General features: G+C 43.6%; 24 non-coding genes and 94 pseudogenes across 24 annotated transcripts; 76 read left to right on the forward strand and 42 right to left on the reverse strand.

Annotated features, from left to right (window-relative positions):
* Positions 1-15171: 15171 nt before the first annotated feature.
* Positions 15172-15290, forward strand: LOC136720217 (uncharacterized; annotated as a pseudogene).
* Positions 15291-15500: 210 nt separating this feature from the next.
* Positions 15501-15619, forward strand: LOC136720196 (uncharacterized; annotated as a pseudogene).
* Positions 15620-15834: 215 nt separating this feature from the next.
* LOC136720283 (5S ribosomal RNA) lies at positions 15835-15953 on the forward strand. The gene has a single exon (XR_010805445.1). It is a non-coding gene; the product is annotated as a 5S ribosomal RNA (ribosomal RNA).
* Positions 15954-16163: 210 nt separating this feature from the next.
* On the forward strand, positions 16164-16282 carry LOC136720286 (uncharacterized; annotated as a pseudogene).
* Positions 16283-16490: 208 nt separating this feature from the next.
* On the forward strand, positions 16491-16609 carry LOC136720194 (uncharacterized; annotated as a pseudogene).
* A 211-nt stretch (positions 16610-16820) lies between these two features.
* Positions 16821-16939, forward strand: LOC136720139 (uncharacterized; annotated as a pseudogene).
* Positions 16940-17167: 228 nt separating this feature from the next.
* LOC136720209 (uncharacterized) lies at positions 17168-17286 on the forward strand (annotated as a pseudogene).
* A 217-nt stretch (positions 17287-17503) lies between these two features.
* Positions 17504-17622, forward strand: LOC136720195 (uncharacterized; annotated as a pseudogene).
* Positions 17623-17838: 216 nt separating this feature from the next.
* Positions 17839-17957, forward strand: LOC136720180 (uncharacterized; annotated as a pseudogene).
* Positions 17958-18179: 222 nt separating this feature from the next.
* Positions 18180-18298, forward strand: LOC136720133 (uncharacterized; annotated as a pseudogene).
* A 210-nt stretch (positions 18299-18508) lies between these two features.
* On the forward strand, positions 18509-18627 carry LOC136720287 (uncharacterized; annotated as a pseudogene).
* Positions 18628-18838: 211 nt separating this feature from the next.
* On the forward strand, positions 18839-18957 carry LOC136720130 (uncharacterized; annotated as a pseudogene).
* A 209-nt stretch (positions 18958-19166) lies between these two features.
* LOC136720225 (uncharacterized) lies at positions 19167-19285 on the forward strand (annotated as a pseudogene).
* Positions 19286-19501: 216 nt separating this feature from the next.
* LOC136720264 (5S ribosomal RNA) lies at positions 19502-19620 on the forward strand. Its single transcript, XR_010805429.1, has one exon. It is a non-coding gene; the product is annotated as a 5S ribosomal RNA (ribosomal RNA).
* Positions 19621-19829: 209 nt separating this feature from the next.
* Positions 19830-19948, forward strand: LOC136720241 (uncharacterized; annotated as a pseudogene).
* A 224-nt stretch (positions 19949-20172) lies between these two features.
* Positions 20173-20291, forward strand: LOC136720157 (5S ribosomal RNA). Its single transcript, XR_010805412.1, has one exon. It is a non-coding gene; the product is annotated as a 5S ribosomal RNA (ribosomal RNA).
* A 209-nt stretch (positions 20292-20500) lies between these two features.
* Positions 20501-20619, forward strand: LOC136720273 (5S ribosomal RNA). The gene has a single exon (XR_010805437.1). It is a non-coding gene; the product is annotated as a 5S ribosomal RNA (ribosomal RNA).
* Positions 20620-20835: 216 nt separating this feature from the next.
* Positions 20836-20954, forward strand: LOC136720135 (uncharacterized; annotated as a pseudogene).
* A 210-nt stretch (positions 20955-21164) lies between these two features.
* On the forward strand, positions 21165-21283 carry LOC136720288 (uncharacterized; annotated as a pseudogene).
* Positions 21284-21508: 225 nt separating this feature from the next.
* Positions 21509-21627, forward strand: LOC136720213 (uncharacterized; annotated as a pseudogene).
* A 216-nt stretch (positions 21628-21843) lies between these two features.
* Positions 21844-21962, forward strand: LOC136720159 (uncharacterized; annotated as a pseudogene).
* A 210-nt stretch (positions 21963-22172) lies between these two features.
* Positions 22173-22291, forward strand: LOC136720295 (5S ribosomal RNA). The gene has a single exon (XR_010805446.1). It is a non-coding gene; the product is annotated as a 5S ribosomal RNA (ribosomal RNA).
* Positions 22292-22496: 205 nt separating this feature from the next.
* Positions 22497-22615, forward strand: LOC136720219 (uncharacterized; annotated as a pseudogene).
* A 216-nt stretch (positions 22616-22831) lies between these two features.
* LOC136720265 (5S ribosomal RNA) lies at positions 22832-22950 on the forward strand. The gene has a single exon (XR_010805430.1). It is a non-coding gene; the product is annotated as a 5S ribosomal RNA (ribosomal RNA).
* A 544-nt stretch (positions 22951-23494) lies between these two features.
* On the forward strand, positions 23495-23613 carry LOC136720275 (5S ribosomal RNA). The gene has a single exon (XR_010805439.1). It is a non-coding gene; the product is annotated as a 5S ribosomal RNA (ribosomal RNA).
* A 210-nt stretch (positions 23614-23823) lies between these two features.
* Positions 23824-23942, forward strand: LOC136720201 (uncharacterized; annotated as a pseudogene).
* Positions 23943-24157: 215 nt separating this feature from the next.
* On the forward strand, positions 24158-24276 carry LOC136720136 (uncharacterized; annotated as a pseudogene).
* A 210-nt stretch (positions 24277-24486) lies between these two features.
* Positions 24487-24605, forward strand: LOC136720290 (uncharacterized; annotated as a pseudogene).
* A 224-nt stretch (positions 24606-24829) lies between these two features.
* LOC136720131 (uncharacterized) lies at positions 24830-24948 on the forward strand (annotated as a pseudogene).
* A 209-nt stretch (positions 24949-25157) lies between these two features.
* LOC136720203 (uncharacterized) lies at positions 25158-25276 on the forward strand (annotated as a pseudogene).
* Positions 25277-25481: 205 nt separating this feature from the next.
* On the forward strand, positions 25482-25600 carry LOC136720220 (uncharacterized; annotated as a pseudogene).
* Positions 25601-25816: 216 nt separating this feature from the next.
* Positions 25817-25935, forward strand: LOC136720298 (uncharacterized; annotated as a pseudogene).
* A 209-nt stretch (positions 25936-26144) lies between these two features.
* On the forward strand, positions 26145-26263 carry LOC136720221 (uncharacterized; annotated as a pseudogene).
* Positions 26264-26487: 224 nt separating this feature from the next.
* LOC136720274 (5S ribosomal RNA) lies at positions 26488-26606 on the forward strand. Its single transcript, XR_010805438.1, has one exon. It is a non-coding gene; the product is annotated as a 5S ribosomal RNA (ribosomal RNA).
* A 216-nt stretch (positions 26607-26822) lies between these two features.
* Positions 26823-26941, forward strand: LOC136720137 (uncharacterized; annotated as a pseudogene).
* A 227-nt stretch (positions 26942-27168) lies between these two features.
* On the forward strand, positions 27169-27287 carry LOC136720229 (uncharacterized; annotated as a pseudogene).
* A 216-nt stretch (positions 27288-27503) lies between these two features.
* On the forward strand, positions 27504-27622 carry LOC136720202 (uncharacterized; annotated as a pseudogene).
* Positions 27623-27827: 205 nt separating this feature from the next.
* LOC136720222 (uncharacterized) lies at positions 27828-27946 on the forward strand (annotated as a pseudogene).
* A 216-nt stretch (positions 27947-28162) lies between these two features.
* Positions 28163-28281, forward strand: LOC136720299 (uncharacterized; annotated as a pseudogene).
* A 216-nt stretch (positions 28282-28497) lies between these two features.
* Positions 28498-28616, forward strand: LOC136720138 (uncharacterized; annotated as a pseudogene).
* A 210-nt stretch (positions 28617-28826) lies between these two features.
* LOC136720291 (uncharacterized) lies at positions 28827-28945 on the forward strand (annotated as a pseudogene).
* A 225-nt stretch (positions 28946-29170) lies between these two features.
* On the forward strand, positions 29171-29289 carry LOC136720231 (uncharacterized; annotated as a pseudogene).
* Positions 29290-29505: 216 nt separating this feature from the next.
* Positions 29506-29624, forward strand: LOC136720160 (uncharacterized; annotated as a pseudogene).
* Positions 29625-29833: 209 nt separating this feature from the next.
* On the forward strand, positions 29834-29952 carry LOC136720132 (5S ribosomal RNA). Its single transcript, XR_010805410.1, has one exon. It is a non-coding gene; the product is annotated as a 5S ribosomal RNA (ribosomal RNA).
* A 205-nt stretch (positions 29953-30157) lies between these two features.
* LOC136720224 (uncharacterized) lies at positions 30158-30276 on the forward strand (annotated as a pseudogene).
* Positions 30277-30498: 222 nt separating this feature from the next.
* LOC136720169 (5S ribosomal RNA) lies at positions 30499-30617 on the forward strand. Its single transcript, XR_010805413.1, has one exon. It is a non-coding gene; the product is annotated as a 5S ribosomal RNA (ribosomal RNA).
* Positions 30618-30826: 209 nt separating this feature from the next.
* On the forward strand, positions 30827-30945 carry LOC136720140 (uncharacterized; annotated as a pseudogene).
* Positions 30946-31173: 228 nt separating this feature from the next.
* LOC136720182 (uncharacterized) lies at positions 31174-31292 on the forward strand (annotated as a pseudogene).
* A 209-nt stretch (positions 31293-31501) lies between these two features.
* On the forward strand, positions 31502-31620 carry LOC136720292 (uncharacterized; annotated as a pseudogene).
* Positions 31621-31837: 217 nt separating this feature from the next.
* On the forward strand, positions 31838-31956 carry LOC136720166 (uncharacterized; annotated as a pseudogene).
* A 224-nt stretch (positions 31957-32180) lies between these two features.
* Positions 32181-32299, forward strand: LOC136720238 (uncharacterized; annotated as a pseudogene).
* Positions 32300-32842: 543 nt separating this feature from the next.
* On the forward strand, positions 32843-32961 carry LOC136720239 (uncharacterized; annotated as a pseudogene).
* Positions 32962-33183: 222 nt separating this feature from the next.
* Positions 33184-33302, forward strand: LOC136720127 (uncharacterized; annotated as a pseudogene).
* A 216-nt stretch (positions 33303-33518) lies between these two features.
* LOC136720192 (uncharacterized) lies at positions 33519-33637 on the forward strand (annotated as a pseudogene).
* A 224-nt stretch (positions 33638-33861) lies between these two features.
* Positions 33862-33980, forward strand: LOC136720126 (5S ribosomal RNA). Its single transcript, XR_010805409.1, has one exon. It is a non-coding gene; the product is annotated as a 5S ribosomal RNA (ribosomal RNA).
* Positions 33981-34195: 215 nt separating this feature from the next.
* LOC136720141 (uncharacterized) lies at positions 34196-34314 on the forward strand (annotated as a pseudogene).
* A 229-nt stretch (positions 34315-34543) lies between these two features.
* On the forward strand, positions 34544-34662 carry LOC136720183 (uncharacterized; annotated as a pseudogene).
* A 217-nt stretch (positions 34663-34879) lies between these two features.
* Positions 34880-34998, forward strand: LOC136720210 (uncharacterized; annotated as a pseudogene).
* Positions 34999-35223: 225 nt separating this feature from the next.
* LOC136720235 (uncharacterized) lies at positions 35224-35342 on the forward strand (annotated as a pseudogene).
* Positions 35343-35884: 542 nt separating this feature from the next.
* On the forward strand, positions 35885-36003 carry LOC136720240 (uncharacterized; annotated as a pseudogene).
* Positions 36004-36225: 222 nt separating this feature from the next.
* On the forward strand, positions 36226-36344 carry LOC136720128 (uncharacterized; annotated as a pseudogene).
* A 216-nt stretch (positions 36345-36560) lies between these two features.
* Positions 36561-36679, forward strand: LOC136720227 (uncharacterized; annotated as a pseudogene).
* A 224-nt stretch (positions 36680-36903) lies between these two features.
* LOC136720284 (uncharacterized) lies at positions 36904-37022 on the forward strand (annotated as a pseudogene).
* Positions 37023-37238: 216 nt separating this feature from the next.
* Positions 37239-37357, forward strand: LOC136720142 (uncharacterized; annotated as a pseudogene).
* Positions 37358-37577: 220 nt separating this feature from the next.
* Positions 37578-37696, forward strand: LOC136720186 (uncharacterized; annotated as a pseudogene).
* Positions 37697-37912: 216 nt separating this feature from the next.
* On the forward strand, positions 37913-38031 carry LOC136720152 (uncharacterized; annotated as a pseudogene).
* A 224-nt stretch (positions 38032-38255) lies between these two features.
* Positions 38256-38374, forward strand: LOC136720249 (5S ribosomal RNA). Its single transcript, XR_010805420.1, has one exon. It is a non-coding gene; the product is annotated as a 5S ribosomal RNA (ribosomal RNA).
* A 215-nt stretch (positions 38375-38589) lies between these two features.
* On the forward strand, positions 38590-38708 carry LOC136720244 (uncharacterized; annotated as a pseudogene).
* A 216-nt stretch (positions 38709-38924) lies between these two features.
* On the forward strand, positions 38925-39043 carry LOC136720161 (uncharacterized; annotated as a pseudogene).
* Positions 39044-39258: 215 nt separating this feature from the next.
* Positions 39259-39377, forward strand: LOC136720255 (5S ribosomal RNA). Its single transcript, XR_010805421.1, has one exon. It is a non-coding gene; the product is annotated as a 5S ribosomal RNA (ribosomal RNA).
* Positions 39378-39597: 220 nt separating this feature from the next.
* Positions 39598-39716, forward strand: LOC136720301 (uncharacterized; annotated as a pseudogene).
* Positions 39717-39921: 205 nt separating this feature from the next.
* Positions 39922-40040, forward strand: LOC136720254 (uncharacterized; annotated as a pseudogene).
* Positions 40041-40256: 216 nt separating this feature from the next.
* On the forward strand, positions 40257-40375 carry LOC136720272 (5S ribosomal RNA). The gene has a single exon (XR_010805436.1). It is a non-coding gene; the product is annotated as a 5S ribosomal RNA (ribosomal RNA).
* A 209-nt stretch (positions 40376-40584) lies between these two features.
* Positions 40585-40703, forward strand: LOC136720215 (uncharacterized; annotated as a pseudogene).
* Positions 40704-40924: 221 nt separating this feature from the next.
* Positions 40925-41043, forward strand: LOC136720150 (uncharacterized; annotated as a pseudogene).
* Positions 41044-60912: 19869 nt separating this feature from the next.
* LOC136720261 (U5 spliceosomal RNA) lies at positions 60913-61029 on the reverse strand. Its single transcript, XR_010805426.1, has one exon. It is a non-coding gene; the product is annotated as a U5 spliceosomal RNA (small nuclear RNA).
* An 8057-nt stretch (positions 61030-69086) lies between these two features.
* LOC136720151 (uncharacterized) lies at positions 69087-69205 on the reverse strand (annotated as a pseudogene).
* A 221-nt stretch (positions 69206-69426) lies between these two features.
* Positions 69427-69545, reverse strand: LOC136720216 (uncharacterized; annotated as a pseudogene).
* Positions 69546-70078: 533 nt separating this feature from the next.
* LOC136720165 (uncharacterized) lies at positions 70079-70197 on the reverse strand (annotated as a pseudogene).
* A 207-nt stretch (positions 70198-70404) lies between these two features.
* LOC136720146 (uncharacterized) lies at positions 70405-70523 on the reverse strand (annotated as a pseudogene).
* A 213-nt stretch (positions 70524-70736) lies between these two features.
* Positions 70737-70855, reverse strand: LOC136720251 (uncharacterized; annotated as a pseudogene).
* Positions 70856-71071: 216 nt separating this feature from the next.
* LOC136720187 (uncharacterized) lies at positions 71072-71190 on the reverse strand (annotated as a pseudogene).
* Positions 71191-71404: 214 nt separating this feature from the next.
* On the reverse strand, positions 71405-71523 carry LOC136720168 (uncharacterized; annotated as a pseudogene).
* Positions 71524-71748: 225 nt separating this feature from the next.
* LOC136720171 (uncharacterized) lies at positions 71749-71867 on the reverse strand (annotated as a pseudogene).
* Positions 71868-72082: 215 nt separating this feature from the next.
* On the reverse strand, positions 72083-72201 carry LOC136720262 (5S ribosomal RNA). Its single transcript, XR_010805427.1, has one exon. It is a non-coding gene; the product is annotated as a 5S ribosomal RNA (ribosomal RNA).
* Positions 72202-72420: 219 nt separating this feature from the next.
* Positions 72421-72539, reverse strand: LOC136720181 (5S ribosomal RNA). Its single transcript, XR_010805414.1, has one exon. It is a non-coding gene; the product is annotated as a 5S ribosomal RNA (ribosomal RNA).
* A 214-nt stretch (positions 72540-72753) lies between these two features.
* On the reverse strand, positions 72754-72872 carry LOC136720246 (uncharacterized; annotated as a pseudogene).
* A 215-nt stretch (positions 72873-73087) lies between these two features.
* LOC136720175 (uncharacterized) lies at positions 73088-73206 on the reverse strand (annotated as a pseudogene).
* A 213-nt stretch (positions 73207-73419) lies between these two features.
* On the reverse strand, positions 73420-73538 carry LOC136720184 (uncharacterized; annotated as a pseudogene).
* A 216-nt stretch (positions 73539-73754) lies between these two features.
* Positions 73755-73873, reverse strand: LOC136720197 (uncharacterized; annotated as a pseudogene).
* Positions 73874-74082: 209 nt separating this feature from the next.
* Positions 74083-74201, reverse strand: LOC136720293 (uncharacterized; annotated as a pseudogene).
* Positions 74202-74421: 220 nt separating this feature from the next.
* On the reverse strand, positions 74422-74540 carry LOC136720188 (uncharacterized; annotated as a pseudogene).
* Positions 74541-74754: 214 nt separating this feature from the next.
* Positions 74755-74873, reverse strand: LOC136720170 (uncharacterized; annotated as a pseudogene).
* Positions 74874-75086: 213 nt separating this feature from the next.
* On the reverse strand, positions 75087-75205 carry LOC136720172 (uncharacterized; annotated as a pseudogene).
* A 214-nt stretch (positions 75206-75419) lies between these two features.
* On the reverse strand, positions 75420-75538 carry LOC136720173 (uncharacterized; annotated as a pseudogene).
* A 215-nt stretch (positions 75539-75753) lies between these two features.
* On the reverse strand, positions 75754-75872 carry LOC136720263 (5S ribosomal RNA). The gene has a single exon (XR_010805428.1). It is a non-coding gene; the product is annotated as a 5S ribosomal RNA (ribosomal RNA).
* Positions 75873-76091: 219 nt separating this feature from the next.
* LOC136720193 (5S ribosomal RNA) lies at positions 76092-76210 on the reverse strand. Its single transcript, XR_010805415.1, has one exon. It is a non-coding gene; the product is annotated as a 5S ribosomal RNA (ribosomal RNA).
* A 214-nt stretch (positions 76211-76424) lies between these two features.
* LOC136720162 (uncharacterized) lies at positions 76425-76543 on the reverse strand (annotated as a pseudogene).
* A 222-nt stretch (positions 76544-76765) lies between these two features.
* On the reverse strand, positions 76766-76884 carry LOC136720185 (uncharacterized; annotated as a pseudogene).
* Positions 76885-77100: 216 nt separating this feature from the next.
* On the reverse strand, positions 77101-77219 carry LOC136720198 (uncharacterized; annotated as a pseudogene).
* A 209-nt stretch (positions 77220-77428) lies between these two features.
* LOC136720294 (uncharacterized) lies at positions 77429-77547 on the reverse strand (annotated as a pseudogene).
* Positions 77548-77767: 220 nt separating this feature from the next.
* Positions 77768-77886, reverse strand: LOC136720174 (uncharacterized; annotated as a pseudogene).
* Positions 77887-78101: 215 nt separating this feature from the next.
* On the reverse strand, positions 78102-78220 carry LOC136720218 (5S ribosomal RNA). The gene has a single exon (XR_010805417.1). It is a non-coding gene; the product is annotated as a 5S ribosomal RNA (ribosomal RNA).
* A 216-nt stretch (positions 78221-78436) lies between these two features.
* Positions 78437-78555, reverse strand: LOC136720279 (5S ribosomal RNA). The gene has a single exon (XR_010805442.1). It is a non-coding gene; the product is annotated as a 5S ribosomal RNA (ribosomal RNA).
* A 224-nt stretch (positions 78556-78779) lies between these two features.
* LOC136720228 (uncharacterized) lies at positions 78780-78898 on the reverse strand (annotated as a pseudogene).
* Positions 78899-79114: 216 nt separating this feature from the next.
* Positions 79115-79233, reverse strand: LOC136720226 (uncharacterized; annotated as a pseudogene).
* A 223-nt stretch (positions 79234-79456) lies between these two features.
* Positions 79457-79575, reverse strand: LOC136720296 (uncharacterized; annotated as a pseudogene).
* A 220-nt stretch (positions 79576-79795) lies between these two features.
* LOC136720242 (5S ribosomal RNA) lies at positions 79796-79914 on the reverse strand. Its single transcript, XR_010805419.1, has one exon. It is a non-coding gene; the product is annotated as a 5S ribosomal RNA (ribosomal RNA).
* Positions 79915-80133: 219 nt separating this feature from the next.
* Positions 80134-80252, reverse strand: LOC136720282 (uncharacterized; annotated as a pseudogene).
* Positions 80253-80797: 545 nt separating this feature from the next.
* Positions 80798-80916, reverse strand: LOC136720266 (5S ribosomal RNA). The gene has a single exon (XR_010805431.1). It is a non-coding gene; the product is annotated as a 5S ribosomal RNA (ribosomal RNA).
* Positions 80917-81139: 223 nt separating this feature from the next.
* Positions 81140-81258, reverse strand: LOC136720143 (uncharacterized; annotated as a pseudogene).
* Positions 81259-81468: 210 nt separating this feature from the next.
* On the reverse strand, positions 81469-81587 carry LOC136720129 (uncharacterized; annotated as a pseudogene).
* Positions 81588-81797: 210 nt separating this feature from the next.
* Positions 81798-81916, reverse strand: LOC136720177 (uncharacterized; annotated as a pseudogene).
* Positions 81917-82472: 556 nt separating this feature from the next.
* LOC136720297 (uncharacterized) lies at positions 82473-82591 on the reverse strand (annotated as a pseudogene).
* A 220-nt stretch (positions 82592-82811) lies between these two features.
* LOC136720248 (uncharacterized) lies at positions 82812-82930 on the reverse strand (annotated as a pseudogene).
* A 211-nt stretch (positions 82931-83141) lies between these two features.
* Positions 83142-83260, reverse strand: LOC136720190 (uncharacterized; annotated as a pseudogene).
* Positions 83261-83475: 215 nt separating this feature from the next.
* Positions 83476-83594, reverse strand: LOC136720247 (uncharacterized; annotated as a pseudogene).
* A 23353-nt stretch (positions 83595-106947) lies between these two features.
* Positions 106948-107062, forward strand: LOC136720259 (U5 spliceosomal RNA). The gene has a single exon (XR_010805424.1). It is a non-coding gene; the product is annotated as a U5 spliceosomal RNA (small nuclear RNA).
* Positions 107063-136278: the final 29216 nt, after the last annotated feature.

The raw sequence follows: 136278 nt of genomic DNA on the forward strand, positions 1-136278 counted from the left end.
CATGCATAACAAACAAGTATTTACATTATATTTACAGCCGGTGCTCGTGTGTCACTGTGTCCCTCAGGCTGTGGTAGGCGCTGACATATTGGGCAGCCAGGGTGGCTGTGTGTCCCTCCCCCAGGAGGACTGGCGTTTTTCTTTTTTCTCAGTTTTGTCACAGGTTGGGTGGGCATCCATTATGTTGTTACAGAATTTGTCCCTTATTTTGGGCTAAAGCTTTCCGTGGAGGGGAACGTGGATCAGTTTGTACCATTTTTGGGAGAATCTGCCTTGTTGGGGCGGAGCTGTGACCAGGTGAACAGCAGATCGGGCATAGGTGGGCATGTGGGCAGAGGAGTTGGAAGGCCGGTCAAGCAAATAAGCTTGCTAAGGTACGCAGCAGCAGCAAGCATCCCCCACATCCAGCCAGCCAGCCAGTCTGGCTGGCGGTGACTGAGTGGTTGTCAGACGGCAAGCAACGGAATGTACGTGCTCTGTGATGTCATAGCAGTCAGCTGAGAGAGGCTCGTGATGTCATCGCTGAGCTGGCTGGCTGGCTGGCTCTGTGTGTGTGTGTGTATGTCTGTGTGTGTGTGTGTGTGTCTGTTTGTCTGTTTTTCAGTCTGTCTGTCTCTCTCTCTCTCTCTCTCTCTCTCTCTCTCTCTCTCTCTCTCTCTCCCTCTCAATTCAATTCATTTGTATTGTCAAGGCAATTGGACATACATACATGCATACATGCTAGAAAGTCATTACTATGTTATCTTAAAGGCTAACTAAGCAGAACATATATCATTATAGAACAGAGTCCATAGGTCTACACATGGTTTTAGGGAACAGGCACGTAGGTCATACCGTTTGACATTGTTTCCAAGGTTCTCATCGTAAATAACAAACAGAAATCAAACTAGCTTCTGGCCTGACCTTCTAGCTTGACTCTATCTTTCCGCCTTATATACTTGGTGAATAATTGAGGAAGTAGCACCAAGTGACCACATTAGGCTGCCTGAGGGTTTCTGGGGAGTGTAGTTGTCTAGGGTCGGTTTTCTTCCCTAGAGTGCAGACCTTGCAGCAGACCTGGCCTGACATATCTGCCATGTATGACCCTGCCCCTTGGTTTGTCCCACATCCTCCCCCCCAGCTGCGACCCCATAGGTCGAGCGACAGCCGCAAAAAAGCATGCACCCGGGACAGCCCATCAACATTCCCCATGGCCTTCCCTGGCCTGTGCTGCAGGGTGAAATGAAAATGTTGGAGACTCAAAAACCACCTCATCACACGGGCATTCCTGTCTTTCGAACGATGCATCCAAGTGAGGGGGGCATGGTCAGTGATCAGGGTGAAGTGCCTGCCCAACAAATAGTATCGAAGACTGTCCAAAGCCCACTTCACTGCCAAACATTCTTCTTCAACTACCAAATAATTTATTTCATTGGATTCCAACTTTCTGCTAAGGAACAACACCGGGTGTTCGTGATCACCCATTCTTTGGGACAAAACCACTCCGATCCCCACCTCAGAGGCGTCCGTCTGGACTATAAATTCTTTCTGAAAGTCAGGTACCATTAAAACGGGGTTGCGGCAGAGCGCCTCCTGTAGGCTCCGGAAAGCCCGGTTTGCTGTATCACCCCATCTAACCATATTGGGTTCTGTAGCCTTAGTCATATCAGTCAGAGGGGCCGCTAAGGTAGCATAGTTGGGAATAAACCTCCGGTAATACCCAGTTAACCCTAAAAATGCCCTAACCTGCTTTTTATTGACAGGCCTAGGCCAAGAGTTTATGGCTTCAACCTTGGATATTTGGGGTTTCACCATACCCCTCCCTACTGTATAGCCCAAGTATTTGGCCTCTTCCAACCCCAAATTGCATTTGGTTGGATTAGCCATCAGGCCTGCTGCATGTATTGAATCCAATACCGCTTGGAGCTGAGACAAATGTGATTCCCAATCTGGACTGTGAATGACCACATCATCTAAATATGCTGCCGCATACGTCCTGTGTGGTCTAAGTATGTGGTCCATCAACCTTTGAAAGGTGGCAGGAGCACCATGCAGGCCAAAGGGCATCACTGTGTAGTGAAACAGACCATCTGGGGTTGCAAAGGCTGTTTTTTCTTTGGCACCCGGGGTCAAGGGAATCTGCCAGTAGCCCTTGGCTAAGTCAATAGTTGAAATATAGCGAGCATTCCCAATATTCTCTAACAATTCATCTACTCGGGGCATTGGGTATGCATCAAACTTTGAAATTTCATTAACCTTTCTAAAATCATTACAGAATCTCCAGGAGCCATCAGGTTTGGAAACCATGACTATAGGGCTGGACCACTCACTGTGGGATTCTTCAATAACCCCTGCCTCCAGCATTTCCTTAACCTCATTTCTAATAGTGTTCCTGCGAGCTTCTGGTACCCTGTAAGGCCTCATATTTACCTTCTTTCCTGGGAGAGACACAATGTTGTGAGAGACTAAATGGGTACGCCCCGGTATGCCTGAGAAAACTTCCCTATTACGTATTATCAAGTCGTTCACCTCCTTCAACTGGTCAGGTGACAAGGCAGCTGCAATATTCACCTTCGGTGTCCCTAGTGGCTGAGGGGGGTAAGTCAACATCAACACTTCCCTGTCCTTCCAGGCTTTTATTAAGTTGACATGATATATTTGTTCTGGGGGTCGGCGGCCGGGTTGCTGAACCTTATAGTTCACTTCCCGTATTCGCTCTATAATCTCATAAGGTCCCATCCACGTAGCCAGAAATTTACATTCTACAGTGGGAACCAACACCAACACCCTATCACCAGGCTGGAACACCCTCAGTGTAGCCTGACGATTATAGGCGAATTGTTGGTGTTCCTGTGCCTGCCTTAGGTGCTCTCTCACAATGGGAGTGACTGTGGCTATTCTCTCTTGCATAGCATTGATGTGCTCGACTACACTCCGGAAAGGAGTGGACTCGTGTTCCCACGTTTCACGGGCTATGTCTAATATCCCCCTGGGGTGCCTCCCATATAACAGTTCAAAAGGCGAAAAGCCCAGGGAAGCCTGTGGGACTTCCCTAATGGCAGACATCAAGTAGGGCAGCATGAATTCCCAATTTTTCCCATCCTTATCGATTACCTTTCTTAGCATGGACTTCAGGGTCCTATTAAATCTCTCAACCAACCCATCTGTTTGTGGGTGGTAGACTGATGTTCTCAACTGCTTAACCTGCAACAATTTACACAGATCGGTCATAACCTTAGACATAAAGGGTGTGCCCTGATCTGTTAATATCTCCCTCGGTATCCCCACCCTACTACACATCAACATTAGCTCTTTTGCAATACCTTTTGAAGCCATGGTCCGCAGTGGAATGGCTTCTGGGTACCTGGTGGCATAATCCAAAATAACCAGTATATACTGATGCCCTCTGGCTGATTTCGGGAGAGGTCCCACCACATCCATAGCTATCCTAGCAAAGGGGGTCTCTATGATGGGCAAAGGGACCAGTGGGCTTCTGAAGGCTGGTTTAGGAGCATGTAGTTGACATTCAGGACATGAGCTACAATGTTCTGTCACGTCTGCATGTACGCCTGGCCAGTAAAACCTCCTCAGGAGTCTATCCTTGGTTTTGTCCATCCCCAGATGTCCCCCCAGGATATGCCCATGTGCCAGATTGAGAACTGTTCGTCTGAATGGGGTGGGAACTAGCAATTGCTCCACAATGTCCACCCCTATCTTATTTACACGGTACAATAGGTCATTTTTTACCATAAAATAAGGATAAGCTGTTGGCGGGTCTGCAGTAGTCATAGGGGTCCCATTTACTACCTTCACATTTTCTTTAGCATAGTGTAGAGTGAGATCTCGCACCTGTGCGCTGCCAAAATCAGTGGGGAGTCCCTCTAACACTGACACTTCTACATTGTCAGCTTCAGGGGTCTCTATGAATGGATTCTCCCCCACCCTGCTAGTGCTGGGTTCCTCACCCTCCATAGGGTCATCTACGTCACTACATTCCACCCCTATGTTTTCAGTTTAATTTTCCCCAACCAAAACCTTCACTGTCGACTCAACTGGAACCAGGTCTACTTTTAGCTCTAGTTGTGGGATCGAGGCAACTTCTGGCTTACAGTTTTCAGTGTGCATTTCCAATTTACTATGTTTTCTATCTAGTTTTCCAAAATTAGGAAAATATCGTCCCAGTATCACATCATATGGCATGTTGGGTACCACACCGACTTCGTAATCTAGTTTCCCGGCCTCTGTCTGTATGTTTACAAGGGCTGTGGGATAGGGGCGTGTGTCACCATGTGTGCATGTGATACTGAGCTCCTGATGTCTATCCAGCTTGTTGGTCGCTACTAATTTTTCTGTGACCAGTGTAACCATACTGCCAGAGTCGAGTAGAGCAGCCACTTCTTTCTCATCGACTATCACTGTACACATGTGTTTTGGATTAGGTACTCCGCCTATGAAAACATCCGTCCCAACAGGGCAGGCATAAAATACCGGTTTCTCTTTCCCCATATCACACACATTACATTGCATTGGTTCCTCTCTACCTGGGCAGTGGGCCGCAATATGTCCTACTTTGTCACAATTGTAGCAGACAATTGGTTGTGATGGTGACCCCCTATAACCCTTAGTCTCGGCTTTAGGCCCCACCTTTGCCCCCCCCAGTCTTGCTCTTTTCTTCCAACCCAGCGCGTCATGTTTCCCAGAGTACTTTGGAACCATCTTACCCGGTCCGCTGGTTCGTCATGGCCTGGGGAACGAGTTTTTAACCTCCGGTACATGCTCTGCTGCTCCGGCTGTATAGAACCGCTCTACAATGGCCACCAAGGTGTCAGCGGACAGCACCTCATTCTGGCCAACCCAGCGTCGAACGTCCTTGGGCAAACAGCGTTGGTAGTTGTCAAGGACTATGGCCTCCACCACCTCGGCTGATGAATGGACCTCTGGCTGTAGCCATTTCCTGGCCAGATGGATCAGATCAAACATCTGCGTTCGGATTGGTTGTCCTGGTTGGTAGGCCCACTGCTGAAACCGATGTGCCCTCACTGCGGTGGTCACGCCCAATCGGGTCATTATCTCCGCTTTCAATTTATCATAGTCCTGGGCGTCCTTCAGCTCCAGATCAAAGTACGCTTTCTGTGCATCCCCTGCCAGATAAGGTGCCACAAGCCCTGCCCAGGAATCTTTTGGCCATCCCTCTCTCCGCTGTCCTCTCAAAGGTCATATGGAAGGCCTCAACATCGTCCTGTTTTGTCATTTTCTGCAGAAAGTGATTGGTGCGGGGAGTGGAATGGGTTGCAGCCCCCTGTGGCCCAATCCTGGTTGCAAGTGCTTCAACACTCTCTTTCAGCTCTTTAGTCACCTTTTCCTGCTCTTCTCTAAACATTTTATTTTTATCATGCTGGACCTGCAGTGCTTCCTGATGCATCCGCATAGCATCCTGGTGAGCCACCTGCTGCACCCTGGTCGCTTCCTGTTGGGCTATTACAGCCTGTAGTTTTTTTTTTTTTGGATAAAAAAATTCACTCAGCCAGTCTGGGTTTCATGAGGTGCTGCCCGCATTCTACACCAAATGTGACAAAACGCCTTGGCTGTACACATGAGCGGGTCTTCTCTGTGATCTTCTTAGGAGTAAAAACCAGTCATGACCCAGGGAGGAGGTTGCAAATACAGGGCTGTGCCTGTATGTTTACTTCAAACAAAACAAATCTGAAAACAAAACCTAACTCACACTGGAGTTGTAACTAATCTTACATAATCATTCTATTTTAAACAAAGTCTGGAATAAATAAGTCTTGGCTTTCTCCTTATGAGCTACCTCTGTTTTCCAGATAACTCACCCTATTGTCTCTCACTTCTCTCTCTCTCAGGCCCGCCTTATATACCTGGTGAATAATTGAGGAAGTAACACCAAGTGACCACATTAGGTGCTAGAATGGCTGCCTGAGGGTTTCTGGGGAGTGTAGTTGCCTAGGGTCGGTATTCTACCCTAGAGTACACACCTTGCAGCAGACCTGGCCTGACATATCTGCCATGTATGACCCTGCCCCTTGGTTTGTCACAATACATACATACATACATATACACGGAAAATAAATAATAGAATTATGAATCACAATAAGATGTAATGAAGTACAGAAAAAGAAAATGTAATAAAATGTGATCTTTAATACATACAAATAAAGAAAATAGGTATACCATTTCCAGATTCCTTTTTTGAAATACAATGACATGCATTACAAACGAGTATTTACATTATATTTACAGCCGGTGCTCGTGTGTCACTGTGTCCCTCAGGCTGTGGTTGGCGCTGACATATTGGGCAGAATGTGTCCCTTATTTTGGGCTAAAGCTTTCTGTGGAGGGGAACGTGGATCAGTTTGTACCATTTTTGGGAGGATCTGCCTTGTTGGGGCGGAGCTGTGATCCAGGTGAACAGCAGATCGGGCATAGGTGGGCATGTGGGCAGAGGAGTAGGAAGGCCGGTCAAGCAAATAAGCTTGCTAAGGTACACAGCAGCAGCAAGCAGCCCCCCCATCCAGCCAGCCAGCCAGTCTGGCTGGCAGTGACTGAGTGGTTGACAGACGGCAAGCAACGGAATGTTCATGCTCTGTGATGTCATAGCAGTCAGCTGAGAGAGGCTTGTGATGTCATCGCTGAGCTGGCTGGCTGGCTGGCTGGCTGGCTGTGTGTGTGTCTGTGTGTGTGTGTGTGTGTGTGTGTGTCTGTTTGTGTTTGTCAGTCTGTCTGTCTGTCTGTCTCTCTCTCTCTCTCTCTCTCTCTCTCTCTCTCTCTCCCTCTCAATTCAATTCATTTGTATTGTCAAAGCAATTGGACATACATACATACATACATACATGCTAGAAAATCATTACTATGTTATCTTAAAGGCTAACTAAGCAGAACGTATTTCATTATAGAACAGAGTTCATAGATCTACACATGGTTTTAAGGAACAGGCACGTAGGTCATACCGTTTGACATTGTCTCCAAGGTTCTCATCGTAAATAACAAACAGAAATCAAACTACCTTATGGCCTCCTGACCTTCTAGCTTGACCTTATCTTTCTTAAGTATACAAGAGAGAAAAACAGGTTTGAGAAAATAATTTCTAACTTTCCTTCCATACAATAATACATACATACATACCTACGGAAAATAAATAATAGAATTATGAATCTCAATATAATGTAATGAAGTACAGAAAAAGAAAATGTAATAAAATGTGATCTTTAATACATTCAAATAAAGAAAATAGGTTTACTATTTCCAGATTCCTTTTTGAAATACAATGACATGCATTACAAACGAGTATTTACATTATATTTACAGCCGGTGCTCGTGTGTCACTGTGTCCCTCAGGCTGTGGTAGGCGCTGACATATTGGGCAGCCAGGGTGGCTGTGTGTCCCTCCACCAGGAGGACTGAGCGTTTTTCTTTTTTCTCAGTTTTGTCACAGGTTGGGTGGGCATTCGTTATGTTGTTACAGAATGTGTCCCTTATTTTGGGCTAAAGCTTTCCGTGGAGGGGAACGTGGATCAGTTTGTACCATTTTTGGGAGGATCTGCCTTGTTGGGGCGGAGCTGTGATCCAGGTGAACAGCAGATCGGGCTTAGGTGGGCATTTGGGCATAGGAGTAGGAAGGCCGGTCAGGCAAATTAGCTTGCTAAGATACGCAGCCGCAGCAAGCAGCCCCCCCATCCAGCCAGCCAGCCAGTCTGGCTGGCAGTGACTGAGTGGTTGACAGACGGCAAGCAACGGAATGTACGTGCTCTGTGATGTCATAGCAGTCAGCTGAGAGAGGCTCGTGATGTCATGGCTGAGCTGGCTGGCTGTCTGGCTGGCTGGCTCTGTGTGTGTGTTTGTGTGTGTGTGTGTGTGTGTGTGTGCGTGTGTCTGTCTGTCTGTCAATTCATTTCAATTCAATTCAAAGGTGCTTTATTGGCATGATCTATCACAATATTGCCAAAGCAGATACAAATGTTCTATCAATCAAGACAAAACATTGCAATACAAGATTCAGTGGAACAAATATAGTACACATTGAAATAAAATTAAGTAGGATATAAACCATATTTGTTGTTTGTATCAAAATTTGTGTCATGACATCAGAAAAATCACTGTTTTTATTTCGTTTTGCAAATGGAGTGCCACAGGCTGGTGTCTACACACTGTCTCGCAGGCTGTGGCAGGTGGATACATATTGCGCTGCTAAGAAGGCAGTGCGCTCCTCCTCTCCCAGCAGGACGGGGAGTTTGCAGCAATCGGGGATCATGCTGAACTCAGGGATATGCATTTTTAATATTTTAAAGTATGTCTCCCTGATTTTTGTGTATTTAGGGCAGGACAGCAGGAAATGCGCCTGTGTTTCGACCTCCCCTAGGTCACACTGGCTGCACAGCCGCTCTTCTCTGGCAACCCAGAATTTTCTGTAGCGGCCTTTTTCAATGGCGAGGCTGTGGTCACTGAGCCTGTATTTAGTTAGATTTTGTCTCTCTTTTATATTTTGGATTTTTAAGTATTCAGCCAATGTAATGTTTCTATTCAGGGCCCGGTAGCATTCCAATTTGTTTTGTAATTCTAATTCGTGTCTCTAATCTTTTGTGTATTTGCTTTTCAGGTACATGTCAATTTTCCCAATTGTTGTTGTTTTGGTCATTGTGTGTTCGGGCTCTGTGAGCCTCAGAGCCGTGGGGGCGTTTCTGTGTACGTGTAAGATGTTTTTATTAAATTCTAGGTGGAATATTTCCATGGGGCTTTTGTCCCAATTGTTGTTATTGAGGTTCATGAGGGGACCCCACACTTCGCTCCCATATAGCAGGATTGGTTGGATGATGGAGTTTAATATTTTAATCCAAATAGTTATTGGTATTGTTGTTTTCCCAAATTGTGTCTTTATGGCATAAAATGCCCGGCGTGCCTTGTCTTTTAATGCGTTTATAGCCAGGCTGAAGCTCCCTGACGCACTGATGGTCAGGCCAAGGTAGTTGTATCTGGTGCAGTGCTCTAATCCAGTGCTGCCCAGAGTGAAGCGGTACCTGTTTCCCTGAGATGGGGCTTTTTTCTGGAAAACCATAACTCTGGTCTTGTCCAGATTGACTGCCAGGGCCCATTTCTGACAGTACTGCTCTAGCAGCGCCAGGTTCTGCTGAAGCCCCTGCTCTGTGGGCGACAGCAGCACCAGGTCGTCTGCGTAGAGCAGGAACTTGATCTCTGTGTCATGGAGAGTTAGGCTGCGGGCGTCAGACTGCTCCAACACTGTGGCCAACTCGATGATGTAGATGTTGAACAGTGTTGGACTCAGACTGCAGCCCTGTCTCACTCCCCGCCCCTGAGTGAAGAACTCTGTTCTTGAGTTGCCAATTTGAACTCCGCATTTGTTTTCAGAATACATTGATTTAATGATGTCATAAACTTTACCCCCTACACCACTCTGTAGAAGTTTATAAAATAATCCCTTGTGCCAGATTGAGTCAAATGCCTTTCTAAAGTCTACAAAACAGGCAAATATTTTTCCTTTATTGTTTTGGGTATATTTATTTATGAGGGTGTGTAGAGTGTAAATATGATCGGTTGTGCTGTGTTTTGGTAGGAAGCCAATCTGACTCTTATTCAGGACACTGTGCTTGGTAAGGAAGGCCAGTATCTGGGCGTTGATGATACTGCAGAACACCTTCCCCAGGTTACTGCTCACACAGCTGCCCCAGTAGTTATTGGGGTATAATTTGTCTCCACTTTTAAAAATCGGGGTGATCAATCCTTGATTCCCGACCTCAGGGAAACACCCGGCTCTCAGCACCAGGTTAAAGAGTTTGAGCAGAGCCTCCTGCAGCTGCGGGCTGCTGTGCTTCAGCATCTCAGGGCTGATGCTGTCGGGGTCGCTGGCTTTCCTGGGTTTGAGGATTTTGAGTTGATGTTTTAGTTCCTGTATTGTAAATGGGTTATCTAAGGGATTTTGGTTATTCTTAATGATTTCTTCCAATTTATTTAGGTTTTTTAATATTTTAACCTGTTCTGGCTTTGGATTGTTTTCAACATTTTGGTAAAGTTTTTCAAAGTGTGTTTTCCAGATTTCTCCATTTTGAATTGGTATTTCATTTTTTGTTTTTGGGGTATTTATTCTGCCCATATAGTGGTCTTTTTTCTTACTGAGGAGTTGCTTGTAGTGCCGCAGGGCCTGGCAGTAGCTGAGGCGAGCCTCCTGGTTGTCGGGCTCTCTGTGTTTAGTGTTGGAGAGATGTCTCAGGTGTTTCCTAGAAGTTTCACACTCCTGGTCACACCACTGTTCTTTTTTTCTTTTAGACGATTTCATATTTTGGTTTTTAATTGTTTTAATGTTTGATTTTAAAGCCAGTCTCTCAAATATTTCATTCAGTGTTTTGGTGGCTGAGTTTATTCCGTTTTGGTTTATTTGATAGTGTGAGGATTGATATCTGTCTAACATGTTTTCAATCTCATCACTATTCAGGGCTCTTGTGTAGTTCTCTGTGCTGGGCTCTGACCATCTCTAACTGGGTGGCAGGGAGACCAGTTTTGTGGGAAGTTTGGCTCTGACTTGTGGCTGCGCTGATCTTTTTAGGTAAAGTGTTATTTGGCTGTGGTCTGATAGTGGAGATTGTTGTCTGACTATAAACGCATTGTTGGCTTGTGGGTCCAGGTCAGTTATGCCGTAGTCCACCACACTGCTGCCCAGAGCCGAGCAGTATGTGAATCTCCCCAGAGAGTACCCCCTGGTCCTGCCATTGATGATATATAGACCCAGGCTTTTACATAGGCGCACTACCTGCTTCCTGCTCTTGTTTACCACGCTGTCGTGGCTGTGTCAGTGTGGAGGTGTGTGTGTGGCACAGCGGGGAGTCTCCGAACAGGTGTGTGTTCCCCTCTGTATTGATGTAGTCCATCTCTCTGCCAGTCCTGGCATTGAGATCGCCACACAGCAGTACAGAGCCCAGGGTCTGGAAGTGGCAGATTTCGTTTTGAAGCTCATGAAAGCCTTCCTCATTATAGTAGGGGGAGTCTGCGGGTGGCATATAAATTGCACATAGGTATATATCTGTGTTATTTTGTAGGGTGTCTTTTCTGATTTTCATCCACAGGTGTGTGTCTCCTCTCTGTACTGGGCATAGGGCTGCTCGGAGCTCCTCCCTGTACCACACGATAATCCCCCACGAGGCCCTGCCACACCTGACTTTGGGTTTTTTATAGGAGGGCACAATCAGCTCCCTGTATCCATTGTATCCATCCAGTGTATAGACATATCTGCACAGCACCAAGTCTCTACAAGAATGAAAACATCTGAACTATTTACAGTGTTGATCAGTTCAGGGCCTGTGCTCTTCATTCCAAAAGTTGAGGAGCGTAAACCCTGCATATTCCAACTGCTTATTTTAAAGGACATGTTAATATATTTTATTATACTTGTCTCTTCTACATAAGAAAGTTTAATTTGTGGTCTACAACTGATATTATATTACTATTAATAATTATATATGGATATACATAATAATCACTCAAAGATTTTATCTTTGCATCAAAATATCAGAATAATTAAATCACATTTTTTCTTACTCTCCATCTCCACAACCATATATATGTGTGTTGAGGCTCAGTTAACTCAGCAGTGTGGTACAGATGACACTGAGTAGTTGCCTTATCTGGGCCAGCTGGGCAGCATCGGGCCTCCAGGCTCTGGAAGCCGCTGCTGCGTGGCTGTGTGGCTGTGCTGGTCCCCGGCTGTCCGCTCTGCTGTGCTGGACGGGCCCTCTGGGGATGGGGGGGTGGGGAATGGGGCCGCGGGGTCTCAGGGGCTGGGGCTGGGGTGGAGCCGGTGGCTGGGGATGTGGCCGGGGGCTGGGGGGTTTGCTCCTGGTCTCGAGGTGGGGGTGTGTGGGGTTTCGGCCCAGGGTTGTGTCCTTGAGGACCTTTGAGATGATCCTCACACCCGTCTTGTTGAGGTGGACGTGGTCATACAGGTGATGTGGCTGGATGTCTCAGTGGTGTGCCAGGTGGACGTTGGGGAGGAGGGCACATCTTCGGGACACTTCTGCGTTGATGGCCTGGATGATGTGCAGGGGCACGTCTGTGCGGGGCAGCAGTGTGGAGATGGAAATTTTGGCAGTTGGGAATTCCTCTGTGGCTTTCATTGCTACCTGTCTCAGGGCTGAGGCCACATCGCCCCTACGGGCACTCAGGTCGTTAGTGCCGGTGTGGATGAGGATGTGTTTGACTTGGCAAAGCCTCCTCTTGGAGAGCAGCTCCAGGGCTCTCTGTGCTGTGGAGCACCAAAGCTTTTTCACTTTTCGCCCAGGGAAGAGGCGCCTCTCAACCAGGAACTTCCCATTGGATTCGCTCAGAATGACCACCTCTGCGTTGACCTGCCACTCCGGGTTTGCGTCGGGAGTGGTGGGGGCAGCGGGTGTGTTTTGGGGGAGTGGCGTTTCAGGGGGTTGTGTATTAGTGGCAGGTCTGGTGATAGTGGGTGTGTCAGGAGTGGTGGGGAGTGTGGGTGGATCAGTGGGTGCGTCAGGGGTTGGAGGTGTTGTGGGGTCAGTGCAGTGCAGTCTCTGTGCTCCAGTGATGTGTAGCTCCTCTCTTAGCTCCTCCAGCTGGCTCTGCAGGCTCCTCAGCTAGCTGTGCTGGGGTGTCCAGGTCAGCTCCTCCCTCGCTCTGCGCAGCTCCGTCCTCAGGGTTTGGCTCTGCTCCTCCAGGTCTCTCACTGCTGCTCTCAGCTCATGGATCTCAGCCTTGTGCTGCATCTTTAGTCTGTGCATCTCATCCCGGAGCTGATCACACAAGGAGGTCTGGGCCAGGGTGCTCAAGGTCTGCTCCCTGAACTCCGCAAACTCCAGCTCCAGCACTGATAGGCATTCCTTTAGTGTTTTAATGTTGCTGGAGAGTTTTGGGGAGACAGGGGGGCAGTCTGTGGGAGATGGGGCACTGTCTGGCTCCGTGTGGCTGGGGGCAGACTGCAGGGTGGCCGGCTCTGGCTCTTGTTTCTCTACCTCAGTCTGCTGCTTTGAGGTGTGGAAGCCGAGAGCTAATTGGTCCAGGCTGCTCTCGCTGCCCTGCACCATGATGGTCCCGTTGTGGTATACATTAAAAGTGAGCATCACACTGTCTGTGTCTTTCTCTACCAGCACTGAGATCTGCCTGCCTCTGCTAATGCCCCTCTTGTTGTTATTGGGGTATGTCTGGCACAGAGTTTTGTGAAAGGCGGTGTAGAACAGTAGATTGTTCTTGACCCTGTTTTCTCCTTTACCGGTGTAGTCTAGGATGAGGGTCTCAGGAGATGCTCTCATCACAGCTTGTTTGTAGTCCTTCTTAGCCTGTGCAGAGCGAATGTCTTCAGGGTATCGGATTTCAAAAGGCAGCTCTGCAGTCAGACTGCTGTTCGATTGATTTCTATCAGTCTCAGTGGCAGTTGGGCTCTCTCCTACTGTCACTCTATTCAAATCGGAGCTCTGCATTTTCATTGGCTGAGTCAACTACTGAGAATGCTTATTTATTTTATTAATACATATTTTTTTGTTTAATTATTTGTCTCTTACCTCCAATTCTTGTCTTCAGCTTTTCTTTTCTGACTTTTCTTCCTGAACTGTCTCTCTGCTTTCTTCTTTTTGTGTTTCTCTTAAAATTATTATTTTTTGAATACTTTTTCTTCTGAATTTCTATTCCATGTCTTCTGTGTATGTTTATAGTGCTATATATTCATTTGTAAATCACAAATTAAATCCGCTTATGTATAAAAACAAATGTTTTTTAGGAGCTCATATTCCTCTCTCTCTCTCTCTCTCTCTCTCTCTCTCTCAATTCATTTCATTTTTATTGTCAAAGCAATTGGACATACATACACATACATACATATACACTCACCTAAAGGATTATTAGGAACACCTGTTCAATTTCTCATTAATGCAATTATCTAATCAACCAATCACATGGCAGTTGCTTCAATGCATTTAGGGGTGTGGTCCTGGTCAAGACAATCTCCTGAACTCCAAACTGAATGTCTGAATGGGAATGAAAGGTGATTTAAGCAATTTTGAGCGTGGCATGGTTGTTGGTGCCAGACGGGCCGGTCTGAGTATTTCACAATCTGCTCAGTTACTGGGATTTTCACGCACAACCATTTCTAGGGTTTACAAAGAATGGTGTGAAAAGGGAAAAACATCCAGTATGCGGCAGTCCTGTGGGCGAAAATGCCTTGTTGATGCTAGAGGTCAGAGGATAATGGGCCGACTGATTCAAGCTGATAGAAGAGCAACTTTGACTGAAATAACCACTCGTTACAAACGAGGTATGCAGCAAAGCATTTGTGAAGCCACAACACGTACAACCTTGAGGCGGATGGGCTACAACAGCAGAAGACCCCACCGGGTACCACTCATCTCCACTACAAATAGGAAAAAGAGGTGAGACATTCAGATGGTAGAGTCAGAATTTGGCTAAAACAGAATGAGAACATGGATCCATCATGTCTTGTTACCACTGTGCAGGCTGGTGGTGGTGGTGTAATGGTGTGGGGGATGTCTTCTTGGCACACTTTAGGCCCCTTAGTACCAATTGGGCATCGTTTAAATGCTACGGCCTACCTGAGCATTGTTTCTGACCATGTCCATCCCTTTTTGACCACCATGTACCCATCCTCTGATGGCTACTTCCAGCAGGATAATGCACCATGTCACAAAGGTCGAATCATTTCAAATTGGTTTCTTGAACATGACAATGAGTTCACTGTACTAAACTGGCCCCCACAGTCACCAGATCTCAACCCAATGGAGCATCTTTGGGATGTGGTGGAACGGGAGCTTCGTGCCCTGGATGTGCATCCCACAAATCTCCATCAACTGCAAGATGCTATCCTATCAATATGGGCCAACATTTCTAAAGAATGCTTTCAGCACCTTGTTGAAGCAATGCCACGTAGAATTAAAGCAGTTCTGAAGGCGAAAGGGGGTCAAACACAGTATTAGTATGGTGTTCCTAATAATCCTTTAGGTGAGTTCATCGTAGCTCTTAATACTCTCTTTCTGTCTGGAGGAGATATAATTGAAGTATTGTAAACGTACCCGGCTACTTTCAACACCCATTGCTGCACTGATATTTTTCCCTCCATTTTTCTTTATCCATTTTTTTTTTGCTGGAAGTTCCGTCAATACCCGTCAGCCTTTAAGAGACATCATGCAGCCAGGCCTCTTGGCTTGCGGCCACACCGTCCTGAACGCGCCCAATCTCATCAGATCTCGGAAGCTAAACGGGGCAAGGGCTCGTCAGTACTTGGATGGGAGACCTCCTAGAAATACCAGGTGCTGCAAGCTTTTTACGTCTCCTGGGGAACTTCATCGTAGCTCTTAATACTCTCTTTCTGTCTCCAGGAGATATAATTGAAGAATTGTACACGTACCCGGCTACTTTCAACACCCTTTGCTGCACTGGTATATTTCCCTCTATTTTTCTTTTTTTTTTTTGCTGGCAGTTCCGTCAATACCCGCCAGCCTTTAAGAGACATCATGCAGCCAGGCATCTCGGCTTGCGGCCACACCATCCTGAACGCGCCCGATCTCGTCAGATCTCGGAAGCTAAACGGGGCAGGACCTGGTCAGTACATGAATGTGAGACCTCCTGGAAATACCTAGTGCTGCAAGCTTTTACGTCTCCTGGGTAACTTTATCGTAGCTCTTAATACTCTCTATCTGTCTGGAGGAGATATAATTGAAGTGTTGTACACGTACCCAGCTACTGTCAACACCCTTTGCTGCACTGATATTTTTCCATCCATTTTTCTTTTTTTTTTTTTTTTTTGCTGGAAGTTCCGTCAATACCCGCCAACCTTTAAGAGACATAATGCAGCCAGGCCTCTCGGCTTGCGGCCACACCGTCCTGAATGCGCCCGATCTCGTCAGATCTCGGAAGCTAAACGGGGCAGGGCCTGGTCAGTACTTGGATGGGAGACCTCCTAGAAATACCAGGTGCTGCAAGCCTTTTACGTCTCCTGGGTAACTTCATCGTAGCTCTTAATACTCTCTATCTGTCTGGAGGTGTTATAATTGAGGAATTGTACACGTACCCGGCTACTTTCATCAGCCTTTGCTGCACTGGTATTTTTCCCTCTATTTTTCTTTTTTTTTTTTGCTGGCAGTTCCGTCAATACCCGCCAGCCTTTAAGAGACATCATGCAGCCAGGCGTCTCGGCTTGCGGCCACACCATCCTGAACGCGCCCGATCTCGTCAGATCTCGGAAGCTAAACGGGGCAGGACCTGGTCAGTACTTGAATGTGAGACCTCCTGGAAATACCTGGTGCTGCAAGCTTTTACGTCTCCTGGGTAACTTCATCGTAGCTCTTAATACTCTCTTTCTGTCTGGAGGAGATATAATTCAAGTATTGTACACGTACCCGGCTACTTTCAACACCCTTTGCTGCACTGGTATTTCTCCCTCCATTTCTCTTTTTTTTATTGCTGGCAGTTCCGTCAATACCCGCCAGCCTTTAAGAGACATCATGCAGCCAGGCATCTCGGCTTGCGGCCACACCGTCCTGAACGCGTCCGATCTCGTAAGATCTCGGAAACTGAGTGGGGCAGGGCCTGGTCAGTACTTGGATGGGTGTCCTCCTGGAAATACCAGGTGCTGCAAGCTTTTTACGTCTCCTGGGTAACTTCATCGTAGCTCTTAATACTCTCTATCTGTCTGGAGGTGTTATAATTGAGGAATTGTACACGTACCCGGCTACTTTCAACAGCCTTTGCTGCACTGGTATTTTTACCACCATTTCTCTTTTTTTTTATTTGTTGGATGTTCCGTCAAAACCCGCCAACCATTAAGAGACATCATGCAGCCAGGCCTCTTGGCTTGCAGCCACACCGTCCTGAACGCCCCCGATCTCATCAGATCTTGGAATTTAAACGGGGCAGGGCCTGGTCAGTACTTGGATGGGTGACCTCCTAGAAATGCCAGGTGCTGCAAGCTTTTTACGTCTCCTGGGTAACTTCATCGTAGCTCTTAATACTCTCTTTCTGTCCGGAGGAGATATAATTGAAGAATTGTACACGTACCCGGCTACTTTCAAAACCCATTACTGCACTGATATTTTTCCCTCCATTTTTCTTTTTCTTTTTTTTTTTTGTTTTTTTTTTTGCTGGAAGTTCTGTCAATACCCGCCAGCCATTAAGAGACATCATGCAGCCAGGCCTCTCGGCTTGCGGCCACACCGTCCTGAACGCGCCCGATCTCGTCAGATCTCAGAATTTAAACGGGGCAGGGCCTGGTCAGTACTTTTATGGGTGACCTTCTGGAAATACGAGGTGCTGCAAACTTTTTACGTCTCCTGGGTAACTTCATCGTAGCTCTTAATACTCTCTCTCTGTCTGGAGGAGATATAATTGAAGTATTGTACACGTATCCAGCTACTGTCAACACCCTTTGCTGCACTGATATTTTTCCATCCATTTTTCTTTTTTTTTTTTTTTTTTTGCTGGAAGTTCCGTCAATACCCGCCAACCTTTAAGAGACATCATGCAGCCAGGCCTCTCGGCTTGCGGCCACACCGTCCTGAATGCGCCAGATCTCGTCAGATCTCAGAAACTAAACGGGGCAGGGCCTGGTCAGTACTTAGATGGGAGATCTCCGAGAAATACCAGGTGCTGCAAGCCTTTTACGTCTCCTGGGTAACTTCATCGTAGCTCTTAATAATCTCTTTCTGTCTGGAGGAGATATAATTGAAGAATTGTACACGTACTAGGCTACTTTCAACACCCTTTGCTGCACTGATATTTTTCCCTCCATTTTTCTTTTTATTTTATTTTTTTGCTGGAAGTTCCGTCAATACCCGCCAGCCATTAAGAGACATCATGCAGCCAGGCCTCTCGGCTTGCGGCCACACCGTCCTGAACGCGCCCGATCTCGTCAGATCTCGGAATTTAAACGGGGCAGGGCCTGGTCAGTACTTTTATGGGTGACCTTCTGGAAATACGAGGTGCTGCAAACTTTTTACGTCTCCTGGGTAACTTCATCGTAGCTCTTAATTCTCTCTTTCTGTCTGGAGGAGATATAATTGAAGAATTGTACACATACCCGGCTACTTTCAACAGCCTTTGCTGCACTAATATTTTTCCCTCCATTTTTCTTTTTTTTTTTTTTTTTTTTTTTTGCTGGAAGTTCCGTCAATATCCGCCAGCCTTTAAGAGACATCATGCAGCCAGGCCTCTTGGCTTGCGGCCACATTGTCCTGAACGCGCCTGATCTCGTCAGATCTCGGAAGCTAAACGGGGCAGGGCCTGATCAGTACTTGGATGGGAGACCTCCAGGAAATACCTGGTGCTGCAAGCTTTTTACGTCTCCTGGGTAACTTCATCGTAGCTCTTAATACTCTCTATCTGTCTGGAGGTGTTATAATTGAGGAATTGTACACGTACCCGGCTACTTTCAACAGCCTTTGCTGCACTGGTATTTTTCCCTCTATTTTTCTTTTTTTTATTTGCTGGCAGTTCCGTCAATACCCGCCAGCCTTTAAGAGACATCATGCAGCCAGGCGTCTCGGCTTGCGGCCACACCATCCTGAACGCGCCCGATCTCGTCAGATCTCGGAAGCTAAACGGGGCAGGACCTGGTCAGTACTTGAATGTGAGACCTCCTGGAAATACCTGGTGCTGCAAGCTTTTACGTCTCCTGGGTAACTTTATCGTAGCTCTTAATACTCTCTATCTGTCTGGAAGAGATATAATTGAAGTATTGTACACGTACCCAGCTACTGTCAACACCCTTTGCTGCACTGATATTTTTCCGTCCATTTTTCTTTTTTTTTTTTTTGCTGGCAGTTCCGTCAATACCCGCCAGCCTTTAAGAGACATCATGCAGCCAGGCCTCTTGGCTTGCGGCCACACCGTCCTGAACGTGCCCGATCTCGGAAGATCTCGGAAGCTAAACGGGGCAGGGCCTGGTCAGTACTTGGATGGGAGACCTCCTAGAAATACCAGGTGCTGCAAGCTTTTTACGTCTCCTGGGTAACTTCATCGTAGCTCTTAATACTCTCTTTCTGTCTCCAGGAGATATAATTGAAGAATTGTACACGTACCCGGCTACTTTCAACACCCTTTGCTGCACTGGTATATTTCCCTCTATTTTTCTTTTTTTTTTTGCTGGCAGTTCCGTCAATACCCGCCAGCCTTTAAGAGACATCATGCAGCCAGGCATCTCGGCTTGCGGCCACACCGTCCTGAACGCGCCCGATCTCGTCAGATCTCGGAAGCTAAACGGGGCAGGACCTGGTCAGTACATGAAAGTGAGACCTCCTGGAAATACCTAGTGCTGCAAGCTTTTACGTCTCCTGGGTAACTTTATCGTAGCTCTTAATACTCTCTCTCTGTCTGGAGGAGATATAATTGAAGTATTGTACACGTACCCAGCTACTGTCAACACCATTTGCTGCACTGATATTTTTCCATCCATTTTTCTTTTTTTTTTTTTTTTTTTGCTGGAAGTTCCGTCAATACCCGCCAACCTTTAAGAGACATCATGCAGCCAGGCCTTTCGGCTTGTGGCCACACCGTCCTGAATGCGCCCGATCTCGTCAGATCTCGGAAGCTAAACGGGGCCGGGCCTGGTCAGTACTTGGATGGGAGACCTCCTAGAAATACCCGGTGCTGCAAGCTTTTTACGTCTCCTGGGTAACTACATCGTAGCTCTTAATACTCTCTTTCTGTCTCCAGGAGATATAATTGAAGAATTGTACACGTACCCGGCTACTTTCAACACCCTTTGCTGCACTGGTATATTTCCCTCTAATTTTCTTTTTTTTTTTGCTGGCAGTTCCGTCAATACCCGCCAGCCTTTAAGAGACATCATGCAGCCAGGCATCTCGGCTTGCGGCCACACCATCCTGAACGCGCCCGATCTCGTCAGATCTCGGAAGCTAAACGGGGCAGGACCTGGTCAGTACATGAAAGTGAGACCTCCTGGAAATACCTAGTGCTGCAAACTTTTACGTCTCCTGGGTAACTTTATCGTAGCTCTTAATACTCTCTCTCTGTCTGGAGGAGATATAATTGAAGTATTGTACACATATCCAGCTACTGTCAACACCCTTTGCTGCACTGATATTTTTCCATCCATTTTTCTTTTTTCTTTTTTTCTTTTTTTTTTTTGCTGGAAGTTCCGTCAATACCCGCCAACCTTTAAGAGACATCATGCAGCCAGGCCTTTCGGCTTGTGGCCACACCGTCCTGAATGCGCCCGATCTCGTCAGATCTCGGAAGCTAAACGGGGCAGGGCCTGGTCAGTACTTGGATGGGAGACCTCCTAGAAATACCAGGTGCTGCAAGCTTTTTACGTCTCCTGGGTAACTTCATCGTAGCTCTTAATACTCTCTTTCTGTCTCCAGGAGATATAATTGAAGAATTGTACACGTACCCGGCTACTTTCAACACCCTTTGCTGCACTGGTATATTTCCCTCTATTTTTCTTTTTTTTTTTGCTGGCAGTTCCGTCAATACCCGCCAGCCTTTAAGAGACATCATGCAGCCAGGCATCTTGGCTTGCGGCCACACCATCTTGAACGCGCCCGATCTTGTCAGATCTCGGAAGCTAAACGGGACAGGGCCTGGTCAGTATTTGGATGGGAGACCTCCTAGAAATACCAGGTGCTGCAAACTTTTTACGTCTCCTGGGTAACTTCATCGTAGCTCTTAATACTCTCTTTCTGTCTGGAGGAGATATAATTGAAGAATTGTACACGTACCCGGCTACTTTCAACACCCATTGCTGCACTGATATTTTTCCCTCCATTTTTCTTTTTCTTTATTAATTTTTCTGGAAGTTCCGTCAATATCCTCCAGCCTTTAAGAGACATCATGCAGCCAGGCCTCTTGGCTTGCGGCCACATTGTCCTGAACGCGCCTGATCTCGTCAGATCTCGGAAGCTAAACGGGGCAGGGCCTGATCAGTACTTGGATGGGAGACCTCCAGGAAATACCTGGTGCTGCAAGCTTTTTACGTCTCCTGGGTAACTTCATCGTAGCTCTTAATACTCTCTATCTGTCTGGAGGTGTTATAATTGAGGAATTGTACACGTACCCGGCTACTTTCAACAGCCTTTGCTGCACTGGTATTTTTCCCTCTATTTTTCTTTTTTTTATTTGCTGGCAGTTCCGTCAATACCCGCCAGCCTTTAAGAGACATCATGCAGCCAGGCGTCTCGGCTTGCGGCCACACCATCCTGAACGCGCCCGATCTCGTCAGATCTCGGAAGCTAAACGGGGCAGGACCTGGTCAGTACTTGAATGTGAGACCTCCTGGAAATACCTGGTGCTGCAAGCTTTTACGTCTCCTGGGTAACTTTATCGTAGCTCTTAATACTCTCTATCTGTCTGGAAGAGATATAATTGAAGTATTGTACACGTACCCAGCTACTGTCAACACCCTTTGCTGCACTGATATTTATCCGTCCATTTTTCTTTTTTTTTTTTTTTTTTTTTTTTTTTTGCTGGCAGTTCCGTCAATACCCGCCAGCCTTTAAGAGACATCATGCAGCCAGGCGTCTCGGCTTGCGGCCACACCGTCCTGAACGCGTCTGATCTCGTAAGATCTCGGAAACTGAATGGGGCAGGGCCTGATCAGTACTTGGATGGGAGACCTCCTGGAAATACCAGGTGCTGCAAGCTTTTTACGTCTGCTGGGTAAGTTTATCGTAGCTCTTAATACTCTCTTTCTGTCTGGAGGAGATATAATTGAAGTATTGTACACGTACCTGGCTACTTTCAACACCCATTGCTGCACTGATATTTTTCCCTCCATTTTTCTTTTTCTTTATTATTTTTTCTGGAAGTTCCGTCAATACCCGCCAGCCTTTAAGAGACATCATGCAGCCAGGCCTCTCGGCTTGCGGCCACACCGTCCTGAACGCGGCCGATCTCGGAAGATCTCGGAAGCTAAACGGGGCAGGGCCTGGTCAGTACTTGGATGGGAGACCTCCTAGAAATACCAGGTGCTGCAAGCTTTTTACGTCTCCTGGGTAACTTCATCGTAGCTCTTAATACTCTCTTTCTGTCTCCAGGAGATATAATTGAAGAATTGTACACGTACCCGGCTACTTTCAACACCCTTTGCTGCACTGGTATATTTCCCTCTATTTTTCTTTTTTTTTTTTGCTGGCAGTTCCGTCAATACCCGCCAGCCTTTAAGAGACATCATGCAGCCAGGCATCTCGGCTTGCGGCCACACCGTCCTGAACGCGCCCGATCTCGTCAGATCTCGGAAGCTAAACGGGGCAGGGCCTGGTCAGTACTTGGATGGGAGACCTCCTAGAAATACCAGGTGCTGCAAGCTTTTTACGTCTCCTGGGTAACTTCATCGTAGCTCTTAATACTCTCTTTCTGTCTCCAGGAGATATAATTGAAGAATTGTACACGTACCCGGCTACTTTCAACACCCTTTGCTGCACTGGTATATTTCCCTCTATTTTTCTTTTTTTGCTGCCAGTTCCGTCAATACCCGCCAGCCTTTAAGAGACATCATGCAGCCAGGCATCTCGGCTTGCGGCCACACCATCCTGAACGCGCCCGATCTCGTCAGATCTCGGAAGCTAAACGGGGCAGGACCTGGTCAGTACATGAAAGTGAGACCTCCTGGAAATACCTAGTGCTGCAAGCTTTTACGTCTCCTGGGTAACTTTATCGTAGCTCTTAATACTCTCTCTCTGTCTGGAGGAGATATAATTGAAGTATTGTACACGTACCCAGCTACTGTCAACACCATTTGCTGCACTGATATTTTTCCATCCATTTTTCTTTTTTTTTTTTTTTTTTTGCTGGAAGTTCCGTCAATACCCGCCAACCTTTAAGAGACATCATGCAGCCAGGCCTTTCGGCTTGTGGCCACACCGTCCTGAATGCGCCCGATCTCGTCAGATCTCGGAAGCTAAACGGGGCCGGGCCTGGTCAGTACTTGGATGGGAGACCTCCTAGAAATACCCGGTGCTGCAAGCTTTTTACGTCTCCTGGGTAACTTCATCGTAGCTCTTAATACTCTCTTTCTGTCTCCAGGAGATATAATTGAAGAATTGTACACGTACCCGGCTACTTTCAAAACCCTTTGCTGCACTGATATTTTTCCCTCCATTTTTCTTTTTTCTTTTTTTTTTCCTGGAAGTTCCGTCAATACCCGCCAGCCTTAAAGAGACATCATGCAGCCGGGCCTCTCGGCTTTCGGCCACACCGTCCTGAACGCGCATGGTATCGTCAGATCTCGGAAGCTAAACGGGGCAGGACCTGGTCAGTACTTGAATGTGAGACCTCCTGGAAATACCTAGTGCTGCAAGCTTTTACGTCTCCTGGGTAACTTTATCGTAGCTCTTTATACTCTCTATCTGTCTGGAGGAGATATAATTGAAGTATTGTACACGTACCCGGCTACTTTCAACACCCTTTGCTGCACTGATATTTTTACCACCATTTATCTTTTTTTTTATTTGCTGGATGTTCCGTCAAAACCCGCCAACCATTAATAGACATCATGCAGCCAGGCCTCTTGGCTTGCGGCCACACCGTCCTGAATGCGCCCGATCTCGTCAGATCTCGGAAGCTAAACGGGGCAGGGCCTGGTCAGCACTTGGATGGGAGACCTCCTGGAAATGCCAGGTGCTGCAAGCTTTTTACGTCTCCTGGGTAACTTCATCGTAGCTCTTAATACTCTCTTTCTGTCTGGAGGAGATATAATTGAAGAATTGTACACGTACCCGGCTACTTTCAACACCCTTTGCTGCACTGGTATATTTCCCTCTATTTTTCTTTTTTTTTTTTGCTGGCAGTTCCGTCAATACCCGCCAGCCTTTAAGAGACATCATGCAGCCAGGCATCTCGGCTTGCGGCCACACCATCCTGAACGCGCCCGATCTCGTCAGATCTCGGAAGCTAAACGGGGCAGGACCTGGTCAGTACATGAAAGTGAGACCTCCTAGAAATACCAGGTGCTGCAAGCTTTTACGTCTCCTGGGTAACTTCATCGTAGCTCTTAATACTCTCTTTCTGTCTGGAGGAGATATAATTGAAGTATTGTACACGTACCCGGCTACTTTCAACACCCATTGCTGCACTGATATTTTTCCCTCCATTTTTCTTTTTCTTTATTAATTTTTCTGGAAATTCCGTCAATATCCGCCAGCCTTTAAGAGACATCATGCAGCCAGGCCTCTTGGCTTGCGGCCACATTGTCCTGAACGCGCCTGATCTCGTCAGATCTCGGAAGCTAAACGGGGCAGGGCCTGATCAGTACTTGGATGGGAGACCTCCAGGAAATACCTGGTGCTGCAAGCTTTTTACGTCTCCTGGGTAACTTCATCGTAGCTCTTAATACTCTCTATCTGTCTGGAGGTGTTATAATTGAGGAATTGTACACGTACCCGGCTACTTTCAACAGCCTTTGCTGCACTGGTATTTTTCCCTCTATTTTTCTTTTTTTTATTTGCTGGCAGTTCCGTCAATACCCGCCAGCCTTTAAGAGACATCATGCAGCCAGGCATCTCGGCTTGCGGCCACACCATCCTGAACGCGCCCGATCTCGTCAGATCTCGGAAGCTAAACGGGGCAGGACCTGGTCAGTACTTGAATGTGAGACCTCCTGGAAATACCTGGTGCTGCAAGCTTTTACGTCTCCTGGGTAACTTTATCGTAGCTCTTAATACTCTCTATCTGTCTGGAAGAGATATAATTGAAGTATTGTACACGTACCCAGCTACTGTCAACACCCTTTGCTGCACTGATATTTTTCCGTCCATTTTTCTTTTTTTTTTTTTTTTTTTTTTTTTTTGCTGGCAGTTCCGTCAATACCCGCCAGCCTTTAAGAGACATCATGCAGCCAGGCCTCTTGGCTTGCGGCCACACCGTCCTGAACGTGCCCGATCTCGGAAGATCTCGGAAGCTAAACGGGGCAGGGCCTGGTCAGTACTTGGATGGGAGACCTCCTAGAAATACCAGGTGCTGCAAGCTTTTTACGTCTCCTGGGTAACTTCATCGTAGCTCTTAATACTCTCTTTCTGTCTCCAGGAGATATAATTGAAGAATTGTACACGTACCCGGCTACTTTCAACACCCTTTGCTGCACTGGTATATTTCCCTCTATTTTTCTTTTTTTTTTTGCTGGCAGTTCCGTCAATACCCGCCAGCCTTTAAGAGACATCATGCAGCCAGGCATCTCGGCTTGCGGCCACACCATCCTGAACACGCACGATCTCGGAAGATCTCGGAAGCTAAACGGGGCAGGGCCTGGTCAGTACTTGGATGGGAGACCTCCTAGAAATACCAGGTGCTTCAAGCTTTTTACGTCTCCTGGGTAACTTCATCGTAGCTCTTAATACTCTCTTTCTGTCTCCAGGAGATATAATTGAAGAATTGTACACGTACCCGGCTACTTTCAACACCCTTTGCTGCACTGGTATATTTCCCTCTATTTTTCTTTTTTTGCTGCCAGTTCCGTCAATACCCGCCAGCCTTTAAGAGACATCATGCAGCCAGGCATCTCGGCTTGCGGCCACACCATCCTGAACGCGCCCGATCTCGTCAGATCTCGGAAGCTAAACGGGGCAGGACCTGGTCAGTACATGAAAGTGAGACCTCCTGGAAATACCTAGTGCTGCAAGCTTTTACGTCTCCTGGGTAACTTTATCGTAGCTCTTAATACTCTCTCTCTGTCTGGAGGAGATATAATTGAAGTATTGTACACGTACCCAGCTACTGTCAACACCATTTGCTGCACTGATATTTTTCCATCCATTTTTCTTTTTTTTTTTTTTTTTTTGCTGGAAGTTCCGTCAATACCCGCCAACCTTTAAGAGACATCATGCAGCCAGGCCTTTCGGCTTGTGGCCACACCGTCCTGAATGCGCCCGATCTCGTCAGATCTCGGAAGCTAAACGGGGCCGGCCCTGGTCAGTACTTGGATGGGAGACCTCCTAGAAATACCCGGTGCTGCAAGCTTTTTACGTCTCCTGGGTAACTACATCGTAGCTCTTAATACTCTCTTTCTGTCTCCAGGAGATATAATTGAAGAATTGTACACGTACCCGGCTACTTTCAACACCCTTTGCTGCACTGGTATATTTCCCTCTAATTTTCTTTTTTTTTTTGCTGGCAGTTCCGTCAATACCCGCCAGCCTTTAAGAGACATCATGCAGCCAGGCATCTCGGCTTGCGGCCACACCATCCTGAACGCGCCCGATCTCGTCAGATCTCGGAAGCTAAACGGGGCAGGACCTGGTCAGTACATGAAAGTGAGACCTCCTGGAAATACCTAGTGCTGCAAGCTTTTACGTCTCCTGGGTAACTTTATCGTAGCTCTTAATACTCTCTCTCTGTCTGGAGGAGATATAATTGAAGTATTGTACACATATCCAGCTACTGTCAACACCCTTTGCTGCACTGATATTTTTCCATCCATTTTTCTTTTTTCTTTTTTTCTTTTTTTTTTTTGCTGGAAGTTCCGTCAATACCCGCCAACCTTTAAGAGACATCATACAGCCAGGCATCTTGGCTTGCGGCCACACCATCTTGAACGCGCCCGATCTTGTCAGATCTCGGAAGCTAAACGGGACAGGGCCTGGTCAGTATTTGGATGGGAGACCTCCTAGAAATACCAGGTGCTGCAAACTTTTTACGTCTCCTGGGTAACTTCATCGTAGCTCTTAATACTCTCTTTCTGTCTCCAGGAGATATAATTGAAGAATTGTACACGTACCCGGCTACTTTCAACACCCATTGCTGCACTGATATTTTTCCCTCCATTTTTCTTTTTCTTTATTAATTTTTCTGGAAGTTCCGTCAATATCCTCCAGCCTTTAAGAGACATCATGCAGCCAGGCCTCTTGGCTTGCGGCCACATTGTCCTGAACGCGCCTGATCTCGTCAGATCTCGGAAGCTAAACGGGGCAGGGCCTGATCAGTACTTGGATGGGAGACCTCCAGGAAATACCTGGTGCTGCAAGCTTTTTACGTCTCCTGGTTAACTTCATCGTAGCTCTTAATACTCTCTATCTGTCTGGAAGAGATATAATTGAAGTATTGTACACGTACCCAGCTACTGTCAACACCCTTTGCTGCACTGATATTTATCCGTCCATTTTTCTTTTTTTTTTTTTTTTTTTTTTTTTTTTTGCTGGCAGTTCCGTCAATACCCGCCAGCCTTTAAGAGACATCATGCAGCCAGGCGTCTCGGCTTGCGGCCACACCGACCTGAACGCGTCTGATCTCGTAAGATCTCGGAAACTGAATGGGGCAGGGCCTGATCAGTACTTGGATGGGAGACCTCCTGGAAATACCAGGTGCTGCAAGCTTTTTACGTCTGCTGGGTAAGTTTATCGTAGCTCTTAATACTCTCTTTCTGTCTGGAGGAGATATAATTGAAGTATTGTACACGTACCTGGCTACTTTCAACACCCATTGCTGCACTGATATTTTTCCCTCCATTTTTCTTTTTCTTTATTATTTTTTCTGGAAGTTCCGTCAATACCCGCCAGCCTTTAAGAGACATCATGCAGCCAGGCCTCTCGGCTTGCGGCCACACCGTCCTGAACGCGGCCGATCTCGGAAGATCTCGGAAGCTAAACGGGGCAGGGCCTGGTCAGTACTTGGATGGGAGACCTCCTAGAAATACCAGGTGCTTCAAGCTTTTTACGTCTCCTGGGTAACTTCATCGTAGCTCTTAATACTCTCTTTCTGTCTCCAGGAGATATAATTGAAGAATTGTACACGTACCCGGCTACTTTCAACACCCTTTGCTGCACTGGTATATTTCCCTCTATTTTTCTTTTTTTGCTGCCAGTTCCGTCAATACCCGCCAGCCTTTAAGAGACATCATGCAGCCAGGCATCTCGGCTTGCGGCCACACCATCCTGAACGCGCCCGATCTCGTCAGATCTCGGAAGCTAAACGGGGCAGGACCTGGTCAGTACATGAAAGTGAGACCTCCTGGAAATACCTAGTGCTGCAAGCTTTTACGTCTCCTGGGTAACTTTATCGTAGCTCTTAATACTCTCTCTCTGTCTGGAGGAGATATAATTGAAGTATTGTACACGTACCCAGCTACTGTCAACACCATTTGCTGCACTGATATTTTTCCATCCATTTTTCTTTTTTTTTTTTTTTTTTTGCTGGAAGTTCCGTCAATACCCGCCAACCTTTAAGAGACATCATGCAGCCAGGCCTTTCGGCTTGTGGCCACACCGTCCTGAATGCGCCCGATCTCGTCAGATCTCGGAAGCTAAACGGGGCCGGCCCTGGTCAGTACTTGGATGGGAGACCTCCTAGAAATACCCGGTGCTGCAAGCTTTTTACGTCTCCTGGGTAACTACATCGTAGCTCTTAATACTCTCTTTCTGTCTCCAGGAGATATAATTGAAGAATTGTACACGTACCCGGCTACTTTCAACACCCATTGCTGCACTGATATTTTTCCCTCCATTTTTCTTTTTCTTTATTAATTTTTCTGGAAGTTCCGTCAATATCCTCCAGCCTTTAAGAGACATCATGCAGCCAGGCCTCTTGGCTTGCGGCCACATTGTCCTGAACGCGCCTGATCTCGTCAGATCTCGGAAGCTAAACGGGGCAGGGCCTGATCAGTACTTGGATGGGAGACCTCCAGGAAATACCTGGTGCTGCAAGCTTTTTACGTCTCCTGGGTAACTTCATCGTAGCTCTTAATACTCTCTATCTGTCTGGAGGTGTTATAATTGAGGAATTGTACACGTACCCGGCTACTTTCAACAGCCTTTGCTGCACTGGTATTTTTCCCTCTATTTTTCTTTTTTTTATTTGCTGGCAGTTCCGTCAATACCCGCCAGCCTTTAAGAGACATCATGCAGCCAGGCGTCTCGGCTTGCGGCCACACCATCCTGAACGCGCCCGATCTCGTCAGATCTCGGAAGCTAAACGGGGCAGGACCTGGTCAGTACTTGAATGTGAGACCTCCTGGAAATACCTGGTGCTGCAAGCTTTTACGTCTCCTGGGTAACTTTATCGTAGCTCTTAATACTCTCTATCTGTCTGGAAGAGATATAATTGAAGTATTGTACACGTACCCAGCTACTGTCAACACCCTTTGCTGCACTGATATTTATCCGTCCATTTTTCTTTTTTTTTTTTTTTTTTTTTTTTTTTTGCTGGCAGTTCCGTCAATACCCGCCAGCCTTTAAGAGACATCATGCAGCCAGGCGTCTCGGCTTGCGGCCACACCGACCTGAACGCGTCTGATCTCGTAAGATCTCGGAAACTGAATGGGGCAGGGCCTGATCAGTACTTGGATGGGAGACCTCCTGGAAATACCAGGTGCTGCAAGCTTTTTACGTCTGCTGGGTAAGTTTATCGTAGCTCTTAATACTCTCTTTCTGTCTGGAGGAGATATAATTGAAGTATTGTACACGTACCTGGCTACTTTCAACACCCATTGCTGCACTGATATTTTTCCCTCCATTTTTCTTTTTCTTTATTATTTTTTCTGGAAGTTCCGTCAATACCCGCCAGCCTTTAAGAGACATCATGCAGCCAGGCCTCTCGGCTTGCGGCCACACCGTCCTGAACGCGGCCGATCTCGGAAGATCTCGGAAGCTAAACGGGGCAGGGCCTGGTCAGTACTTGGATGGGAGACCTCCTAGAAATACCAGGTGCTGCAAGCTTTTTACGTCTCCTGGGTAACTTCATCGTAGCTCTTAATACTCTCTTTCTGTCTCCAGGAGATATAATTGAAGAATTGTACACGTACCCGGCTACTTTCAACACCCTTTGCTGCACTGGTATATTTCCCTCTATTTTTCTTTTTTTTTTTGCTGGCAGTTCCGTCAATACCCGCCAGCCTTTAAGAGACATCATGCAGCCAGGCATCTCGGCTTGCGGCCACACCGTCCTGAACGCGCCCGATCTCGTCAGATCTCGGAAGCTAAACGGGGCAGGGCCTGGTCAGTACTTGGATGGGAGACCTCCTAGAAATACCAGGTGCTGCAAGCTTTTTACGTCTCCTGGGTAACTTCATCGTAGCTCTTAATACTCTCTTTCTGTCTCCAGGAGATATAATTGAAGAATTGTACACGTACCCGGCTACTTTCAACACCCTTTGCTGCACTGGTATATTTCCCTCTATTTTTCTTTTTTTGCTGCCAGTTCCGTCAATACCCGCCAGCCTTTAAGAGACATCATGCAGCCAGGCATCTCGGCTTGCGGCCACACCATCCTGAACGCGCCCGATCTCGTCAGATCTCGGAAGCTAAACGGGGCAGGACCTGGTCAGTACATGAAAGTGAGACCTCCTGGAAATACCTAGTGCTGCAAGCTTTTACGTCTCCTGGGTAACTTTATCGTAGCTCTTAATACTCTCTCTCTGTCTGGAGGAGATATAATTGAAGTATTGTACACGTACCCAGCTACTGTCAACACCATTTGCTGCACTGATATTTTTCCATCCATTTTTCTTTTTTCTTTTTTTTTTTTTTTTTTGCTGGAAGTTCCGTCAATACCCGCCAACCTTTAAGAGACATCATGCAGCCAGGCCTTTCGGCTTGTGGCCACACCGTCCTGAATGCGCCCGATCTCGTCAGATCTCGGAAGCTAAACGGGGCAGGGCCTGGTCAGTACTTGGATGGGAGACCTCCTAGAAATACCAGGTGCTGCAAGCTTTTTACGTCTCCTGGGTAACTTCATCGTAGCTCCTAATACTCTCTTTCTGTCTCCAGGAGATATAATTGAAGAATTGTACACGTACCCGGCTACTTTCAACACCCTTTGCTGCACTGGTATATTTCCCTCTATTTTTCTTTTTTTTTTTGCTGGCAGTTCCGTCAATACCCGCCAGCCTTTAAGAGACATCATGCAGCCAGGCCTCTTGGCTTGCAGCCACACTGTCCTGAACGCCCCCGATCTCATCAGATCTTGGAATTTAAACGGGGCAGGGCCTGGTCAGTACTTGGATGGGTGACCTCCTGGAAATGCCAGGTGCTGCAAGCTTTTTACGTCTCCTGGGTAACTTCATCGTAGCTCTTAATACTATCTTTCTGTCTGGAGGAGATATAATTGAAGAATTGTACACGTACCCGGCTACTTTCAAAACCCATTACTGCACTGATATTTTTCCCTCCATTTTTCTTTTTCTTTTTTTTTTTTTTTTTTTTTTTTGCTGGAAGTTCCGTCAATACCCGCCAGCCATTAAGAGACATCATGCAGCCAGGCCTCTCGGCTTGCGGCCACACCGTCCTGAACGCGCCCGATCTCGTCAGATCTCGGAATTTAAACGGGGCAGGGCCTGGTCAGTACTTTTATGGGTGACCTTCTGGAAATACGAGGTGCTGCAAACTTTTTACGTCTCCTGGGTAACTTCATCGTAGCTCTTAATTCTCTCTTTCTGTCTGGAGGAGATATAATTGAAGAATTGTACACGTACCCGGCTACTTTCAACAGCCTTTGCTGCACTGATATTTTTCCCTCCATTTTTCTTTTTTTTTTTGCTGGAAGTTCCGTCAATACCCGCCAGCCTTTAAGAGACATCATGCAGCCAGGCGTCTCGGCTTGCGGCCACACCATCCTGAACGCGCCCGATCTCGTCAGATCTCGGAAGCTAAACGGGGCAGGACCTGGTCAGTACTTGAATGTGAGACCTCCTGGAAATACCTGGTGCTGCAAGCTTTTTACGTCTCCTGGGTAACTTCATCGTAGCTCTTAATACTCTCTTTCTGTCTGGAGGAGATATAATTGAAGTATTGTACACGTACCCAGTTACTTTCAACACCCTTTCCTGCACTGATATTTTTCCCTCCATTTTTCTTTTTTTTTTTTTTTTTTTTTTGGATGTTCCGTCAATACCCGCCAGCCTTTAAGAGACATCATGCAGCCAGACATCTCGGATTGCGGCCACACCGTCCTGAACGTGCCCGATCTCGTCAGATCTCGGAAGCTAAACGGGGCAGGACCTGGTCAGTACTTGAATGTGAGACCTCCTGGAAATACCTGGTGCTGCAAGCTTTTACGTCTCCTGGGTAACTTTATCGTAGCTCTTAATACTCTCTATCTGTCTGGAGGAGATATAATTGAAGTATTGTACACGTACCCAGCTACTGTCAACACCCTTTGCTGCACTGATATTTTTCCATCCATTTTTCTTTTCTCTTTTTTTTTTTTTTTTTTTTGCTGGAAGTTCCGTCAATACCCGCCAACCTTTAAGAGACATCATGCAGCCAGGCCTCTTGGCTTTTGGCCACACCGTCCTGAACGCGCCCGATCTCGTCAGATCTCGGAAGCTAAACGGGGCAGGACCTGGTCAGTACTTGAATGTGAGACCACCTGGAAATACCTGTTGCTGCAAGCTTTTACGTCTCCTGGGTAACTTTATCGTAGCTCTTAATACTCTCTATCTGTCTGGAGGAGATATAATTGAAGTATTGTACACGTACCCAGCTACTGTCAACACCCATTGCTGCACTGATATTTTTCCATCCATTTTTCTTTTTTTTTTTTTTTTGCTGGAAGTTCCGTCAATACCCGCCAACCTTTAAGAGACATCATGCAGCCAGGCCTCTTGGCTTGTGGCCACACAGTCCCGATCTCGTCAGATCACGGAAACTAAACGGGGCAGGGCCTGGTCAGTACTTGGATGGGAGACCTCCTAGAAATACCAGGTGCTGCAAGCTTTTTACGTCTCCTGGGTAACTTCATCGTAGCTCTTAATACTCTCTATCTGTCTGCAGGAGATATAATTGAAGAATTGTACACGTACCCTGCTACTTTCAACACCCTTTGCTTCACTGATATTTTTCCCTCCATTTTTCTATTTTTTTTTTTTTTTTTTCTTGCTGGAAGTTCCATCAATTCCCTCCAGCGTTTAAGAGACATCATGCAGCCAGGCCTCTTGGCTTGCAACCACACCGTCCTGAACGCGCCCCATCTCGTCAGATCTCGGAAGCTAAACGGGGCAGGGCCTGGTCATTACTTGAATGTGGGACCTCCTGGAAATACCTGGTGCTGCAAGCTTTTTACGTCTCCTGGGTAACTTTATCGTAGCTCTTAACACTCTCTTTCTGTCTGGAGGAGATATAATTGAAGAATTGTTCACGTAACCGGCTACATTCAACACGCTTTGCTGCACTGATATTTTTCCCTGCATTTTTCTATTTATTTTTTTCTTTTTTTTTTGCTGGAAGTTCCGTCAATACCCGCCAGTCTTTAAGAGACATCATGCAGCCAGGACTCTCGGCTTGTGGCCACACCGTACTGAATGCGCCCGATCTCGTCAGATCTCGGAAACTAAACGGGGCAGGGCCTGGTCAGTACTTGGATGGGAGACCCCCTGGAAATACCTGGTGCTGCAAGCTTTTTACGTCTCCTGGGTAACTTCATCGTAGCTCTTAATACTCTCTATCTGTCTGGAGGTGTTATAATTGAGGAATTGTACACGTACCCTGCTACTTTCAACAGCCTTTGCTGCACTGATATTTTTCCCTCCATTTTTCTTTTTTTTTTTTTTTTTTGCTGGAAGTTCCGTCAATACCCTCCAGCCTTTAAGAGACATCATGCAGCCAGGCCTCTTGGCATGCGGACACATTGTCCTGAACGCGCCCGAACTCATCAGATCTCGGAAGCTAAACGGGGCAGGGCCTGGTCTGTACTTGGATGGGAGACCTCCTGGAAATACCAGGTGCTGCAAGCTTTTTACGTCTCCTGGGGAACTTCATCGTAGCTCATAATACTCTCTTTCTGTCTGGAGGAGATATAATTGAAGTATTGTACACGTACCCAGCTACTGTCAACACCCTTTGCTGCACTGATATTTTTCCATCCATCTTTTTATTTTTATTTTTATTTTATTTTTCTGCTGGAAGTTCCGTCAATACCCGCCAACCTTTAAGAGACATCATGCAGCCAGGCGTCTTGGCTTGTGGCCACACCGTCCTGAATGCACCCGATCTCGTCAGATCTCGGAAGCTAAACGGGGCAGGGCCTGATCAGTACTTGGATGGGAGACCTCCTGGAAATACCAGGTGCTGCAAGCTTCTTACATCTCCTGGGTAACTTCATCATAGCTCTTAATACTCTCTTTCTGTCTGGAGGAGATATAATTGAAGAATTGTACACGTACCCGGCTACTTTCAACTCCCTTTGCTGCACTGAAATTTTTCACTCCATTTTTCTTATTTCTTTTTTTTTTGCTGGCAGTTCCGTCAATACCCGCCAGCCTTTAAGAGACATCATGCAGCCAGGCCTCTTGGCTTGCAGCCACACTGTCCTGAACGCCCCCGATCTCATCAGATCTTGGAATTTAAACGGGGCAGGGCCTGGTCAGTACTTGGATGGGTGACCTCCTGGAAATGCCAGGTGCTGCAAGCTTTTTACGTCTCCTGGGTAACTTCATCGTAGCTCTTAATACTATCTTTCTGTCTGGAGGAGATATAATTGAAGAATTGTACACGTACCCGGCTACTTTCAAAACCCATTACTGCACTGATATTTTTCCCTCCATTTTTCTTTTTCTTTTTTTTTTTTTTTTTTTTTTTTTGCTGGAAGTTCCGTCAATACCCGCCAGCCATTAAGAGACATCATGCAGCCAGGCCTCTCGGCTTGCGGCCACACCGTCCTGAACGCGCCCGATCTCGTCAGATCTCGGAATTTAAACGGGGCAGGGCCTGGTCAGTACTTTTATGGGTGACCTTCTGGAAATACGAGGTGCTGCAAACTTTTTACGTCTCCTGGGTAACTTCATCGTAGCTCTTAATTCTCTCTTTCTGTCTGGAGGAGATATAATTGAAGAATTGTACACGTACCCGGCTACTTTCAACAGCCTTTCCTGCACTGATATTTTTCCCTCCATTTTTCTTTTTTTTTTTTTTTTTTTTTTGGATGTTCCGTCAATACCCGCCAGCCTTTAAGAGACATCATGCAGCCAGACATCTCGGATTGCGGCCACACCGTCCTGAACGTGCCCGATCTCGTCAGATCTCGGAAGCTAAACGGGGCAGGACCTGGTCAGTACTTGAATGTGAGACCTCCTGGAAATACCTCGTGCTGCAAGCTTTTACGTCTCCTGGGTAACTTTATCGTAGCTCTTAATACTCTCTATCTGTCTGGAGGAGATATAATTGAAGTATTGTACACGTACCCAGCTACTGTCAACACCCTTTGCTGCACTGATATTTTTCCATCCATTTTTCTTTTCTCTTTTTTTTTTTTTTTTTTTTTGCTGGAAGTTCCGTCAATACCCGCCAACCTTTAAGAGACATCATGCAGCCAGGCCTCTTGGCTTTTGGCCACACCGTCCTGAACGCGCCCGATCTCGTCAGATCTCGGAAGCTAAACGGGGCAGGACCTGGTCAGTACTTGAATGTGAGACCTCCTGGAAATACCTGTTGCTGCAAGCTTTTACGTCTCCTGGGTAACTTTATCGTAGCTCTTAATACTCTCTATCTGTCTGGAGGAGATATAATTGAAGTATTGTACACGTACCCAGCTACTGTCAACACCCATTGCTGCACTGATATTTTTCCATCCATTTTTCTTTTTTTTTTTTTTTGCTGGAAGTTCCGTCAATACCCGCCAACCTTTAAGAGACATCATGCAGCCAGGCCTCTTGGCTTGTGGCCACACAGTCCTGATCTCGTCAGATCACGGAAACTAAACGGGGCAGGGCCTGGTCAGTACTTGGATGGGAGACCTCCTAGAAATACCAGGTGCTGCAAGCTTTTTACGTCTCCTGGGTAACTTCATCGTAGCTCTTAATACTCTCTTTCTGTCTGCAGGAGATATAATTGAAGAATTGTACACGTACCCTGCTACTTTCAACACCCTTTGCTGCACTGATATTTTTCTCTCCATTTTTCTATTTTTTTTTTTTTTTTTTCTTGCTGGAAGTTCCATCAATTCCCTCCAGCGTTTAAGAGACATCATGCAGCCAGGCCTCTTGGCTTGCAACCACACCGTCCTGAACGCGCCCCATCTCGTCAGATCTCGGAAGCTAAACGGGGCAGGGCCTGGTCATTACTTGAATGTGGGACCTCCTGGAAATACCTGGTGCTGCAAGCTTTTTACGTCTCCTGGGTAACTTTATCGTAGCTCTTAACACTCTCTTTCTGTCTGGAGGAGATATAATTGAAGAATTGTTCACGTAACCGGCTACATTCAACACCCTTTGCTGCTCTGATATTTTTCCCTCCATTTTTCTATTTATTTTTTTCTTTTTTTTTTGCTGGAAGTTCCGTCAATACCCGCCAGTCTTTAAGAGACATCATGCAGCCAGGACTCTCGGCTTGTGGCCACACCGTACTGAATGCGCCCGATCTCGTCAGATCTCGGAAACTAAACGGGGCAGGGCCTGGTCAGTACTTGGATGGGAGACCCCCTGGAAATACCTGGTGCTGCAAGCTTTTTATGTCTCCTGGGTAACTTCATCGTAGCTCTTAATACTCTCTATCTGTCTGGAGGTGTTATAATTGAGGAATTGTACACGTACCCTGCTACTTTCAACAGCCTTTGCTGCACTGATATTTTTCCCTCCATTTTTCTTTTTTTTTTTTTTTTTTGCTGGAAGTTCCGTCAATACCCTCCAGCCTTTAAGAGACATCATGCAGCCAGGCCTCTTGGCATGCGGACACATTGTCCTGAACGCGCCCGAACTCATCAGATCTCGGAAGCTAAACGGGGCAGGGCCTGGTCAGTACTTGAATGTGAGAACTCCTAGAAATACCAGGTGCTGCAAGCTTTTTACGTCTCCTGGGTAACTTCATCGTAGCTCTTAATACTCTCTATCTGTCTGGAGGAGATATAATTGAAGAATTGTACACGTACCCGGCTACTTTCAACACCCTTTCCTGCACTGATAGTTTTCCATCCATTTTTTTATTTTTATATTTATTTTATTTTTCTGCTGGAAGTTCCGTCAATACCCGCCAACCTTTAAGAGACATCATGCAGCCAGGCGTCTTGGCTTGTGGCCACACCGTCCTGAATGCGCCCGATCTCGTTAGATCTCGGAAGCTAAACGGGGCAGTGCCTGATCAGTACTTGGATGGGAGACCTCCTGGAAATACCAGGTGCTGCAAGCTTATTACGTCACTTGGGTAACTTCATCGTAGCTCTTAATACTCTCTTTCTGTCTGAATGAGATATAATTGAAGTATTGTACACGTACCCGGCTACTTTTAACACCCTTTGCTGCACTGATATTTTTCACTCCATTTTTCTTTTTTCTTTTTTTTTTTGCTGGAAGTTCCGTCAATACCCGCCAGCCTTTAAGAGACATCATGCAGCCAGGCCTCTCGGCTTGCGGCCACACCGTCCTGAACGCGCCCGATCTTGTCAGATCTCGGAGGCTGAACGGGGCAGGGCCTGGTCAGTACTTGGATGGGTGACCTCCTGGAAATACCAGGTGCTGCAAGCTTTTATCGTCACTTGGGTAACTTCATCGTAGCTCTTAATACTCTCTTTCTGTCTGGAGGAGATATAATTGAAGTATTGTACACGTACCCGGCTACTTTCAACACCCTTTCCTGCACTGATATTTTTCCCTCCATTTTTCAATTTTTTTTTTATTTTTTTTTCTTGGATGTTCCGTCAATACCCGCCAGCCTTTTAGAGACATCATGCAGCCAGGCCTCTTGGCTTTCGGCCACACCGTCATGAACGCGCCCGATCTCGTCAGATCTCGGAAGCTAAATGGGGCAGGGCCTGGTCAGTACTTCGATGGGTGACCTCCTGGAAATACCAGGTGCTGCAAGATTTTTACGTCTCCTGGGAAACTTCATCGTAGCTCTTTTTACTCTCTTTCTGTCTGGAGGAGATATAATTGAAGAATTGTACACGTATCCGGCTACTTTCAAAACCCTTTGCTGCACTGATTTGTTTCTCTCCATTTTTCTTTTTTCTTATTTTTTTTGCTGGAAGTTCCATCAATACCCGCCAGCCTTTAAGAGACATCATGCAGCCAGGCCTCTTTGTTTGCAGCCACACCGTCCTGAACGTGCCCGATTTCGTCAGATCTCGGAACCTAAACGGGGCAGGGCCTGGTCTGTACTTGGATGGGAGACCTCCTGGAAATACCAGGTGCTGCAAGCTTTTTACGTCTCCTAGGGAACTTCATCGTAGCTCATAATACTCTCTTTCTGTCTGGAGGAGATATAATTGAAGTATTGTACACGTACCCAGCTACTGTCAACACCCTTTGCTGCACTGATATTTTTCCATCCATCTTTTTATTTTTATTTTTATTTTATTTTTCTGCTGGAAGTTCCGTCAATACCCGCCAACCTTTAAGAGACATCATGCAGCCAGGCGTCTTGGCTTGTGGCCACACCGTCCTGAATGCACCCGATCTCGTCAGATCTCGGAAGCTAAACGGGGCAGGGCCTGATCAGTACTTGGATGGGAGACCTCCTGGAAATACCAGGTGCTGCAAGCTTCTTACATCTCCTGGGTAACTTCATCATAGCTCTTAATACTCTCTTTCTGTCTGGAGGAGATATAATTGAAGAATTGTACACGTACCCGGCTACTTTCAACTCCCTTTGCTGCACTGAAATTTTTCACTCCATTTTTCTTATTTCTTTTTTTTTTGCTGGCTGTTCCGTCAATACCCGCCAGCCTTTAAGAGACATCATGCAGCCAGGCCTCTTGGATTGCGGCCACACCGTCCTGAACGCGCCCAATCTCATCAGATCTCGGAAGCTAAACGGGGCAGTGTCTATTCTGTACTTGGATGGGAGACCTCCTGGAAATACCAGGTGCTGCAAGCTTCTTACGTCTCCTGGGTAACTTCATCATAGCTCTTAATACTCTCTTTCTGTCTGGAGGAGATATAATTGAAGAATTGTACACGTACCCGGCTACTTTCAACTCCCTTTGCTGCACTGATATTTTTCCCTCCATTTTTCTTTTTTCTTCTTTATTTTGCTGGAAGTTCTGTCAATATCCTCCAGCCTTTAAGAGACATCATGCAGCCAGGCATCTCGGCTTGTGGCCACACTGTCCTGAATGCGCACGATCTCGTCAGATCTCGGAAGCTAAACGGGGCAGGGCCTGGTCAGTACTTAGATGGGAGACCTCCTGGAGATACCAGGTGCTGCAAGCTTTTTACATCACTTGGGTAACTTCATCGTAGCTCTTAATACTCGCTTTCTGTCTGGAGGAGATATAATTGAAGTATTGTACACGTACCCAGCTACATTTAACACCCTTTGCTGCACTGATATTTTTCCCTCCATTTTTCTTATTTCTTTTTTTTTTGCTGGAACTTCCGTCATTACCCGCCAGCCTTTAAGAGACTTCATACATCCAGGCCTCTTGGCTTGCGGCCACACCGTCCTGAACGCACCCGATCTCGTCAGATCTCGGAAGCTGAATGGGGCAGGGCCTGGTCAGTACTTGGATGGGTGACCTCCTGGAAATACCAGGTGCTGCAAGCTTTTTTCGTCACTTGGGTAACTTCATCGTAGCTCTTAATACTCTCTTTCTGTCTGGAGGAGATATAATTGAAGTATTGTACACGTACCCGGCTACATTCAACACCCTTTCCTGCACTGATATTTTTCCCTCCATTTTTCTATTTTTTTTTTATTTTTTTTTCTTGGATGTTCCGTCAATACCCGCCAGCCTTTTAGAGACATCATGCAGCCAGGCCTCTAGGTTTGCGGCCACACCGTCCTGAACGCGCCCGATCTCATCAGATCTCGGAAGCTAAACGGGGCAGGACCTGGTCAGTACTTGAATGTGAGACCTCCTGGAAATACCTGGTGCTGCAAGCTTTTTAGTCTCCTGAGTAACTTCATTGTAGCTCTTAATACTCTCTTTCTGTCTGGAGGTGTTATAATTGAGGATTTGTACACGTACCCGGCTACTTTCAACACCATTTGCTGCACTGGTATTTTTCCCTCCATTTTTCTTTTTTTTGCTGGAAGTTCCGTCAATACCCGCCAGCCTTTAAGAGACATCATGCAGCCAGGCTTTTTGGCTTGCGGCCACACCGTCCTGAACGCGCCCGATCTTGTCAGATCTAGGAAGCAAAACGTGGCAGGACCTGGTCAGTATTTGGATTGGTGACCTCCTGGAAAAACTAGGTACTGCAAACTTTTTACGTCTCCTGGGTAACTTCATCGTAGCGCTTAATACTCTCTTTCTGTCAGGAGAAGATACAATTGAAGAAATGTACACGTACCCGGCAACTTTCAACACCCTTTGCTGCACTGATATTTTTCCCTCCATTTTTCTTTTTTCTTTTTTTTTTTGCTGGAAGGTCCGTCAAAACCCGCCCGCCTTTAAGAGACATCATGCTGCCAGGCGTCTCGGGTTGCGGCCACGCCGTCCTGAACGCGACCGATCTCATCAGATCTCGGAAGCTAAACAGGGCAGGGCCTGGTCAGTACTTGGATGGGTGACCTCCTGGAAATACCAGGTGCTGCAAGCTTTATACGTCTCCTGGGTAACATCATCGTAGATCTTAATACTCTCTTTCTGTCTGGAGGAGATATAATTGAAGAAATGTACACGTACCCGGCTACTTTCATCACCCTTTGCTGAACTGATATTTTTCCCTCCATTTTTCTTTTTTTATTTGCTGGAAGTTCCGTCAACACCCGTCAGCCTTTAAGAGACATCATGCAGCCAGGCCTCTCGGCTTGCGGCTACACCGTCCTGGACGCACCCCGTCTCGTCAGATCTCGGAAGCTAAACGGGGCATGGCCTGGTCAGTACTTGGATGGGAGATCTCCTAGAAATACCAGGTGCTGCAAGCTTTTTACGTCTCCTGGGTAACTTCATCGTAGCTCTTAATACTCTCTTTCTGTCTGGAGGAGATATAATTGAAGAATTGTACACGTTCCCGGCTACTTTCAACACCCTTTCCTGCACTGTTATTTTTCCCTCCATTTTTTTATTTTTTTATTTTTTATTTTTTGCTGGAAATTCCGTCAATACCCGCCAGCCTTTAAGAGACATCATGCAGCCAGGCATCTCGGCTTGCGGCCACACCGTCCTGAACGTGCCCGATCTCGTCAGACCTTGGAAACTAAACGGGCCAGGGCCTGGTTAGTACTTGGATGGGTGACCTCCAGGAAATACCAGGTGATGCAAGCTTTTTACGTCTCCTGGGTAACTTCATCGTAGCTCTTAATACTCTTTATCTGTCTGGAGGAGATATAATTGAAGTATTGTACACTTTGTCTTAGGGACAGTCTGGCTAGCAGTGACTGAGTGGTTGACAGACGACAAGCAACGGAATGTACGTGCTCTGTGATGTCATAGCAGTCAGCTGAGAGAGGCTCGTGATGTCATCGCTGAGCTGTCTGTCTGTCTGTCTGTCTCTCTCTCTCTCTTTCTCTCTCTCTCTCTCTCTCTCTATCTCTTCCTCTCAATTCAATTCATTTGTATTGTCAAAGCAATTGGACATACATACATATACATATATACATATATATACATACATACATACATCCATACATGCTAGAAAGTCATTACTATGTTATCTTAAAGGCTAACTAAGCAGAACATATATCATTATAGAACAGAGTTCATAGGTCAACACATGGTTTTAGGGAACAGGCACGTAGGTCATACCGTTTGACAATGTCTCCATGGTTCTCATCGTAAATAACAAACAGAAATCAAACTATCTTCTGGGCTGACCTTCTAGCTTGACCGTATCTTTCTTAAGTATACAAGAGAGAAAAACAGGTGTAAGAAAATAATTTCTAATTTTCCTTCTACACATATATACATACATACATACATATGTAGCGTTATGTTGGGTGTATTTGGATAAGAGCATTTGGGCTCTGAGCTGAAGCACTGATCTAAAGAAGACCTCTCCCCCCCCAAAGTTATCAGATTTCCTTAGCTCATCAGCTTGGAACTGGTTTGCATCAAAGTGACAGTTTTGGGGAGGATGGCACCGAGAAGAGGCCAAATAGTTTGGAATTCTGCTATGAGATGTCTGGAGAAAGGGGCCCGTAGGTGATAAAAACTCTTTGAAGTGGATGAGAGCCGAAATCCCGACATAGAGCTACGAACCCAGGCCAACCGGCATTTCCAAAAGATGGCATGGATTGACATCAGTCATAAATAAAGCCTCCCTCCAATAGGACACTGGGGGCTGAAACCGAAATCCAATCTCAAGAACTCAGGGACCAATCACCTACTGATCTGACAGACTATAAGGAACAGTGGACAGTCTTTCTCTCTCTCTTTCTCTCACCTGAACCAGAAACTCGCTGCCACAGCTCAACCTGTAGCTCTGTTGCCAGAACCGGAATCAGAAACCAACCAAGTCTTTGCCGGCAACAGAAGAGTTAAACTATGAGAAGGAGATTGAGCGAAGAATTATTTTAAAGGACTTTATTAAATAAATAACTTCACAGACCCACCTGATCAGTGGAGTTTTACAGCTGGACAATTGACTAAGTCGACTGAATACGAAAGTGTCAGTCACTTAAATAGCTATTTGAGTCTTAAGAAACTTGACCCTTGGAACAAACAGGGCCCTGCTTTCCTCAAAGACTTTGTCTTCAAGTAACTACGGTGGAACCCTGCTTACAAAGAAGATTTTGTGCACAACCTTGGAGCCTTCAAACCAGTGGAAAATCTGTTTGGAAAAGACTCTACATTCGCGAAACCCCAACTTCCAGGTGCATCGACTGAGTGGAAGTTCTTGGACAAAGCCGAACCGGACTGCCTTTGTTCCAAACCACACGGACCTCGTGCCGTGTGCTGTTATCTGAGCCCGAAGCCAGAGAGGCCTCTCTGCGACGAAGTTCACATAAGTTTAACAGTTTGGAGTTTGTGATTCATGACATTTGAGAAATCAATTAGAAATGTTAATCTGTGATTCATAACTCTAGAATGTGTAATATCATTTAGTTTTCTTAAATATAAATGTGTGTTGCATTCAACTGTTTTGTTGATAATTTTAGAAATAAAATCTGTCAACGCCGAGAAATATCTTCTCATTCCTGTTTAACTGTTTAGTCTGAAATTGACACAAGTTAATAGACACCAGATTATAGGTGGCCCTGCCTATCCTTAATCATTGAATAATAATCAGTTAAGGGAAATTGTGGTAACAAGTAATGATAGGATCTTTCTCTCCACCTAAACGTTAATGAGACTGATATATATATAACGAGAAGTTACCTGACATAAATACTAACCTGCATAGTTATTGAATGTCTGACTAACAATACTAATGAGAGACTCACCTTCGTCTTACTAACCGGTATTGTAGTCAATGTGTTTATAACCTTTTTTGTTTAATGATTTGTGTGTTATCATATGCGATCCCATGGTCTTTGATTTGGTCACGGAAGTGATTTGTCTTTGATTTGTTGATCTAGAGTTGAATTTTAATTAGTTTTTCCCTTTTGTATAATTAGTGTAGTGCTACATTTAGTCTTTGTTTTTGAATAAATTTGACAATTTATATCTTTGGAATTGGTGTCTGCGTCCAATTATTACAGAAATTGAGTTCTACAAGATTCCAGGATTCGTGATAAGGTGATACTATAAATTCACTTCTTTAATTGAATTTTATAAGTGTACCTTACGCTACACCTTTGACCACCACGTCTTCCTCCTCCCACTGCTTGACCTCTATTGTGACCTGGATCACCTGCCGGCTCCATGTTATCGCTGTGTTGTTGAGGTGGATAGCACTCATTTCACTCGATACTCGTACCACAATGTGAAATCAATCATCAATAACCAGTTGGCAGTATTGGAAAAGCAATTACAAGGGCCTGCATACATACAGTAATGTCAAATCTGATGTGGAAGAACAATTCCTTTATCCCTCTGTTCTCCACCAGGGTTGTGCTGTTCGCCTCGATTGGCAAGTTTGCAGTGTGAGGAGTGGATCCATGTCGTCGTTCCTAGGCACTTCACAGCTGTGTGGGTGGTCAGGAGCACCTGGTAGGGCCCTGTCCACCTGGGCTGTTGGGAGGACTTTCTCTTGTGTGCTTTGATATACACAGTCACCTTGCTGGAAGGGGTGGTAAACCTGCTGGGATGGTTCAGTCTGGGCGGCTTTCATCTGTGAATGGACAGCTTCGAAAGCACGTGTTAGTCCCATACAAAAAGACAACATAGCATCATCCATCAAGTGGATGTCCATTTCCCTTACAGACAATGGAGGAGTGATGGAGAGTCTCATAAGTCATCCCATAATAATCTCACACGGAGAAAGACCTGTTTTTCTCAATTTGCTGACGATTTCATTGTCATTAGGACTATAGGAAGGGGATCTGGACGTTTGAGTCCTGTTTGTTTGCATATATTAGACAGCTTATTCTTTAATATCCCATTTTGTTTCTCCACTGCTCCAGCTGACTGAGCCTGATGGGGCAGTGAAAATGTTGTTTACCTCGCAGGGCTTTGCATAGTTCCTGCACTATTGTCCCAGTGAAGTGAGTGTTCCTATCACTGGAAATTTCCCTGGAATGCGAAATCTACATATAACATCCCTTAACTGTATTTTTGCTACTTTTACTACTTCAGCCTTCCTACGGGATAGGCTTCAACCCATTTAGAACACCTATATATTATTACAAGTATATATTCATATCCACAACATTTAAGCTTTTGAACACAATCTATTTGCATATTGCAGGATTATGAGCTTGACAAATGTGGCAAGTTCTACAATATTGCTAAGCTGTTACTATAAAACCTGGGGCAAACCAATTTAAAAGACTGATGCACACATCCCCCCTTTGCCCGTGTGGCCAACACCATGCGCCACATGGGCAAACCAGGGAAAGAGTGCCTGTGAGGCAACCAATGCATTAGCAAATGTTTGAGCTCTCTTATGGAAGGTGCAGTGGCCAGTTGCAATTTCCTGGAGCTTTTACAGTGCATCTCAAATTAAATTTCATCCAGCCCCAGGTCATAAAAGTCAAACCCTAGTTACGACATACATAACACATACATTTTGTTGCTTCAAAGAGAATACAAAAGTCAGCAAAACATTCTTTTTTACAAATTCAGTTTGTAAACTGTATTGTACATATATTTGTTGCGTTTTGATTTATAAACATTATACATTGTACAAATCTTAAGTGAAGGGCAATGGACTGATTCTGACTTCATGGCTGTCATTCTATTCATTTGAATAATGTGACATCTCCACTAATAGTACATTATAAATTAAACTATCAATAGAAGAATATGTGCTACTGCGGACGTCATCTGAGCAGTTTCACAATATATTGTAGATTCCTATAATCTGGAAAACCTTTAATTATAGTATTTTAACTTATTTCTCCACTGAGTCAAGCATCACTTCAGCGTAGTGGACCTCAGCATTGGTCTGTTCAAGTTGCTGTGAGGCTGTCTTTAAAGCCGCGCCCTCGGCCTACTGTGTCTCAACAAGAACACCAGCATCTTCTCCATATGGGTCAGACATCGGTTCCTTCAGGACACGATTCATAATATGCATATCTGCCATGTGGAATAAATCAGTCTGAAGACACAATGTGTGGTTCACACAACATCAGAGATCGTCCTTATAAAAGGCATCTCTATCACATTAGTTGACATTCGCACAATCTATAAGGTTTCTAGTAAAGGGACAATTCAAAATAATAATAATCTTGATTCCAATTTATCTCATTTATCAAATTATTTCAGTACAGCACTCAGCTGTCGTCAGCAGCATCATATCTCCTGTGTTTATTGAATCAGCTTTACTTCCTAGTGTAGATACTCTTTTTGTGTGGAGTTGTCAAAGTTTCAAAACAATGTGCTTATCTTTGTCCTTTTATCTAACTTAAATACCTGAGAACATTACAATAACTATTACAGCAGCTCCTTCAACACCATAGTTAATAGTAGTTGGGTAAATGATGGCAGTTATTAATCTTTGTTTCTCAATTCATTTTTTACCAATAAACCATAATTTGAAATTATTTCCATACTCCTATTATTCCTATTTTCATTATTATTAGTTTTATGCGGTTGTCATCTAGTATGTGATGTATTCGTCTGTATCAACATCAATATTATTATCATTATTAATACAAGCAGTGTAAATTACCATTCATTACACTCTTGCTCTGTTTGTAATAAGTTATGAACCCTTACACGTACTTACAGTCTCTGCCTTGTCTCTGACTTCTCTCTCTCTCTCTCTCTCTCTCTCTCTCTCTCTCTCTCTCTCTCTCTCTCTCTCTCTCTCTCTCTCTCTCTCTCTCTCATCTCAGGCTGCTTGTCTGCTCAGGCGAACAGGGGGAGCAGAGGAGCACATACGGCCCTTGCCCCCTGCCCCCCTCTTCCTAATTGATAGGGTATTTCTGTTTGTGAAAGGACTATTTCCAAACAGTTTTATAACTTGCCATGACTATGTTTCATTAAATTAGTTATGTTACACCTTTAGTTATACCTGTAGTAACTTCATTATTTTCCCTCATATTCCAGTCAATCACCATCAGAGTCTCTCGTGGCAGTACATTTGTCTCACACAGAACAAACTCTCCTTTCTCAACCGCTTTCAATTTTGGATAACATCGCACTGCATCCCAACAGCTGTTCTTTCTCCTATTCCTAATTTCTTACAAGAAAATGCAAGTTATATTTGATCGATTTGTATTATTACTATTTATATACATTTCACTACATTATTGTAGTTAATGAATGTATTTAATCTTTGGAAAATAAGCCTTTTCATTGATCTCAATAATGATGTCCAGGTACTTCAGGAAAGCACATTTTCAAAAAATGTGTCCAGTCAATGATTTCCCCAACTAAGAACCTGCGTGGGCACTAAGACTGTCCTCCTGCGCGGCTCATGTCTTTATTGTGTCACTTCCTCCTATTGAAGTCCAATCTACACCAGTACAGGTTCAGAAGAACTGTTCCCGAATCCAGATTGAACTGATCAATAGTTAATTTCTTACCTACACATTGTATTTAGGGATCTATTTCTAGGGATTTAAAAACTCTTCATTGTGGAACTCATAGCTTCCAAATGAGCACATCGTTAATTTCCTGGAGTATCTGGTTATCTATTTATCAATATGTAAGAAACCTTCACCGAATGTTTGTGGTTGCCTCGGATTCCTATTTCTAAATTTGGCTCTAATTCCATTTCTAACATGTTACTTTTAACTTCTGTATTCGTAAGACCTATTTAAATAACTTAATTTTGTATTATTATTTCTGTTTGCAATAGCATTCTGTGTACAGTTAAATGCTGACTTTCTTGTAGGTCTGTTATTACAACATATTTAACTGGCGTTTTTTAGCTATCATTCTGTAACTATTTGTGACTTATGACTCTCTTAGTCATATTCTGGACTATACAGTACATGAAAAAGTAAAAATATGGACATTTACCTTGCGCAAACTGAAAACGTACAAACATACAAAGAGACACATATTAATTTATATCCATAGTAAATTCAGATACCATGGTTTTGGTTGGCATGTTATATTGACCTGCAGTGTCTCAAACTACCCTTATTTATTACTTATCTAGTAATTTTCCTTCAGTATCTTGAGGACTGTCATTTATACTGAAAAACATATATATATATTTTTAATTTGTCTTCGGGGCATTCAGATTGAATTATGCCTGTTGTCTTTTCTTTCTTTTCTCTAACAAATGTTTTAAGATAGCTAGCTTTGGTTTCTCATTTCTTAATGCTTTGTATTCCTATTTTGCAAAACCGTTTTTAGGTGCTCAAGTCTATCTGAATCAAAAGTCCCATCTTCTGGAAACCTTAATTTTCTGTCACCTATTGTCCAGTCAAACGCACCGCTTCACTCCATAGTTATCATACATGTACCTTACATGTGTACCTTTAAGTGGCGGGTCGCCCGTCTTACTAGAGCTGTTCCCACACAGTAACACGTTTTCCCATTTTCTATGTATCGTTTTGTACACAACAACCAAGGCGTGCAAGCCCGCAAAATAACAATAAACGACAGGGGAGAAAACATAGCAAAAAACAAGAAAACACAAATAATACTAAATCCTATATAGGAATAACAACAAACATGCTTTTCAATGTTTGCATTTATAGAACTTGTATATAACTTAATGACTTTTCTTCATTTACCATAAACACTATAAACTTCTATAAACTATAAACACGTTATTTTATATTATCACCGGCGTATCAGATATTGAACAATTAATTAGCGCTCCTTTTTTTTTTTTTTTCTAATAGTAGGTCAAACCTACGCTGCAGTTTACAAACACACTTAAGCCTGCGGGAACCCAGACAGGAAAACACAGTCCTGTTCCTTCACAAACAAGAAGACACAGTCAAGTCTATGGTAACCCTAAGAAACCATGCTCCTCGGTTATTGGTGTCAATGGATCTCATTATCCTGAAACTTTCATGATCGAAACATGGAATACTGTTTGTCAGTTTCCATAAAACTATGCATTAAGAGTAATGCAACAGTCACTTATCATTTTGAGCAGCTGTATCAATTGATAGTTAGATCTTTGTAATGAAATGAATAGACAGTGATCTCAGATGTAATGTGTGAATTGCATTTTGAAATGGTAATACTTTGATGTTAAGTTGTGTCATTTTAGTTCAATGAACAAATGATCTGAGGTTGATGTGTATTGTATCCAAGCAATTGTAAAAAAGTGTTAGAGTTTTGAAAAATGTGCATTTTGATCATCGGGTGTGAGTTTAGTGTCTAGAGTTTTGAAAAATGACATCAAGGTTCTGAAATGAGTGCCAAAGTGATTGTAAAAAAGTGTAATATCAGGGGACAGTGGCTATTAGTGATCTGGCCTTCCGTGGCCTCTGTATTAATGTAACAGGTCACATTGTATGTGTACACTGATACTTGATAGTATAATATAGTACAAGTAAAAAACATACATAGGTATCATAGAAGTATTTTGCAGAAATGATTATGGATAGTTATCAAAATGGAGAGGAAATGCTAAATCCAGTCTCCCCAGGCTGAGCTTCTATTGCTGCACCTGCTGGCCCCACTATATGGATAGAGCCACACCAAGTACAAGAGTCTCCCCATTGCTATTTATATCTCCCTATCCAGTCTTCTATAGGTGTCAGGGTGGGGTGCCTATTCCCCTGCATGCTTTGAAACCTATAGCACCTGGGACGCACACTTGGGATCCGGTTCCTCTGCCCCTCACATACACATGAGGAATCCCAGGTGCTCAATACGTCATACTGTCTCTTTCATCTCATGTGTAAACTATGGACAAATACATGACTAAACGTGTTAAGTTGCTTTTCCCAGAATGCTTTGCGCCACGATATGCAAATAACGGGGACTATGATTGGCTCCCTGACATTACCCACACTGCGACTGATGCTACCCATTTCACTACCCAACAAAGACCCATAATATGCATGTGTCTGTCTGTCTGTCTGTCAAAGTATGTGTGTCTGTGTCTGTTTGTGTGTGTTTGTGTGCCTGTCTCTGTGTGAAAGTGAGTGTGTCTGTGTCTGTGTCTGTCTGTCTGTGAAAGTGAGTGTGTGAAAGTGTGTGTGAGTGTCTGTCTGTCTGTCTGTCTTTGAAAGTGTGTGTGAGTGTCTGTCTGTCATGTAACTTGCACATCTGTTAGGGCACCATATGCAGAGATGTACACATATTGTTCCTTTTCCATATACACTCACCTAAAGGATTATTAGGAACACCATACTAATACTGTGTTTGACCCCCTTTCGCCTTCAGAACTGCCTTAATTCTACATGGCATTGATTCAACAAGGTGCTGAAAGCATTCTTTAGAAATGTTGGCCCATATTGATAGGATAGCATCTTGCAGTTGATGGAGATTTGTGGGATGCACATCCAGGGCACGAAGCTCCCGTTCCACCTGTAGCGTAAGGTACACTTATAAATTTCAATTAAAGAAGTGAATTAATAGTATCACCTTATCACGAATCCTGGAATCTTGTAGAACTCAATTTCTGTAATAATTGGACGCAGACACCAATTCCAAAGATATAAATTGTCAAATTTATTCAAAACAAAGACAAAATGTAGCACTACACTAATTATACAAAAGGGAAAAACTAATTAAAATTCAACTCTAGATCAACAAATCAAAGACAAATCACTTCCGTGACCAAATCAAAGACCATGGGATCGCATATGATAACACAAATCGTTAAACAAAAGAGGTTATAAACACATTGACTACAATACCAGTTAGTAAGATGAAGGTGAGTCTCTTGTTAGTATTATTAGTCAGACATTAAATAACTACGCAGGTTAGTATTTATGTCAGGTAACTTCTCGTTATATATATATCAGTCTCATTAACGTTTAGGTACAGAGAAAGATCCTATCATTACTTGTTACCACAATTTCCCTTAACTGATTATTATTCAATGATTAAGGATAGGCAGGGCCACCAATAATCTAATGTCTATTAACTTGTGTCAATTTCAGACTAAACAGTTAAACAGGAATGAGAAGATATTTCTCGGCGTTGACAGATTTTATTTCTAAAATTATCAACAAAACAGTTTAATGCAACACACATTTATATTTAAGAAAACTAAATGATATTACACATTCTAGAGTTATGAATCACAGATTAACATTTCTAATTGATTTCTCAAATGTCATGAATCATGAACTCCAAACTGTTAAACTTATCTGAACTTCGTCGCAGAGAGGCCTCTCTGCCTTCGGGCTCAGATAACAGCACACGGCACGAGGTCCGTGTGGTTTGGAACAAAGGCAGTCCGGTTCGGCTTTGTCCAAGAACTTCCACTCAGTCGATGCACCTGGAAGTTGGGGTTTCGCGAAAGTAGAGTCGTTTCCAAACAGATTTTCCACTGGTTTGAAGGCTCCAAGGTTGTGCACAAAATCTTCTTTGTAAGCAGGTTTCCACCGTAGTTACTTGAAGACAAAGTCTTTGAGGAAAGCAGGGCCCTGTTTGTTCCAAGGGTCAAGTTTCTTAAAACTCAAATAGCTATTTAAATGACTGACACTTTCGTATTCAGTCGACTTAGTCATTTGTCCAGCTGTAAAACTCCACTGATCAGGTGGGCACAGGCGGGCAGCGCAGTCTGTAAAGTTCTTTATTTAATAAAGTCCTTTAAAAGAATTCTTTGTACGGCTCAATCTCCTTCTCCCAGTTTAACTCTTCTGTTGCCGGCAAAGACTTGGTTGGTTTCTGGTTCCGGTTCGGGCAACAGAGCTACAGGTTGAGCTGTGGCAGCGAGTTACTGGTTCAGGTGAGAGAGAGAGAGAAAGAAAGGCCTTGTTTGTCCTTTATAGTCTGTCAGATCAATAGGTGATTGGTTCCTGAGTTCTTGAGATTGGATTTCGGTTTCAGCCCCCAGTGTCCTATTGGAGGGGGGCTTGATTTATGACTGATGTCAATCCATGCCATCTTTTGGAAATGCCGGTTGGCCTGGGTTCGTAGCTCTATGTCGGGATTTCGGCTCTCATCCACTTCAAAGAGTTTTTATCACCTACAGGCCCCTTTCTCCAGACATCTCATAGCAGAATAACAAACTATTTGGCCTCTTCTCGGTGCCATCCTCCCCAAAACTGTCACTTTGATGCAAACCAGTTCCAAGCTGATGAGCTAAGGAAATCTGATAACTTTGGGGGGGAGAGGTCTTCTTTAGATCCGTGCTTCAGCTCAGAGCCCAAATACTCTTATCCAAATACACCCAACATAACGCTACATACCCCCTTTCTTGAATGGGACTGAGGTCGACTAGGACGTTATCCCCTTCAAGACAAAATAAGACGTTAAGCATTTATCTCAAAGTTATGTAACAGAATTCAACAGTGGACTTCACCATTCATGACCCCGAGAAATCAAAGAAAACAAACTAATAGTTCATTATTTAAGCAGAATGTATTCCAATCAAATTGACAATCCTATACTAGCACATATACAGGTTACATATTATAACACAAGTACATTAAAACAAAAAAACAATTGGTATTACTCAGTATTGAGTATGGTTACTGACGGTAACCAATAGGTGGAAGTTGATTAACAGAGGGAGGTGACTGGGAATTCAGGTGTTATTCAGGCACCTGACCTTCACTATGTCTATAATAGTTGGTAGGGACCTGGGTTCGAATGGTTGGCTTACATGGTAAGCCGGTGCCCCCTTTAGGGACATGCACAAAAAATGGTCTCATTGGGAAGTTGTACCTTGGTGGCTGTATCATATCTGTCATTCAATTCCACCGGCTTTGGTGATTCAACTTGAGCCCACAACCTGTTCAATAGATCCTGACCAATGATCAACTTCTCTGTTTCAAATTTGGAAATATAAACTGGATGAACCAACTTAATCTTCCCAAAGGTGAACTCTAACAATGCCTTTTGAGTGAGCTGTGCCTTAGTCTCTGTGTAACTTGTAATGTTCACACTACAAGCTTCCACTTTCAGTCGTTGGTCTGAGGTTTCCATAATTTGTTTCAGGTTGCCCATTGTGGTGGCAGACATTAAACAAATTTCAGCCCCAGTGTCCAACAAGGCTCCTCACTCCCACACATTCTCAATGGTCACTTCTATGTAAACTTGCTTGGCTCTGCCTCTCTGTGTCAGATCACCCAGTAACATCACCAAAGGTTCAGCTTGCCTGCAGGCAACTTCCCCCACTGGGAGGTCCCAGTGGGCTGATGTGTCAGAGAAACCCCCCTGCTGTTCCTCACATCCAATCAAAAACACAGAGGCGGGGACAGGGGGTGGTTCCAGAGCTAGTCATTCCTTAGGTGGCGAGTCCGGCCCTTTACCCTGGCTACTAACTTCCAGTTTGGGAAGAGGGGGCAAAGGGAGCAGAGCTAAGCGTAGCAGTAGCTCAGAAACTGCAACATTGCTCAGAGACTGAGTTAACCCACCTAGGCTAGGAGCAGATTTCTTTTTTTTATTGTAAGCCTGGGTGTCTTGGATTCCATCCTTGGGAGGTTCTTTCCTTCTTTGAATCTCTGTCCCCTCTAACTCCAGTGGAGAAATAGGGCTCTCAGAGCGCCTTGCCAGTACTTGGGTGCTTGAATCTTTACGATCAGAAGTGCTATTGTACTTGCTTTCACAAGCTTTCTGTGCCATTTTTTCGAATTTCAGCTATGTTCATATACATTGCGTCTGCATGTAATATGATCATTTCCTTAATCGCTGGGAACAAATTAGCAACAAACAACCCTTTAAAGCTCACCTCTTCCTCGGCCCCGGGTCGATCTTGACCCGCAAAATAGGTTTTCCTAAGCTTTTCATAGTAATCACGGGGGGACTCATGCTTACCCTGTTTGATCTGGTGTGCGGCAGTCACTGCTGCCACTGGATCAATGAACCTGGAATAGTCCCTAACTAATGCTCTGCACAAGCGTTGAAACCTATCGCAGACCATGGACCCTTGCCTCTCCATCCAAGAATGGACTTGGCGAGAGGTAGTTTTGCGGATTAGGAGAACCTTTTCCTTCTCCGTAGCCTCAGGATAGAAACTCAAAGCATACTTAATGTCCTTAATATACGCTTCCACATTTCCTTCCTTGTCTGCTGGGTTAAAGGTTTCACAATCTTTAGCCAGTTCTCTCAACTGGCGCATGTTAACCTTTCGGTCTGGACTCTCGGGAGAGGAAGTTCGTCTGTGCGACGAGCTTCTTACCCTGGGTGGAGAAAGACTACAGGGAGGGGTACGATCAGGACGAGGCAACCCGGGGCCTAAATGTGGAGACGGTGTGCGACTCCGTGCATTGGCCGGTTCCGGCTGTTCCTTTATGCTGTCAGGTGTCAGCTTTGCAGCCCACCAAGAGGCAGCTTTCAGGGCCCCTATTTGTTGCTTGAGACGCTCATTTTCAACTTCAGTTGATTTGAGTTCTCCCCTAAGCACCTGATTTACTCTCCTCATTTCTTCACTGTCCCTTTTTAAATGTATGACCTCGCCTTCGAGTATCTCCATTTTTACAGTGCCCAAATCTTTCTCCCTGACTGTTTTGCAAAGACGCATTTCCAAAACATCCCGGTCCTTCAAAACTATCCTTTCATTTTCAACCGCTTTACATCTGTCATTTTGCAGACCTTTTACTTGGATCAGAGTTGTTTCCAATTCAACTTGACATTGTCTTAAATCATTTCCTAATTGCTCTCTCTGTTCAATTAAGTCCTCTTTTTCAGCATTCAACACAATGACTTGTTTTCCACAAGTATCTAGCTTTCCTTCAAATTCTAAAACCATTCCATGCCGTTTGGCTCTTTCTTCTTTCGCTTTAGCATACTTTTCTCCTAGCTTTTTCAGTTTTTCAAACTTGCTTATGATCCAGTTCACTACCCTTGAGCTCGCAAGCGCTAAGCTAGCCATAACTTTCATCACCTCTATCGACTCTTTTTCGAGTTGCGTCGTAGTGTTGTTTACCAACTGAGTTCGACGCGACTCTACTTCAAAGTCCAAACTGCCTAGGCGTCCAAGGAATTCAGGAATCTCTGTTCCTGGTACCTTAACAATCAATGCTTCACATGGGGACATTTGGGTAATCATTGTTTTGGCTATTCAGTAACAACCCAACAGAACAGTACTCGATTAATCACCTAATGACTCTAATGCCAACGCTTAGGATATCAACAATTTATCACAAGTAACTAAAACAGACTTAATCTTTTGTGACTTTGGATTTATGACTGATGTCAATCCATGCCATCTTTTGGAAATGCCGGTTGGCCTGGGTTCGTAGCTCTATGTCGGGATTTCGGCTCTCATCCACTTCAAAGAGTTTTTATCACCCACAGGCCCCTTTCTCCAGACATCTCATAGCAGAATAACAAACTATTTGGCCTCTTCTCGGTGCCATCCTCCCCAAAACTGTCACTTTGATGCAAACCAGTTCCAAGCTGATGAGCTAAGGAAATCTGATAACTTTGGGGGGGAGAGGTCTTCTTTAGATCCGTGCTTCAGCTCAGAGCCCAAATACTCTTATCCAAATACACCCAACATAACGTTACACACCACATCCCAAAGATGCTCTATTGGGTTGAGATCTGGTGACTGTGGGGGCCAGTTTAGTACAGTGAACTCATTGTCATGTTCAAGAAACCAATTTGAAATGATTCGACCTTTGTGACATGGTGCATTATCCTGCTGGAAGTAGCCATCAGAGGATGGGTACATGGTGGTCATAAAGGGATGGACATGGTCAGAAACAACGGGCCGTGGCATTTAAACGATGCCCAATTGGCACTAAGGGGCCTAAAGTGTGCCAAGAAAACATCCCCCACACCATTACACCACCACCACCAGCCTGCACAGTGGTAACAAGGCATGATGGATCCATGTTCTCATTCTGTATACACCAAATTCTGACTCTGAAATCGAGACTCATCAGACCAGGCAACATTTTTCCAGTCTTCAACTGTCCAATTTTGGTGAGCTTGTGCAAATTGTAGCCTCTTTTTCCTATTTGTAGTGGAGATGAGTGGTACCCAATGGGGTCTTCTGCTGTTGTAGCCCATCCGCCTCAAGGTTGTACGTGTTGTGGCATCACAAATGCCTTGCTGCATACCTCGGTTGTAGCGAGTGGTTATTTCAGTCAAAGTTGCTCTTCTATCAGCTTGAATCGAGTCGGCCCATTCTCCTCTGAGCTCTAGCATCAACAAGGCATTTTCGCCCACAGGACTGCCGCATACTGGATGTTTTTCCCTTTTCACACCATTCTTTGTAAACCCTAGAAATGGTTGTGCGTGAAAATCCCAGTAATTGAGCAGATTGTGAAATACTCAGACCGGCCCATCTGGCACCAACAACCATGCCACGCTCAAAATTGCTTAAATCACCTTTCATTCCCATTCAGACATTCAGTTTGGAGTTCAGGAGATTGTCTTGACCAGGACCACACCCCTAAATGCATTGAAGCAACTGCCATGTGATTGGTTAGTTAGATAATTGCATTAATGAGAAATTGAACAGGTGTTCCTAATAATCCTTTAGGTGAGTGTATATGTATGTATGTATGTATGCATGTCCAATTGCTTTGACAATTCAAATGCACTGAATTGAGAGAGAGAGAGAGAGAGAGAGTTGTAGTCCAGACCACTGCAAAATTCCTGCTGAAGTGATCTGGATCACCACACAATGGCCCAAGGACCACTGCAAACTTGGATTTCAATGTATTTGTGTAATCTGTGTTGCAATAGCACCTACCATGTTCCTTTGTGGTGATCTGGTTAATTCTGATCTGGGAAAACCACAATCCTGCAGGTTTAATAAGTCTCTCTACACATCAGTCCCTGAGTACCTTCAACCAATGGTCATTTTGACCAATTAAGCCCAAGATTTGAGTCAATTAAGTTGTCAAGGACTACCCAGTGAAGACGTGAACTCACGACTAGGTCACACTGTGAGCTCACCAGAGCAGACATTACACTGAGCTCACTGTGAGCTCACTTAGCGCTTTTCCAGCGACATGGTGACGGTGCTGGAGCCGGAGCCGCTGCCCTTAGCCGGTGGCTAACCCACCTCTATGTTACAAATGTTCCCTAAACACTTATTTTGCAAGATCAATAAAAATCCTTTAGGAAATTTAAACTTTTACTGACACACATAGTTAATAGCAATGTATTATAACTTCACCAAAAATAATAATCTGTATATCTTTAATTGTTTAGACGTTATTAAGATATAATGCATCTTTCACATAGGGAACATTTGTAACATGTTAGGAAAAACAAACAAATGATTTGAAAATATTCATAATTACAGCATACAATTTGTCAGGCTTCATAAGAATGGTATTTATAACATACTCTGTAAAAATCAAGCAAATAGCATTTGTGGTTCACGAGAAAATATATATATATATATATAATCAAAGCTATCAGACTATAGCAGCCGGTGTATGAAGACACATACGATTATACAGCATTATTTGGCAGCTTCGCAAGACCTAATTTTAAACGTTGTTGGTAAGTTAGATAATTAGTGGGGACCCTCTATTTGCAGTTCTTCCCCTCCATAATTGCTAAAATAAAGTTTTACTGACATTTTATTGACCCTACCACTGCATAGGGCACATCTGTAACATGAACGCTACTGAATGGCACATACATTGAAAACTACGGAGAACTGAGACAAATCCACTTTACACTTCATAAATAATCTTAAAACGTTTCCAACCAAGGCAACACCCACTTGAAATACGTTCATTCTCATTTTTGGTAAACAAAAAGAGAGATTGTTACATATGTTCCCTATGATGCATCTACAGAGAGAGAGAGACAGACAGACACTAACTCTCTCTCTCTCTCTCTCTCTCTCTCTCTCTCTCTCAGCTGGGAGTGTGTGGGAGGGGTCTGCAGTGAGCGGGAGTGCTGCTGAGAGCTCTGTCCTTTGGCTGCGTTTTTTTGTTGCTTTACTTTTTTCAGTTTGTTTATTTTGTCTTCTGTTTTCAGTGCTTTTCTTATTGTGGGGGAACAGGGGAGGGGAGGGGGGAGTACCGGTAGTTCTTCCCGGGTCGGGGGGTCGGACCCCCTGAATGCGTCTTTTGAAAAACTGACCCGACGCCATGGAGTCAAGATCGCTCCGGTGCAGTTCTGCCCCCTAGAGCAGTGTGTGTTAGCGGTTGGGGAGGTAGCAGGGTGTGAAAATATCAAGTCTGCTGCCATTGTTATCTTCTTAAAAACCACTGATCTGCTCAATCAGCTAGTGGCTAATGGCACAGTGTTAGACGACACTTTCACCCCGGTGTTGCCGCTCGCTGCTCCTGCCCGGAAGGTAACGCTGTCTAACGTCCCTCCGTTCATCCGCACCGGCTCGGGCAGCTGATGTCCGGCATTAAGAGGGTCCCGCTGGGCTGCAAAGCCCCGCAACTGAAACACGTCGTGTCCTTCCGAAGGCAGCTGTATATGATCCTCAATAACATCAATGAGGATCTTAATGTCTCCGAAGTTGGATCTCTCTTGCTGCCACCACCACGAAGATTGCTCTTTAGTAATGTTGGAAAGTCAAAGACAGCAACCGTCAGGGTTCTTGCATATGACGTATTCGTGCTGCACCTCTCTGCAAGGATCCAGGACAGTTTGTCAATGTAAACTCCAGTGCCTGGGAATATTTCCACCTAAAAGACAATGGTAAATAAAAAACAAGTTTATCCCCAAACTATTCTTATATTATGTTAAGTGGAATACATTATCAGTAAGGCTGTGATTTTGTTACAGAAATGTGTTATTAAAGACCACAGTATGTCTCAATTCTAAGTTTATTAATTTACAGACATAATAAAGTCAGTGAATCTGTGACACCCATAATTCAATTACATTCTTATTATCAACTATAACTATGAATATAACTGATAATGTAGCATCATTAGATTGTTTACAACCAATATTTGTTTTCAATATATATATTTTTACCTTGTCTTTGTAATATTGTAGACCAAGAGTGTTATACCTGTTTTGGTGATTCTTTGTCAGATTCAGAACAATTTGCTGTGGGGCTGTCAGAACCACTTGATGGTGACACACTTTTGTCTTCATTGCTGATAAATGTGGCTTTTGTTACAATTTTTTTCAGATTGTCCAAAAGGTCTGGAATCTCTGGAGAAAAAAACCTTAGTATTAAATGATAATCATTTCTAGTAATATATTTAATACAAAGTGAAAACAAAACCATCAATGCCTGCAATTATACTTGAGAGACTTGCTCTATGTTATTGGCAAACTGACCTTTTTGTGGGTCATTAACATTAGCTACGAAAAAAATAAAAGAGATAAAATACAAGAATTACCAGGTCTAATGTAATGCATATAGTCATTAATGTAGGATTATGAAGTTATGTTGAAAAACTTTATTTAATAATCAGTATTATTAAACTATTAGACAGTGCACATTAAGAGTCTGTATTGTGGTTCTAGATTACTTCAGTATGATCAACTATAATACATTACTCTGGAATCTAAATTACTGAAGAATAACATTTATCAAGGTAAGGAATTATTTGCTATAAATAAAAAAACTTACCATCAACCATACGGTTTCGAAGACATTGGTTTTCATTTTTAAGTCTTGTGTTTTCCTTTTCGAGCTGCTTAACGTTTTGCTGTAGCTCAACTTCACTGGACTCTTTAAATGTCTGTAGAATATGACGGGATCTAATTCTTGATGCTCCATCGGTTTTCTTTCTTATTTTGTGCTGTATTCAGAGAGAAAAAGAGTTTAAAATGAATATATATATATATATATATATATATATATGAAAATGATTTAAAAAAAAACAATCCTGCAATACATTTATTTAATATTTGCAGTAATTATCTCACCGGTAACTGTGGTTCATCAAGGTCACTATCATCTGAAATTTGAAGTTTTTTGTTTGGTTTAGGTACTCTCTTCATTTTAGGACAGGGCATTTTTGTTAGGTCATTAAGTTTTCTTCTTAGTTCGCCTTCTTTTCCTAAAATAAAAATAAAATAAATAAAACCCTGCATTATGTCCACAGATATTTGGGGATTATATTTATTTGTCATAAAAATACTGTGCTTTGACCATACAAATTAAGATGAACAGCCAACACTGAATCAAAACTGAAGTTAAATTATATCTGGTTTAATTTATTTTGTGATTTGGGGGATTTTATTGTAAAGCACAACACACAATAAATCGTTCTTACAAATGCCAGTCAAGTATGACGAGTTTTAGCGCCCTCACCACCATCTACCATGTTATAAGAGTATGTTAGAAGTACAACACATTAATAACTTAAACATTCATTTCAAATATACTGTGATTGTATATATCAAATAGCATGTAAAGACTTTAATGTTTTTTTTTTTTTAAATAAACATTGTTACCAGTCATAATGATCTGCGCTTCATGGACAGGCCATCCACCTTTTGGAGGTTTGTTCGTGTCTCTCCACTCTGCTCTGAAGTTTCGAGTCGTCTCTTCGTCATCATCAGCAATGCTGAATAAATCAAAATTGCGAAAGCAAGCAGTGGGAATCACGCTGTAAGAGTCTTTGTCGACCCCGCTTTCCCACTTCACCAACGCGTGCATCACCGCCATACTACCTTCACCTTCTCGTCCGTTTTTTCTGCGCCTTTTTCCCCCAACAAGTCACGGCACAAAAAACAGTCCCGCTCTGCATTCTGGTACTTGGCGTTCTTAATAACACCAACAGGGTGTAATCGCATAGACCATTCGAGTATAAAGTACTACATATCCCATCAGTTACAGTTTTTTTTCATCTTCTGAAACTGCAATTTAGCACTTTCAACTGTTTCTTAGTGATTCCTAGAATTACTAACCGGTATTGTAGTCAATGTGTTTATAACCTTTTTTGTTTAACGATTTGTGTGTTATCCTATGTGATCCCATGGTCTTTGATTTGGTCACGGAAGTGATTTGTCTTTGATTTGTTGATCTAGAGTTGAATTTTAATTAGTTTTTCCCTTTTGTATAATTAGTGTAGTGCTAAATTTAGTCTTTGTTTTTAAATAAATTTGACAATTTATTTCTTTGGAATTGGTGTCTGCGTCCAATGATTACAGAAATTGAGTTCTACAAGACTCCAGGATTCGTGATAAGGTGATACTATGAATTCACTTCTTTAATTGAAATTTAAAAGTGTACCTTACGCTACATATATATATATATATGTATGTATGTATGTCCAATTGCTTTGACAATACAAATGAATAGAATTGAGAGGGAGAGAGAGAGAGAGAGACAGACAGACAGACTGACAAACAGAAAAACAGACAGACATAGACACACACACACACACACACACAGAGCCAGCCAGCCAGCCAGCTCAGCGATGACATCACGAGCCTCTCTCAGCTGACTGCTATGACATCACAGAGCACGTACATTCCGTTGCTTGCCGTCTGTCAACCACTCAGTCACTGCCAGCCAGACTGGCTGGCTGTCTGGATGGGGGGGCTGCTTGCTGCTGCTGCGTATCTTAGCAAGCTAATTTGCCTGACCGGCCTTCCTACTCCTATGCCCAAATGCCCACCTAAGCCCGATCTGCTGTTCACCTGGATCACAGCTCCGCCCCAACAAGGCCGATCCTCCCAAAAATGGTACAAACTCACCCACGATCCCCTCCACGGAAAGCTTTAGCAAAAGGCAAAAGCGTTATACGTAATGAAGAGGAACCCGAGTCCAAGACGCATCCGACCAGCCATACATATTTGTGTGTATTAAAGATCACATTTTCTTACATTTAGTTTTTCTGTACTTTATTACATCTTATTGTGATTTATAAATGTATTGTTTCTTTTCCATATGTATGTATGTATGTATGTGTGTGTGTGTGTGTGCCTGTCTCTGTGTGAAAGTGAGTGTGTGTGTGTGTGTGTATGTCTGTCTGTGAAAGTGTGTGTGTGTGGGTGTGAGTGTCTGTCTGTCTGTCTGTCATGTAACTCGCACATCTGTGTGGGCACCATTTTTGCAGAAGAGATGTACACATTTTGGAGCAACATATGCTGCCATCCAGACATCATCTTTTCCAGTGACGTCCCTGCATTTTCAAAAAGATCACATTTTATTACATTTTGTTTATCTGTACTTTATTACATCTTATTGCGATTTATACTTGTAATGTTTCTTTTCCATATATATGTATGTACAGTGGGGGAAAAAAGTAATTGATCCCCTGCTGATTTTGTACGTTTGCCCACTGACAAAGAAATGATCAGTCTATAATTTTAATGGTAGGTGTATTTTAACAGTGAGAGACAGAATAACAGCCACAAAATCCAGAAAAATGCATTTCAAAAAAGTTATAAATTGATTTGCATGTTAATGAGGGAAATAAGTATTTGACCCATTTTCAATGCCCTGGCTTAGGGAAGGAGGTTCTCACCCATGATTTGACGGTACATGGCCCCGTCCATCGTCCCTTTGATGCGGTGTAGTTGTCCTGTCCCCTTAGCAGAAAAACAGCCCCAAAGCATAATGTTTCCACCTCCTTGTTTGATGGTGGGAATGGTGTTCTTGGGGTCATTCCTCCTCCTCCAAACACGGCGAGTTGAGTTGATGGCAAGGAGCTTGATTTTGGTCTCATCTGAGACCACTTTCACCCAGTTCTCCTCTGAATCATTCAGATGTTCATTGGCAAACTTCAGACGGGCCTGTACATGTGCTTTCTTGAGCAGGGGGACCTTGCGGGCGCTGCAGGATTTCAGTCCTTCATGGCGTAGTGTGTTACCAATTGTTTTCTTGGTGACTATGGTCCCAGCTACCTTGAGATCATTAACAAGATCCTCCCATGTAGTTCTGGGCTGAATCCTCACCGTTCTCATGATCATTGAAACTCCACGAGGTGAGATCTTGCATGGAGCCCCAGACTGAGGGAGACTGACAGTTATTTTGTGTTTCTTCCATTTGCGAATAATCGCACCAACTGTTGTCACCTTCTCACCAAGCTGCTTAGTGATGGTCTTGTAGCCCATTCCAGCCTTGTGTAGGTCTACAATCTTGTCCCTGACATCCTTGGACAGCTCTTTGGTCTTGGCCATGGTGGAGAGTTTGGAATCTGATTGATTGATTGCTTCTGTGGACAGGTGTCTTTTATACAGGTAACGAGCTGAGATTAGGAGCACTCCCTTTAAGAGAGTGCACCTAATCTCAGCTCGTTACCTGTATGAAAGACACCTGGGAGCCAGAAATCTTGCTGATTGATAGGGGATCAAATACTTATTTCCCTCATTATCATGCAAATCAATTTATAACTTTTTTGAAATGCGTTTTTCTGGATTTTTTGGCTGTTATTCTGTCTCTCACTGTTAAAATACACCTACCATTAAAATTATAGACTGATCATTTCTTTGTGAGTGGGCAAACGCACAAAATCAGCAGGGGATCAAATACTTTTTTCCCTCACTGTATGTATGTATGTATGTATGTATGTAAGTGTGTGTGTGTCTGTCTCTGTGTGAAAGTGTGTGTGTGTGTGTGTGTGTCTGTGAAAGTGTGTGTGTGTGTGCGTGTGTCTGTCTGTGAAAGTGTGTGTGTGTGTGTGGGTGTGACAGTGTGTATGAGTGTCTGTCTGTCATGTAACTCGCACATCTGTGAGGGCACCATTTTTGCAGAAAGAGATGTACACATTTTGGAGCAACATATGCTGCCATCCAGACATCATCTTTTCCAGGGACGTCCCTGCATTTTTCAGCAGGATAACGCCAAACCACATTCTGCCCAGATTACAAGCGCATGGTTGCGTAGGCAGAGAGTGCGGGTGCTAGCATGGCCTGCCTGCAGTCCTGACCTGTCTCCGAATTGAGAATGTGTGGCGCACTATGAAGTGCAAATTAAGACAACGAAGGCCCTGTGCAGTTGCGCAGCTGAGGAAATGCATAATGGATGAATGGGGGGAAATCCCACTTGCTAAACTTAACCAAGTGGTGTCTTCAGTGCCCAAGTGCTTAATAAGTGTTATTAAAAGAAAAGGTGATGTTACATAGTGGTAAACAGTCGACTGTCCCAACTTTCTTGGTTTCTTTTCACTGCTAATGAGATGCTGTAGAGTGAGTTAGTTATATTGCTTTCAGGAGCTCTAATCGTATTGATGAGTTCATGAAGCATTTGTAATTGAATTTCAAAAAGAAATCCTTGCTGTCTGGCCTGTGTGTATGAGATGTACTCTGTCAATCTTTGGCTAACAACTGAAACATTGGTAGAACAGAAATGGCAACATAAAAAAGAAAAGTACATTTTAAAAGAGCACATTAAATAGGATGAATATACAGTTTTTTACAATCACTTTGTCACTAATTTCAGAACCTTGATGTCATTTTTCAAAACTAGACACAAAACTCAAAACGGTCATCACTTGTAACACTGCACAATACAATGTTTTGAACATTGGACAGCCTTTCATATCTTTAAAGAAACCTTGCACTTGCAGACTTGTTGGTTCAAATAACTCATTTATCATGAAATACCATAGTAACATAGTAACACAGAAGATACCGATAGTTTCACTGTGTAGTTGTTCGTACAATCATTAAATATTGTAGTACAAAATATGTGATACATGTTTCATTATGGTACTACACATAAATACATCACTGTAAAAGGACTAGTAGAGAGAATACTACAGACACAGTGGAATCATTGAACAAAATCTGAAATGTATTGATGCAATACAATCAAATCACACCATAGGTTTCTTTGAATCCATGCAACAATAATTAGCTACAAAAAAGAACAAAACTACAGTAAAATGTCAACAGCAGTGTTCCTCACCTGGCTTAGTGTAAAAAGCAAAACAAAGGATTGATTACTGTACTTCTAAATTTCCATCAGCCCTGTGTTCAGGTTCAGGTTCTCACAACCATTTTTCACAAGAGGCATCTTGAAACTGAACATACCTGAACATACTCAGTCATCAGCTGCTTCACTCTGTCTGCATTTCTTTCAAAAGGCACACTATACTCTGTGCTACACATTGGTATGCAGTATACAGTCATTTGACAATTGAGAGTAGCCTAATGTTTAGTGCATGCTGAAGACTTGCCGCTTCTCAGTACGGAAATTTCTGATGATTGAGGCCACAGTTGATCCTGAGTTGATTCTGAGGTTTGATTGAATCATTGTAGCTGCCTCAGTCATGGTCATGCCATGATTTACAACATGCTCTACAACTATTTCTCGGATTTCACTGGACACTATTTGCTGTTGCTGCCGCTGTCTGGTCCGTGGCCTTGTCCTCTACCACGTTCCCCCAACACCTCTCAAATGAGGCCCATGGCTGCCTCTCTGGTGAGGCCTAAGCCCTCCTCTATGACGAGGCCCACGACCACCTCTCAGAAGGGGTGCATGTCCCCTTCCATTCCTTTGACCACCACGTCTTCCTCCTCCCACTGCTTGACCTCTATTGTGACCTGGATGACTTGCCGGCTCCATGTTATCACTGTGTTGCTGGGGTGGATAGCACTCATTTCACTCGATACTCGTACCACAATGTGAAATCAATCATCAATAACCAGTTGGCAGTATTGGAAAAGCAATTACAAGGGCCTGCATACATACAGTAATGTCAAATCTGATGTGGAAGAACAATCATCTTCAACCAGGTTGGAGCGTTAGTTGCAATGCCTTTAATACACGCAGCGTGGAGAGGAACAGTGACTCAAGTAGATCCCAAAGTCGCTCTGCCTTCATTTTAACAGTCAGAGCTTTTATACACAAAAATCAAAGAGCTGGTTATAATCAGAAAGTCATTACTATGTTATCTTAAAAGTTAGCTAAGCAGAATTTATATCATTATAGGACAGAGTTCATAGATCAACACATGGATTAGGGAGCAGGCACTTCAATCATACTGTTTGACATTGTCTCCAAGATTCTCATCGTAAATAACAAACAGAAATCAAACTACCTTCTGGCCTGACCTTCTAGCTTGACCTTATCTTTCTTAAGTATACAAGAGAGAAAAACAGGTATTAGAGAAAGAATTTCTAACTTTCCTTCCACACTGAAAACATGGTGTGGAAAAGTGCTACATGATGATGAATGATGATGAAATATTACATCCATAGATAATGTAGTCCAACTGGTTCATGCTCCTCGGTTATTGGTGTCAATGGATCTCATTATCCTGAAACTTTCATGATCGAAACATGGAATATTGTTTGTCAGTTTCCATAAAATTATGCATTAAGAGTAATGCAACAGTCACTTATCATTTTGAGCAGCTGTATCAATTGATAGTTAGATCTTTGTAATGAAATGAATAGACAGTGATCTCAGATGTAATGTGTGAATTGCATTTTGAAATGGTAATACTTTGATGTAAGTTGTGTCATTTTAGTTCAATGAACAAATGATCTGAGGTTGATGTGTATTGTATCCAAGCAATTGTAAAAAAGTGTTAGAATTTTGAAAAATGTGCATTTTGATCATCGGGTGTGAGTTTAGTGTCTAGAGTTTTGAAAAATGACATCAAGGTTCTGAAATGAGTGCCAAAGTGATTGTAAAAAAGTGTAATATCAGGGGACAGTGGCTATTAGAGATCTGGCCTCTGTATTAATGTAACAGGTCACATTGTATGTGTACACTGATACTTGATAGTATAATATAGTACAAGTAAAAAACATACATAGGTATCATAGAAGTATTTTGCAGAAATGATTATGGATAGTTATCAAAATGGAGAGGAAATGCTAAATCCAGTCTCCCCAGGCTGAGCTTCTATTGCTGCACCTGCTAAGTGGCTGCTGGCCCCACTATATGGATAGAGCCACACCAAGTACAAGAGTCTCCCCATTGCTATTTATATCTCCCTATCCAGTCTTCTATAGGTGTCAGGGTGGGGTGCCTATTCCCCTGCATGCTTTGAAACCTATAGCACCTGGGACGCACACTTGGGATCCGGTTCCTCTGCCCCTCACATACACATGAGGAATCCTAGGTGCTCAACACGTCATACTGTCTCTTTCATCTCATGTGTAAACTATGGACAAATACATGACTAAACGTGTTTAGTTGCTTTTCCCAGAATGCTTTGCGCCACGATATGCAAATAACGGGGACTATGATTGGCTCCCTGACATTACCCACACTGCGACTGATGCTACCCATTTCACTACCCAACAAAGACCCATAATATGCGTGTGTCTGTCTGTCTGTCTGTCTGTCTGTCTGTCTGTCAAAGTATGTGTGTGTGTGTCTGTGTGTGTCTGTGTCTGTCTGTCTGTCTGTGTGTGAAAGTGTGTGTGTGTGTGTCTGTCTGTCTGTCATGTAACTTGCACATCTGTGAGGGCACCACTAATGCCGAAAGAGATGTATACATATTGTTTATTTTCCATATATATGTATGTATGTATGTATGCATGTCCAATTGCTTTGACAATACAAATGAATTGAATTGAGAGGGAGAGAGAGAGAGAGAGAGACAGACAGACAGACAGAGACACACATACACACACACACACACACACACACACACACACAGAGCCAGCCAGCCAGCCAGCCAGCTCAGCGATGACATGACGAGCCTCTCTCAGCTTACTGCTATGACAGCACAGAGCACGTACATTCCGTTTAACAAATCGTTAAACAAAAAAGGTTATAAACACATTGACTACAATACCGGTTAGTAAGACGAAGGTGAGTCTCTCGTTAGTATTATTAGTCAGACATTAAATAACTACGCAGGTTAGTATTTATGTCAGGTAACTTCTCGTTATATATATATCAGTCTCATTTACGTTTAGGTGCCGAGAAAGATCCTATTTGTTACCACAATTTCCCTTAACTGATTATTATTCAATGATTAAGGATAGGCAGGGCCACCAATAATCTAATGTCTATTAACTTGTGTCAATTTCAGACTAAACAGTTAAACAGGAATGAGAAGATATTTCTCGGCGTTGACAGATTTTATTTCTAAAATTATCAACAAAACAGTTTAATGCAACACACATTTATATTTAAGAAAACTAAATGATATTACACATTCTAGAGTTATGAATCACAGATTAACATTTCTAATTGATTTCTCAAATGTCATGAATCACAAACTCCAAACTGTTAAACTTATGTGAACTTCGTCGCAGAGAGGCCTCTCTGGCTTCGGGCTCAGATAACAGCACACGGCACGAGGTCTGTGTGGTTTGGAACAAAGGCAGTCTGGTTCGGCTTTGTCCAAGAACTTCCACTCAGTCGATGCACCTGGAAGTTGGGGTTTCGGGAATGTAGAGTCTTTTCCAAACAGATTTTCCACTGGTTTGAATGCTCCAAGGTTGTGCACAAAATCTTCTTTGTAAGCAGGGTTCCACCGTAGTTACTTGAAGACGAAGTCTTTGAGGAAAGCAGGGCCCTGTTTGTTCCAAGGGTCAAGTTTCTTAAGACTCAAATAGCTATTTAAATGACTGACACTTTCGTATTCAGTCGACTTAGTCAATTGTCCAGCTGTAAAACTCCACTGATCAGGTGGGTCTGTAAAGTTATTTATTTAATAAAGTCCTTTAAAAGAATTCTTCGTACGGCTCAATCTCCTTCTCCCAGTTTAACTCTTCTGTTGCCGGCAAAGACTTGGTTGGTTTCTGATTCCGGTTCTGGCAACAGAGCTACAGGTTGAGCTGTGGCAGCGAGTTTCTGGTTCAGGTGAGAGAAAGAGAGAGAGAAAGACTGTCCGCTGTTCCTTAAAGTCTGTCAGATCAGTAGGTGATTGGTCCCTGAGTTCTTGAGATTGGATTTCGGTTTCAGCCCCCAGTGTCCTATTGGAGGGGGGCTTGATTTATGACTGATGTCAATCCATGCCATCTTTTGGAAATGCCGGTTGGCCCGGGTTCGTAGCTCTATGTCGGGATTTTGGCTCTCATCCACTTCAAAGAGTTTTTATCACCTACAGGCCCCTTTCTCCAGACATCTCATAGCAGAATTCCAAACTATTTGGCCTCTTCTCGGTGCCATCCTCCCCAAAACTGTCACTTTGTTGCAAACCAGTTCCAAGCTGATGAGCTAAGGAAATCTGATAACTTTGGGGGGGAGAGGTCTTCTTTAGATCCGTGCTTCAGCTCAGAGCCCAAATGCTCTTATCCAAATACACCCAACATAACGCTACATATGTATGTATGTATGTATATATGTGTAGAAGGAAAATTAGAAATTATTTTCTTACACCTGTTTTTCTCTCTTGTATACTTAAGAAAGATACGGTCAAACTAGAAGGTCAGCCCAGAAGATAGTTTGATTTCTGTTTGTTATTTACGATGAGAACCTTGGAGACAATGTCAAACGGTTTGACCTACGAGCCTGTTCCCTAAAACCATGTGTTGACCTATGATCTCTGTTCTATAATGATATATGTTCTGCTTAGTTAGCCTTTAAGATAACATAGTAATGACTTTCTAGCATATATGGATGTATGTATGTATGTATATATATATATATATATATGTATGTATGTATGTCCAATTGCTTTGACAATACAAATGAATTGAATTGAGAGGAAGAGAGAGAGAGAGAGAGAAAGAGAGAGAGAGAGACAGACAGACAGACAGACAGCTCAGCGATGACATCACGAGCCTCTCTCAGCTGACTGCTATGACATCACAGAGCACGTACATTCCGTTGCTTGTCGTCTGTCAACCACTTAGTCACTGCTAGCCAGACTGTCCCTAAGACAATGTGTACAATACTTCAATTATATCTCCTCCAGACAGATAAAGAGTATTAAGAGCTACGATGAAGTTACCCAGGAGACGTAAAAAGCTTGCATCACCTGGTATTTCCTGGAGGTCACCCATCCAAGTACTAACCAGGCCCTGGCCCGTTTAGTTTCCAAGGTCTGACGAGATCGGGCACGTTCAGGACGGTGTGGCCGCAAGCCGAGATGCCTGGCTGCATGATGTCTCTTAAAGGCTGGCGGGTATTGACGGAATTTCCAGCAAAAAATAAAAAATAAAAAAATAAAAAAATGGAGGGAAAAATAACAGTGCAGGAAAGGGTGTTGAAAGTAGCCGGGAACGTGTACAATTCTTCAATTATATCTCCTCCAGACAGAAAGAGAGTATTAAGAGCTACGATGAAGTTACCCAGGAGACGTAAAAAGCTTGCAGCACCTGGTATTTCTAGGAGATCTCCCATCCAAGTACTGACCAGGCCATGCCCCGTTTAGCTTCCGAGATCTGACGAGACGGGGTGCGTCCAGGACGGTGTAGCCGCAAGCCGAGAGGCCTGGCTGCATGATGTCTCTTAAAGGCTGACGGGTGTTGACGGAACTTCCAGCAAATAAAAAAAGAAAAATGGAGGGAAAAATATCAGTTCAGCAAAGGGTGTTGAAAGTAGCCGGGTACGTGTACATTTCTTCAATTGTATCTTCTCCTGACAGAAAGAGAGTATTAAGAGCTACGATGAAGTTACCCAGGAGACGTAAAAAGCTTGCAGTACCTAGTTTTTCCAGGAGGTCACCAATCCAAATACTGACCAGGTCCTGCCACGTGTTTCTTCCTAGATCTGACAAGATCGGGCGCGTTCAGGACGTTGTGGCCGCAAGCCAAAAAGCCTGGCTGCATGATGTCTCTTAAAGGCTGGCGGGTATTGACGGAACTTCCAGCAAAAAAAAGAAAAATGGAGGGAAAAATACCAGTGCAGCAAATGGTGTTGAAAGTAGCCGGGTACGTGTACAAATCCTCAATTATAACACCTCCAGACAGAAAGAGAGTATTAAGAGCTACAATGAAGTTACTCAGGAGACTAAAAAGCTTGCAGCACCAGGTATTTCCAGGAGGTCTCCCATCCAAGTACTGACCAGGCCCTGCCCCATTTAGCTTCCGAGATCTGACAAGATCGGGCACGTTCAGGTAAGTGTGGCCGCAAGCCTAGGGAGCTGGCTGCATGATGTCTCTTAAAGGTTGGCGGGTATTGACGGAACTTCCAGCAAAAAAAAAAAAAAAATGGATGGAAAAATATCAGTGCAGCAAAGGGTGTTGACAGTAGCTGGGTACGTGTACAATTCTTCAATTATATCTCCTCCAGACAGAAAGAGAGAATTAAGAGCTACGATAAAGTTACCCAGGAGACGTAAAAGCTTGCAGCACCAGGTATTTCCAGGAGGTCTCCCATCCAAGTACTGACCAGGTCCTGCCCCGTTTAGCTTCCGAGATCTTACGAGATCGGGCACGTTCAGGACGTTGTGGCCGCAAGCCAAGAGGCCTGGCTGCATGATGTCTCTTAAAGGCTGGCGGGTATTGACGGAACTTCCAGCAAAAAAAAAAAAAAAGAAAAACGGAGGGAAAAATATCAGTGCAGCAAAGGATGTTGAAAGTAGCCAGGTACGTGTACAATACTTCAATTATATCTCCTCCAGACAGAAAGAGAGTATTAAGAGCTACGATAAAGTTACCCAGGAGACGTAAAAAGCTTGCAGAACCAGGTATTTCCAGGAGGTCCCACATTCAAGTAATGACCAGGCCCTGCCCCGTTTAGCTTCCGAGATCTGACGAGATGGGGCGCGTTCAGGACGGTGTGGTTGCAAGCCAAGAGGCCTGGCTGTATGATGTCTCTTAAAGGCTGGAGGGTATTGACGGAACTTCCAGCAAAATAAAAAAGAAAAAAGAAAAATGGAGGGAAAAATATCTGTGCAGTAAAGGGTGTTGAAAGTAGCCGGGTACGTGTACAATTCTTCAATTAAATCTCCTCCAGACAGAAAGAGAGTATTAAAAGCTACGACGAAGTTCCCCAGGTGACGTAAAAAGATTGCAGCACCTGGTACTTCCAGGAGGTCTCCCATTCATGTACTGACCAGGCCCTGCCCCGTTTAGCTTCCAAGATCTGACGAGATTGGGGGCGTTTAGGACGGTGTGGCCGCAAGCCAAGAGGCCTGGCTGCATGATGTCTCTTAAAGGCTGGCGGGTATTGACGGAACTTCTAGGAAAAAAAAAAAAAAAAGAAAAACGTAGGCAAAAATATCAGTGCAGCAAAGGGTGTTGAAAGTAGCCGGGTACGTGTACAATTCTTCAATTATATCTCCTCCAGACTGAAAGAGAGTATTAAGAGCTACGATAAAGTTACCCAGGAGACGTAAAAAGCTTGCAGCACCTGGTATTTCCAGGATGTCAACAATCCAAGTACTGACCAGGCCCTGCCCCGTTTAGCTTCCGAGATCTGACGAGATTGGGGGCGTTTAGGACGGTGTGGCCGCAAGCCAAGAGGCCTGGCTGCATGATGTCTCTTAAAGGCTGGCGGGTATTGACGGAACTTTTAGCAAAAAAAAAAAAAAAAAAAAAAAAAAAGAACAACGGAGGCAAGAATATCAGTGCAGCAAAGGGTGTTGAAAGTTGCCGGGTACGTGTACAATACTTCAATTATATCTCCTCCAGACAGAAAGAGAGTATTAAGAGCTACGATAAAGTTACCCAGGAGACGTAAAAAGCTTGCAGCACCTGGTATTTCCAGGAGGTCACCCATCCAAGTACTGAACAGGCCCTGCCCCGTTTAGCTTCCGGGATCTGATGAGATCGGTCGCGCTCAGGACGGTGTGGTCGCAAGCAAGAGGCCTGGCTGCATGATGTCTCTTAAAGGCTGGAGGGTATTGACGGAACTTCCAGCAAAATAAAAAAGAAAAAAGAAAAATGGAGGGAAAAATATCAGTGCAGCAAAGGATGTTGAAAGTAGCCGGGTACGTGTACAATTCTTCAATTATATCTCCTCCAGACTGAATGAGAGTATTAAGAGCTACAATGAAGTTACCCAGGAGACGTAAAAAGCTTGCAGCACCTGGTATTTCCAGGAGGTCACCCATCCAAGTACTGAACAGGCCCTGCCCCGTTTAGCTTCCGGGATCTGATGAGATCGGGCGCGTTCAGGACGGTGTGGCCGCAAGCCAAGAGGCCTGGCTGCATGATGTCTCTTAAAGGCTGGCGGGTATTGACTTAACTTCCAGCAAAAAAATAAAAAAAAAAAAATAGAAAAATGGAGGGAAAAATATCAGTGCAGGAAAGGGTGTTGAAAGTAGCCGGGTACATGTACAATTCTTCAATTATATCTCCTCCAGACTGAAAGAGTATTAAGAGCTACAATGAAGTTACCCAGGAGACGTAAAAAGCTTGCAGCACCTGGTATTTCTAGGAGGTCTCCCATCCAAGTACTGACCAGGCCCTGCCCCGTTTAGCTTCCGAGATCTGACGAGATCGGGCGCATTCAGGACGGTGTGGCCACAAGCCGAGAGGCCTGGCTGCATGATGTCTCTTAAAGGCTGGCAGATATTGACGGAACTTCCAGAAAAAAAAAAAAAAAAAAAAAAATGGAGGGAAAAATATCAGTGCAGCAAAGGGTGTTGAAAGTAGCCGGGTACGTGTACAATTCTTTAATTATATCTCCTCCAGACAGAAAGAGAGTATTAAGAGCTACAATGAAGTTACCCAGGAGACGTAAAAAGCTTGCAGCACCTGGTATTTCCAGGAGGTCACCCATCCAAGTAATGAACAGGCCCTGCCCCGTTAACCTTCCGGGATCTGATGAGATCGGTTGCGCTCAGGACGGTGTGGTCGCAAGCAAGAGGCCTGGCTGCATGATGTCTCTTAAAGGCTGGAGGGTATTGACGGAACTTCCAGAAAAATAAAAAAGAAAAAAGAAAAATGGAGGGAAAAATATCAGTGCAGCAAAGGATGTTGAAAGTAGCCGGGTACGTGTACAATTCTTCAATTATATCTCCTCCAGACTGAATGAGAGTATTAAGAGCTACAATGAAGTTACCCAGGAGACGTAAAAAGCTTGCAGCACCTGGTATTTCCAGGAGGTCACCCATCCAAGTACTGACCAGGCCTTGCCCCGTTTAGTTTCCAAGATCTGTTGAGATCGGGCGCGTTCAGGACGGTGTGGCCACAAGCCGAGAGGCCTGGCTGCATGATGTCTCTTAAAGGCTGGCAGATATTGACGGAACTTCCAATAAAAAAAAAAAAAAAAAAAAATGGAGGGAAAAATATCAGTGCAGCAAAGGGTGTTGAAAGTAGCCGGGTACATGTACAATTCTTCAATTATATCTCCTCCAGACTGAAAGAGAGTATTAAGAGCTACAATGAAGTTACCCAGGAGACGTAAAAAGCTTGCAGCACCTGGTATTTCCAGGAGGTCACCCATCCAAGTACTGACCAGGCCTTGCCCCGTTTAGCTTCCAAAATCTGTTGAGATCGGGCGCGTTCAAGACGGTGTGGCCGCAAACCAAGAGGCCTGGCTGCATGAAGTCTCTTAAAGGCTGGAGGGTATTGACGGAACTTCCAGCAAAATATAAAAGAAAAAAGAAAAATGGAGGGAAATATATCAGTGCAGCAAAGGGTGTTAAAAGTAGCTGGGTACGTGTACAATTCTTCAATAATATCTCCTCCAGACTGAAAGAGAGTATTAAGAGCTACGATGAAGTTACCCAGGAGACGTAAAAAGCTTGCAGCACCTGGTATTTCCAGGAGGTCAACAATCCAAGTACTGACCAGGCCCTGCCCCGTTTAGCTTCCGAGATCTGACGAGATTGGGGGCGTTTAGGACGGTGTGGCCGCAAGCCAAGAGGCCTGGCTGCATGATGTCTCTTAAAGGCTGGCAGATATTGACGGAACTTCCAGAAAAAAAAAAAAAAAAAATGGAGGGAAAAATATCAGTGCAGCAAAGGGTGTTGAAAGTAGCCGGGTACGTGTACAATTCTTTAATTATATCTCCTCCAGACAGAAAGAGAGTATTAAGAGCTACGATGAAGTTACCCAGGGGACGTAAAAAGCTTGCAGCACCTGGTATTTCCAGGAGGTCACCCATCCAAGTACTGTCTAGGCCCTGCCCCATTTAGCTTCCGAGATCTGATGAGATCGGGCGCGTTCAGGACGGTGTGGCGGCAAGCCAAGAGGCCTGGCTGCATGATGTCTCTTAAAGGCTGGCGGGTATTGACTTAACTTCCAGCAAAATAAAATAAAAAAAAAATAGAAAAATGGAGGGAAAAATATCAGTGCAGGAAAGGGTGTTGAAAGTAGCCGGGTACGTGTACAATTCTTCAATTAAATCTCCTCCAGACAGAAAGAGAGTATTAAAAGCTACGACGAAGTTCCCCAGGTGACGTAAAAAGATTGCAGCACCTGGTACTTCCAGGAGGTCTCCCATTCATGTACTGACCAGGCCCTGCCCCGTTTAGCTTCCAAGATCTGACGAGATTGGGGGCGTTTAGGACGGTGTGGCCGCAAGCCAAGAGGCCTGGCTGCATGATGTCTCTTAAAGGCTGGCGGGTATTGACGGAACTTCTAGGAAAAAAAAAAAAAAAAGAAAAACGTAGGCAAAAATATCAGTGCAGCAAAGGGTGTTGAAAGTAGCCGGGTACGTGTACAATTCTTCAATTATATCTCCTCCAGACTGAAAGAGAGTATTAAGAGCTACGATAAAGTTACCCAGGAGACGTAAAAAGCTTGCAGCACCTGGTATTTCCAGGATGTCAACAATCCAAGTACTGACCAGGCCCTGCCCCGTTTAGCTTCCGAGATCTGACGAGATTGGGGGCGTTTAGGACGGTGTGGCCGCAAGCCAAGAGGCCTGGCTGCATGATGTCTCTTAAAGGTTGGTGGGTATTGACGGAACTTCCAGAAAAAAAAAAAAAAAAAAAAAATGGAGGGAAAAATATCAGTGCAGCAAAGGGTGTTGAAAGTAGCCGGGTACGTGTACAATTCTTTAATTATATCTCCTCCAGACAGAAAGAGAGTATTAAGAGCTACAATGAAGTTACCCAGGAGACGTAAAAAGCTTGCAGCACCTGGTATTTCCAGGAGGTCACCCATCCAAGTACTGAACAGGCCCTGCCCCGTTTAGCTTCCGGGATCTGATGAGATCGGTCGCGCTCAGGACGGTGTGGTCGCAAGCAAGAGGCCTGGCTGCATGATGTCTCTTAAAGGCTGGAGGGTATTGACAGAACTTCCAGAAAAAAAAAAAAAAAAAAAAAAAATGGAGGGAAAAATATCAGTGCAGCAAAGGGTGTTGAAAGTAGACGGGTACGTGTACAATTCTTTAATTATATCTCCTCCAGACAGAAAGAGAGTATTAAGAGCTACAATGAAGTTACCCAGGAGACGTAAAAAGCTTGCAGCACCTGGTATTTCCAGGAGGTCACCCATCCAAGTACTGAACAGGCCCTGCCCCGTTTAGCTTCCGGGATCTGATGAGATCGGTCGCGCTCAGGACGGTGTGGTCGCAAGCAAGAGGCCTGGCTGCATGATGTCTCTTAAAGGCTGGAGGGTATTGACGGAACTTCCAGCAAAATAAAAAAGAAAAAAGAAAAATGGAGGGAAAAATATCAGTGCAGCAAAGGATGTTGAAAGTAGCCGGGTACGTGTACAATTCTTCAATTATATCTCCTCCAGACTGAATGAGAGTATTAAGAGCTACAATGAAGTTACCCAGGAGACGTAAAAAGCTTGCAGCACCTGGTATTTCCAGGAGGTCACCCATCCAAGTACTGAACAGGCCCTGCCCCGTTTAGCTTCCGGGATCTGATGAGATCGGGCGCGTTCAGGACGGTGTGGCCGCAAGCCAAGAGGCCTGGCTGCATGATGTCTCTTAAAGGCTGGCGGGTATTGACTTAACTTCCAGCAAAAAAATAAAAAAAAAAAAATAGAAAAATGGAGGGAAAAATATCAGTGCAGGAAAGGGTGTTGAAAGTAGCCGGGTACATGTACAATTCTTCAATTATATCTCCTCCAGACTGAAAGAGTATTAAGAGCTACAATGAAGTTACCCAGGAGACGTAAAAAGCTTGCAGCACCTGGTATTTCTAGGAGGTCTCCCATCCAAGTACTGACCAGGCCCTGCCCCGTTTAGCTTCCGAGATCTGACGAGATCGGGCGCATTCAGGACGGTGTGGCCACAAGCCGAGAGGCCTGGCTGCATGATGTCTCTTAAAGGCTGGCAGATATTGACGGAACTTCCAGAAAAAAAAAAAAAAAAAAAAAAATGGAGGGAAAAATATCAGTGCAGCAAAGGGTGTTGAAAGTAGCCGGGTACGTGTACAATTCTTTAATTATATCTCCTCCAGACAGAAAGAGAGTATTAAGAGCTACAATGAAGTTACCCAGGAGACGTAAAAAGCTTGCAGCACCTGGTATTTCCAGGAGGTCACCCATCCAAGTACTGACCAGGCCTTGCCCCGTTTAGTTTCCAAGATCTGTTGAGATCGGGCGCGTTCAGGACGGTGTGGCCGCAAGCCGAGAGGCCTGGCTGCATGATGTCTCTTAAAGGCTGGCGGGTATTGACTTAACTTCCAGCAAAAAAAAAAAAAAAAAAAAAATAGAAAAATGGAGGGAAAAATATCAGTGCAGGAAAGGGTGTTGAAAGTAGCCGGGTACATGTACAATTCTTCAATTATATCTCCTCCAGACTGAAAGAGAGTATTAAGAGCTACAATGAAGTTACCCAGGAGACGTAAAAAGCTTGCAGCACCTGGTATTTCCAGGAGGTCACCCATCCAAGTACTGACCAGGCCTTGCCCCGTTTAGCTTCCAAAATCTGTTGAGATCGGGCGCGTTCAAGACGGTGTGGCCGCAAACCAAGAGGCCTGGCTGCATGAAGTCTCTTAAAGGCTGGAGGGTATTGACGGAACTTCCAGCAAAATATAAAAGAAAAAAGAAAAATGGAGGGAAATATATCAGTGCAGCAAAGGGTGTTAAAAGTAGCTGGGTACGTGTACAATTCTTCAATAATATCTCCTCCAGACTGAAAGAGAGTATTAAGAGCTACGATGAAGTTACCCAGGAGACGTAAAAAGCTTGCAGCACCTGGTATTTCCAGGAGGTCAACAATCCAAGTACTGACCAGGCCCTGCCCCGTTTAGCTTCCGAGATCTGACGAGATTGGGGGCGTTTAGGACGGTGTGGCCGCAAGCCAAGAGGCCTGGCTGCATGATGTCTCTTAAAGGCTGGCAGATATTGACGGAACTTCCAGAAAAAAAAAAAAAAAAAATGGAGGGAAAAATATCAGTGCAGCAAAGGGTGTTGAAAGTAGCCGGGTACGTGTACAATTCTTTAATTATATCTCCTCCAGACAGAAAGAGAGTATTAAGAGCTACGATGAAGTTACCCAGGGGACGTAAAAAGCTTGCAGCACCTGGTATTTCCAGGAGGTCACCCATCCAAGTACTGTCTAGGCCCTGCCCCATTTAGCTTCCGAGATCTGATGAGATCGGGCGCGTTCAGGACGGTGTGGCGGCAAGCCAAGAGGCCTGGCTGCATGATGTCTCTTAAAGGCTGGCGGGTATTGACTTAACTTCCAGCAAAAAAAAATAAAAAAAAAATAGAAAAATGGAGGGAAAAATATCAGTGCAGGAAAGGGTGTTGAAAGTAGCCGGGTACATGTACAATTCTTTAATTATATCTCCTCCAGACTGAAAGAGAGTATTAAGAGCTACAATGAAGTTACCCAGGAGACGTAAAAAGCTTGCAGCACCTGGTATTTCCAGGAGGTCACCCATCCAAGTACTGAACAGGCCCTGCCCCGTTTAGCTTCCGGGATCTGATGAGATCGGTCGCGCTCAGGACGGTGTGGTCGCAAGCAAGAGGCCTGGCTGCATGATGTCTCTTAAAGGCTGGAGGGTATTGACGGAACTTCCAGCAAAATAAAAAAGAAAAAAGAAAAATGGAGGGAAAAATATCAGTGCAGCAAAGGATGTTGAAAGTAGCCGGGTACGTGTACAATTCTTCAATTATATCTCCTCCAGACAGAAAGAGAGTATTAAGAGCTACGATGAAGTTACCCAAGTGATGTAAAAAGATTGCAGCACCAGGTATTTCCAGGAGGTCTCCCATCCAAGTACTGACCAGGCCCTGCCCCGTTTAGCTTCCGAGATCTGACGAGATCGGGCGCATTCAGGACGGTGTGGCCACAAGCCGAGACGCCTGGCTGCATGATGTCTCTTAAAGGTTGACGGGTATTGACGGAACTTCCAGCAAAATAAAGAAGAAAAAAGAAAAATGGAGGGAAAAATATCAGTGCAGCAAAGAGAGTTGAAAGTAGCCGGGTACGTGTACAATTCTTCAATTATATCTCCTCCAGACATAAAGAGAGTATTAAGAGCTATGATGAATTTACCCAGGAGACGTAAGAAGCTTGCAGCACCTGGTATTTCCAGGAGGTCTCCCATCCAAGTACTGATCAGGCCCTGCCCCGTTTAGCTTCCAAGATCTGACGAGATCGTGTGCATTCAGGACGGTGTGGCCACAAGCCAAGACGCCTGGCTGCATGATGTCTCTTAAAGGTTGGCGGGTATTGACGGAACTTCCAGCAGAAAAATAAAATAAAAATAAAAATAAAAAAATGGATGGAAAAATATCAGTGCAGGAAAGGGTGTTGAAAGTAGCCGGGTACGTGTACAATTCTTCAATTATATCTCCTCCAGACAGAAAGAGAGTATTAAGAGCTACGATGAAGTTACCCAGGAGACGTAAAAAGCTTGCAGCACCTGGTATTTCTAGGAGTTCTCACATTCAAGTACTGACCAGGCCCTGCCCCGTTTAGCTTCCGAGATCTGATGAGTTCGGGCGCGTTCAGGACAATGTGTCCGCATGCCAAGAGGCCTGGCTGCATGATGTCTCTTAAAGGCTGGAGGGTATTGACGGAACTTCCAGCAAAATAAAGAAGAAAAAAGAAAAATGTAGGGAAAAATATCAGTGCAGCAAAGGCTGTTGAAAGTAGCCAGGTACGTGTACAATACTTCAATTATATCTCTCCCAGACAGATAGAGAGTATTAAGAGCTACGATGAAGTTACCCAGGAGACGTAAAAAGCTTTCAGTACCTGGTTTTTCCAGGAGGTCACCCATCCAAATACTGACCAGGCCCTGCCACGTTTTGCTTCCAAGATCTGACAAGATCGGGGGCGTTCAGGACGGTGTGGCCGCAAGCCAAGCGGCCTGGCTGCATGATGTCTCTTAAAGGCTGGCGGGTATTGACGAAACTGCCAGCAGAAAAATAAAATAAGAATAAAAATAAAAAGATGGATGGAAAAATATCAGTGCAGCAAAGGGTGTTGACAGTAGCTGGGTACGTGTACAATACTTCAATTATATCTCCTCCAGACAGAAAGAGAGTATTAAGAGCTACGATAAAGTTACCCAGGAGACGTAAAAGCTTGCAGCACCAGGTATTTCCAGGAGGTCTCACATTCAAGTACTGACCAGGTCCTGCCCCGTTTAGCTTCCGAGATCTGACGAGATCGGGCGCGTTCAGGACGGTGTGGCCGCAAGCCGAGATTCCTGGCTGCATGTTGTCTCTTAAAGGCTGGCGGGTATTGACGGAATTTCCAGCAAAAAAAAAAAAAAAAAAAATAGAAAAATGGAGGGAAAAATATCAGTGCAGGAAAGGTTGTTGAAAGTAGCCGGGTACGTGTACAATTCTTCAATTATATCTCCTCCAGACAGAAAGAGAGTATTAAGAGCTACGATGAAGTTACCCAAGTGATGTAAAAAGCTTGCAGCACCAGGTATTTCCAGGAGGTCTCCCATCCAAGTACTGACCAGGCCCTGCCCCGTTCAGCTTCCGAGATCTGACGAGATCGGGCGCGTTCAGGATGGTGTGGCCGCAAGCCGAGATGCCTGGCTGCATGATGTCTCTTAAAGGCTGGCGGGTATTAACGGAATTTCCAGCAAAAAAAAAAAAAAAAAAATAGAAAAATGGAGGGAAAAATATCAGTGCAGGAAAGGGTGTTGAAAGTAGCCGGGTACGTGTACAATTCTTCAATTATATCTCCTCCAGACTGAAAGAGAGTATTAAGAGCTACGATGAAGTTACCCAGGAGACGTAAAAAGCTTGCAGCACCTGGTATTTCCAGGAGGACACCCATCCAAGTACTGACCAGGCCCTGCCCCGTTTGGCTTCCGAGATCTGACGAGATCGGGCACGTTCAGGACAGTGTGGCCGCAAGCCAAGATGCCTGGCTGCATGATGTCTCTTAAAGGCTGGCGGGTATTGACGGAACAGCCAGCAAAAAAAAAAAAGAGAAATGGAGGGAGAAATACCAGTGAAGCAAAGGGTGTTGAAAGTAGCCGGGTACGTGTACAATTCTTCAATTATATCTCCTGCAGACAGAAAGAGAGTATTAAGAGCTACGATGAAGTTTCCCAGGAGACGTAAAAAGCTGGCAGCACCTGGTATTTCCAGAAGATCTCCCATCCAAGTACTGACCAGGTCCTGCCCCGTTTAGTTTCCGAGATCTTCCAAGATCGGGCTCGTTCAGGACTGTGTGTCCGCAAGCCGAGAGGCCTGGTTGCATGATGTCTCTTAAAGGCTGGCGGATATTGACGGAACTTCCAGAAAAAATAATAAAGAAAAAGAGAAATGGAGGGAGAAATACCAGTGCAGCAAAGGGTGTTGAAAGTAGCCGGGTACGTGTACAATACTTGAATTATATCTCCTCCAGACAGAAAGAGAGTATTAAGAGCTACAATGAAGTTACCCAGGTGACGTAAAAAGCTTGCAGCACCTGGTATTTCCAGGAGGACACCCATCCAAGTACTGACCAGGCCCTGCCCCGTTTGGCTTCCGAGATCTGACGAGATCGGGCACGTTCAGGACGGTGTGGCCGCAAGCCGAGAGGCCTGGCTGCATGATGTCTCTTAAAGGTTGGCGGGTATTGACGGAACTTCCAGCAAAAAAAAAATAAATAAATAAAATAGAAAAATGGATGGAAAAATATCAGTGCAGCAAAGGGTGTTGACAGTAGCTGGGTACGTGTACAATACTTCAATTATGTCTCCTCCAGACAGAAAGAGAGTATTAAGAGCTACGATAAACTTACCCAGCAGACGTAAAAAGCTTGCAGCACCTGGTATTTCCAGGAGGTCTCCCATCCAAGTACTGACCAGGCCCTGCCCCATTCAGTTTCCGAGATCTGACGAGATCGGGCGCGTTCAGGATGGTGTGGCCGCAAGCCGAGATGCCTGGCTGCATGATGTCTCTTAAAGGCTGGCGGGTATCGACGGAACTGCCAGCAAAAAAAAAAAAGAAAAATAGAGGGAAAAATACCAGTGCAGCAAAGGGTGTTGAAAGTAGCCGGGTACGTGTACAATTCTTCAATTATATCTCCTCCAGACAGAAAGAGAGTATTAAGAGCTACGATGAAGTTACCCAGGAGACGTAAAAAGCTTGCAGCACCTGGCATTTCCAGGAGGTCACCCATCCAAGTACTGACCAGGCCCTGCCCCGTTTAAATTCCAAGATCTGATGAGATCGAGGGCGTTCAGGACGGTGTGGCTGCAAGCCAAGAGGCCTGGCTGCATGATGTCTATTAATGGTTGGCGGGTTTTGACGGAACATCCAGCAAATAAAAAAAAAGAGAAATGGTGGTAAAAATATCAGTGCAGCAAAGGGTGTTGAAAGTAGCCGGGTATGTGTACAATACTTTAATTATATCTCCTCCAGGCAGATAGAGAGTATAAAGAGCTACGATAAAGTTACCCAGGAGACGTAAAAGCTTGCAGCACTAGGTATTTCCAGGAGGTCTCACAATCAAGTACTGACCAGGTCCTGCCCCGTTTAGCTTCCGAGATCTGACGAGATCGGGCGCGTTCAGGATGGTGTGGCCGCAAGCCGAGATGCCTGGCTGCATGATGTCTCTTAAAGGCTGGCGGGTATCGACGGAACTGCCAGCAAAAAAAAAAAAGAAAAATAGAGGGAAAAATACCAGTGCAGCAAAGGGTGTTGAAAGTAGCCGGGTACGTGTACAATTCTTCAATTATATATTCTCCAGACAGAAAGAGAGTATTAAGAGCTACGATGAAGTTCCCCAGGAGACGTAAAAAGCTGGCAGCACCTGGTATTTCCAGAAGATCTCCCATCCAAGTACTGACCAGGTCCTGCCCCGTTTAGTTTCCGAGATCTTCCGAGATCGGGCGCGTTCAGGACTGTGTGTTCGCAAGCCAAGAGGCCTGGCTGCATGATGTCTCTTAATGGCTGGCGGGTATTGACGGAACTTCCAGCAAAAAAAAAAAAAAAAAAAGAAAAAGAAAAAAAAAATGGAGGGAAAAATATCAGTGCAGCAAGGGGTGTTGAAAGTAGACGGGTACGTGTACAATACTTCAATTATATCTCCTACAGACAGATAGAGAGTATTAAGAGCTACGATAAATTTACCCAGGAGACGTAAAAGCTTGCAGCACCAGGTATTTCCAGGAGGTCTCACATTCAAGTACTGACCAGGTCCTGCCCCGTTTAGCTTCCGAGATCTGACGAGATCGGGCGCGTTCAGGACGGTGTGGCCGCAAGCCGAGATGTCTGGCTGCATGATGTCTCTTAAAGGCTGGCGGGTATTGACGGAATTTCCAGCAAAAAAAAAAAAAAAAAAAATAGAAAAATGGAGGGAAAAATATCAATGCAGGAAAGGGTGTTGAAAGTAGCCGGGTACGTGTACAATTCTTCAATTATGTCTTCTCCAGACAGAAAGAGAGTATTAAGAGCTACGATGAAGTTCCCCAGGAGACGTAAAATGCTGGCAGCACCTGGTATTTCCAGGAGATCTCCCATCGAAGTACTGACCAGGCCCTGCCCCGTTTAGTTTCCGAGATCTGACGAGATCGGGCGCGTTCAGGACTTTGTGTCCGCAAGCCGAGAGGCCTGGCTGCATGATGTCTCTTAAAGGTTGGTGGGTATTGACGGAACTTCCAGCAAAAAAAAAAAAAGAAAAATGGATGGAAAAATATCAGTGCAGCAAAGGGTGTTGAAAGTAGCTGGGTACATGTACAATTCTTCAATTATATCTCCTGCAGACTGAAAGAGAGTATTAAGAGCTACGATGAAGTTACCCAGGAGACGTAAAAAGCTTGCAGCACCTGGTATTTCTAGGAGGTCTCCCATCAAAGTACTGACCAGGACCTGCCCCGTTTTGCTTCCGAGATCTGACGAGATCGGGCACGTTCAGGACGGTGTGGCCTCAAGCCAAGAGGCCTGGCTGCATGATGTCTCTTAAAGGCTGGAGGGTATTGACGGAACTTCCAGCAAAATAAAAAAGAAAAAAGAAAAATGGAGGGAAAAATATCAGTGCAGCAAAGGGTGTTGAAAGTAGCCGGGTACGTGTAGAATTCTCCAATAATATCTCCTCCAGACTGAAAGAGAGTACTAAGAGCTACGATGAAGTTACCCAGGAGACGAAAAAGCTTGCTGCACCTGATATCTCCAGGAGGTCACCCATCCAAGTACTGACGAGCCCTTGCCCCGTTTAGCTTCCGAGATCTGATGAGATTGGGCGCGTTCAGGACGGTGTGGCCGCAAGCCAAGAGGCCTGGCTGCATGATGTCTCTTAAAGGCTGACGGGTATTGACGGAACTTCCAGCAAAAAAAAAATGGATAAAGAAAAATGGAGGGAAAAATATCAGTGCTGCAATGGGTGTTGAAAGTAGCCGGGTACGTGTACAATACTTCAATTATATCTCCTCCAGACAGAAAGAGAGTATTAGGAGCTACGATGAACTCACCTAAAGGATTATTAGGAACACCATACTAATACTGTGTTTGACCCCCTTTCGCCTTCAGAACTGCTTTAATTCTACGTGGCATTGCTTCAACAAGGTGCTGAAAGCATTCTTTAGAAATGTTGGCCCATATTGATAGGATAGCATCTTGCAGTTGATGGAGATTTGTGGGATGCACATCCAGGGCACGAAGCTCCTGTTCCACCACATCCCAAAGATGCTCTATTGGGTTGAGATCTGGTGACTGTGGGGGCCAGTTTAGTACAGTGAACTCATTGTCATGTTCAAGAAACCAATTTGAAATGATTCGACCTTTGTGACATGGTGCATTATCCTGCTGGAAGTAGCCATCAGAGGATGGGTACATGGTGGTCAAAAAGGAATGGACATGGTCAGAAACAATGCTCAGGTAGGCCGTAGCATTTAAACGATGCCCAATTGGCACTAAGGGGCCTAAAGTGTGCCAAGAAGACATCCCCCACACCATTACACCACCACCACCAGCCTGCACAGTGGTAACAAGACATGATGGATCCATGTTCTCATTCTGTTTACGCCAAATTCTGACTCTACCATCTGAATGTCTCACCTCTTTTTCCTATTTGTAGTGGAGATGAGTGGTACCCGGTGGGGTCTTCTGCTGTTGTAGCCCATCCGCCTCAAGGTTGTACTTGTTGTGGCTTCACAAATGCTTTGCTGCATACCTCGTTTGTAACGAGTGGTTATTTCAGTCAAAGTTGCTCTTCTATCAGCTTGAATCAGTCGGCCCATTCTCCTCTGACCTCTAGCATCAACAAGGCATTTTCGCCCACAGGACTGCCGCATACTGGATGTTTTTCCCTTTTCACACCATTCTTTGTAAACCCTAGAAATGGTTGTGCGTGAAAATCCCAGTAACTGAGCAGATTGTGAAATACTCAGACCGGCCCGTCTGGCACCAACAACCATGCCATGCTCAAAATTGCTTAAATCACCTTTCATTCCCATTCAGACATTCAGTTTGGAGTTCAGGAGATTGTCTTGACCAGGACCACACCCCTAAATGCATTGAAGCAACTGCCATGTGATTGGTTGATTAGATAATTGCATTAATGAGAAATTGTACAGGTGTTCCTAATAATCCTTTAGGTGAGTGTATATGTATGTATGTGTATGTATGTCCAATTGCTTTGACAATACAAATGAAATGAATTGAGAGAGAGAGAGAGAGAGAGAGAGAGAGGAATATGAGCTCCTAAAAAACATTTGTTTTTATACATAAGCGGATTTAATTTGTGATTTACAAATGAATATATAGCACTATAAACATACACAGAAGACATGGAATAGAAATTCAGAAGAAAAAGTATTCAAAAAATAATAATTTTAAGAGAAACACAAAAAGAAGAAAGCAGAGAGACAGTTCAGGAAGAAAAGTCAGAAAAGAAAAGCTGAAGACAAGAATTGGAGGTAAGAGACAAATAATTAAACAAAAAAATATGTATTAATAAAATAAATAAGCATTCTCAGTAGTTGACTCAGCCAATGAAAATGCAGAGCTCCGATTTGAATAGAGTGACAGTAGGAGAGAGCCCAACTGCCACTGAGACTGATAGAAATCTATCGAACAGCAGTCTGACTGCAGAGCTGCCTTTTGAAATCCGATACCCTGAAGACATTCGCTCTGCACAGGCTAAGAAGGACTACAAACAAGCTGTGATGAGAGCATCTCCTGAGACCCTCATCCTAGACTACACCGGTAAAGGAGAAAACAGGGTCAAGAACAATCTACTGTTCTACACCGCCTTTCACAAAACCCTGTGCCAGACATACCCCAATAACAACAAGAGGGGCATTAGCAGAGGCAGGCAGATCTCAGTGCTGGTAGAGAAAGACACAGACAGTGTGATGCTCACTTTTAATGTATACCACAACGGGACCATCATGGTGCAGGACAGCGAGAGCAGCCTGGACCAATTAGCTCTCGGCTTCCACACCTCAAAGCAGCAGACTGAGGTAGAGAAACAAGAGCCAGAGCCGGCCACCCTGCAGTCTGCCCCCAGCCACACGGAGCCAGACAGTGCCCCATCTCCCACAGACTGCCCCCCTGTCTCCCCAAAACTCTCCAGCAACATTAAAACACTAAAGGAATGCCTATCAGTGCTGGAGCTGGAGTTTGCGGAGTTCAGGGAGCAGACCTTGAGCACCCTGGCCCAGACCTCCTTGTGCGATCAGCTCCGGGATGAGATGCACAGACTAAAGATGCAGCACAAGGCTGAGATCCATGAGCTGAGAGCAGCAGTGAGAGACCTGGCGGAGCAGAGCCAAACCCTGAGGACGGAGCTGCGCAGAGCGAGGGAGGAGCTGACCAGGACACCCCAGCACAGCTAGCTAAGGAGCCTGCAGAGCCAGCTGGAGGAGCTAAGAGAGGAGCTACACATCACTGGAGCACAGAGACTGCACTGCACTGACCCCACAACACCTCCAACCCCTGACGCACCCACTGATCCACCCACACTACCCACCACTCCTGACACACCCACTATCACCAGACCTGCCACTAATACACAACCCCCTGAAACGCCACTCCCCCAAAACACACCCGCTGCCCCCACCACTCCCGACGCAAACCCGGAGTGGCAGGTCAACGCAGAGGTGGTCATTCTGAGCGAATCCAATGGGAAGTTCCTGGTTGAGAGGCGCCTCTTCCCTGGGCGAAAAGTGAAAAAGCTTTGGTGCTCCACAGCACAGAGAGCCCTGGAGCTGCTCTCCAAGAGGAGGCTTTGCCAAGTCAAACACATCCTCATCCACACCGGCACTAACGACCTGAGTGCCCGCAGGGGCGATGTGGCCTCAGCCCTGAGACAGGTAGCAACGAAAGCCACAGAGGAATTCCCAACTGCCAAAATTTCCATCTCCACACTGCTGCCCCGCACAGACGTGCCCCTGCACATCATCCAGGCCATCAACGCAGAAGTGTCCCGAAGATGTGCCCTCCTCCCCAACGTCCACCTGGCACACCACTGAGACATCCAGCCACATCACCTGTATGACCACGTCCACCTCAACAAGACGGGTGTGAGGATCATCTCAAAGGTCCTCAAGGACACAACCCTGGGCCGAAACCCCACACACCCCCACCTCGAGACCAGGAGCAAACCCCCCAGCCCCCGGCCACATCCCCAGCCACCGGCTCCACCCCAGCCCCAGCCCCTGAGACCCCGCGGCCCCATTCCCCACCCCCCCATCCCCAGAGGGCCCGTCCAGCACAGCAGAGCGGACAGCCGGGGACCAGCACAGCCACACAGCCACGCAGCAGCGGCTTCCAGAGCCTGGAGGCCCGATGCTGCCCAGCTGGCCCAGATAAGGCAACTCCTCAGTGTCATCTGTACCACACTGCTGAGTTAACTGAGCCTCAACACACATATATATGGTTGTGGAGATGGAGAGTAAGAAAAAATGTGATTTAATTATTCTGATATTTTGATGCAAAGATAAAATCTTTGAGTGATTATTATGTATATCCATATATAATTATTAATAGTAATATAATATCAGTTGTAGACCACAAATTAAACTTTCTTATGTAGAAGAGACAAGTATAATAAAATATATGAACATGTCCTTTAAAATAAGCAGTTGGAATATGCAGGGTTTACGCTCCTCAACTTTTGGAATGAAGAGCACAGGCCCTGAACTGATCAACACTGTAAATAGTTCAGATGTTTTCATTCTTGTAGAGACTTGGTGCTGTGCAGATATGTCTATACACTGGATGGATACAATGGATACAGGGAGCTGATTGTGCCCTCCTATAAAAAACCCAAAGTCAGGTGTGGCAGGGCCTCGTGGGGGATTATCGTGTGGTACAGGGAGGAGCTCCGAGCAGCCCTATGCCCAGTACAGAGAGGAGACACACACCTGTGGATGAAAATCAGAAAAGACACCCTACAAAATAACACAGATATATACCTATGTGCAATTTATATGCCACCCGCAGACTCCCCCTACTATAATGAGGAAGGCTTTCATGAGCTTCAAAACGAAATCTGCCACTTCCAGACCCTGGGCTCTGTACTGCTGTGTGGCGATCTCAATGCCAGGACTGGCAGAGAGATGGACTACATCAATACAGAGGGGAACACACACCTGTTCGGAGACTCCCCGCTGTGCCACACACACACCTCCACACTGACACAGCCACGACAGCGTGGTAAACAAGAGCAGGAAGCAGGTAGTGCGCCTATGTAAAAGCCTGGGTCTATATATCATCAATGGCAGGACCAGGGGGTACTCTCTGGGGAGATTCACATACTGCTCGGCTCTGGGCAGCAGTGTGGTGGACTACGCCATAACTGACCTGGACCCACAAGCCAACAATGCGTTTATAGTCAGACAACAATCTCCACTATCAGACCACAGCCAAATAACACTTTACCTAAAAAGATCAGCGCAGCCACAAGTCAGAGCCAAACTTCCCACAAAACTGGTCTCCCTGCCACCCAGTTAGAGATGGTCAGAGCCCAGCACAGAGAACTACACAAGAGCCCTGAATAGTGATGAGATTGAAAACATGTTAGACAGATATCATTCCTCACACTATCAAATAAACCAAAACGGAATAAACTCAGCCACCAAAACACTGAATGAAATATTTGAGAGACTGGCTTTAAAATCAAACATTAAAACAATTAAAAACCAAAATATGAAATCGTCTAAAAGAAAAAAAGAACAGTGGTGTGACCAGGAGTGTGAAACTTCTAGGAAACACCTGAGACATCTCTCCAACACTAAACACAGAGAGCCCGACAACCAGGAGGCTCGCCTCAGCTACTGCCAGGCCCTGCGGCACTACAAGCAACTCCTCAGTAAGAAAAAAGACCACTATATGGGCAGAATAAATACCCCAAAAACAAAAAATGAAATACCAATTCAAAATGGAGAAATCTGGAAAACACACTTTGAAAAACTTTACCAAAATGTTGAAAACAATCCAAAGCCAGAACAGGTTAAAATATTAAAAAACCTAAATAAATTGGAAGAAATCATTAAGAATAACCAAAATCCCTTAGATAACCCATTTACAATACAGGAACTAAAACATCAACTCAAAATCCTCAAACCCAGGAAAGCCAGCGGCCCCGACAGCATCAGCCCTGAGATGCTGAAGCACAGCAGCCCGCAGCTGCAGGAGGCTCTGCTCAAACTCTTTAACCTGGTGCTGAGAGCCGGGTGTTTCCCTGAGGTCGGGAATCAAGGATTGATCACCCCGATTTTTAAAAGTGGAGACAAATTAGACCCCAATAACTACTGGGGCAGCTGTGTGAGCAGTAACCTGGGGAAGGTGTTCTGCAGTATCATCAACGCCCAGATACTGGCCTTCCTTACCAAGCACAGTGTCCTGAATAAGAGTCAGATTGGCTTCCTACCAAAACACCGCACAACCGATCATATTTACACTCTACACACCCTCATAAATAAATATACCCAAAACAATAAAGGAAAAATATTTGCCTGTTTTGTAGACTTTAGAAAGGCATTTGACTCAATCTGGCACAAGGGATTATTTTATAAACTTCTACAGAGTGGTGTAGGGGGTAAAGTTTATGACATCATTAAATCAATGTATTCTGAAAACAAATGCGGAGTTCAAATTGGCAACTCAAGAACAGAGTTCTTCACTCAGGGGCGGGGAGTGAGACAGGGCTGCAGTCTGAGTCCAACACTGTTCAACATCTACATCATCGAGTTGGCCACAGTGTTGGAGCAGTCTGACGCCCGCAGCCTAACTCTCCATGACACAGAGATCAAGTTCCTGCTCTATGCAGACGACCTGGTGCTGCTGTCGCCCACAGAGCAGGGGCTTCAGCAGAACCTGGCGCTGCTAGAGCAGTACTGTCAGAAATGGGCCCTGGCAGTCAATCTGGACAAGACCAGAGTTATGGTTTTCCAGAAAAAAGCCCCATCTCAGGGAAACAGGTACCGCTTCACTCTGGGCAGCACTGGATTAGAGCACTGCACCAGATACAACTACCTTGGCCTGACCATCAGTGCGTCAGGGAGCTTCAGCCTGGCTATAAACGCATTAAAAGACAAGGCACGCCGGGCATTTTATGCCATAAAGACACAATTTGGGAAAACAACAATACCAATAACTATTTGGATTAAAATATTAAACTCCATCATCCAACCAATCCTGCTATATGGGAGCGAAGTGTGGGGTCCCCTCATGAACCTCAATAACAACAATTGGGACAAAAGCCCCATGGAAATATTCCACCTAGAATTTAATAAAAACATCTTACACGTACACAGAAACGCCCCCACGGCTCTGAGGCTCACAGAGCCCGAACACACAATGACCAAAACAACAACAATTGGGAAAATTGACATGTACCTGAAAAGCAAATACACAAAAGATTAGAGACACGAATTAGAATTACAAAACAAATTGGAATGCTACCGGGCCCTGAATAGAAACATTACATTGGCTGAATACTTAAAAATCCAAAATATAAAAGAGAGACAAAATCTAACTAAATACAGGCTCAGTGACCACAGCCTCGCCATTGAAAAAGGCCGCTACAGAAAATTCTGGGTTGCCAGAGAAGAGCGGCTGTGCAGCCAGTGTGACCTAGGGGAGGTCGAAACACAGGCGCATTTCCTGCTGTCCTGCCCTAAATACACAAAAATCAGGGAGACATACTTTAAAATATTAAAAATGCATATCCCTGAGTTCAGCATGATCCCCGATTGCTGCAAACTCCCCGTCCTGCTGGGAGAGGAGGAGCGCACTGCCTTCTTAGCAGCGCAATATGTATCCACCTGCCACAGCCTGCGAGACAGTGTGTAGACACCAGCCTGTGGCACTCCATTTGCAAAACAAAATAAAAACAGTGATTTTTCTGATGTCATGACACAAATTTTGATACAAACAACAAATATGGTTTATATCCTACTTAATTTTATTTCAATGTGTACTATATTTGTTCCACTGAATCTTGTATTGCAATGTTTTGTCTTGATTGATAGAACATTTGTATCTGCTTTGGCAATATTGTGATAGATCATGCCAATAAAGCACCTTTGAATTGAATTGAAATGAATTGACAGACAGACAGACACACGCACACACACACAGAGCCAGCCAGCCAGACAGCCAGCCAGCTCAGCCATGACATCACGAGCCTCTCTCAGCTGACTGCTATGACATCACAGAGCACGTACATTCCGTTGCTTGCCGTCTGTCAACCACTCAGTCACTGCCAGCCAGACTGGCTGGCTGGCTGGATGGGGGGGCTGCTTGCTGCTGCTGCGTATCTTAGCAAGCTTATTTGCTTGACCGGCCTTCCTACTCCTCTGCCCAAATGCCCACCTAAGCCCGATCTGCTGTTCACCTGGATCACAGCTCCGCCCCAACAAGGCAGATCCTCCCAAGAATGGTACAAACTGATCCACGTTCCCCTCCACGGAAAGCTTTAGCCCAAAATAAGGGACAAATTCTGTAACAACATAACGAATGCCCACCCAACCTGTGACAAAACTGAGAAAAAAGAAAAACGCTCAGTCCTCCTGGTGGAGGGACACACAGCCACCCTGGCTGCCCAATATGTCAGTGCCTACCACAGCCTGAGGGACACAGTGACACACGAGCACCGGCTGTAAATATAATGTAAATACTCGTATGTAATGCATGTCATTGTATTTCAAAAAGGAATCTGGAAATAGTAAACCTATTTTCTTTATTTGAATGTATTAAAGATCACATTTTATTACATTTTCTTTTTCTGTACTTCATTACATTATATTGAGATTCATAATTCTATTATTTATTTTCCGTATGTATGTATGTATGTATTATTGTATGGAAGGAAAGTTAGAAATTATTTTCTCAAACCTGTTTTTCTCTCTTGTATACTTAAGAAAGATAAGGTCAAGCTAGAAGGTCAGGAGGCCATAAGGTAGTTTGATTTCTGTTTGTTATTTACGATGAGAACCTTGGAGACAATGTCAAACGGTATGACCTACGTGCCTGTTCCTTAAAACCATGTGTAGATCTATGAACTCTGTTCTATAATGAAATATGTTCTGCTTAGTTAGCCTTTAAGATAACATAGTAATGATTTTCTAGCATGTATGTATGTATGTATGTATGTCCAATTGCTTTGACAATACAAATGAATTGAATTGAGAGGGAGAGAGAGAAAGAGAGAGAGAGAGAGAGAGAGAGAGAGAGAGAGAGAGAGAGAGAGGAATATGAGCTCCTAAAAAACATTTGTTTTTATACATAAGCGGATTTAATTTGTCATTTACAAATGAATATATAGCACTATAAACATACACAGAAGACATGGAATAGAAATTCAGAAGAAAAAGTATTCAAAAAATAATAATTTTAAGAGAAACACAAAAAGAAGAAAGCCAATGAAAATGCAGAGCTCCAATTTGAATAGAGTGACAGTAGGAGAGAGCCCAACTGCCACTGAGACTGATAGAAATCTATCGAACAGCAGTCTGACTGCAGAGCTGCCTTTTGAAATCCGATACCCTGAAGACATTCGCTCTGCACAGGCTAAGAAGGACTACAAACAAGCTGTGATGAGAGCATCTCCTGAGACCCTCATCCTAGACTACACCGGTAAAGGAGAAAACAGGGTCAAGAACAATCTACTGTTCTACACCGCCTTTCACAAAACCCTGTGCCAGACATACCCCAATAACAACAAGAGGGGCATTAGCAGAGGCAGGCAGATCTCAGTGCTGGTAGAGAAAGACACAGACAGTGTGATGCTCACTTTTAATGTATACCACAACGGGACCATCATGGTGCAGGGCAGCGAGAGCAGCCTGGACCAATTAGCTCTCAGCTTCCACACCACAAAGCAGCAGACTGAGGTAGAGAAACAAGAGCCAGAGCCGGCCACCCTGCAGTCTGCCCCCAGCCACACGGAGCCAGACAGTGCCCCATCTCCCACAGACTGCCCCCCTGTCTCCCCAAAACTCTCCAGCAACATTAAAACACTAAAGGAATGCCTATCAGTGCTGGAGCTGAAGTTTGCGGAGTTCAGGGACTAAAGATGCACCACAAGGCTGAGATCCATGAGCTGAGAGCAGCAGTGAGAGACCAGGAGGAGCAGAGCCAAACCCTGAGGACGGAGCTGCACAGAGCGAGGGAGGAGCTGACCAGGACACCCCAGCACAGCCAGCTGAGGAGCCTGCAGAGCCAGCTGGAGAAGCTAAGAGAGGAACACAGAGACTGCACTGCACTGACCCCACAACACCTACAACCCCTGACGCACCCACTGACGCACCCACTGATCCACCCACACTCCCCACCACTCCTGACACCCCCACTATCACCAGAGCTGCCACTAATACACAAACCCCTGAAACGCCACTCCCCTAAAACACACCCGCTGCCCCCACCACTCCCGAAGCAAAACCCGGAGTGGCAGGTCAACACAGAGGTGGTCATTCTGAGCGACTCCAATGGGAAGTTCCTGGATGAGAGGCGCCTCTTCCCTGGGCGAAAAGTGAAAAAGCTTTGGTGCCCGACAGCACAGAGAGCCCTGGAGCTGCTCTCCAAGAGGAGGCTGTGCCAGGTCAAACACATCCTCATCCACACCGGCACTAACGACCTGAGTGCCCGCAGGGGCGATGTGGCCTCAGCCCTGAGACAGGTGGCAAAGAAAGCCACAGAGGAATTCCAAACTGCCAAAATCACCATCTCCACACTGCTGCCCCGCACAGACGTGCCCCTGCACATCATCCAGGCCATCAACGCAGAAGTATCCCGAAGATGTGCCCTCCTCCCCAACGTCCACCTGGCACACCACTGAGACATCCAGCCACATCACCTGTATGACCACGTCCACCTCAACAAGACGGGTGTGAGGAAGGTCCGTTTTTAGTGTTTCTCTGAACACATCCAAGCTTACCTAGGCGCTACATATTATTTTCAATTACCCGTAATTCTGATCTGTATTTTGGCTTGTTAATAGAAGTTATTGAAGTTGGACTCCTAATTCAAAATAACCAATATGTATCTCAACGTAATTTACTGACAGACATCACTCTTTATCACTTTCACTTTTGAAGGAACTGCTTTGTATTCTGTGTATTGTTTTATTGTAGTGCTGCTTCCTTTCTTGGCCAGGTTTTACTTGCAAAAGTGATTTTATTCTCAATGTAAGCTCAAAGTCAAATAGTTTAAATAAGAAAACAATGTATTGAAATGAGAACATCATGAACCTGTGTAATTGTGCTGAAGGACAAGCACTGAAAGCAGAGAGAATTTTGTGTTTGGCATTGAATAGCCTTAAAGAAAACTATGCCGTTTTTGGAAACTTTCATATTTAAGTTGAATGTAGGCAAAAACATTCCAGTCACTCTGAAGAGAGAATACAGTTTACTGTTCGAATAAGTAGCCCCTGAATTGAAGATAAAAATCAAAAGTGCTGTTCGTAATTAGTTTACACTTTTACATCAGATGTCTTGTTTTTGCGTTCCAAATTGAGGAGTTGTGGCATATAATGTAAATGAAGTTACTTCACTAGTAGTGCGATTTCTACGTTGTGTATGTGTGTTTGTATATATGAACTCATACATTTTTTAAAGATTGTATTTGGAAAACAAATTCAGGTATAGCACGTGTCCCCCTTTTGAATGGGTTCTATATATAACATTTTAAAACGAATGGTTCTGTGTAGAACGCTATGTTTGGGGGTTCTTCATGTAACCCCTTTGAAGGGGTTCTACATAGAACCATAAAGGGATCCACCAGAGCGATTACTCGAGGAACCCTTTATGGTTCTGTGCAGAACAATTTCTTCTAAGAGTGTGGAGTGTCGCCACACAATTTCTCTCAGAGGGCTTTTGACCAATGGCAATCCAATCCTGAATGACGTCACCACTATCCTGTTGTACTTTATGGGAGAGATGTATTACGTAGTTTATAATGAGAAGAATAACAATAATCACCTGTTTTTCATAGGTTTTGTATCCATGGTCTCCTTCATATTAGGAAAGGAAGTTGATCCATAGCCTACTCAGAGACAACTGAGAGTTGGTCTCTGAGCAGCAGCACAAAGGGGTCGAGTCTCTCAATGTCCGTGTGTTGGAGATATTCCACCATATTGGTCCCAGCCTTTAAAACAATGTTAAAGAAGATGTTAAAGATATTGTAGAAATATATTGCAGAAGAGCAGAACTACAATCACACTTTTTCAATGCTATTGCTGTTTTCTACCTCCCTGGTGAGGTACCAGTGCGGGAAGTTTGAGAGAGTATTTCTAAAATGTGTATGATCCAATACACACAGTTATTTAAAAAGCTGACGTCTTGTACATGCTCACCAGAACCAAGCCTAATTAAATAACACATTTAATATTAAATAAGTACATGTGCAGTAGCCACTTGGACAATTACAGATCCCCAGGTCAAAACACAACAGAAAGACATGGAAGATCGTATTTTCAAATCACATCTGTGGCCCCCCTAACTGTAATTTGGTATTAGTGGGTCAAAGGATTTATTTGGTTCAAGTGATAATAAGATCATATTTTGAAAACAAGCACTACAGGTTGTCATATTTAAAATGACTGTGAGTACCTTTCTTTAGTGACGGTTCTGAGGGGGGCAGGGATTAGTTGAGTGTGCTAATTGGAGCTGTGAAGTGTGCAGAGAAAATACAAATGTTTTCTTTTAATATGAAAACAAAGAACTTTTTTTTAACACCGACCTGGGATTGTGTTTCTTTCCAAGTTTCCTTATTGTTTCTGAGAAGAGACTGTTCACTTGCAAAGTGAACTGGACCCGTGTGACTCGCAGGTAAGGAGAGCCCGTGTTGAACTAAGATGGCTACAGTGAGTTTTCCTGGACAAAGCTCGGGCAAAGGATAGCGCAGAGTGCACCTGCACCTGAGATTGTGTTGAGAAGCTTTGTGATAAGAGCAGGTAAAGAGGGAAAAGAAACACAAGTATTTTCTTTGTTTGAAGAACACATTTTGTTTTAACTGAAACGGGACTACAACTTTTGAAAGGGAAATAGTTGCTAGTGCACTGTATTTTTATTGAGTTTATTAGAAGAAAAAAAGCTTATATTTTGGACAGAACGAACTCGTTTGGCATGCAACTAGCAGCAAACGATGAGAAGCAAACAAAACAGTTAGCAAGTTAGCAAGTTACAGGCTGTCCTAGGTCCGGGGGTGCTTATGGTTGTTTATGGGTTCCCTTACCTTAGCCAGTGTCATGTACGGGTGTCCGTACCTTACTGGAGTGTTTGTTTTTATTATAATATATATACATAATATAATATATAATAATGTAATATTTCAGATAAATCGTCACAGTGAGTGACACCAGCATTATTGGTTTTTTGAGAAATAAAAAAACAGAATGTAGAGAAGAAAATGTTGGAAGGAAGTTGGGAGAAAGACTGGTCTCCGAAGGAGCACCGGGACTGGTGGAAGCAACAACAACCAGATAAGACAGAGAAAGGAATTGTGATATTGTGTCAGGTTGGTGAGAATCAAGAAAAGAAAATAACAGAAATGGAAGATCATCATAAACAGTAATGTGAATTGAGAGAAGAAGTTGTGAAAAATACGATAGAATTAATAGAACTACAAGGCAAATTAGAAGGGCAAGAAAAGTGGTCAGAAAAGGTGAAGGTGTAGGTGCGCGATGTGCTGCCGTGTTAGGAGCGCGTCGCGACACAGATCACTCCGAGGACGACAGGCCCGATTGGGATGATTTAGATCGCAAAGCATGGGAATATGAAAAAGGAGGTTTTGCTAGCGCTCCTCCCCCATATAATCCGGAATATAAATCAATCACTGATTTTGGTTATAATAATACATTGTATCCAGATCTGACCGCTCTGAAAACGGTCCCAGCTGCACCCATGCAAGTCAAAACTAGACAGAGTAAAGAGGAAGGTCAATCAATAGTCTATACGACTAAAACCCATGTCCCCTTCTCCCCAGGAGAAAAAGAAATGATATGGGCGTCCCTCCCAAAATTAAAACCAAACCAGGGTAACACAACTTTTTGGGATATTCTAGATGAAAAGATGGTTATTCACCTCCTTCACCCGCACGATGTACACATCATCGTGAAGGCTAAATGTCCGCCCAACATTTGGATACAGTTACTACGAGAATATCAGACCGGGGAGTGGGCTAATGTAGCCTCTACAGATGAGGAGGAAATAACAGAACTTTTTCACAATGGATCAAGAAAACTGAGATAGTGAAATAATGAAATAATCGAGTGGGATTATTTGACATTTTATTCTAAATAATCATAAGCTTAAATAATAAGTTATAAGGGCTGTTTGAGACACTGCAGGGTCAATAAAACATGCCACAGATCGGATATCTGAATTATCTTTAGATATCAATGTGTATGTGCTTTGTGTGTTTATGTATATGTATAGTTTGAAGGTGATATAAGGTAAATGTCTATGTTTTGGCAATCATTTTAGAATTATATTTAAAAATGTAACAACAGATTTATCATATTCATGAGGATCTTTGGCTCTATACAGAGTGCCTCAAGCATCAGAAATCAGAAAGAAAGACTATTATAAGAAAAGTAATCCAAAATATACATTGAATAAACAGATGGATAATAATAGTAATATATAAATAGTCATGGTGTCTCCACAAGAAGAACCAGAATTTGTTTGTTAAACATCATGTTATGGACAAGCGCTGTCAAAAGTCAAATTCAAGGAAACGAAAGGCTAGAAGAGAGCCTGGTGCAGCCCTGACAGCCTGTGAAAGCAGGAGAATGTAAACAGTCTGGTGACATGTTACAGTCTTTCAGAAAATGTTTGGTTATTGGTGCCTAGCATATAATACCTGAAATGAAAGTCAAAGTAGACCATGGTTTTAAGATGAGTGATGTAGGAAAAGGGTAAGATACCGCAGAAGTATAAGATTACAACTATAGAATAAGTAAGCTCAAGTAATATAAAATGCTTTACAGGAGAAAAGTAAGAATGGAAAGGAAGAGTAAAAGAGAAGGTGTCCTAGGATTATGGGAATCATTATTGAGATCAATGGCCTATTGGCTAATATTTTGTTAGGTACATATATGACTTCAATAAACGAATAATGGAGTGACATCTGTATAAATATAAATAAAACATATTGATAAAAAAACCTGAATACATTTCTTGTAAGAGATTAAGAATAGGAGAAAGAATAGCTGTTAGAATGCAGAGCAATGTTAACCAAAGTTGAAGAGGGTTTGAGTAAGTTGACGAGGGTCTGAGTAAGTTGATAAGGCTTGGGAAGCAGGAAAAGGTGAGTTTGATGTGTGTGAGACAAATGTGCTGCCACTTTTAGCACAGAGAGCTTCTGATGGTGATTGAATGAAACGTGGGAAAATAAATAAACTTGATGTAGGATAAATGAATAAATAATTGAATGAGATATGAGCCGCAGAGACCTCCCACATTGGAAAGTGGACTACAGCAGATAATCCTCTCCTCTCCCAGGGCAGGGTGATTAAGTGGGGACGCGTGTGAAGAGTGCAGGTGGACCCAGGTGAGTTGTGAAAGAAAGAAGAAACAAAAATAATAAGGCACGCGTGCAAACAATCAAAATAATACGTGAATAACAAATTAAACAATAAAGTGAAAGATAATCAACACACAAAATAATGGCAATATAGAACCAAACAAAATACACAAGCCATATTGCATAAAGTGAAGTGAAATATAAATATAATAAGTAATGGTGATTAAGGAGCTAATTAACACCGTCCGTGACATTTACATTGGTTGGGTGTGTGGATACCAGTAATAATTTTTGTTTTATTGAAATACAAAATAATTCTATTTTTCCGAAGTGCTGAACTTTAATACAGTCTAGAAAGATTAATATTTTTTGTCTTGGGCTATATTATTATTACCATAGTTTTTCTATTGTATAAGTATCTTGGAGTAGAGGCATAGGTGGGCATGTGGGCAGAGGAGTAGGAAGGCCGGTCAAGCAAATAAGCTTGCTAAGGTACGCAGCAGCAGCAAGCAGCCCCCACATCCAGCCAGCCAGCCAGTCTGGCTGGCAGTGACTGAGTGGTTGACAGACGGCAAGCAACGGAATGTACGTGCTCTGTGATGTCATAGCAGTCAGCTGAGAGAGGCTCGTGATGTCATCGCTGAGCTGGCTGGCTGGCTGGCTGGCTGGCGGGCTGGCTGGCTCTGTGTGTGTGTGTGTTTGTGTGTGTGTCTGTTTTTCTGTTTGTCAGTCTGTCTGTCTGTCTCTCTCTCTCTCTCTCTCCCTCTCAATTCATTTGTATTGTCAAAAGCAATTGGACATACATACATTCATACATATATATATATATATATATATATATATATACATGCATACATACATGCTAGAAAGTCATTACTATGTTATCTTAAAGGCTAACTAAGCAGAACATATATCATTATCGAACAGAGTTCATAGGTCTATACATGGTATTAGTGAACAGGCACGTAGGTCATTCTGTTTGACATTGTCTCCAAGGTTCTCATTGTAAATAACAAAGAGAAATCAAACTACCTTATGGCCTCCTGACCTTCTAGCTTGACCTTATCTTTCTTAAGTATACAAGAGAGAAAAACAGTTGTGAGAAAAGAATTTCTAACTTTCCTTCCACACATACATACATACATACATACATACATACATACATACAAACCAGAGGCATGCAAAAAAATATAAAGAGGAAGAAAATGTTGTATAGCACATACAAAAGGGATGGTGATGAAACAAAATACATAGAATATGTTGAGCTGCAAAGAGATCTTAAGAAAGGGATCAGGAAAGCAAAGAGGGAAATAGAAAGAAACATAGCTCTTGGAGCTACAACCAATGCAATGAGCTTTTTTCAAAATTACAACAGCAAGCGGTCAATTAAGGTGGAGGTGAAACAGATAAAGGGCAAAAATGGAGGTATCTTGGAAAACGAACAAGATGTGGCAAATATTCTAAATGAGTATTTCACAGAGGTTTTTACAAAAGAAAAAACAGATGACATGCCACAGGTTGACAATCAATCCAGTCAAACCCTAAGAGAGATGAGGATAAATGAGGAGGAGGTACTAAAGGGACTAGCAGAATTAAAATCAAACAAATCACCTGGGCCAGATGGGATATTTCCAACAGTACTTAAAGAAATGAGGGAAATTATGTATAGGCCGTTAACTCGATTATTTCAAATGACACTTAGAACAGGGGATGTTCCCACTGACTGGAAGACAGCAAATTTCATACCAATCCACAAGAAAGGGGACAAAACTGAGCCAGGAAATTACAGACCAATCAGTCTCACCTGCATCACCTGTAAAATGTTGGAAAAAATGATTAGACAGAAAATAGAGGAGCATCTCAATGAAAACCATATTCTTGGAGATAGTCAACATGGGTTTAGACGAGGCAGATCATGTCTTACTAACTTAATACATTTTTTTGAACATGCAACTGCAGCTGTAGATCACGTGAAAGCATATGATATGATATACTTAGATTTCCAAAAAGCTTTTGATAAGGTTCCACACCAAAGACTGATCCTCAAATTGGAAGCTGTAGGCATTCAGGGTCATGTAAGTAGATGGATTATGAACTGGTTGATGTATAGGAAACAGATTAGAGGAGTCACTTCTAACTGGAGTGAGGTTGTTAGTGGAGTTCCACAGGGATCAGTACTAGGGCCTTTGCTTTTTCTAATCTATATTAATGATCTGGACTCTGGGATACTTAGCAACCTTGTCAAATTTGCAGATGATACTAAAATAGGTGGCTTAGCAGATACAATCTTGGCAGCACATGCTATTCAGAGGAACTTAGATAAATTCAGTTGTGGGCTGACACCTGGCAAATGAAATTCAATGTGGACAAGTGCAAGGTAATACATGCAGTAAAACAAAAATGTCCACTATAATTACACTATGGGAGGTACAGATCTAGATGAAGTAATGCATGAGAAAGACCTAGGATTCTATGTGGATTCACTTTCTCCATCCAAACAATGTGGGGAAGCAATACAAAAGGCATACAGAATGCTAGGGTATATCGTCAAAAGTGTAGAATTTAAAACAAGGGAAGTAATGTTAAGACTGTACAATGCGCTAGACCTCATCTGGAATACTGTGTACAGTTCTGGGCACCACACTTCAAGAAGGATATTGCTGCTTTAGAGACAGTTCAGAGGAGAGCAACCAGACTTATTCCAGGTCTGAAGGGAAAGTCCTACTCGGAGACACTGAGGGAACTGAACCTTTTCACCCTGGAACAGAGGAGATTACGTGGGGACTTGATCCAAGTCTTCAAAATCATGAAAGGTTCCTCAAACCAGAGGAGCTTTTCCAGATCAGCAGGGACACACGCACCAGGGGACAACAAATGGAAATTGGGCTTCAAGGCATTCAAGATGGAAAGTGGTAGAAGCTGAAAGTTTGGGAACATTTAAAAATAGACTGGATAGGATCCATGGATCACTTAGATATTAATGGACACCAAACGAGCATGATGGGTCGAATGGCCTCCTCTCGTTTGTAAACTTTCTTATGTTCTTATGTTCTTATGAATGTTCCCTAAGCATGTTTCAAATGTTCCCTAATTTATGTTACAAATGTGCCTTAGCACCTCTCTCTCTCTCTCTCTCTCTCTCTCTGTCTCAATTCAGTGCATTTGTATTGTCAAAGCAATTGGACATGCATACATACATACATACATATATATGGAAAATAAACAATATGTGTACATCTCTGCATTAATGGTGCCCTAACAGATGTGCAAGTTACATGACAGACAGACAGACAGACACTCACACACACTTTCACACACACACACACACACACTTTCACAGACAGACAGACAGACAGACACACACACACACACACACACACACACTTGTATACCTGACACGTATAGAAGACTGGATAGGGAGATATAAATAGCAATGGGGAGACTCTTGTACTTGGTGTGGCTCTATCCATATAGTGGGGCCAGCAGCCACTTAGCAGGTGTAGCAATAGAAGCTCAGCCTGGGGAGACTGGATTTAGCATTTCCTCTCCATTTTGATAACTATCCTTAATCATTTCTGCAAAATACTTCTATGATACCTATGTATGTTTTTTACTTGTACTATATTATACTATCAAGTATCAGTGTACACATACAATGTGACCTGTTACATTAATACAGAGGCCACGGAAGGCCAGATCACTAATAGCCACTGTCCCCTGATATTACACTTTTTTACAATCACTTTGGCACTCATTTCAGAACCTTGATGTCATTTTTCAAAACTCTAGACACTAAACTCACACCCGATGATCAAAATGCACATTTTTCAATTGCTTGGATACAATACACATCAACCTCAGATCATTTGTTCATTGAACTAAAATGATACAACTTAACGTCAAAGTATTACCATTTCAAAATGCAATTCACACATTACATCTGAGATCACTGTCTATTCATTTCATTACAAAGATCTAACTATCAATTGATACAGCTGCTCAAAATGATAAGTGACTGTTGCATTACTCTTAATTCATAGTTTTATGGAAACTGACGAACAGTATTCCATGTTTCGATCATGAAAGTTTCAGGATAATGAGATCCATTGACACCAATAACCGAGGAGCATGAACCAGTTGGACTACATTATCTATGGATGTAATATTTCATCATCATTCATCATCATGTAGCACTTTTCCACACCATGTTTTCAGTGTGGAAGGAAAGTTAGAAATTCTTTCTCTAATACCTGTTTTTCTCTCTTGTATACTTAAGAAAGATAAGGTCAAGCTAGAAGGTCAGGCCAGAAGGTAGTTTGATTTCTGCTTGTTATTTACGATGAGAATCTTGGAGACAATGTCAAACAGTATGATTGAAGTGCCTGCTCCCTAATCCATGTGTTGATCTATGAACTCTGTCCTATAATGATATAAATTCTGCTTAGCTAACTTTTAAGATAACATAGTAATGACTTTCTGATTATAACCAGCTCTTTGATTTTTGTGTATAAAAGCTCTGACTGTTAAAATGAAGGCAGAGCGACTTTGGGATCTTCTTGAGTCACTGTTCCTCTCCACGCTGCGTGTATTAAAGGCATTGCAACTAACGCTCCAACCTGGTTGAAGATGATTGTTCTTCCACATCAGATTTGACATTACTGTATGTATGCAGGCCCTTGTAATTGCTTTTCCAATACTGCCAACTGGTTATTGATGATTGATTTCACATTGTGGTACGAGTATCGAGTGAAATGAGTGCTATCCACCCGAGCAACACAGTGATAACATGGAGCCGGCAGGTCATCCAGGTCACAATAGAGGTCAAGCAGTGGGAGGAGGAAGACGTGGTGGTCAAAGGAATGGAAGGGGACATGCACCCCTTCTGAGAGGTGGTCGTGGGCCTCGTCATAGAGGAGGGCTTAGGCCTCACCAGAGAGGCAGCCATGGGCCTCATTTGAGAGGTGTTGGGGGAACGTGGTAGAGGACAAGGCCACGGACCAGACAGCGGCAGCAACAGCAAATAGTGTCCAGTGAAATCCGAGAAATAGTTGTAGACCATTTTGTAAATCATGGCATGACCATGACTGAGGCAGCTACAATGATTCAATCAAACCTCAGAATCAACTCAGGATCAACTGTGGCCTCAATCATCAGAAATGTCCGTACTGAGAAGCGGCAAGTCTTCAGCATGCACTAAACATTAGGCTACTCTCAATTGTCAAATGACTGTATACTGCATACCAATGTGTAGCACAGAGTATAGTGTGCCTTTTGAAAGAAATGCAGACAGAGTGAAGCAGCTGATGACTGAGTATGTTCAAGTATGTTCAGTTTCAAAATGCCTCTTGTGAAAAATGGTTGTGAGAACCTGAACCTGAACACAGGGCTGATGGAAATTTAGAAGTACAGTAATCAATCCTTTGTTTTGCTTTTTACACTAAGCCAGGTGAGGAACACTGCAGTTGACATTTTACTGTAGTTTTGTTCGTTTTTGTAGCTAATTATTGTTGCATGGATTCAAAGAAACCTATGGTGTGATTTGATTGTATTGCATCAATACATTTCAGATTTTGTTCAATGATTCCACTGTGTCTGTAGTATTCTCTCTACTAGTCCTTTTACAGTGATGTATTTATGTGTAGTACCATAATGAAACATGTATCACATATTTTGTACTACAATATTTAATGATTGTACGAACAACTACACAGTGAAACTATCGGTATCTTCTGTGTTACTATGTTACTATGGTATTTCATGATAAATGAGTTATTTGAACCAACAAGTCTGCAAGTGCTAGGTTTCTTTAAAGATATGAATGCACAATGCAATGTTTTGAACATTGGACAGCCTGTGTTACAAGTGATGACCGTTTTGAGTTTTGTGTCTAGAGTTTTGAAAAATGACATCAAGGTTCTGAAATTAGTGACAAAGTGATTGTAAAAAACTGTATATTCATCCTATTTAATGTGCTCTTTTAAAATGTACTTTTCTTTTTTATGTTGCCATTTCTGTTCTACCAATGTTTCAGTTGTTAGCCAAAGATTGACAGAGTACATCTCATACACACAGGCCAGACAGCAAAGATTTCTTTTTGAAATTCAATTACAAATGCTGCATGAACTCATCAATACGATTAGAGCTCCTGAAAGCAATATAACTAACTCACTCTACAGCATCTCATTAGCAGTGAAAAGAAACCAAGAAAGTTGGGACAGTCGACTGTTTACCACTATGTAACATCACCTTTTCTTTTAATAACACTTATTAAGCACTTGGGCACTGAAGACACCACTTGGTTAAGTTTAGCAAGCGGGATTTTCCCCCATTCATCCATTATGCATTTCCTCAGCTGCGCAACTGCACAGGGCCTTCGTTGTCTTAATTTGCACTTCATAGTGCGCCACACATTCTCAATTCGGAGACAGGTCAGGACTGCAGGCAGGCCATGCTAGCACCCGCACTCTCTGCCTATGCAACCATGCGCTTGAAATCTGGGCAGAATGTGGTTTGGCGTTATCCTGCTGAAAAATGCAGGTACGTCCCTGGAAAAGACGATGTCTGGATGGCAGCATATGTTGCTCCAAAATGTGTACATCTCTTTCTGCAAAAATGGTGCCCTCACAGATGTGCGAGTTACATGACAGACACTCATACACACTGTCACACCCATACACACACAAACACACACTTTCACAGACAGACACACGCACACACACACACACACACACACACTTTCACAGACAGACAGACAGACAGACACACTTTCACACACAATCACTTTCACAGACAGACACACACACACACTTTCACACAGAGACAGACACACACACACTTACATACATACATACATACATACATACAGTGAGGGAAAAAAGTATTTGATCCCCTGCTGATTTTGTACATTTGCCCACTGACAAAGAAATGATCAGTCTATAATTTTAATGGTAGGTGTATTTTAGCAGTGAGAGACAGAATAACAACAAGAAAATCCAGAAAAACGCATTTCAAAAAAGTTATAAATTGATTTGCATGTTAATGAGGGAAATAAGTATTTGATCCCCTATCAATCAGCAAGATTTCTGGCTCCCAGGTGTCTTTCATACAGGTAACGAGCTGAGATTAGGAGCACTCTCTTAAAGGGAGTGCTCCTAATCTCAGCTCGTTACCTGTATAAAAGACACCTGTCCACAGAAGCAATCAATCAATCAGATTCCAAACTCTCCACCATGGCCAAAGAGCTGTCCAAGGATGTCAGGGACAAGATTGTAGACCTACACAAGGCTGGAATGGGCTACAAGACCATCACCAAGCAGCTTGGTGAGAGGGTGACAACAGTTGGTGCGATTATTTGCAAATGGAAGAAACACAAAATAACTGTCAGTCTCCCTCAGTCTGGGGCTCCATGCAAGATCTCACCTCATGGAGTTTCAATGATCATGAGAACGGTGAGGAATCAGCCCAGAACTACATGGGAGGATCTTGTTAATGATCTCAAGGTAGCTGGGACCATAGTCACCAAGAAAACAATTGGTAACACACTATGCCTAGAAGGAACGAAATCCTGCAGCGCCCGCATGGTCCCCCTGCTCAAGAAAGCACATGTACAGACCCGTCTGAAGTTTGCCAATGAACATCTGAATGATTCAGAGGAGAACTGGGTGAAAGTGGTCTCAGATGAGACCAAAATCAAGCTCTTTGCCATCAACTCAACTCGCCGTGTTTGGAGGAGGAGGAATGACCCCAAGAACACCATTCCCACCATCAAACATGGAGGTGGAAACATTATGCTTTGGGGCTGTTTTTCTGCTAAGGGGACAGGACAACTGCACCGCATCAAAGGGACGATGGACGGGGCCATGTACCGTCAAATCATGGGTGAGAACCTCCTTCCCTAAGCCAGGGCATTGAAAATGGGTCAAATACTTATTTCCCTCATTAACATGCAAATCAATTTATAACTTTTTTGAAATGCATTTTTCTGGATTTTCTTGTTGTTATTCTGTCTCTCACTGCTAAAATACACCTACCATTAAAATTATAGACTGATCATTTCTTTGTCAGTGGGCAAACGTACAAAATAAGCAGGGGATCAATTACTTTTTTCCCCCACTGTACATACATATATATGGAAAAGAAACATTACAAGTATAAATCACAATAAGATGTAATAAGGTACAGATAAACAAAGTGTAATAAAATGTGATCTGTTTGAAAATGCAGGGACGTCACTGGAAAAGATGATGTCTGGATGGCAGCATATGTTGCTCCAAAATGTGTACATCTCTTCTGCAAAAATGGTGCCCTCACAGATGTGCGAGTTACATGACAGACAGACAGACAGACACTCACACACACTGTCACACCCACACACACACTTTCACAGAGAGACATATACACACACACACACACACACACACACACACTTTCACACAGAGACAGGCACACACACGTACAGACACACACACTAACTTTCACACAGAGACAGACACACACACACACACACACACACACATACATACATACATATGGAAAAGAAACAATACTTTTATAAATCACAATAAGATGTAATAAAGTACAGAAAAACTAAATGTAAGAAAATGTGATCTTTAATACACACAAATATGTATGGCTGGTCGGATGCGTCTTGGACTCGGGTTCCTCTTCATTACGTATAACGCTTTTGCCTTTTGCTAAAGCTTTCCGTGGAGGGGATCGTGGGTGAGTTTGTACCATTCTTGGGGGGCTCTGCCTTGTTGGGGCGGAGCTGTGATCCAGGTGAACAGCAGATCGGGCATAGGTGGGCATGTGGGCAGAGGAGTAGGAAGGCCGGTCAAGCAAATAAGCTAGCTAAGGTACGCAGCAGCAGCAAGCAGCCCCCCTATCCAGACAGCCAGCCAGTCTGGCTGGCAGTGACTGAGTGGTTGACAGACGGCAAGCAACAGAATGTTCATGCTCTGTGATGTCATAGCAGTCAGCTGAGAGAGGCTCGTGATGTCATCGCTGAGCTGGCTGGCTGGCTGGCTCTGTGTGTGTGTGTGTCTGTGTCTGTCTGTTTTTCTGTTTGTCAGTCTGTCTGTCTGTCTCTCTCTCTCTCTCTCTCCCTCTCAATTCAATTCATTTGTATTGTCAAAGCAATTGGACATACATACATACATACATATATGTAGCGTAAGGTACACTTATACATTTCAATTAAAGAAGTGAATTCATAGTATCACCTTATCACGAATCCTGGAGTCTTGTAGAACTCAATTTCTGTAATAATTGGACGCAGACACCAATTCCAAAGATATAAATTGTCAAATTTATTTAAAAACAAAGACTAAATGTAGCACTACACTAATTATACAAAAGGGAAAAACTAATTAAAATTCAACTCTAGATCAACAAATCAAAGACAAATCACTTCCGTGACCAAATCAAAGACCATGGGATCCCATAGGATAACACACAAATCGTTAAACAAAAAAGGTTATAAACACATTGACTACAATACCGGTTAGTAATTCTAGGAATCACTAAGAAACAGTTGAAAGTGCTAAATTGCAGTTTCAGATGATGAAAAAAAACTGTAACTGATGGGATATGTAGTACTTTATACTCGAGTGGTCTATGCGATTACACCCTGTTGGTGTTATTAAGAACGCCAAGTACCAGAATGCAGAGCGGGACTGTTTTTTGTGCCGTGACTTGTCGGGGGAAAAAGGCGCAGAAAAAACGGACGAGAAGGTGAAGGTAGAATGGCGGTGATGCACGCGTTGGTGAAGTGGGAAAGCGGGGTCGACAAAGACTCTTACAGCGTGATTCCCACTGCTTGCTTTCGCAATTTTGATTTATTCAGCATTGCTGATGATGACGAAGAGACGACTCGAAACTTCAGAGCAGAGTGGAGAGACACGAACAAACCTCCAAAAGGTGGATGGCCTGTCCATGAAGCGCAGATCATTATGACTGGTAACAATGTTTATTTAAAAAAAAAACATTAAAGTCTTTACATGCTATTTGATATATACAATCACAGTATATTTGAAATGAATGTTTAAGTTATTAATGTGTTGTACTTCTAACATACTCTTATAACATGGTAGGTGGTGGTGAGGGCGCTAAAAACTCGTCATACTTGACTGGCATTTGTAAGAACGATTTATTGTGTGTTGTGCTTTACAATAAAATCCCCCAAATCACAAAATAAATTAAACCAGATATAATTTAACTTCAGTTTTGATTCAGTGTTGGCTGTTCATCTTAATTTGTATGGTCAAAGCACAGTATTTTTATGACAAATAAATATAATCCCCAAATATCTGTGGACATAATGCAGGGTTTTATTTATTTTATTTTTATTTTAGGAAAAGAAGGCGAACTAAGAAGAAAACTTAATGACCTAACAAAAATGCCCTGTCCTAAAATGAAGAGAGTACCTAAACCAAACAAAAAACTTCAAATTTCAGATGATAGTGACCTTGATGAACCACAGTTACCGGTGAGATAATTACTGCAAATATTAAATAAATGTATTGCAGGATTGTTTTTTTTTTTAATCATATTCATATATATATATATTTTCATTTTAAACTCTTTTCCTCTCTGAATACAGCACAAAATAAGAAAGAAAACCGATGGAGCTTCAAGAATTAGATCCCGTCATATTCTACAGACATTTAAAGAGTCCAGTGAAGTTGAGCTACAGCAAAAAGTTAAGCAGCTCGAAAAGGAAAACACAAGACTTAAAAATGAAAACCAATGTCTTCGAAACCGTATGGTTGATGGTAAGTTTTTTTATTTATAGCAAATAATTCCTTACCTTGATAAATGTTATTCTTCAGTAATTTAGATTCCAGAGTAATGTATTATAGTTGATCATACTGAAGTAATCTAGAACCACAATACAGACTCTTAATGTGCACTGTCTAATAGTTTAATAATACTGATTATTAAATAAAGTTTTTCAACATAACTTCATAATCCTACATGAATGACTATATGCATTACATTAGACCTGGAAATTCTTGTATTTTATCTTTTTTATTTTTTTTGTAGCTAATGTTAATGACCCACAAAAAGGTCAGTTTGCCAATAACATAGAGCAAGTCTCTCAAGTATAATTGCAGGCATTGATGGTTTTGTTTTCACTTTGCATTAAATATATTACTAGAAATGATTATCATTTAATACTAAGGTTTTTTTCTCCAGAGATTCCAGACCTTTTGGACAATCTGAAAAAAATTGTAACAAAAGCCACATTTATCAGCAATGAAGACAAAAGTGTGTCACCATCAAGTGGTTCTGACAGCCCCACAGCAAATTGTTCTGAATCTGACAAAGAATCACCAAAACAGGTATAACACTCTTGGTCTACAATATTACAAAGACAAGGTAAAAATATATATATTGAAAACAAATATTGGTTGTAAACAATCTAATGATGCTACATTATCAGTTATATTCATAGTTATAGTTGATAATAAGAATGTAATTGAATTATGGGTGTCACAGATTCACTGACTTTATTATGTCTGTAAATTAATAAACTTAGAATTGAGACATACTGTGGTCTTTAATAACACATTTCTGTAACAAAATCACAGCCTTACTGATAATGTATTCCACTTAACATTATATAAGAATAGTTTGGGGATAAACTTGTTTTTTATTTACCATTGTCTTTTAGGTGGAAATATTCCCAGGCACTGGAGTTTACATTGACAAACTGTCCTGGATCCTTGCAGAGAGGTGCAGCACGAATACGTCATATGCAAGAACCCTGACGGTTGCTGTCTTTGACTTTCCAACATTATTAAAGAGCAATCTTCGTGGTGGTGGCAGCAAGAGAGATCCAACTTCGGAGAAAAAGACACCTCTGGATCGCTTAAAGGTGGAAGCCATATATGGTATGTAAATGCTGTTGTACAAAATTTCTAACTCTCCTTTTTAACTGTATAGAACACAAAGGGTTAGCATTTGAAATGTTCCTTTGGCCTTTGTTTTAGTTTCAGAGACTAGAGTTAATTTATTAATAAATAATAATACCTTACATGTAGCAGCTGGAAAGATCCCAAAGTGCTCTACAGACTCACTTCACCCACCACCCTCTGGGGTGCAGCCATTTTGTACCAGCAGATTACTACACAGCAGTAAAGGTGGAGTCATAACAAATTTGTTAGACCTGATTGAGGGAAGCCTGACTTAGAATTCAGCCACGTCACTCTTTCAACAACACCTTGTAAATCACCTTGGATTAATGCTTCAGACATATTAATACATAATAATAATGAATAGTGCCATGGGATCCTTGACAATATAAACTTTCATGTCTCATTTAAATTTGACTTTTGAGCAAATACTTCACATTTCAGTCCAGTTGTGCCACATCAATGTAATGCTTAAGCAAGGTATTAATGGAGAAAAGACTGCCTTTGCATAGCTGCTTCGCCAAGTACAGATTTTACTATGAACTAGTGTAAGACAAGTTTAAGAGCATACACCAAAACGTTTAAATACACCCACACACAAAAATGTTGATTTACTGTGGCAATATGTAACTAATGAACCCTTCTCAAAGATATGTGGTATGTTTATTAAAAGATTTTTATATATCTATGTGCAAGTCATTAAATCTATGTGATACATGTTTTTTAGGGGCTACCTTGAAAAAATTGCCCAGTACCCCAAAGAGTGTAATTGGTGGTGCAATTAACAGCAAGATAAATGAACTACGACACAGAATGAAACCAGAGTGAAGATTTGAAGAACCAGATCTGTATTTTTTGTTTTGTTTTCAACAGGGTTGGGGTCAATTCCAATTCAATTTTTAATTCCCTTTTCAATTCAATTCCAATAAAGAATATTCTGTGAATGCAAAAAGTAATTGCAATTTTGAATTGATTTGTAGGAGGAATTGGAATTGAAAAACAGGAATTGACCCCAACCATGGTTTTCAGTGAGTGTTGTACAAATTGATAGGTCAGGGTTTCTGTAAAAACTTAATAGAGGCCAGCAGGCGTGCACGATCTGGGAAAAACTGCTCCACTACAACAGACCTCTTTCCCTTCGTTTTCTCTAAAAACCTCCTGATATCCTTCACTGCAGCTCTGACTCACCGAGGACGAGGAGGCGAGAGAGGAATCCGTGAAGCCGCCCTCACTGTCACTCCGAGCCGCGATGCTCCAGCGTGTAGCCGGACCTTTCCCCACCAAGCCGCTCGCTACCCCAGCTTCACTACTGTGCCACCACTTCTTTTACTGCCACTATTTACCAACACCGTCCGTGCTCCCTCCCAGCACCTTCTTAGTGCGTTTTTTCCACCCGGCGCCTCGGCTTGTACCGCCGAGCCTGGCCCTGCCTCCTCCTCGGCTACACCCTGTGTGTCTGTCCGCCCGTCTGCTGGCTGCTGAGGTTGTTCCTCGTCACTAACCAGCGCCCCGTGCACCGCCTCAACACCATCTCCCCCCGGCGTCTCGGTCGTCACTATCCCCCGCTGCCTCGACCCCGTCCCCCAGCTGTGCGTCATCGCCTCCGGGCAGCTCTTCCCCCGTCACGGCATCAGTGGTACCATCGGTCCGACCGGCGACTGTCTCCTCCGCCGGGGCTCGATCTCTGTCTGCCCGCTGCATCTGTGGCTGCGGGCCGGTGTCTCTATTCCTCCCCGCGTCGCCCCGCTCCTCCTCCCGCTCCCTGTCCTGCTCGGGACAGTTCCTCACGACATGCCCCTCGCTCCCACACCTGAAACACTTCATGGACTCCGAAGTAGCGAACACGACGTAGTCGGTATTGTCGATCTTAAATTTAAAAATGACATTAAGATCCTCATTGATGTTATTGAGGATCATATACAGCTGCCTTCGGAAGGACACGACGTGTTTCAGTTGCGGGGCTTTGCAGCCCAGCGGGACCCTCTTAATGCCGGACATCAGCTGCCCGAGCCGGTGCGGATGAACGGAGGGACGTTAGACAGCGTTACCTTCCGGGCAGGAGCAGCGAGCGGCAACACCGGGGTGAAAGTGTCGTCTAACACTGTGCCATTAGCCACTAGCTGATTGAGCAGATCAGTGGTTTTTAAGAAGATAACAATGGCAGCAGACTTGATATTTTCACACCCTGCTACCTCCCCAACCGCTAACACACACTGCTCTAGGGGGCAGAACTGCACCGGAGCGATCTTGACTCCATGGCGTCGGGTCAGTTTTTCAAAAGACGCATTCAGGGGGTCCGACCCCCCGACCCGGGAAGAACTACCGGTACTCCCCCCTCCCCTCCCCTGTTCCCCCACAATAAGAAAAGCACTGAAAACAGAAGACAAAATAAACAAACTGAAAAAAGTAAAGCAACAAAAAAACGCAGCCAAAGGACAGAGCTCTCAGCAGCACTCCCGCTCACTGCAGACCCCTCCCACACACTCCCAGCTGAGAGAGAGAGAGAGTTAGTGTCTGTCTGTCTCTCTCTCTCTGTAGATGCATCATAGGGAACATATGTAACAATCTCTCTTTTTGTTTACCAAAAATGAGAATGAACGTATTTCAAGTGGGTGTTGCCTTGGTTGGAAACGTTTTAAGATTATTTATGAAGTGTAAAGTGGATTTGTCTCAGTTCTCCGTAGTTTTCAATGTATGTGCCATTCAGTAGCGTTCATGTTACAGATGTGCCCTATGCAGTGGTAGGGTCAATAAAATGTCAGTAAAACTTTATTTTAGCAATTATGGAGGGGAAGAACTGCAAATAGAGGGTCCCCACTAATTATCTAACTTACCAACAACGTTTCAAATTAGGTCTTGCGAAGCTGCCAAATAATGCTGTATAATCGTATGTGTCTTCATACACCGGCTGCTATAGTCTGATAGCTTTGATTATATATATATATTTTCTCGTGAACCACAAATGCTATTTGCTTGATTTTTACAGAGTATGTTATAAATACCATTCTTATGAAGCCTGACAAATTGTATGCTGTAATTATGAATATTTTCAAATCATTTGTTTGTTTTTCCTAACATGTTACAAATGTTCCCTATGTGAAAGATGCATTATATCTTAATAACGTCTAAACAATTAAAGATATACAGATTATTATTTTCGGTAAAGTTATAACACATTGCTATTAACTATGTGTGTCAGTAAAAGTTTAAAAAATCCTAACAATTTTTTATTGATCCTGCAAAATAAGTGTTTAGGGAACATTTGTAACATAGTTAGGGTTAGCCACTGGGTAAGGGTTACATCTTCAGCAGTAAGTTTATTCATGTTAATTATTCTCATCAATGTTAAAGAACAATAAGTTCTATCATGTGTGTCGATAAAATGCTGATATTCCATAACGTTTGCTTGTGTATTCTGCAAAACACATATTTAGGGAACATTTGTAACATTAGGGTTACGATTTGCCATAGACGCGGAATGAGTTTGATTGTGATGTTAAATGGGGTTTAAAGACGCAGTCGCCTCAGTGCTGATTACTATTGCTGTGTTTCTCCACTTCTACTCCATGCTTGGGAACGCCCACATCCAGTGACGTCAAAACCGGTGGAAAAGCGGGCCGGTTCAAAAAAGATCAGCTGGATCCCAGGCCGAGCAGCAGCTCCGGCTCCAGCACCGGCACCATGTCGCTGGAAAAGCGCTAAGTGAGCTCACAGTGAGCTCAGTGTAATGTCTGCTCTGGTGAGCTCACAGTGTGACCTAGTCGTGAGTTCACGTCTTCACTGGGTAGTCCTTGACAACTTAATTGACTCAATTCTTGGGCTTAATTGGTCAAAATGACCATTGGTTGAAGGTACTCAGGGACTGATGTGTAGAGAGACTTATTAAACCTGCAGGATTGTGGTTTTCCCAGAACAGAATTAACCAGTGTAGCGTTATGTTGGTGTATTCTGATAAGAGCATTTTAGCTCTGAGCTGAAGCACTGATCTAAAGAAGACCTCTCCCCCCCAAATTTATCAGATTTCCTTAACTCATCAGCATGTGAACTGGTTTACATCAAAGTGACAGTCTTGGGAGGATGGCACCAAGAATGGGCCAAATAGCTTGGAATCCCTGCTGTGAGATGTCTGGGGAAGGGGGCCTGTAGGAAATAAAAACTCTTTGAAATGGACGAGAGCCGAAATCCCGACACAGAGCTACGAACCCGTGCCAACCGGCATTTCCAAAAGATGGCATGGATTGACATCAGTCATAAATCAAGCCCCCCTTAATCGTTTGACTTAATGACTTAAATGACTTAATCGTTTCTCCAGATAGGCAGGAATTGTTTCTGTTAACGAGCGATTGACACTAGGTAAATGACGACCGTGGGATCGCATCTTCCTAGTGCACATCAAAGACGGACATCTGCTTTGGATCCATCACCTCTTCACGGGAGGACAGATCATAAAACGGACCCGGACCTGTATCTTCTGATTGGATGAACGGCCATAAGATGTTACGTCATTTTCCTATAAAGCTGCACTCATGTTGGTAAACATTAAGTTCTCACTGAAGGAATTATTCCTGACGTGGGGCTTCCGAGCGGCTCGATTAAAGTTCTATTTGCTTTATCTCCATGATTTCTCCACTTATTTCCCACACGGTTCTACACCATATAATCACAGTTTAAACGATATTAAATCAAATCGCAGCCAATCAGCTTTTCTTCATTTTGAAATCATTTAATGAGAGCATTACATTTATTTTGGTAAGACTAAATTAGAATGCATATTTCCTGTAACCAACTAAACACATTTATACATTTTGCTACAAGTAAGACTTTAAAAATAGATCATGTAGTACTGTATACCCGCTGCTACAGCCATCACTGTGATTCTCTCTCCGTCACAAGAGGCACGTCATCAGGGGCCCAGTTGATAAGGACAGTACAGGAACCTAAAACATGCACTGCAGCAGTCACATGATTCACAGCAAAAAAAATGTTACAATACAGCTTCATGTGAAACCCTCAAAACCCAGCACAGAAGACTGGTGAATAATCATGTACTGGCACTAGGAAACACATGAAAACGAAAAACAATAAGCTCGTACCTTATCCATATTAAGATCTCTTTGTAGTGGCCTTACATAGATCATGGCAGAGCCAATGTGGATTTCTGGGTCCCTTCAATATTTCATGAGTACCCCTCATCAGGGCAAGGAATAACATCCAAGATCCTGAAATCTTCATGAGTTCAAATCCAGCCCCTCACTCAGTTTAGGATACGATTCCAAGAACTGATTTCTGAATCCTTCACAACTGCGCTCACATCCTGACATGAAATACAACTCAAATGTGAATCTAATGAACATCTTACTCACTAATAGACAACCTTGGATTCACAATAGGTTTCTATTCTTTTCATTTGTATAGCATGTGCACGTAGAACAAGCGAATGGATCACAAACGGGCAAATATTCCCGATCTGAATTCCACACATTTCATTAGGAGAGGCATCTGAAAGGATTTGGGGAGCTTTCAAATTGTAATAGTTGATGATATTTCAGTAGCACAGGACAGTGCTTTAATAAAACGTCTAAAATATCCAAGGTACATATAACATTACATGTCACTCATATAGCTGTCTTGTTTTCCCAATGTTTCTTGTGCTGTGCAGTATATGTACAACTAAATAACACTTTATAAGATCTGTCTTTTGGTTGTTTTACGGCGCTGCTCCGGTGGCGCTGCGGGTTAAACGCCCAGAGCATCAGAGCGGCGGCGTCGGAGCAGCACTGGGCCCCCAAACAGCGCGGCTAGAAACCTACATAGAGCCAAACATTTTAACCTTTTGACTTGTCCATTATAACCTCAATTAAATCATTAATATCATATAGAACTCTTTTAATAATCATTATTGTAATCATCGCTTCACTGCACCGGCTCATTTCATGCTGTATTACAGCAGTGCTCTGTTCACACAATCTCTCTCTCTCTCTCTCAATTCAATTCAATTCAATTCAAGGGTGCTTTATTAGCATGACAAACAGTTTCGTAGTGTTGCCAAAGCAGTTAATATTATATACATAAATTGAAAAATAATAAAAGGTAAGAAAAATAATGTATAAATAAAATCTTAATAGACATGTACATTTACTTTATTTATACTTAACAAGTTTACAGCTGGTGCTCCTGTATGTTTTCACAGTGAGCCCCTCAGGCTGTGGCAGGCGGCTACATATTGGGCGGCCAGGGGGGCAGTGTGTCCCTCCCCCAGGAGGATAGCTATTTGTTTTTCATGTATCAATTCAGAAAATGATTTTACAATATTTATGAATTTATTAAAGAATGTGTCCCTTATTTTGGCATATTTATTGCAGTGGAGGAGGAAGTGCATCTCTGTCTGGACCTCTCCTGTCTCGCAGTGACCACAGCGCCGCTCCTCTCTGGGCAGCCAGCTCTGCCTGTGTCGGCCTGTCTCTATGGCCAGGCTGTGCTCACTGAGCCTGTACTTGGTCAGGATGCGTCTCTGCTTCGTATCTCTGACAGTGAAGAGATACTCTGTCAGGGTGTTTTCTCTGTTTAGGGCCCGATAGCAATCCAGTTTACTTTGGGAATTTGGTTTCATTGTTCCAATGTTCCAGATAGGAGGTTTTGATTATCTTTATGATTTGGTTGACTCTAATTGGGGGCAGGTAAGCAGTGCCGACCTGAAGCTGGTCTCTGTTCGCAGTATTAGCGGGGGTCAGTGCCGTGAGCTTCAGGGCCAGCTGACTCAGGGGACTCTTTTCAGGGCTGAACTCTTGGGTTTGGAGGACCTTGTACTGCAGTGAGTCTGACTCACTTTTCTTCAGGTGCACCAGAATTGCAGTGCTCTTTTCTTTATATTAATGAGAGTTGGGTAGCGGCCTTATTCTGCCCTGCATGCGTGGTTTGGTGTGTTCTTCTTCTGATTGTGTAGAAAGCTCTTCTTGTTTTGTCTTTGAGTGCCTTCACTGCCAGGTTAAAGTCAGGGGTGCTGAGGACCATGTTGAACAATTTAAGCTCAGCCTCCTGCAGTTGTGCGCTGCTGTGTTTGAGCATCTCAGTGCTGATGCTGTCCGGGATGCAGGCTTTTCTGGGTGGAAGTGCCTGGAGCTTTTTAGATATTTCCTGTAGGGTGATTGGAGCATCAGTTGGGTTTTGATTATTTTTAATTGATTGTTCGAGTAATTTCAGTTTTTCCCTGGGTTCAATTTGTTTGTGTGTCAGATCATTTTGTTGGATATCTTTATAAAGCTTTTCAAAGTATTTTTTCCAAATGGTTCCATTTTGTATTGCCAATTCTTGTTGTTTTGTTGAATTTAAATTGTTCCACATTTCCCAGAACTGGATGTTTTTGATTGGATAGGTGCCTTAAATTTGTTCGTATTGATTTACACTCATCATCAAACCATGTCTGTGTGTGTGTGTGATTCTGGTTTATCTTTTTCTTTGTCTTTTTAAGATTTGCCATTGTGGCTGCAATTTGAAATATTTGATTGATATCATTTATGGCCAGATTTAGTCCTGAGATGTCAGGCTGATACTGTGAGCTGAGGAAAGAGTTGATGATGTTGGTTATTTCTGTAGAACTGATTGCTTTGTTAAATTCCTCTGTGCTGTTTGGAGCCCATCTGTATGTTTAATTAAGGTTGTACAGCTTACCGGGCTGTGTCTGTGTGTTGCTGGCCTGACTTCTGCTTTTCAGAATCGATTTGCAATGGTCATTTTGACCAATTAAGCCCAAGAATTGAGTCAATTAAGTTGTCAAGGACTACCCAGTGAAGACGTGAACTCACGACTAGGTCATACTGTGAGCTCACCAGAGCAGACATTACACTGAGCTCACTGTGAGCTCACTTAGCGCTTTTCCAGCGACATGGTGCCGGTGCTGGAGCCGGAGCTGCTGCTCGGCCTGGGATCCAGCTGATCTTTTTTGAACCGGCCCGCTTTTCCACCGGTTTTGACGTCACTGGATGTGGGCGTTCCCAAGCATGGAGTAGAAGTGGAGAAACACAGCAATAGTAATCAGCACTGAGGCGACTGCGTCTTTAAACCCCATTTAACATCACAATCAAACTCATTCCGCGTCTATGGCAAATCGTAACCCTAATGTTACAAATGTTCCCTAAATATGTGTTTTGCAGAATACACAAGCAAACGTTATGGAATATCAGCATTTTATCGACACACATAATAGAACTTATTGTTCTTTAACATTGATGAGAATAATTAACATGAATAAACTTACTGCTGAAGATGTAACCCTTACCCAGTGGCTAACCCTAACTATGTTACAAATGTTCCCTAAACACTTATTTTGCAGGATCAATAAAAAATTGTTAGGATTTTTTAAACTTTTACTGACACACATAGTTAATAGCAATGTGTTATAACTTTACCGAAAATAATAATCTGTATATCTTTAATTGTTTAGACGTTATTAAGATATAATGCATCTTTCACATAGGGAACATTTGTAACATGTTAGGAAAAACAAACAAATGATTTGAAAATATTCATAATCATACAATTTGTCAGGCTTCATAAGAATGGTATTTATAACATACTCTGTAAAAATCAAGCAAATAGCATTTGTGGTTCACGAGAAAATATATATATATAATCAAAGCTATCAGACTATAGCAGCCGGTGTATGAAGACACATACGATTATACAGCATTATTTGGCAGCTTCGCAAGACCTAATTTGAAACGTTGTTGGTAAGTTAGATAATTAGTGGGGACCCTCTATTTGCAGTTCTTCCCCTCCATAATTGCTAAAATAAAGTTTTACTGACATTTTATTGACCCTACCACTGCATAGGGCACATCTGTAACATTAACGCTACTGAATGGCACATACATTGAAAACTACGGAGAACTGAGACAAATCCACTTTACACTTCGTAAATAATCTTAAAACGTTTCCAACCAAGGCAACACCCACTTGAAATACGTTCACTCTCATTTTTGGTAAACAAAAAGAGAGACTGTTACATATGTTCCCTATGATGCATCTACAGAGAGAGAGAGAGAGAGAGAGAGAGAGAGAGAGGTGCTAAGGCACATTTGTAACATAAATTAGGGAACATTTGAAACATGCTTAGGGAACATTCATAAGAACATAAGAACATAAGAACATAAGAAAGTTTACAAACGAGAGGAGGCCATTCGACCCATCATGCTCGTTTGGTGTCCATTAATATCTAAGTGATCCATGGATCCTATCCAGTCTATTTTTAAATGTTCCCAAACTTTCAGCTTCTACCACTTTCCATCTTGAATGCCTTGAAGCCCAATTTCCATTTGTGTCCCCTGGTTTGTGTGTCCCTGCTGATCTGGAAAAGCTCCTCTGGTTTGAGGAACCTTTCATGATTTTGAAGACTTGGATCAAGTCCCCACGTAATCTCCTCTGTTCCAGGGTGAAAAGGTTCAGTTCCCTCAGTCTCTCCGAGTAGGACTTTCCCTTCAGACCTGGAATAAGTCTGGTTGCTCTCCTCTGAACTGCCTCTAAAGCAGCAATATCCTTCTTGAAGTGTGGTGCCCAGAACTGTACACAGTATTCCAGATGAGGTCTAGCGCATTGTACAGTCTTAACATTACTTCCCTTGTTTTAAATTCTACACTTTTGACGATATACCCTAGCATTCTGTATGCCTTTTGTATTGCTTCCCCACATTGTTTGGATGGAGAAAGTGAATCCACATAGATTCCTAGGTCTTTCTCATGCATTACTTCATCTAGATCTGTACCTCCCATAGTGTAATTATAGTGGACATTTTTGTTTCCTGCATGTATTACCTTGCACTTGTCCACATTGAATTTCATTTGCCAGGTGTCAGCCCACAACTGAATTTATCTAAGTTCCTCTGAATAGCATGTGCTGCCAAGATTGTATCTGCTAAGCCACCTATTTTAGTATCATCTGCAAATTTGACAAGGTTGCTAAGTATCCCAGAGTCCAGATCATTAATATAGATTAGAAAAAGCAAAGGCCCTAGTACTGATCCCTGTGGAACTCCACTAACAACCTCACTCCAGTTAGAAGTGACTCCTCTAATCTGTTTCCTATACATCAACCAGTTCATAATCCATCTACTTACATGACCCTGAATGCCTACAGCTTCCAATTTGAGGATCAGTCTTTGGTGTGGAACCTTATCAAAAGCTTTTTGGAAATCTAAGTATATCATATCATATGCTTTCACGTGATCTACAGCTGCAGTTGCATGTTCAAAAAAATTTATTAAGTTAGTAAGACATGATCTGCCTCGTCTAAACCCATGTTGACTATCTCCAAGAATATGGTTTTCATTGAGATGCTCCTCTATTTTCTCCACTTTCTTGTGGATTGGTATGAAATTTGCTGTCTTCCAGTCAGTGGGAACATCCCCTGTTCTAAGTGTCATTTGGAATAATCGAGTTAGCGGCCTATACATAATTTCCCTCATTTCTTTAAGTACTGTTGGAAATATCCCATCTGGCCCAGGTGATTTGTTTGAATTTAATTCTGCTAGTCCCTTTAGTACCTCCTCCTTATTTATCCTCATCTCTCTTAGGGTTTGACTGGACTGATTGTCAACCTGTGGCATGTCATCTGTTTTTTCTTATGTAAAAACCTCTGTGAAATACTCATTTAGAATATTTGCCACATCTTGTTCGTTTTCCAAGATACCTCCATTTTTGCCCTTTATCTGTTTCACCTCCTCCTTAATTGACCGCTTGCTGTTGTAATTTTGAAAAAAGCTCATTGCATTGGTTGTAGCTCCAAGAGCTATGTTTCTTTCTATTTCCCTCTTTGCTTTCCTGATCCCTTTCTTAAGATCTCTTTGCAGCTCAACATATTCTATGTATTTTGTTTCATCACCATCCCTTTTGTATGTGCTATACAACATTTTCTTCCTCTTTATATTTTTTTGCATGCCTCTGGTTTGTATGTATGTATGTATGTATGTATGTATGTATGTATGTATGTATGTATGTGTGGAAGGAAAGTTAGAAATTCTTTTCTCACAACTGTTTTTCTTTCTTGTATACTTAAGAAAGATAAGGTCAAGCTAGAAGGTCAGGACAATGTCAAACAGAATGACCTATGTGCCTGTTCCCTAATACCATGTGTAGACCTATGAACTCTGTTCTATAATGATATATGTTCTGCTTAGTTAGCCTTTAAGATAACATAGTAATGACTTTCTAGCATGTATGTATGTATGTATATATATATATATATATATATATATATGTATGAATGTATGTATGTCCAATTGCTTTGACAATACAAATGAATTGAGAGGGAGAGAGAGAGAGAGAGAGACAGACAGACAGACTGACAAACAGAAAAACAGACACACACACAAACACACACACACACAGAGCCAGCCAGCCCGCCAGCCAGCCAGCCAGCCAGCTCAGCCATGACATCACGAGCCTCTCTCAGCTGACTGCTATGACATCACAGAGCACGTACATTCCGTTGCTTGCCGTCTGTCAACCACTCAGTCACTGCCAGCCAGACTGGCTGGCTGTCTGGATGGGGGGGCTGCTTGCTGCTGCTGCGTACCTTAGCTAGCTTATTTGCTTGACCGGCCTTCCTACTCCTCTGCCCACATGCCCACCTATGCCCGATCTGCTGTTCACCTGGATCACAGCTCCGCCCCAACAAGGCAGATCCTCCCAAAAATGGTACAAACTGATCCACGTTCCCCTCCACGGAAAACTTTAGCCCAAAATAAGGGACACATTCTGTAACAACATAATGGATGCCCACCCAACCTGTGACAAAACTGAGAAAAAAGAAAAACACTCAGTCCTCCTGGGGGAGGGACACACAGCCACCCTGGCTGCCCAATATGTCAGCGCCTACCACAGCCTGAGGGACACAGTGACACACGAGCACCGGCTGTAAATATAATGTAAATACTCGTTTGTAATGCATGTCGTTGTATTTCAAAAAAGGAATCTGGAAATAGTAAACCTATTTTCTTTATGTGTATGTATTAAAGATATTAAAGATTAAAGATTAAAGATCACATTTTATTACATTTTCTTTTTCTGTACTTGATTACATGATTCATAATTCTATTATTCATTTTCCGTGTATATGTATATATGTATGTATATGTGTGTATATATATGTATATGTATGTATGTCCAATTGCTTTGACAATACAAATGAATTGAATTGAGAGGGAGAGAGAGAAATAGAGAGAGAGAGAGAGGAATATGAGCTCCTAAAAACATTTGTTTTTATACATAAGCAGATTTAATTTGTCATTTACAAATGAATATATAGCACTATAAACATACACAGAAGACATGGAATAGAAATTCAGAAGAAAAAGTATTCAAAAAATAATAATTTTAAGAAAAACACAAAAAGAAGAAAGCAGAGAGACAGTTCTGGAAGAAAAGTGAGAAAAGAAAAGCTGAAGACAAGAATTGGAGGTAAGACCTTTCACCTATAGAGACAAATTATTAAACAAAACAATATATATTAATAAAATAAATAAGCATTCTCAGTAGTTGACTCAGCCAATGAAAATGCAGAGCTCCGATTTGAATAGAGTGACAGTAGGAGAGAGCCCAACTGCCACTGAGACTGATACAAATCTATCGAACAGCAGTCTGACTGCAGAGCTGCCTTTTGAAATCCGATACCCTGAAGACATTCGCTCTGCACAGGCTATAAGGACTACAAACAAGCTGTGATGAGAGCATCTCCTGAGACCCTCATCCTAGACTACACCGGTAATGGAGAAAACAGGGTCAAGAACAATCTACTGTTCTACACCGCCTTTCACAAAACCCTGTGCCAGACATACCCCAATAACAACAAGAGGGGCATTAGCAGAGGCAGGCAGATCTCAGTGCTGGTAGAGAAAGACACAGACAGTGTGATGCTCACTTTTAATGTATACCACAACGGGACCATCATGGTGCAGGGCAGCGAGAGTAGCCTGGACCAATTATCTCTCGGCTTCCACACCTCAAAGCAGCAGACTGAGGTAGAGAAACGTGCCAGAGCCAGCCACCCTGCAGTCTGCCCCCAGCCACACGGAGCCAGACAGTGCCCCATCTCCCACAGACTGCCCCCCTGTCTACCCAAACTCTCCAGCAACATTAAAACACTAAAGGAATGCCTATCAGTGCTGGAGCTGGAGTTTGCGGAGTTCAGGGAGCAGACCTTGAGCACCCTGGCCCAGACCTCCTTGTGCGATCAGCTCCGGGATGAGATGCACAGACTAAAGATGCAGCACAAGGCTGAGATCCATGAGCTGAGAGCAGCAGTGAGAGACCTGGAGGAGCAGAGCCAAACCCTGAGGACGGAGCTGCGCAGAGCGAGGGAGGAGCTGACCAGGACACCCCAGCACAGCCAGCTAAGGAGCCTGCAGAGCCAGCTGGAGGAGCTAAGAGAGAAGCTACACATCACTGGAGCACAGAGACTGCACTGCACTGACCCCACAACACCTCCAACCCCTGACACCTCCAACACTGATGCACCCACTGATCCACCCACACTCCCCACCACTCCTGACACCCCCACTATCACCAGACCTGCCACTAATACACAAACCCCTGAAACGCCACTCCCCCAAAACACACCCGCTGCCCCCACCACTCCCGACGCAAACCCGGAGTGGCAGGTCAACACAGAGGTGGTCATTCTGAGCGACTCCAATGGGAAGTTCCTGGATGAGAGGTGCCTCTTCCCTGGGTGAAAAGTGAAAAAGCTTTGGTGCCCGACAGCACAGAGAGCCCTGGAGCTGCTCTCCAAGAGGAGGCTGTGCCAGGTCAAACACATCCTCATCCACACCGGCACTAACGACCTGAGTGCCCGCAGGGGCGATGCGGCCTCAGCCCTGAGACAGGTGGCAACGAAAGCCACAGAGGAATTCCCAACTGCCAAAATCACCATCTCCACACTGCTGCCCCGCACAGACGTGCCCCTGCACATCATCCAGGCCATCAACGCAGAAGTGTCCCGAAGATGTGCCCTCCTCCCCAACGTCCACCTGGCACACCACTGAGACATCCAGCCACATCACCTGTATGACCACGTCCACCTCAACAAGACGGGTGTGAGGATCTTCGCAAAGGTCCTCAAGGACACAACCCTGGGCCGAAACCCCACACACCCCCACCCCATATCTTGTTCATTTTCCAAAATACTTCAATTTTTGCCCTCTATCTGTTTCACTTCATCCTTTATTGACCTCTTGCTGTTGTAGTATTGAAAAAAGCTCTTTGCATTCGTTATAGAGCTATGTTTCTTTCTATTTCCCTCTTTGCTTTCCTGATCCCTTTCTTAAGATCTATTTGCAGTTCACCATATTCTTTGTATTTTGTTTAGTCTCTATCCCTTTTGTATGCGCTATACCACATTTTCTCTCTCTTCAAATTTTTTTGCATACTTCCATTAAACCATTTTGGCCAATGTTTTTTGGTCCTCAATTTGCTAAGTTTTGGTATAAATTTCTCCTGAGCCTCAAGTAGTATATTCTTAAATATACCCATCCATTTTCAACTGAATCTGATCCAGTATGCTCCAGTCTACCTCTTCCAAGTGTCGCCTCATACCTTCAAGGTTTGCTTTTATAAAATTGTAGACCATTGCTTTAGACTTGGGCCTTGTTTCTAGAAAGAATGCCTCAAAGATGACCATATTGTGATCACAGTTTGCTATTGATTCTATAACTAATGTCCCTCTGACTCTATCTAACATCTCGGTTATTTGAAGGGAAATCTGTCAAGGTCACTGTTAAGGTACAACGCTTCAGTTGAAGCAGCCCTTCGGATCCCAGTGAATCGGGCAGTCAGGCCAGTCAGCGTTTCAGCTACAGGGGAGACTTTTCAGCAGGAGACGAGCGCTCGGGAAGAAAAATGCACAGACACAGAAGTAGTCCGTTCGTTTATCTTCAGTTTATTTAAAGTTTCACACAGCCTTTATACAGTCTAACAAACATCTTCAGTGATAGTTACGGGGCAGTCCCGATATGTAGTTACACACCATAATAGTACTGATTTTGCAGTGTTCCCACAAGCAGGTACACATGTCATGCCTCGTGGGAATGTTATTGTCCGAGGATGTGTGTAACCCATAATATATTTGTGTTTCGGGAAGGGGAAAATGTAGCACATACTGTACGAACAACATGTTTTGTGTCTGCCACAGCTGCTTGGATTACAAGCAGTTCTGCAAGCTATTTCAGCAGTGTGCATAAGACATAGATAATAAGTAAAGTTATGAATAACTCACAGTTCCTAACTAGTAACTTACTGGAAAGTTTCCTATATTTTCTAACAGTTATACAGTGGGTATATACAATACATAGGAGGCAATTTTACCCCAACAGTCACCGTTGACAATTGGAAACAGCTCCTCAGTGGAATATGCCAGTAATGAGGACATAAGTGTACAAACATAAAGAAAGTCCTGCTATTACAAACTGCCAGCAAATGCATGTAATGCATTACTCATCTATTCAAAATACCTAGTTTACTGCATTACTATGATTATTATTATCCAATATAGAAATATATTAACACATTAGTCTCAGTAACGTGCATTTTTCACCTTTAATTGTGTGTAATTTCCAGGAAAATAGTGTTGATACATTTTGAATAGTCAGTGAAACATATCAATTTTCAAAGACTTCATGTCCCTCTTAACAGCCCTAGCAAACAATGCATTTACAGCATATTAATAAATAAAGAATACTTTAAGGGGGATGGTGTAAAACATCCATAGGAACAGCAGAGAAACTGTAAGTTAAACATGAACCTGAGATATTTCCACAATGTTTCTGGGTTAAAAAATAGGATCACCAAATAAATAAGCAAGTAAATCTTAAAGTACAGCTATAGATAATTCATTTTTGTAAGGATATTATACATTATTGACAATGTTTTCTGTATCAGTTGTTAAAACCCCTAAAAAGAGCACATTATAAATGGTCAATGTGATATATTTCCAGCACACAATCCCCAAAGAAATGACAGGAATTTAGGACTGTGTTGTGGAAATACCATTTTAACTTGTATAAAAGGAAAGCTTTAAAGTTAATCTCTACTTTCTTTGGGTCTCAAATATTTAATTCTTAATTCCCTTAACTGGTCTTGGTTTGTATCGTTGAAATGCAATTTGATCACAGAATTTATCTATTTAACATGTCAAACAGTAGGTGGCAGAGTTTACATTACATTATTTGTCATTTAGCAGACGCTCTTATCCAGGGCGACTTACATTTATTATTATTATTATTATTATTATTATTATTATTATTATTATTATTATTATTAATATTTTTATTTCTTGGCAGACGCCCTTATCCAGGGTGACTTACAACATAACTGCAAAAATACAGTGAAGTACAATCAATCAATCAATCCATTTTTATTTGTATAGCGCCCTTCGCAGGGTAGCCACAGAGTGCTTTACAGACTGGTAAACATAAAACAAACGTACAGCAAAATAAAAAACATAAATACAATAAAATCAAATATAGACCTGTAAACATTTTACATGATCTAGAATAAAGTGAGTGAACATTTAAGTAAATAAAGCATTTAGGAACGGAGGAGAGAAAAACAAGAAAACTCCTAAGGATGGCATGTAGGAGAAAATGAATCTCTGGGGGTCCACGGCCTAGGGCCTAGGCCTAATGGTTGCCTCCCCTCCAGGCAGTATACTTATTACAGCAGCAAGGAGATCAGAAAGTTCTTTATCGGTGCTGCTGGCTGTGGTCTTCCCTGTGGAGGAGGCCTCTCGCTGGCCATCGGGGGTGGAGGGTTTGGACCATCAATAGGCTTTGGGTTGCGATGGCTCATCAAACCTTGGGTGTGGATGCCCCGTTGACCCTCCATTGTGAGGTGCTTCTGGGATGGGTTGTGCCTCATCAGACGGGTAGGGAGGTGCCAGTCCCTTTAGTGCTTTAAATGTTAATAAGAGCACTTTAAAGTCTATCCTGTAGTGCACGGGCAGCCAGTGAAGAGAAGCCAATACTGGAGTGATGTGTTCATGTTTTTATGTTTTTGTTAGGATTCTTGCAGCAGCATTTTGGACTGAAGTGCACAAATAGCTCTGTTTGTGCTGCCTGACAGAATGGCATTACAGTAGTCCAATCTAGATGTAACAAATGCGTGTATCAATTTCTCAGTGTCCTGTAACGAGAGGAATTGTCTTAGTCTAGCAATGTTTCTAAGCTGGAGGAAAGAAGATCTCGACACATTCTGAATGTGTGATTCAAAAGATAGATTATGATCACAGATGACACCCAGGTTTCATGCCATCCCCTTAGGGGAGAAATTAAAGTTATCATTACTCAGTTTTGTTAGTGAATGATGAACAGTTCGATTTTTGTCTCCTAAAATTATGACTTCTGTTTTGTCAGAATTAAGCATAAGAATTTTTTTTCTCATCCATGTTTTAATCTCAGACAGACAGCAGATTCGTTTTTCTAGGTCTATGGTGTTGTTAGGATTTACTGACAGATATAATTGTGTGTCGTCTGCATAACTGTGAAAGTTAATATTATGTCGTCGAATGATATCACCTAAAGGGAGCATGTACAATGAAAAAAGTATAGGTCCGAGGACTGAGCCCTGTGGGACTCCGTACTTAACCTCAGTTAAATTTGAGTGGTTCTCGTTAATCTGTGCATATTGGAGTCTGTTTGACAGATATGATTTAAACCATGAAAGCACATTGCGAGATAGGCCAATACGGTTTTCTAAGCGGTGTATCAAGATTTTGTGGTCGATTGTGTCAAAAGCCGCACTTAAGTCTAATAAAATAATAACACTGGTGTGCCCTACATTGGAGGACTGAAACACGTCATTCAATACTTTTAACAGGGCCGTTTCTGTACTAAGGCCGGAACGGAAGCCTGATTGAAATTCTTCATAAAGATGATTATCGGTTAAAAAAGCTTGCAGTTTTCTCTAGAACCTTAGAAAGGAAGGGAAGGTTTGAGATAGGTCGATAGTGTTTAAGTTGGTTAGGGTCGACACTGGGTTTCTTAAGAAGTGGTTTAATTACAGCTATTTTAAATGATTCAGGAACAGATCCTGAGAATAAAGAGACATTGATAATATTGTGTATTCTGTGAATAATTCATGGCAGAGATTGTTTTAGCAGTTTAGTGCGTATAGGGTCTAGTGCGCAGGTTGTTGTTTTCATTTTAGTAATTAAGGAGACCAATTCCTGGTGATTTACTACGTTAAACGAGTCCAAGGTAGGCAGGGGCTGTGAAGGACTGCATGTGTCAGCTATAGTATCTGTGTATGTTTCCTGTTCTATCTGTTTTCTAATGCTGTTAACTTTGCTATTGAAATGATCCATGAAGTCACTACAGGTGAAATTGGGGGGGATGACCTCTGAAGGCTTTACCTTCTGGTTAGTAAGTGTCGCTATTGTATTAGAAAGAAAATGCGGGTTATTCTTATGCGTCTCTATTAAATTGGAGTAGTAGGCAGACCTAGCAGAGGACAGGGCCTGCTTGTATCTTATTATACTGTCATTCCATGCCATGTGAAGACCTCTAGTTTTGATTCTCTCCATTTACGCTCACATCTACGGCATTCTGTTTTAAGTGAGCGAGTGTGTTCGTCAAACCACGGTGAGTGTTTTGTTGGTTTTTATTTGTCGTGTCCTTAATGGGGCTACTAAAGCAGTGCTTAGTGTATTGTTGAAATTATTTAATAATTCATCTGCAGATCCTTCTTTTGATAAAGCTAGCATTTGGCAACAGGGTAGTGAATTTATGAATAGCAGTGGGATTTAGGCAGCGAGTTTCTATGTTCCTTTCCGTGTGTCTAATTCTACTCCTCCTACAAGGCAATCAATCATTACAAATTAAATTTAGCTAAAACAGCAATTCAAAATAATACATTTTACAATTTTCAATTTACAATTTACACAAGTACAGTTAGTGACATCCTACATCCTTGACAGTGAAAGCTAAGTGCTGTCAAGATGTAGGGTCACAGTCAAGGGCTACGGGAAAGGGAGCAAGGAGGAAAATAATCAAGAACGCGAGAAGCATAATACAACTGTGAAGTGCTATCTAGCAGGGATAGAGGACTAATATTACAAGTGCTGTCGGAAGAGATGCGTCTTGAGTAAGTGCCGGAATGAGGTCAAGGACTCTGCTGTTTTGACTTCGGTGGGCAGGTCGTTCCACCATTTAGGTGCCAGGGATGAGAAGGAGCGGTTCTGGAGGAGGCAGAGTTGGTCTATACAACTGGGTATTTTACTGGAGCAATCTAAGTGAAGTACCTTGCTCAAGGGTACAACAGCACTGCCCCACCTGGGATTTGAACCCAAAACCCACAATATGAGTCCAGAGCCCTAAGCACTACTCCACAGTGTTGCATTAATCACAGACTGTACCAAGGCTCCATGTGAGTCTTTATTGCACTTATACTGTTATTATTGTTTATTTGATTTAATTTTAATTATTCACTGATTGAGTCGTGTTCTCAAATTGTTTGTTTTCATTGATTGTATTCACTGATTGATTGACTTTAATTGATATTCACTATTATTGAACAGGCAGAAGCTTTGATCCCCGATGCGGCGCACCTGTATCACTGAGCAGCGGCCGCCTTCCCTCATGGCCACTACACCTGTGGACACTCAGCTGGAGATAAAGGCTGCCCTGCCAGAACAAAGGGGCACGGCGGAGCACCAGCAGGGACAGTGACTGCGGGACGGGTTACAGAGGAGAGGATATCGGCTGTGAGGGTGCCAGCCGGTAGGCACTAACTCCTCGCAGGGTCGGAGCGGGTCCCTGCAGATCGGGAGCTGCCTGGAGAAACATTAGCCGCTGGACGCAGTGACTCGACAGCGACAAGAGGATCTAAGGGACTATTACTGGCCAGAGACATTGACTTGGCTTCTACAAGACTGTATTCCTGGACTTGCCTTCTTGGCTCTGCGGTTTCCAGCTTCTCGGCGATAGACGGCACTTTGGGGCTCCGGACCAGCAGCCGGAGGGAGAAGCACATAGCGGACGGGTGAGAGGGACGCGCTCAATATCCCTGTGAGCTTGTGATCGCAGCACTTGCCAGTGAGCGAGCGTGTCCTCCTCCTGAGACTGCTCTTTGTCCTGGATTGGGGCTGCTTGTGCGGACGAGCTGCTCGTTTGTGAGGATCTCTAGCCTGGGACGGAACCGGAGGCCGAGCCGGGTTGGGACTGTGTAATTGAGACCATTCTCTCGCCATTCTCCATCGTTTCATACATACGTTTTTTGATTGTGAATATAGGGGGTATTGTCTGGGCTTAGTTTTATTTGGGAATTTAGTATAGTTTATTATATTTTCAGCTTTTGTATAGGTTTCTGTATTTTTATTTTTGCCCAGGTGATTAAAGGCAATTTTAATTGTAAAAAAAACATTGAGAGAACGGTCAGATTTCGTGCCCTGCTAGTTGCCCCTGTTGTATTGTACATGGTGAATTTTATTTAATGGACTAGAATAAGACCTTTCTTATTTACTGGTGACGTCTGTCCTGGGACCTTACCTGCAGGGGGAAATAAGTGAGTGGGAGCGAGTCCCCACCTCGCGTAACTCAGTTGGGATGGCGTAGCGAGACTTCATGCGACCCAGTCAGAGGTGATTCTAGGGTATGTGGGGGCCCCAGGCAAAATAAGTCCTGATGGTGAAGCCAGGGAGAGCATGGTGGGGTTTCCCATTTGCGACACCCCTGGACCCACTGTTCACTGCCACTCGTGACAATTTTCAGGTTTTTCTGAATGCTTAAACACTAACAGTGATTCTTGAAGTACTATCTCTGAAATAATTAACACTTTTAGGCAATGTATTTAACAAGTGAGCAATGGGTTCAATCAAATATGAGCTGTTATACTGTTGCAGGTATAATTGGGATATTTTGAGATGGAAACCGGTAAGTGCTGTAGTCTTACTGGTACAGTAATATGTACTGTACTTTCATAATGAGAAGGATCTCTCACTACAGTTTCTCAGTCGTTTATACACTGTGACCGAAAGCATGCACAGAGTGTTCCGAGGTTCAAGCTAACATCCCAGAACCACTTCTGCAGGACTATGCACACCTTCACCTTGCTTCAACTCAATTGGTGAGTCCAGTTCACTCATGTTGCAAAACATTACTCGCAACTCTCAATGTGTTGGCACAATTGTCATTGAGAAAACACCTGTACCTTTTGTGCAATACATGAGTCATCAGACAAAACTCAAAGTGCTAATGTACTACAACACACTTCACGTCTGCAAACCCATCCATCCATTTTCAAAACACACAATTCCTGTGAGGGTCGCGGGGCAGCCAGAGCCGATCCCGGCAGTGATAGGGCACAAGGCAGGAATACAACCAGGACAGGATGCCAGGCCATCGCTGGGCAACATATACACAGCAATTTAACATAACCTAAACTGCATGTCTTTGGACAGTGGGAGGAAACTGCAGAGCCTGGAGAAAACCCACACGGCACATGGCAAATAATGCGATTAGACTCAGAGAAATCCAAACGTGTATAATAGAGGATAATGGGATGTTTCAGAACATAGACCATGTTTCAATATCCACTATTGATCGTTTGCTGAGAAGGCACAGGATGAGCATGAAGCAAATATATCGTGTACCATTTGAGAGGAACTCTGATCGTGTGAAAGAGATGTGCTACTTTTACATGCAAGTGAGTATGAAACTGTTTCCAGTACTATTGTGCACTTAGAAGAGACAGAGGTCCAGGAAGTGCAGTAATGCACCATGTTCTAATCACTGTTCCTACATGGTCAGAGAATACTCAAGCTTGATGCCAGCGATGACCACATTGAGTTCATCTATGTGGACGAGGTAGGATTCAAGAGGCGGTGCTGGGGAAGGAACATCATTGGCGAGCGAGCAGGTCCCTGGCCAAAGGGGTGGAAACATAACCATGTGGGCTGCTATCAGTCATTGCATTTTGTTGCTTGTTATATATAAATACATTGATAATTTTTGGGTAGGCAGGATCATCCATGCATCCATCCATTTTCAAAACCACTTAGGGTCGCAGGGAAGCTGGAGCTGATCCTAGCACGCATAGGGTGCAAGGCAGGAACACACCCAGGGCAGGATGCCAGGCCAGCACTGGGCAACACACACACACACATACAGGGCAATTTAGTATGGCCAATTAAGCTAACCCACATGTCGTTGGACGGTGGGAGGAAACCCACATGTACCCGGGGAAAACATGCAAACTCCATACAGACAGGCAACCCAAGCTGGGTCTTGAACCTGGGACCCCTAGAGCTGTAAGGCAACACACCACTGTGCCACGACTGGCCAGGATCAAACATTGTATAATATAAAGTTCTTTACTGTCTGTGTTGATGGATTCTTTTTGTTTTCCTACATGAATCTTCCATTTTGAGGAGAGAGTTTTATTTTTCTAAACACAGTGTATTCTTAATGCTCAGTGTGAGAAACAGATATGATGTATGTGTGTGTGATTCTGACCCAATTCTTTGATTTTGAGGGCTGTGTATATAGTTTTTAGGCCAGAATTTTCCCCTGTGTGTGTTTAGCAGATGTGACTTTTTATTATGGGCATTGTGTTAACAGTTTAGGAGTATTGTGGTATAATAGTGTGTATGCAATTGGGAAAAACTATAAAACCATTCAAATGTTTTTAGAGAACTGCAAGAAAACCAGTATCTGGTCGACTGTTCACCCCAGAGCAGGAAACGCACATTGTAAATATAAAATAACTGCATCACACTCAGAGAACTGCAGGACCACATAATGGCAGATAACACACATTCCACAACATCAACAGAGTGAGTCTCTCGGCACTCTCTCGTCTACTGAAACTTAATAGAATTGGGATGAAGCAGCTATACAGAGTTCCTTTCGAACAAAACTCAGACCGTGTAAAACAACTGAGATATGAATATCTGCACGTAAGCTATACTATCCTATCATTGGTACTGGATCTGGAAGTGCACGGTGCTACATCATATTGACTGATCCCTGTCTTTTCATACTGTGCTACATTGTTTTGTCATGGAGCTAGAAGCAGATTCAGTGCATCGTGAGCTAATATATGTGGACGAGGCAGGTTTCAATCTTGCAAAAACAAGCGGCCACGGCAGAAATATCATCGGACACCGTGCAATCATCAACATCCCAGGACAACGTGGTGGCAACGTAACAATGTGTGCGGTCCTTCACCATCATGCAATCCTTGGCCCATACAACACTGCACACATCATCATGAAATGCGTTTTTCTGGATTTTTTTGTTGTTATTCTGTCTCTCACTGTTAAAATACACCTACCATTAAAATTATAGACTGATCATTTTTTTGTCAGTGGGCAAACGTACAAAATCAGCAGGGGATCAAATACTTTTTTCCCCTCACTGTATGTTCGGGAATACACATTATTAGTATTATTTTTATTTCTTGGCAGACGCTCTTATCCAGGGCGACTTACAAAATAGAAGCGCAATACAAAGTGCAAGAATACAATTCAGTACAAGGCATCAAACATTACAAATTCAAATTTACATTATACAAGGCAATTCAAAACATAATACATTTTACAACTTCCAATTTACACAAGTAAATACAATAAGTAAAGTCATACATCCTGGAAAGTGAAAACTAAGTGCTGTCAAGATGTTAGGTCCCAGTCAAGGGCTACGGGAAAGGGAGCAAGGGGGAAATCAATAATACAAGTATTAGTAATACAAGGCAAGAAGCATGGTAAAATGTTGTGAAGTGCTACCTTACAGGAGAGTAAAGGGACTAATATTACAACTAATATATCCTTCCGGCGCTAACTCAAGACATCTTTTCAGACAGTACTTGTAATATTAGTCCCTTTAATCCCCGTTAGATAGCACTTCATAGCATTTTGTCATGCTTCTTGGATTATTGATTGATTTTCCTCCTTGCTCCCTTTCCTGTAACCCTTGACTGTACCTTACATCTTGACAGCACTTAGCTTTACTTTCCAGGATGTATGTCAGCACTTACTGCACTTAACTGTATAAATTGGAAGTTGTAAAATGTATTATATCTTGAATTGCTTTGTTTAATGTAAATTTGAATCTGTAATGTTTGATGCCTTGTATTTAACTGTATTCTTGCACTTTGTATTGCACTTATTTTATAAGTCGCCCTGGATAAGGGCGTCTGCCAAGAAATAAAAAAAATAATAATAATATTGTGTCGGTATCGGGAGCCAGTGGCGGGAGCGGAGCAGTGGAGTAGTGTGTGCGAGGGAAAGAGATTACCAGGCGAGCCGCAGAGTTCTGGATGAGCTGGAGCGGCGGGTAGTAGTTGCAGGCAGGCCGGCCAGGAGGGAGTTGCAGTAGTCCAGGCGGGAGAGGACCAGTGACTGGACGAGCAGCTGAGTCAAGAAGTTGGTGCGGAAGGGACGGATTCGGCGTATGTTGCTCAGGAAGAATCTGCAGGTGCCTTTCAGTGTGGTGATGTGCTGGGTGTAGGAGAGCGCAGGATCAAGAATGACTCCTAGATTTTTAGCGGAAGAAGCAGGAGAAAGTGTGGTGGATTCCAAGGGGATTGAGATGGGGAGATCAGCAGAAGGTGAGGAAGAGTGGGGGAAAAAGAGGAGATCCGATTTAGAGAGGTTGAGCTTGAGGTGGTGTGACTGCATCCAGGCGGAGATAGCAGACAAACAGGAAGAGATGCGAGAAGGGATGAGAGGGTCAGAAGAGGGAAAAGACAGGAAGATCTGGGCATCATCTGCATAGAAGTGGTAGGAGAAACCATGGGATGCGATGAGGGGGCCCAGGGAGCGAGTGTAGAGAGAGAACAGGAGCGGGCCCAGGATGGAGCCTTGGGGTACGTCTATGAGGAGAGGTTGGGGGGTGGATGAGGAACCTTGCCATGTCACTTGGTAGGTCCAGTCGTTGAGGTAGGAGGAGATCCAGGTGAGAGCAGTTCCAGAGATACCGAGGTCAGCGAGGTAGGAGAGGAGGATGGAGTGATCGACAGTGTCAAATGCTGCAGAGAGATCAAGGAGGATGAGGACTGAGGAGAGGGAGGCCGCCCGAGCACACCGGGGGGAGTCAGTGACTGCCAGGAGAGCCGTCTCGGTGGTGATTCTGAGTCTGAGATGTCCAGGGGTGTCACGAAGAGTTGCGAAGGGGAACAGCCTCTAGACAAGATGAGGTCTAACTGGCAGCCTGCACTGTGAGTGGGTGGAGACGGAGAGAGAGAAGTTAAAGGAGTAAAAGAGAGGAAGAAATCCGGCAGAGTGGGAGGGTTTGGAGAGGATGGTAGGTGAGGACAGCGAGGGGAGGGAGGAGAGAAGAAAGTCGAGTTCATCCAGGAAGGTGGTGAGTGGACCAGGAGGACAGTAGAGAACTAGAAGAAAGAGGTGAGAGGGAATTCAAAGCTGTTGGAGGCGATAGAGGAGAGAGAGGGGGGTGGCACAGAGAATAGCAGAGAAGGGGAGAGCAGGAGCCCTATTCCCCCCCCACCCAGTAAGACAGGGGGAGTGGGACAGGACAAACACAGAGGATAAGGCAGCAGGGGTGGATGAGTTCTCCGGGGAGATCCATGTCTCAGTGAGAGCGAGGAAATCCAGAGAGTGGTGGGAGGCGAAGGCGGAGATGAAGTCGGCCTTGTTGGAAGCATACTTTACACATTTGGATGCCTGTGTGTATGTGTGTTTACTACATGTATGAATAAACTTTATTGCAAACTGCTATGCCCTGTACATGAAAAAGCAAAAGCCACAAGTGTTTTTCATTTATACTATCATTCATGCTTAGTTGGCGCTTTGTGTGCCTATTCAAATAATGGTTTGTGTGTACTGTATTGCATACGCAACCTATCGTTATCTTTCAAGTCGGAAGCACTGCCCAAGGGGGAGGGGTTGCTGTATAACAAAGCCGTCGCAGGGGCGGAGGCAGCGAGCTGATAAGGGAGCCTGCCACGAGGTGCACCGCAAGGGTGCCTAGGCAACACAACTCCAGACAGTTACCTCAGGGATCCCGTAGGGCCGCACCTGAGCCGTCCAGGAGCGAGGACCATAGTCACGCTCTACCGGGAGCTGT

This window comes from Amia ocellicauda, unplaced genomic scaffold (genome assembly GCF_036373705.1).
Source record: "Amia ocellicauda isolate fAmiCal2 unplaced genomic scaffold, fAmiCal2.hap1 HAP1_SCAFFOLD_102, whole genome shotgun sequence".
NCBI classification, from domain to species: Eukaryota; Metazoa; Chordata; class Actinopteri; order Amiiformes; family Amiidae; genus Amia; species Amia ocellicauda.